Genomic DNA, 137,640 nt, shown 5'->3' with positions numbered 1-137,640 from the left:
GGCAGCCGCGCGCCTGACCGCCACGGAGCCTGAGTGGCTGCCCAGAGGCTGAGGTGTGAGGCAGGTGAGGGGAGGCGCTGTCCACTCCTCCTTCGGCCCTGGCTTCCTCGGACCCTGGCTCACGTCTCTCCCAGGGCCACCTGGAGCAGGTGTGCTGGCCTCCTGCCGGGTGCCGTGTCGTAAATGGGCCACAGTCTGCACCTCCTGCACAGTGGCCGCGGGCTCTCGCGATGGGGCACTTGGAGGGCCCTGCTAGGACCACCTGCTGTGGCCTCGGGGTGTATATATATGTGTGTGTGTGTACACTGTGGGGGGGGGAGGTCTTTCTGCCCAACACCCACGGTTTTGCCCTGAGACTTCGCCCGGGGCAGGTGCCCGAAGGCCCTGGCGCTCACTGACGTGCTCAGGGCCAGTCTGGGCTTTGTCTGCCGTCAGGGGGGACGGAGACTGCTCTGGGGGCTGTGAGTCCCCTGTGTCCAGCGGCCAGGCTAATTGGCCTGCCTGTACTCACTCTCCTCCCCCGCCCCTTGCCAGGGGTGGGGGCCCTGCGCTCCCCAGGGAGGCCGTGTGGCCAGCTCGGAAGGGGGTGGTCGGCAGGTAAGGGCGGCCCCCTGCCTGGAGCAGGCTGTGCAGAGGCCTCTCAGGGCCTGCCCGCGGCCCCCAGATAAGCCCTCGGCGGCTAGGGGCCACGTTCCCTGCTGGGTCAGAGCAGGACCCGTGCTTCTAGCACCTCAGCTTCGCCCCTGAGACCGGCTCGAGACGTGTCCGGCCCCGGGACGGGACTGCTGGCCGGCCCCTGCTCCGCCCCGCTGCCTACTCCAGTGTCTGCCGCTCGGCCCTGTAGCCGTTCCGTCTTTTCCCTTTGGATCATTGTTCAGGTTTGTGTTTTGGACTCCTCCGCTGGCACTGTCCCGGAGGGCAGAGCGCCCGGTCTGCCTCAGCTGGGGGTCACGGGCACCTTACTGGCCACCACGACCCTGGGACTCGCCCCCTCCTGCAGCCTGTTCTACACTGTGATATTTTGAGCATCTCAGAGTATATTTTTGTCACCATGCATTGGGACATACCCATACTTTCCTGCCGTCATTCTCCGCTGGAACCCGGGTTTCCGTTGGCAGGCATTCTCCTCTGCCCGGAGGCATCCCCCGCCTGTCAGGGCCTGTTGGAAGCATCCCTGAGTTCTCCCTGACACTGGAAGGTCCTGCTTGCCCTGAGAGCCCGGAGCCTGCCCTCTTGTGGTGCTCAGAAGACACTCGAGTTGTTTGGGTCGCAGGGCACCGGGCTCCTTGGTGCTGATCCAACAGTGTTTGTCTTTCCCTCTGCGTGTTTAAAATATTCTGTCTGTGGAGCAGATGCTGCGCATGCCCGTGGCCTGAGTTGGCTCGCACGCCGCTGGGCGTGGCCCCATCTTTGGTTTACAGCAGCCAGTGGGTGCTGGGCTGTGAGGACACGGCCGTGTGCTGGTGCTGCCCGTCTCTCGGGTCCCTGACACCCTCCCACTCACGGGACCTGCCCGACACGGCGGCTCAGTCTCTTCGGCTTAGCTCCCGGGGCTTCCAGCCTTTTTTGTTTCTCTGCAAATCTGCCCACGTGTTTTCTCCAGAACTCCCTTCCACCCTCTGCCTTGTCTTCATCTGGATAACCGGCTGTCCACTGCGTTCACGCCCCGGGGGTCGTGTCCGTCGCTTCTTCCAGTAGCAGAATTTCCACTTGGCCCTTAGTAGTTCCACCCTCTGGGTTCTTGCTCAGGTTTTCCATGCGTGAGTGTGTTCGCCGGGTATCTGCACGTTGTTCTGGGGACTGTTTCTTCCACCTGTTGCTTCTCTGCTTGAAAACCCCCTAGCTTTGTTTTGCCTCAAGGCTTCTCACATCTTTGCATGTCCCGATGCTTTTTCTTATCTGGGCTGAATATATAAGATGAAAAATAGGTAATGCCAAACCCCAGCAAACTCACTTACTTGAGGCTCTGGCTGGCATTCTTTCCTTTTCAAGAGGAAACTTCCATTGCCTCTCCAGGAGCCGCCTGGCCAGCGGGTCAGTCTGCCCGTCTTGGTCCTGCCCCAGGGGGTCACAGCCCTTCGGGGAGAGGCTGGTGTTTCTCTCTCCCGCGGTGAGCCGTAACCACCGCTTTCTTTCTCTGTGCTTGGTGTAAGGTGGGGGAGTGCAGGGTACCCCTCGGCAGTGCTCAGGAGACCAGGGCACCGTATGTGGCGCTGGATTGAGCTGGGCCCACTGGGCAAGGAGAGTGCCCAAGCCACGCTGCTATTTCTCAGGTCTAGGGGATTCTTTTAAATGTCTCTTTACCAATCACAAAGCACTCGTCCTCCATGCATGTCCACGTAGCCCATGCACGAGTAACGAACGCACAGCCCCTCAGCCCCGTCCATGGCTGCTCGCGAGGGCCAGTGAGGCGGACAGGAGCAGGAGTAGCACAAGAGCAGAGACGCTCTCAGAGCTGGAAGTGCGTCCAGACACTGGGAGGTCACTGGGCACCTGTGAGACCAAGAGTTCGACCCCCCACAGCACCGGAAGCCTCAGACAGAAGGCCGTGGTCCCTCCCGGTTTAAGCACGTGTGCCCAAGGATCCCGGAGACCTGCTTTGATGGCAGTCCTGGATGGACAGAGGTGAGCCTTCCTCTGCACCACAGGAGGCTGTCGAGAACTTCGTGTTGTGGCAACTTAATGAAACACGTCTAATCTGAGAGTGACGCGTGGGACGGCTGAGAACCCCTCTGGGATGACTGCCGGGAAATGACAGGCCACATCCACGTGGAGAAGAGCCCCGCGGTGTCACGCGAGGAATGCTGACGGCAGAGTCAGCAGACCTCTAATTACACGCTCTGCCATGTGGGCAGGGCACTCGCCCCGTCACACTCTTCGTCCTCCCTCATGCCCGTCACCTGATGAGAGGCGAATGGCTCCTGCCGGACTCAGTGGTGACGCAGAGTGACGACAGGGAGAAATCTGTCACTCAGACAGCCAGACAGAAACTGGGTCTGCATCTGAAGGCCCCAGGAAGGAGAAATGGAGGCGGGTAAAAAGTGTAGGGGGAGGGAAAAAAGATGATTCCAGTATATTTTTAATGTTTGTGACCAAAAGATTAAGCCACCCGTATCAATCAGAAGAGCTTTTGAAAGGTTTTGAAAATCAAGACAGGCTTAGGGAGAAACTAGTGATTCCATTTCAGTTGTTTAAATATTCAGGAGGAGATTTTCTACTACACTTGCTAGTTTTGTACATACCATATTAGGTATTTTTTTTATGTAAGATTATTCTGTTTTCCTTATAAAAATTTAAGTTCAAGAAAAATCAGTTACTTCCTCAGGAATCTGTATTCCCTCCTCAGGGCTGGGCAACACCACAGTGCTCCGAGAGCTTCCTCGGGCTCTGCGCTCAGGGATGGTCCCGGGCAGGGCTTCGGAGACCACGCGGGGTACGGAAATGGAACCCGGGCCACGTGCCAGGCGAGCACCTACCCGCTGGATTACGGCTCTGGCCTGTATGTCCTCACTGCCGAGGGCCCGAGTGAGGCACAGCCCTGAGTGACTGCTCCCACGGGGGAGTCTCCAGCAAACGAAGAGTCAGGCATCACCCGGACAGGAGGTCAGGGACGCGCAAAGGCACCATCGCCACTACCGGGAAATACTTAACAACCGGCTTTCCAGGGGGGAAAACTGCTGATTGTGGTATTTGCATATTTCTCTGGAGTACATTTTCCCCAGGAGGCTCAACAAGCTGCGGAGCTGGAAGGAGAAGCTTCTATCTTATGGAGGCAGAAGAACCCAGAAACGAAACTGAAAACGAAAATGTGTGAGAATGAGGAGGAAGTGAGTCCCGCGGGTGTGTGGAGTCTCCCACGGTAGATTCTGAGGTAACTCATTTCAGAGCATTACTCTTTAATGACAGCTGCTCTAAGAACCAGCCTGCAAAATTCCTACAAATTTAAAAGCTGGTGCCCAGAGCCGCCAAGCCTCGAGCCCTCCACCACAGCGGTGCTTCTGCGGGCCGACGGTTCCCAACAAGCCCCAAGCAGGCCGGGGCCCAAGGGCGCAGAGCTGGCTGCGGGCTTTGAACAGGGCACGACGACCAGGACCCCTGGGACAAGCACCGCCGGTGTGCCTCGAAACAAAACCAAAATCCCGCAAATTTAGGGCTGGGACATAGCTCAGAGGTAGAGCTTATGCCTTGCATGTTTGAAGTTCATTTTCTGGCACTGAAAAACAAACAAAAAAACACTCTATCAGATTTCTATAGTCAACTCTTCTTATTATTGTTTTGTTTTTGTTTTGGGGCCACACCTACCAGTGCTCAGCGTTACTTCTGACTCTGCTCTCAGGAAATCACTCCTGGCGGTGCTCAGGGGACCATATGGGATATCAGGGATCGAAGCAGAGTTTGTCATGCACGCACAATGCAAACGTCCTCCCCGCTGTACTATTGTTCCGGCCCCAAATAGTCAACTCTGATTCATGCCCTTTCATCTTCCTCTATGGTCTTATGACCTTATGTTAAGATCTTCTTTAAAGACGGGCGTTGATTTTTAATGTTTTATGCAAAGACTGATACCAGGAATACAGTAAGCAACATGCATAAAGGTACGTACACATGTATGTCTGTCTACTCAACACATAAACAAGCGCCCAAGTCCAAAGTCCAGGGGACGCTGCGCAGCACCGTGAAGAGATGCCAGCAGCATCGCTCACGGTGACAGTGAGGTGAGAACGCCTGAGGCTGAAATCCAGATCCCCGCCAGTCGTGGTGACTCGAACCCTGTGCGGAGCCAGTGAACTCAGGCTGGCGAGAGCAGCCGGGCGCTTGGTTCCTCTCAGCTGTCCCCCAGGAGCAGCGGAAGCAGGTCCCCCTGCAAACAGCCCTGGGGGGCAGCCGCGTGTCCACTGACAGGGAACGGGCAGCTTCTCCGCTGGCAGCGGCTGTGGAGGGACAGACAGGAACACTTCAGCCCCGGGCCAAGCTCTGCCTGCGGCCTGGCCTGTGAACCGCTGAAGGGGGCGTCATCCCGCCCAAAGCGCCTCTCTCCTCCGCACCCCTCGGCGCGCCACCTCTCACTGTCTTTCAGTTTTCATGAACTTCAGACAAGAGCTGCTGGGTTCTGTTATATATATATCAGACATAATCAGACAAGTCGCTCCACCAACTGAGAGCGGCCATGCACCACTCCCACGGAGTCGAGAAAGAGCTATCAATCTGTCAGTCTGTCCGTGTCCGGCCGGGTGAGCTTTCCCGTGTTGAGTCAAATTTAGTCAAATATAAAGGACTGGAGCGATAGCACAGTGGGTAGGGTGTTTGCCTTGCATGCGGCCGGCCCGGGATTCCTCTGCCCCTCTCGGAGAGCCCGGCAAGCTACCGAGAGTATCCCGCCTGCATGGCAGAGCCTGGCAAGCTACCCGTGGCGTATTAAACATGCCAGAAACAGTCACAACAAGTCTCACAATGGAGACCTTACTGATGCCTGCTCGAGCAAATCTATGAGCAATGGGACAACAGTGCTACAGTGCAGTGCTATACATCATTCATACACACACACACACACACACACACACACCATATAAAGTACTGATGGGTACACATTTTTCAAAGCCCTGAGCTCATACACACTTTCACACACTCAGTGGGGCTCTACCCATCCCAGCAAGACGCCCTCCCAGTCCTCTGCTCCCCGAATCCTTCCCTGTGAGGGCCCACTCACCCCACAGCCCACTTCCTGTAGGAACGCTGAGACTCAGTGCCACCTGCATTCTGTCCTCTCAGCCCTTGCTCAGAACCACCCTCGTGAGCTTGCCCTGCTCTTCTGGGGCCCTCTCACACCCCTGCTCTGTCTCGAGGTGACTGGCCCCGTCCCCTCCCGCCCGGCACCCGCACTCCTGGCTTGCTATCCCCATCAGAACAGAGGACTGCATAACCCAAGTGTCCTAGAACAGATGATTGGTTAAACAAACCTTGGTACATCTACACAATGGAATACTATGCAGCTGTTAGGAGAGATGAAGTCATGAAATTTGCTTATAAATGGATAGACATGGTCTAGAGTATCATGCTAAGTGAAATGAGTCAGAAAGAGAGGGACAGACATAGAAGGACTGCACTCATTTGTGGAGTATAGAATAACATCACATGAGGCTGACACCCAAGGACAGTAGATACAAGGGCCAGGAGGATTGCCCCAGAGCTGGAATACTGCTCCATGAGCGGAGGGGAGAAGGCAGATGGAATAGAGAAGGGATCACTAAAAAAATGATGGCTGGAGGAACCAGTTGGGATGGGAGATGCATGCCGAAAGTAGATAATGGACCAAACATGATGACCTCTCAGTGTGTTGCAAGCCATAATGCCCAAAAGTAGAGAGAGTATGGGGGATATTGTCTGCCATGGAGGCAGGGGGAGGGTGGGAAAGGGGGGTTATACCCGGGATATTGGTAGTGGGGAATGTGCACTGGTGGAGGGATGGGTGTTTGATCATTGTGAGATTGTAACCCAAACATGAAAGCTTGTAACTATCTCACAGTGATTCAATAAAATTTAAAAAACAAACAGAGGACTGTGTGTCTTAATCCCGAGTGTCGCCGTGTGCTCTTGGTATGTTCTGGGTGCCTGACGGGTGCAGGCGGCCTTCTTACTGCCATGGCCTTTCATGCCTCGGAGGGCTCTTTTCTCCCCATTCTCGTGCCTCCAGAGAGATCTCACCATGAACTGCATTTTCATGAGGGTTCTGACTTGAGTAAGAGGACTTTGGTATCTGTGTGGCTGTAAGCGAACAGCTGACAGTGGGAAGGGCAGCACAGTCATCAGTGATAAGGAGTTAAAGAACTCGACGAGACGAGACGACTTCCTGCTTCCCACTTCTTGACCACTCGCCACCCAAGGTCACACAGATTCAGCCTGAGGTATATGACAAGAGGATTTTAATCAACTCGTCTGCTGTGACTCCCAAATTAGTCTTGGCCTTCTTTCTCTCGAGGACTTTTTCCACCTCGAAGTTTGGCTAGTCGGTAACACCCCGTGGAAGCACGGTCCGGGCTGCCCATGGCTGTTTATAGCGGAGCACGATCGTGGAGTCCAGAGTCTGTGTCGTGGTTCTAGTCATGGCCCTGTTGGCACGGTGGAATAGGACTTTAAGCAAGGAAGACTAGACACTGGTAAGAAACGCTTCTTCCTGGTTCTGGAAAAGCCAGACTCAGGGCAAAGGTGAAACAAGGCTCTAGGAGAGAAACTGGCTGCCGGGTGGTCAGCAGAGGCGTGGCAGGCGAGAAAGGCCTCACGTGGTGGTGATTCTGTATTTGGTTCAAAAGCTTAACCCTCTGAGCACTGGCGTGTGGGCTGCTCGGTGGGGCAGCCCTGGGGGGCCGGGAGACGTCCCGAGGCCTCAGCACAGCCCGGCCAGCTCCATCCTCCCTCTCCTCACGGCCCCACTGTTCGTGTTACCAAACTCGAACATTTCGGGTTCAACACGATGAGGAGTTCGTGTGCGGAAGACCCCGCTCCCCTTTGACCCCTGACCTGAACTCGTGGGGGGCCTGAGCTCAGGGTCGGGACACGCTTGACCTGTAGGAGCCGGAGTCCATCGCCTGCTCCCTGCCTGGGCCCACAACAGGCGTGTTCAGACTCCAGGTCTAGCCCGTGTCAGCGGGTGTCTCTCCTCTCACGGAAGTACCAGCTGGAGTTCCGTGGGACCAGGCACCTCCCCCGTGGGGCTGCGGTCAGGGCTGCACCTTCCGGGTTCCGAGACTTGGGCGTGGTGGCTTTCCCCACTCGAGCTCCGTGCCTCAACGGGACAGTCTGGGAGTGAGCGGACGGGAGCAGGGATGAGTCCCAGACCCCTCTCTCGTGGACACTCCTCCGAACCCCACCAGGCCACATGGGCCCCAAGTATCACTGCCACGGCCAGCTGGTGGCTGGCCTCACCCACGGCTGCAGGCGCCCCAGGTTCTACCCAGCCATTGTGAGAGTTCTGAAAGGGGGTTCTGGGGAGCCCTGCAGAGTCAATGGGTGTGAAAGCTACTGGAGAAGGATGCGTGACAAGGCACAGGCTGAAGTGTCAAGGGGACCAGCATTCCAGAGGTGGCCCGGGGCTGGAGCAAAGGGCAGGAAGGTGCTTCCCCAGGACCCCCCAGGCCTGTCCGGGTTCTTCCTGCCGAGCCACAGTCCCCTGCCCGCATCTCCGCCCGCCGCCTCAGCCTCCAATTATGGTCCGGCTGCGCCGGGGGCAAGCCCCGAGCTCCCGCGGCGCAGAACAGGAGAACCAGGCACCTGTGGCCGCAGTCTGACCCTCCCAGGGCCGCCCTCGCTCAGGGTTTAGTCTCGGCGCTGAAGCACCCAGGGATCTCTGCGGAGATGAGAAACCGCGATCCTGCAGGGTGGGGCTGGACGAACCTAATCTTGGTATTTCATCACAAACTTGAGATTTATATAAAATGCTTTGATAGTTCAGAACGTAATGACGTTGTTCTGCGTACACAACACCTCAAATGAGCCCTTTTATAGTTTGTTTTTTCCCTCAGGGAACACAGTTTCCTAATGTCATTCTTTCCCCTTGGTGCATGCATAAAGTCAGTGCTTCCGTGCCCTGAGGGGATATCACCCACAGGCCCAGCTCACCTCCTCTGACTTCGGAACTGCCGGGACAGGATCACTCCGAAAGTTCTCCCAGTGTTCAAATGCATTACAACTTCATCTTTTGTAGGTACATTTAAACAGACTCAATACCCAGCCCACAAAATCCCCATACAGATTAACCCTCAATTTTCAACCAATTTTATTTGGTTTTTCCATGTTGTATGCTAAAGTTGAGTGCATTTTCTCCCATCAGAATTAAGAACATGTATTTTCAATGAAATACGAAGCATTAGTCGTACTCACTGCAGAGGCTGGCTAGTACAGTGGGTAGGGCATTCGCACATGACCAACCCCATATGGCTCCCTGAGCCTGCCAGAAGCTAGCCCTGATTGCAGAGCCAGGAACAAGACCTGAGCATCGCCAGGTGTGGCAAAAATAAATAACTGCTGCAAATAATAGATTGAAAGTACAAATACTGGGCTAATTGACAGGAAATACACCGAAACCAATCTAAGTCATGCTGTTTACATAGAATGGTAGTTACGCTGACTAGAAAAGCTTGCTAGCTATTCCTGGGGCGAGAGGATTCCCCAGCAGGGGTCATTCCTGGTGGTCCTCAGGGGCACCACGCTGGGAGGGCCTGAATCTGGGCATCCACCACACAGCCTGAGCACCGGGCTTGTGAGCTTGTGACCCAGTCCGACTGTCCATCTGTTCACATTTTACGAGAACGCCTTCTCACTCAGCAGCAGCCTAAGGAGGTACCTACTGGAAAGCCTTTTTCTTTCTTCCTGGTCTTGGCCCCGACCTGCTGGTGCTCAGAATTCACCCCTGCTCCACGCTCAAGGACCACTCCTGGGGTGCTGGGGGGTCCTGTGCAGCGCTGGAGATCAAGCCTGTGGCAAGCGAGCGCCTCAGCCCAGGTGCTACCGCTACTGCCCGTGAATCTTTAGTACTGAGGTTCTCACATTTGGGCTCCAGGGTATGCAGAGAATTGTCTAACTACCTGTTAAATAATTTTGTCTTGGGGGGGCACACCTGGCTGTGCTCAGGGCTTGCCCCTGGCTCCGCACTCCTAGGAGAGCTTGGGGGACCCTATGGGATGCTGGTGATCAAACCCAGGTTGGACGCACGCAGGGCAGGCGCCGTACCTGCAGTATTCCTTCTCCAGCCCGAGTTTGTCAAGTCTAATCACTCACATAAATAGAATGGCCTATGTGTCTGGCTTTTTTTTTTTTTCAATTCAGAATATTCTCTAGCTCAAAATACATGTAGCATTTAAAAAAAAAAAAATAAGGTACCATTCACCATATGGACATTTTTATTTATCATCCAATGGACACTGGGGTTGTGCTGACCCATAAGAGGCTTGGGTTCCATCCCTTGCACTGAAATCTAAAGAAAAAAAATAAAGACTTTAAATATGCAGCATCTCAGAAAGTAGACTAGAGACTGAACAGGATGACCACTCAATACCCCTATTGTAAACCACAACACCCAAAAGGAAAGAGATTTCAAATTGGAATGTGGCGGGGTGGGGGGGATGGGATTGGGGGTGTGGGAGGGATACTGGGTTCATTGGTGGTGGAGAATGGACACTGGTGGAGGGATGGGCTCTCAAACATTGCATGAGGGAAAAACAAGCACGAAAATGTGTGAATCTGTAACTGTACCCTCACTGTGACTAATTAAAAAATAAATTTATAAAAAAAAATGTAGCATTTCAGTTTCTTTCATCTTGGTATTTTCATTTTGTATTTCTGTGAAACTAAGTTATTCAGAAGGCCTGGGAAGATCCATCCAGGCAGGCAATTTCCCTGCAGGTGACTTAGTTGGTGTCTAAACTAAGTGAGCTGATGAGGGATCTACTTCCTAAGCCCACAGCCTCTTCCCTAGCTTATCAATGATTAGAGTACATTGATGGTAGCTGAACCTTTTCTTGATGCAGCACTATTATATGAAGTAATCTTAAAATTTAACTTTTTCAAGATTTACCAGTGGGACTCTAAACACTTGATCTAACACTTTCCAACATCAAGTCCATAGATAGAACTTAGGTAGCATGTAAGTGTGGGTAAGTAAGAAATTACATCTTTATTTTTGGTAAGGGGTCCACACCTGGCGGTGCTCAGGGCTTACTTACTCCTGGCTCTGAACTCAGGGGTCACTCCTGGTGGGCTTGGAGGACCATCTGGGGTGCCAGGGATCAAAACTGGGCTAGCCACATGCAAGGCAAAAGTCCATCTGCTGCTGTACTTTCTCCAAACCAGAAATTACAGCTTTATACAGCTTCTCTTTACCTGGAAATTGTATTTCCTTCAATTCTGAATGTAACCACCAGCTTGTATCTATGTCTGTATCACCAGCAAGAGTCAGATACTTTATATCACAACTGACAACTGTTGCAGGTTCTAGGAATACCACTTACTCTTGTCCATAATCTAAAACACTTGCTCTATTAGAACCGGGCCTAGGGTTTGCTGAATTTGATGTGTACAAAGTTTGGTTTTCTGTACTATTTCAGGACGTTTTCCTTGATATAATTTCCGTGTGTTCGGTCACACGCCAGGAGAGTTCGCGCCGAGACTGGCCGGTGGGTGAGGCACTAACCCAGGAGCTCTGCCCCGCGCCGGGGGGCACCTGCCGGAGCACCCGCAAACTCCCCGGTCACCCTCGAACCCTGTTTTCCTTGGGCAAGTGGGAGACTTTCCTACTACTCTGTACCGTGGTTTTCTGAAGGAACGAAACACACCGAGGGAGAAATCAATTAAATTAAGACGCAAATAGCAGTGAAAACGGGCTGATCGAGCACCCTGCCCTCCTTGCCCAGAAACCCGGGAAGCCGCTCGGGCCATCCCGAGGGGGGCTGCGCGACCTGGGTGTGGGGGGGCGACGGTGCGCGCACACGGGGTTCACCTGGGGGGCGAAGGTGCGCGCACACCGGGTTCACCTGGGGGTCGAGGGTGCGCGCACACGGGGTTCACCTGGGGGGCGACGCTGCCCGCACACCGGGTTCACCTGGGGGGCGACGCTGCCCGCACACCGGGTTCACCTGGGGGGCGACGGTGCGCGCACACCGGGTTCACCTGCGGGCGAGACGCTGCCCGCACACCGGGTTCACCTGGGGGGCGACGCTGCCCGCACACCGGGTTCACCTGGGGGGCGACGCTGCCCGCACACCGGGTTCACCTGGGGGGCGACGCTGCCCGCACACCGGGTTCACCTGGGGGGCGACGCTGCCCGCACACCGGGTTCACCTGCGGGCGATGCTGCCGCACACCGGGTTCACCTGCGGGGTGGCCTGCGCCGTCCCGGGGGCGGCAGGGCAGGGGTCCAAAGCGCAACCAGTCGCCGTGTCCGCGTCACCGTGTCCTTGCTCACATTGTGACATCTGAGACCCCCCCCCACCCCGGAAAGAAACCGCGGGCAGGAGCGCCCAGGGGCAGCTCGGCTGCAAAGCGTCCGAGGCAGCGCGGGGGCGGCCCCCGGGGGTCCCGGGTCCCGGGCGCTCCCGCAGCTGAGGTCAGCCCGGCCGATGCGCGGCGCCCGCGGAGAGGCCCGTCCCGGGGGGCGCGCGCCCCGCCCCCGGCGCCCCCGGCCCGCCCGGCCCGCCCGGCCACCCCGGCGCGCGCCCCCGCCCCGCCGGAAGCCGCGGCGCCCAGCGGCGCCCGGGCGGCGCGTCACGCCCGCGGTCCCGCCCCCCGAGGCCCCCGATTGGGCGCGCCCGGCCCGCGCGGCCCCGGAAGTCCACGCCCCCCGCGCCGCCGCCGGCGGGCGCGGCGCCTCCCGCCGAAGGCCCGCCCAGCTCGCGCCGGGCCCGCGCGACCTCTCGCGAGACTCGGCGGCGTGGGGGCGGGCCCCCATCAGGAAGAGCGCACAAAACTGCCCTTAAGTCATCGGCGAGCCACAGCTCCGGGGACGCCGGCCACGCGGTTCTCGCGAGATCCGCCTCCCGAGCCCCAGGTGAGCCGCCGGGGGGCCGCGGCGGGGAGGAGGGGCGTGGGCCGGGGCGCGCCGCGGCCGCTGCCCTGCGCTTCCTGCCGCCGTCTCCTTCCGGCTCTCGGGGCTTCTCGGCGGCCGGGCGGTGCGGGGCCCGCCGGCGGCCGCGGCGAGCAGGTGCGGGCGGCGGGCGCGGGGGCGGCGGCGCCGTTGGCGGACGGATCCGCGCGCGGGGGGAGGGGCGGCCGGCGCTAGTTCCGCCCGCGGACATCTTGTGGCGGTGCGGGCGCGGGCCGGGGGCGCGGGCGGGCGGGCGCGGGGGGCGCGGGCCGGGCGGGCCGGGCCGGGCCGGGGCGCGCGGGCGGCGGCGCTGACGGCGGGTCTCGCGCAGGGCCCTTGAGCGGCGGAGCCGAGCCTGCACCTCCCGCCTCCGCGCCACAGCCGAGCGGGCGCCGCGCACGGAGCGCCGACAGCCGACACGCAGCCGCCATGGCGCTGAAGCGGATCAATAAGGTGAGCGCTAAGATGGCGGCCCTTCCGGCCGGGCCTTCCTCCCGCCCGCCCGCCCGCCGCGCCCGGCCCGCGCCCGGGAGGGCCCGGGGCCGCCGGCTCCGCCCGGCCGCCCGCGCCCCCCGCCCCGCGCCCCGCGCCCCGCTGGCCACGTGCGGCGCGGGGAGGCGGGTCGGGCCGGGCCCGGCGGGGCGGCGGCCCCCGGTCACTCCGGTGCCGGCCCGCTGGTGGCCGGCGGGCGCGGGCAGCCCGGGTCGGGGGCGCTTCCGTGCCCCTCCGGCCGGGCCCCGCTCTTCCGCCCGAGGGCTCGGCCCGCTTCCGGTTCCGAGGTGGCCTGGGGCCAGGTGGGGCCCGGCCCGGCCGCCCGGCGGGGGAAGGGCCGAGCGGCGGGACCCCCTGGGCTGGGGCCTGGCCGGGGCCCCGCGGGCCGGCCGTGCCCAGGGGCCTTCCGGGACGCCCGTGGCCGGAAGTCGGCTCTTCCCACTCGCATTGTTTGTCTGCGCGGCCGCGCCCGGCCCTGCGCGCGGGAGCCACCCGGGGGGCGCGGGGGGCGCGGGGTGGGACTGCAGCGACCCGCCCGGGGCCGACCCCTCCGCAGGGCGCGCGTGACCGGGGGGCCGGGGTCGGGTGCGGGTCCGCTGTGCTGTTCGTGGGGGTGCCCGGGGTCCCCGCTGCCCCCGGCGTCGCCCACTTCGCCCCCCTTACCGGGCCACACCTGGCGGGACTCGGGTGTGGGTGCCCGGGAGTGGGCTGCGGTCAGCCGCGGGCTAGGCCGACCCCCGACCCCGCTCCGCCCCGTGCTCGGTCCTTCTCCCGAGGCCCTGGAGTCAGGAATCCCCCCCTGTCTCCGCTCCGTCCAGTGCTCGGTCCTTCTCCCGAGGCCCTGGAGTCAGGAATACCCCCCTGCCCCCGCTTCGTCCAGTGCTCGGTCCTTCTCCCGAGGCCCTGGAGTCAGGAATCCCCCTGTCCCCGCTCCGTCCAGTGCTCGGTCCTTCTCCCGAGGCCCTGGAGTCAGGAATCCCCCCTGTCCCCGCTCCGTCCAGTGCTCAGTCCTTCTCCCGAGGCCCTGGAGTCAGGAATCCCCCCCGCCCCCGCTCCGCCCCGTGCTCGGTCCTTCTCCCGAGGCCCTGGAGTCAGGAATCCCCCCTGTCCCCGCTCCGTCCAGTGCTCAGTCCTTCTCCCGAGGCCCTGGAGTCAGGAATCCCACACCCTGCCACGGCCCTGCTTGTGTTCTGCTAGACGCTGCTCTGTCACTTGGACACGCGTTCAGTTGTGTATCCAAAGGGATTGCTGGGCTTTGGTTTTTTTTTTTTTCTGGCCAAGATCTTATTAACGAATCAGTGTGGGGTAGACCCTTAAACTCCCCCAGCGTCCTAACATAGAGCGGAATTCCTAAAAATGCAGGTGCAGGGGTCTTAGAGGTGGAATCACTTTGATTCTGGGATGCCCCCAAGGTGATTGTGAAGTTTGAGACCCATAAACGTAAAGGTTCGTTAATCAGAACTTTCGAGCCTGGCTCTCGAGGTGGTCTAAGCCAGGGGTGGAAGGGAGAGCTGTCCGCCTGGAACTCTGCTCTGGATAGAGGGAATAAGCGTGTAAACGGGCGAATAGAGACCCGTCAGTCCACACAACTTGTAGGTGAAGTAGGCCAAGGAAACAGAAAGCATATTTGCATTGGGTTATTAAAAAATTCACCTCTTCACAACATTTTGGTAGGTTGGTTTATTTTTTTATACCTTAATTTCCCTATTTAGAGCATGCTAGTGTTTTGAAATTCTAAGACAGGAGTTTTCGTCTTTGGAAGTAATGTTCTTAATTTAGTTTTGCTACCATCGGAGTGATCTTATTTCATGGCTAGTAGAATTTAAAATGGTTGCATTTAGTTGAGTGTCTAATTACCTTGTTAGGTAGAGTTCGTTCTCAAAACTCAATCTTTAGCCCCCCCCCAAATAAAAAGAATAAAAATTAAAATTCTTTTTTTTTCCCCTGTTCTGTGAGAAGTTAAATGAGCTATTTTGTTGGAACAGTTTGCATTAGTCTTGGTCTTGTCTTGAGCTCAAGGCTGGTATATACGTAGCTGTTCTCAGCCACTGGCCTGGTCTTTGGGTTTCCATGTTTCTGTAATGCCCAGCTGCTGTGAATCAAAGCCTTGGCTGTCTTTGCCCATTCGGACCCAGCTCACAGCAGCTTTGCATAACCTAGAACGTGATTTAATGGTGGCTTAGTGGTGGTCAACAGAAAGAAAATTGCAGTATTATTCACTCAAGCCATTCTTTGTTACCTTGTCAGGTGAACGAGCATGCTTGTCTCACCCATAATTACGACTAAACAGGAAGTTAATGTCTTGTTGGTGATGTAATGAATGTGTCACGCAGCACCTACCTTTTAATCCTTAAGGTAAAGGGACTGAAGGTTTTTCTGAAGAAATTACGAACTGCAACCTGAAATGATTTTGGAAGAGACTTCTGATTGTCTACAGTTCTATAAAATTGCTTACATCTGCCAGACTGGCTTCTTTTGAAACAAACTACTTGGTGACCATAAGTTTCTGGGGTAGTTAGTTCTTTCCTATTTTTAACCTACGTACCATACAGAGAATTTTTACCATGTTGAAGTTAATAAAAAATTATTTTCTTCACAAAAGGCTGATCTTTGTAAGAACCATACAGCTCTTGTCTAACTCCACAGTTTACAATAGTGCATTTTATGAAGTGCTAATGGTAAAATTGAGATCAGAAACTTTGTTCTTATATTTATCTTGGCTTCATTGATCTAGTACGTAAGTAGTGGCTGTCATTGAAATGTTAAGGCAGAATATTTAGGTTCTTAGTAAGAGGCAGGCCAGAGCTGTGGTACCATGAGAGGGTGTTTGCCTCGCGTGTGCCCAGCCTGGGTTTGATCCCAAGCTGCTCACATGGTCCCCTGAGTGCAGAGCAGGACTAACTCCTGAGCATTGCTGGGTGTGGACCACCCTGTTCCCCTCCTCTCCCCCAAAAACAGGCATTAGTTTTTCTAGATGTTGAGCTGAACGAGACAGCTCACAGTTTGGCCATTCATGAGTAGTAGTTGTGTTTTCAACAACTATAGGAACTCTTTGGAATCGGGGCCACTTCTCCATTTTTACAGCCAAGGCAGTTTCCAGTATCTCGACTTGCTGGATCTTTGTCATCTTTGGTAACTCTCATGGCCATAAAGGAAAAAAGGCGATGAGAATAGCATCCCCAAAACACCACAGATCCTTAGCATTTGAACTGTAATGGCTTTCAGCCACTGGCCCCAGGTCTTGATGACTTTGCAGGTGTAAGAAGTTGGAAACCGGTGGTCCCAGCAGAGGGTCCCAGGATTCATGAAACATTCTGGCCCTGTTCAGTGTGGATTGCTCGTTGCTTCCTAGAAATCTCCCTTCTCTGAAAGAGCAAGCAGAGTGTGGCGCCCCGTGTTTTTGTTCTTGGGCCACACCTGGTGGTGCTCAGGGGCATGTACCTGACAGCTACTTGGGGGGACTTCAGTGGTGTCACCTCACCCCCGTGCTGTGGCTCCTCAGCCCCTTTCCTCCTTTAGCCTCAAAGATCATCTGTCAAGTCTTTCCATAATCAAGGCAAAGATCTTCAAAGTCAGACTAGACCTGAGTCCCACAAACAGAACGGTCAGACTTGTTACTGATTAATCACATACCTCTGGGGGAGAACACTGGGGAAGGCTGTACCTGTTGTTTGCTTTAAGCTTTTTGTTTCCAGCTTTGGATGGGTTGGGGCTCTCTGGGCCACACCTGGCTCAGGAGTGACCAGGTGTAGCTTGGTGGGCTGTGTGTGATGCTGCAATGGTTGTGCCTTGCGCCTTGCCCTCTGTCCCTCAGACTCTCAGCTGTGGAGTTACCCCTGGGGGCTCGGGGCATGTAGGGTGCTGAGGATGGCGCCCAGACTGGCCTCGGGCAGCGCAGGCACCTGAGCCACTTACCTCTCCAGCCCTGGACTTTTTTTTTTTTTTTGGTCTTTTGGGTCACACCTGGCGATGCACAGGGGTTACTCCTGACTCAATGCACTCAGGAATTACTCCTGGCGGTACTCGGGACCATATGGGATGCTGGGAATCAAACCCGGGTCTGCCGCGTGCAAGGCAGACGCCCTACCCGCTGTGCTATCACTCCAGCCCCATCCAGCCCTGGACTTCTTAAGCTTTAAAATCATTTCATTATGATGAAAACCAATGGCAACAAATTCCACTGAAATTTCTAAGTCCAGAAAGTAGTCCTGTACAAAGTTTCTTTCTGCCTGGGGAGTTTCTTTCCCTTCAGTAAATCTATTTCCCCCTTCCCCCCCAAAAAAAATTTCTAAGAAGAAAAAATCACATTTCTATATCTCAGTCTCTAGGGAGCTTGTTCCTGGAGTAGATTGGAGAGTTGAATTTGCATAATTTTCCCTCCAGTTTGCCTAATACTGTATTGAATTAGCTATATAAATTTTTGATGCAAGAAGACCCTTTCGAGAAAGCAGCCTACTCAACATCTATCCCTGGCCCCTATCTTTAAAACGAGCAAATATTTAAGCTCTGCTATCCTTTCTGAAGCTCGGGGTCTCGACTTAATTTTACTGTCTGCCATTGTGGGGTTGAATGTAAAATTAAGATTGTTCATATTTTCATAAAGTGGTAAAGGTAGAAAGTGTTTGAGATACTCTTTCCTCAGTAACATGGTTCATGCTCAGTATTCCCAATTAACCACTGTGTCTTCCAGTGTAGCTGCTTGACCTTTGACAATAGGGATGTAAGCATCAGTCTGGGCACGCTGATGGGGCCACCATGGTGCTCTCCTCAGAATGGCCTGTGTGGTGCCGGGCGTGGAACCAGGCTCAGTGGCATGCAAGGCGAGGACCTTAACCCTTGTAATATCTCCCGGCCCTGGTAAATACTGTTGGGTGAAGCAGTACACTTGACATTTTATTCACGACTTGAAAGTAATCTCTAGTTTCTGTGGCTGACAGATTGAACTGTTGTTAGAGAACAGGACAGATGACTTTTCCCTGCTCCCTCGGGTCTGAAATTTTGCTTCATTTAGATGGGCTGAGCCTGAGCTCTATTCATCTGCTCAGGGATCACTCCTGGAAGGGGGCTGAGTGGGGTGCTGGGGACTAACCTAGGTTGGCTGTGCCAAAGGCAAGTGCCCTGCACTCGGTCACACCTCGGGTCCTCCGTTACCACTTTGTTAGTGGAGTAATGTCTGAGTTGTTAACAGTAAGGTCCTTTTCATTTTCATCTCCCTCCTGGATTTTGGGGGAAAACAACTGCCGGGGCCTGAGCTGTGGATGGAAATAGCAGCAGCCAGCTCTTGGTTATCTGCCGCCACTTGGGCTTCTTCGGGTTCACCGTGTAATTGAGGGCACATTCCTGCCTGAGCTCTGGGCCAGGTCCTTACAGCTTACTGAAAGGTTTCACAGGACATGGGTGCGGAATGGACAGATGAGTTGGTATGGCGAGATTGAGACCCGGTTACTCTCCAGGCCTCTGAGCTGAGGAAGCAGTGATGCTGAGTGAACACAGTGGCTTTTGAGTGAGTCCTGTGTTTAGTAATTGGTTTCTGGAGTGCCTACTGTCACTCAGCATTTGTCGTGCTTTGGAGTAAGGGAAAAGCATTTCCATGAAAATTGTACAGTGGTTTGTTGAATCTGTAAAAATGCCTACTGCAGGATGTGTACTTTAGGAGGGAAGTGCCAGTACGAAAGTTAAAAGATATGTTGTGGTCTTCAAAATGATTTAGACCGTTTTTTTAATCTTCAATTTAAAGTAGATTTTCACAATTTGATTGGCCTTACTGTGGATCTCTGCATATTTCTCCAGAGCTCTCTTGGCCATAGGAAATTTGGAGGGAAGGACTCTTAGAAATTGTGAGAATAGGGGCTGGAGTGATAGCACAGCGGGTAGGGCATTTGCCTTGAACGCGGCCGACCCAGGTTCGAATCCAGCATCCCATATGGTCCCCTGAGCACCGCCAGGGGTAGTTCCTGAGTGCATGAGCCAGGAATGAGCCCTGTGCATTGCCGGGTGTGACCCCAAAAAGCAAAAAAAAAAAAAGAAAGAAAGAAATTGTGAGAATAAAATCCTGAAAATGAATTTTAACAAGACTATGTCTTCACTCTTTCACATGTATCAAAGTGCAGAAAATTTTCCTATAGGAAGTTCTTAATGTGCATGTTTAAAGTAGGGTATTTGCATCTCCATTGTCAGTTCTGCTGGTTGGGCCTGGGAGAGTGCTTCAGGGGGCTGGGGGCCGGGGGCTGTGGGTTGTGGGCTGTGCTCGGCGTGCCAGAGCCCAGGTTTGGGCCTTGGTACCTTGGTTCCTGGCCACCGTTGAGAGCAGCACCTGGCAGAGCACCAGAAGGCTTGGTGCCTCGCTAGGTGGGGCCCTAAAATGAGTTAGTTTTTCTCTGGGCATTTAGATTTATTTAAAATGGGGCTGGAGTGATAGATAGCACAGCGGGTAGGGCGTTTGCCTTGCACTCGGCCAGCCTGGGTTCAAACCCAGCATCCCATATGGTCCCCTGAGCACCGCCGGGGTGATTCCTGAGTGCATGAGCCAGGAGTGACCCCTGTGCATCACAGGGTGTGACCCAAAAAACGCAAAAATATATATATACATATATATATATTTAAAATGGGGGCAGCAGTGTAGTACAGTGGGTAGGACTTCTGCCTTGCGCGTGATCGACCTGGTTCGATTTCCCCGCATCCCATGTGGTCCCCCAGCACTACCAGGAGGGATCCCTGAGTGCAGAGCTAGGAGGAACTTCTGAGCATCGCCGGGTGTAAGCCAAAAAATAATTTTTAATAGTCTTAAAATAATAAGGGGGGCTTGTGTAGTGATGGTACAGCAGGTAGGATGCTTGCACGTGCCCGTCCTGGGTTCAGTCCCCGGCATCCCGGGACGCTCTGAGCAGCGCCAGCGGTGATGCCTGAGTGCAGACTTGGAATCACCCCTGACCACTGCTGGGTGTGGCCCTAAAAGCAAAGGGTTTTAAAAATGATAATTAAGGTACTGGGGGGATAGTGCTGTGACTGGGAATTCCTGATTCGAGTTTATAGGACTTAATCCATGGCGCCCCGTGGACAGCCCCTCCCACACTGCAGGGGCAGGGGCGGCCTCCTTGGCCCTCCATAGGCTGTGTGGCCTGGCTGTTCTGGAGGTAGCTCCTGGCCTTCCTGAGCACGGCTTGGATCTCCAAAACAACTGGGGCTAGATTCCTAAGAAACTTTGCAAGGTGTTTATTTAGCAATATTTCAATACTTAAGCAGTGTAGGAAGTAAGATTTTAAGGGCTTACCATTTTAAGTTAGAGTCCATGAAATTGCAATCCCTAGTTTAAAAATGTTCAGATATTCGTAATTTCATATGACTCAGCCTAATAATGTGTTCTTAAAGCCCCATCTATGAATGTTCTCTGACTTGCTTGTGTTAGTGTATGAATAGCCTGACAATTATAATTGCCAGATGACATGGTGCAGATGTTACAGCTCAGCAGAAAGATTCGTCACCCTTAAGTGAGCTATGGCTCTGAGGCGTAGCTTATTCATGGTAGAAGATTGGTTCTTGGTTTAGTGCCTACCCAGAAATCTTGCTTCAAGATGTGGAGTCTGCAAGCGGCCTGCTTGCCAGCAGTTCCCAGTCTGTGCCAAAGTGCTTTTGGTTGTGTTCATGTGAAAAACATTGGTTTTCCTGTTAAAATAGCTTTATATTGCAGAGCTGAGGAAATGGTGTGAGTTGGGCTTAGTGACTGGTGAGATGGTTCGAAGGTCTGGAGCCCCGAAGTTCAGTCTCAAACCCACATCGGTCCTTGTGTGCCATCAGCAGGGGCCGAAACTCAGGGAGTGCGCAGATCGTTCCGTCTGTGGCGCTGTGCGTGTGTCTGGAGTACGGGGGCATTTGGACTTGGCTAGTAGGGTTTTTAAAGGAGATGCTTTCCAGGTAGGGGTGCGGGTGGTGTGGTGCGCGGGGCTGGTGCTGGCTGTTCAGGGTGAGCGTCAGCAGGTGGGGGGTCACCGCACCTTCCCCTGCTGCTGTGTAGTTACGGGTACCGAGCCCTCCTCTGTCCCTCCGGCACCTCTAGTCCCGTCTCCATTCCGCAGCCACCCTCCCTAAATTCAGAGCTTGGTCCTTTGTTTCATGGAGGAGAGGTGGTTCTGAGGGTCACAGCAGGGTTTTAGCCTTAAGATGGCTTTTGGGACACTGATCCTCCAGGAAAGGGGCTTATTCAGACAGTGTGAAGTAGCTTCTGGCTGGGGGCGCCTACAGGTCTCACACCTTGCCTGTCCCGAGACTGACTGCGCTGACCCTGAGCACTAAACCGTCTCCTGCTTAGCTCAGTGCTCCAGGGGCCCTCCGCGCCCCATCGAACTTGGGGAAATTGTCCGTGACACTGGTTGGTTCTGACTACAGGGTACAGTAGGCCCTTGGTAGAGTCCATCGTCAGGAGCACGGCGACTGAGTGCTCCACCGACTGAGCGTACTCTTACACCACGTAGCTCCCGACCCCCACCGGCTGTGGCTCAAAAGCCAAAATAATGGTGGTAATGCAGAGCTTGCTGTTCTAATAAAGCTTGAATTTTCGTGGCAAAAAACCAGTTGTTCCAATATTTGATAATGACCTGTGAAAATCATCTCAGTAATAGTTGAGTAAAAGTGCCAGTACATTTCTTCTCACTTCAAGGGATGGGGCAAGGGGTGTGTTTTGAATCTTGATTCAGAATTATTTGCCATTTTCTGTGCTTTGTTTTTGTCTTTCAAGCTGGAACTTTAGGGGGCTGGAGTGATAGCATAGCGGGTAGGGCGTTTGCCTTGCACGCGGCCAACCCGGGTTCAAATCCCAGCATCCCATATGGTCCCCTGAACACTGCCAGGAGTAATTCCTGAGTGCAGAGCCAGGAGTAACCCCTGAGCATCGCCAGGTGTGACCCAAAAACCAAAAAAAGAAAAAAACAAGCTAGAACTTTAGTTTCTTTTAATTAATTTTGGGATAATCTTCTGTAATTTTCTTTTGGGGTGGGGGGCCACACCCAGTGATGCTCAGGGGTTACTCCTGGCTGTGCACTCAGGAATTACTCCTGGCGGTACATGGGTGGACGTGGGGTGCCAGGGATCCAACTTGGGCCAGCTGCGTGCAAGGCAGACAACCTACCCACGGTGCTGTCAGTCGGGCCCCCAGTCTTATTTCTACTGAATCAAGTGTCTAGAATGGGTTATCTCCCATTCTTAAAATGTGTAATTTTTTTTTTTTCTTTTTGGGTCACACCTGGCGATGCTCAGGGGTTACTCCTGACTCTGCACTCAGGAATCACCCCTGGCAGTGCTCAGAGGACCATATGGGATGCTGGGAATCGAACCCGGGTCGGCTGCATGCAAGGCAAACGCCCTACCCGCTGGGCTATCGCTCCAGCCCCAAAATGTGTAATTTTGGACATAAAAGGTAGTCACATGGGCCAGCAAAGGCCTTTCCATCCCCTTAAGAGTGTGAATTGTGGGGTTCTTATGTTTTAATTCAGATAAGGATCTGGCGTCACAGTGTCAGGAAAAATCGCTGAGACTCACGATTACCTCCCACCCCCCATTGATGGCAACTTGATGTGTCATTTTCTAGTTTTGGATAGGTAGTGACTTAATGTATGTACATTGCAAAATGATCAGCACAGGACAGTTCCAGACTGACGCTTTGTGTTTGGGTCACACATGGCTGTGCTTGGGCTGCTGCTGGCTCGTCATGGAGCTCTGCATCCTGGACTCGGCCTGCAGTGCCCAGGACACCGCCTGGGGCGTTGGGGGAGAGGGGCACACTTTGGTGCCTGGGGAGCCTTGCTCCAGCTCTGCGCCATTTGCCCAGCCTGACTTACTGTTGGATGTTTGCTTTGGGGCTCGGGGTCATAGCGGTGCTCAGGAGCTATCCCTTGGCTCGCTCGGGATGGGATGGGTGCTGAAAGTAGACTATGGACCAAACACGCTTAGTACCTGCACTGCAAGCCGTGACGCCCAAGGGGAGCGTGAGGGAGGGTCCCTGCCACAGAGGCAGGGGGTGGTGGGAGGGATACTGGGAGCATTGGTGGTGGCGAGTGGGTACTCGCTCACTGTATGACGGGAACTTCATCACAAAGTTTGTCCCCCCTTCCAGCCCCCATAGTAACAAAGTTGCCTAAGTTATATCAGATTCCCTGAAGGCTACACATGGTTGCACACACAAGAGGAGAGAAGTGTGGCGCTGAGGCCAGGGGGCGTTGGGCTTGGCGCTCAGCCTGGCTCCATTGGTTCCTGTGGTGCTGGGCTCGTGTGGCCGCAGCTGCCTCTTCCGTGGGCACCCAGCCCCGCGGCGGAGTTACCATTAGCAAAAGATAAAGTGAAGCTATGGGAATTTGAGCACATAACAAAGGTCTTTCAGCCCCGTGGGAGATCCTCCACGTGGAGCATGGGGTCAGTGGGTAGTGTGGGTGCAAGGAGCCGGTGTTTGAAACAGGAGAAAGAAAAGCTACCCTGAAATCATCGCAGGGTATCAGTGCCAGGAACTGCCTTACACACTTAATTGTCACGCCAGCGTACCTGTACTGTGAGCACTATCGGGGTGATTCTTGGTATGGTTCTCAGGCCCATATGTCTCAACCTTTTTCTAACCTTCATGCCTTGCTGCGCTTCCCCTGCTCTGGTGTGCCCCGTAGACTCATGCCATAGCCCCCCACTTCAGCCTTTTCGCCTCGGGCCTGTAGGGCCGGCCATTGGGGGTGCCGCGTGGTTCTGGGTTTAGCAGTGACGCGTTGAGCTAAACCTTAGCCTACCGTGCCGTGAAAATCTGAAATAGTTGCTTCTGTGTTTTCCCCAGTGGGTGGTTTATCGCAGTCACAGAGTGGGGCAGTCCTTGGCGACAGGTGGCTCTCCTTGTTTGTGCTTCAGGCTGAATGACCCGCTGCTTTTGTCTTGGTGTAGGAACTTAGTGATTTGGCCCGGGACCCTCCAGCACAATGTTCTGCAGGCCCCGTTGGGGATGATAGTAAGTATTTTTCAAGTTGGCTTTTATGGGTAATTAAAGGGGGAAAGCTTGTATGTCCTAGATAATAATAAGTGTCGTTCTCTTTCAGTGTTCCATTGGCAGGCCACGATTATGGGACCTGTGAGTATAAAGAATGTTAAACTTTTGATTTTTATTGATAGTCAAAAACTGATGAGGTTATATTAGTGTTTGGGTTCACTAAATAGTCATATAAATAGTCTTGAGTCTTGAGTGTGCCTTAGTTTTTGGAAAGACTCAATTACATGAGTTAGTTCTTAACTGGTGAGTTATCTTTTCCAGAGTTTTGCCTCTCCCGCCAATCAAGTATCTTTTGTTACCTCGGTATAGTTTTTCTTTCCTTTTGAAAGGGCCAAAAGCAAAACCCTGGCAGTGCTTAGGGCTTTACTCCTGGCTCTATGCTCAGGGGACCATATGGATTGCCACAGATTGAACCCATGTCGACTGCATGCAAGGCAAGCTACCTACCCGGCAAGTACCCGCTGTGCTGCCTCTTCGGCCCCCTCACCTTTTTGTAGTAATGACTAGTGGTAATTTTCTGTTTTAAAAGAGAAGATACATTCTGAAGTATTTAAACATTAAACAATGAATAAAATACCGTAAAACAATTTTGCATCATTGCCTGAAACATTTGTTTTCTAAGGTTGATTTTTACCTTGGATGGTTAGATGATTTTAGGAAAGTGCTAAAGGTTATACAAACTCACCCTGAGTACATACTATTTTTATAAGTATTTATAACTATTTATAACTATTTTATAAGTAAGTTTAGATGCCGCCTCTATAGTTACTCTAAAGTGTTCTTTTTGGGTTTTCAGTGTTTGTGATGTGATCAGAAAGCAGCATGATTAGATAGTATCTACCCTAGGTCACATGTAGATGTGATTCAGAAAAGGTCCCGCAGTGATCCTAAATGATTTTTTTAAAAATTTTTGCTTTTTTTTTGTTTGTTTTAATTGAATCACCATGAGCTACAGTTACAAAATTTTCTTGTTTGCGTTTCAGTCAACACTGATCGAACATCCATTCCTCCACCAATGTCCCCAGTGATTAATTTGCTTTTTTTTTTCTTTTTGGGTCACACCCGGTGATGCACAGGGGTTACTCCTGGCTCTGCACTCAGGAATCATTTCTAGTGGTGCTCAGGACCATATGGGATGCTGGGAATCGAACCCGGGTTGGCCGTGTGCAAGGCAGACACCCTCCCTGCTGTGCTATCGCTCCAGCCCCCTTTGTTTTTAGTAATACAGAAATGGTAGTTCTTTTATGGTAACTTCTTATCTATCTTGATATTATGTACTGTCCTTAATTGGACATGGAACTGGGAACTGGCAGGAAGGTAGGTTGAAATGACTTATTTCAAGAGCCAAACTAATTCCCGTCTGTATGTGTGAGCAAAGTGGCTTTTTGGTAGCTTGGGCGGAATCAGCCACAGAAGCTGAAGTTGAATAATTGGTTTGTAGAGTTTGTTTTATTGGTCTGGGGGTTATTTTTTTTTTTTTCAACTAAGTATATTGTTGTGTTCTAAATGCTGATCTTCCCTGCAGACCTTTGAATAAAGCTAGGAAATAGGCGGGAGAAACTGGGAAAGGTTATGAAGTGTCCTTCTGCTGCCCGCTCTGTCAGACCCGTGCCTCCCGAGTGTAGGACACGCTTTCTGCCAGCAACTACATTCCCCGCTCAAGACCTGCTTCCACGCACTGAAGAAAGCATGTCCTGAGGCCAGAGACTGACTTCCCTCACGGGAGAGCGCAGGCCCTCCCTGTGTGAGAGCCTGACGGGGACTGAGGGATTCTTAGCCTCCGTTCTGCAGGTTAGAGGTACTAGATTGGTAGGGGCCATATTGGACACTTTGAAAGCTCTTGTTTCGTTAGGCAGTAATTTGTATCAGCACCGTGGTGAAGGGTAAATTGGACAGAGAAGTCGGTGAGGGTCGGAATGCCCATAGTGGTCGGTCCGTCACAACAGCGCAGGCCCAAAGTCCTGAGCAGAAGTAGTTGGCTCTGGGGGCAGAAGAGGTGATCTGAGTTTCTGAGGGTCTTTAAGACTAAAAAACTGTTTTGAGAGAAGACTACTAGAGCTTTACTAGTGTGGATGGATTCCATCTTGGGTATCTTAGAGATAAAGTGTAGAGAGTTGGAGAAGATGATGCAGGGTTCGAGGTGCTTACCTTGTACGGCCTTGAGGCCCATTCTAGTCGTTTCTGTTTTCCCCTTTGCGGGAGGAGGGAACTGGGGCCACACCCACACATGCTGGGGCGGGCTGCGCTCAGGGGACTGCAGGGAGCACTGGCGGCGGCTGCCTGCCTCACCACCGGACTCCAGCTCCCGGCTGCCCCTTCCCGGTGCTTGGGGTCCACGAGACGACATTTAGAGACTTCCTGAGTGTCCCCTTAGGTCACCTCTGCTCAGAAGCTCTCAGAGCATGTTTGCATGGATTGGAAGCATGGGTGGTATTTTCGAAATTGCGTCTTCTGCAAACTTACATGTTTGATTGCTCTTGAGTCGTATTTGTATAGATCCTGTCAGTCTGTCAGTAAGGGGTGTGTGTTCCGGAGCATGTCAGTCTGTCAGTAAGGGGTGTGTGTTCAGGAGCATGTCAGTCTGTCAGTAAGGGGTGTCTGTTCAGGAGCATGTCAGTCTGTCAGTAAGGGGTGTGTGTTCAGGAGCATGTCAGTCTGTCAGTAAGGGGTGTCTGTTCAGGAGCATGTCAGTCTGTCAGTAAGGGGTGTCTGTTCAGGAGCATGTCAGTCTGTCAGTAAGGTGTTGTGTGTTCAGGAGCTTGTCAGTCTGTCAGTAAGTGTGTGTGTTCAGGAGCATGTCAGTGTCAGTAAGGGGTGTGTGTTCAGGAGCATGTCAGTCTGTCAGTAAGGTGTGTGTTCAGGAGCATGTCAGTCTGTCAGTAAGGTGTGTGTGTTCAGGAGCATGTCAGTCAGTAAGGTGTGTGTGTTCAGGAGCATGTCAGTCTGTCAGTAAGGGGTGTGTGTTCAGGAGCATGTCAGTCAGTAAGGGGTGTGTGTTCAGGAGCATGTCAGTCTGTCAGTAAGGGGTGTGTGTTCAGGAGCCCCTGTGTTGGTGCCCGTGCTTGCTCTGGACCACACCCAGCACTCTCCCGGCCCTGGAGCTCAGGGCTCATTCCCGGCAGTGCTGGGGGGCTGGAAGGGGCACAGGGATCCCAAGTGGCAGCATCGTGGCAGCACGATGCCCGCTGGCGTAGGGCCGGGGGACGCAGGGCCTCTCACCTGGCGCCCTGTGAGGGTCGCTTTCTGGTGCTCTGGTTCCTCTTAAGCACCAGGACTGCCCACCCCCTCCTCGGGTCTCTTGGGTCTGTCACCACCTCAGCTCTTGAATTAAATTTTTATAGACAGTGTAAAGAAAGACAGGCTTGGAGTAGGGAGAACTCGGCCTGAATTGTAGCTCTCGTCTTCTAGTTTCTTGGAGTTTGTTTCATCAGTGAGGGAACGTTTCCTTTCGAATCCCGGGTGATGGTCCCTGCCTTTAGATCTGTTGTTACATATTTCTGCCAGACTGTAAGCTCACTAGAGAAATTGTTCTGTCTCTTCCACGTGGCTGGGAAAGAAGAGAGGAGAGCTGGAGATTGAGTTCTAGAAGCTGTCAGACTTGAAATGTGCTGTATTTGCCTGATACTCGGAATGGGCCTTAGAAAGGACTCTGGGTGCTTTGCGACCCCGCTGGGAAGGAGTGAGTGCTGGCACTGCCCAGTCACTACGCTCACAGATTGGCCTGAAGGGTGTTTGCATGTTCTCAAGCAATTGGGCAGTTTTATGTTGTCTTTCAACTTGACCATGAAATATTTTTAGTCACTATTTTGTCTTTTTTTTCCCCTCCAGTGTTTTAAGATTTCATTTATTATTTTTATGTTTAACCAGGCTTTTTGTTAAGGAAATTCTTCGTACAGAAGTGAGCAAGAGTGAAGGAAAAAGTACACTGTAACACAGGCATCCTTGGGGCTGGAGCAATGGCACAGTGGGGAGGGCATTTGCCTTGCACACTGTCGACCTGGTTCAATTCCCAGCATCCCATACACACACACACACACACACACACACACACACACACACACACACACACACACACACACACACACACACACACACACACACCAGCACCACTAGGAGTGATTCCTGAGTTTCCTGAGTGCAGAGCCAGGAGGAACCCCTGTGCAACGCCGGGTTTGACCCAAAAAGAAGAAAAGAAAACTAGCGCGGGCATCCATATTTTCTCTCACATGAGGCACACATTTCCTTTTCTAAATCAAGCAGTCCTTTTTATTGGAGCATTGAGTCTGATTCTGAAGAAAAGCCTTTGTGGCTTTCTTGGGGTACATTGGGGGGTCACAGCTGGTGATGTTCAGGACTCCCTCCTGGTGGTGCTCAGGGAACCACATGGAGTCTAGGGGTTGACCCTGAACTGGACGGTGCGAGACAAGCACCTTCCCCACTCACTGTTCTCTCACGTCCCTTTCCTGGCATTTTAAATGAGATCTTTTAGGTGCCAATTAGGGGTTAAACAGAGTCTCAAGAATCTGTTTTCCTTATTCTTGGTGGGGACCCTACTCAGCAGTGTGCAGGGTGCTCCTCATAGTCCTTGGGCAGCTGCCTGCACTGTTGAGTGCTTGGGCCAGGGACATGGTGATGCTTTGGCGGGGGGGGGGGGGGGGCATGGGGGCCAGGTGATGGGAGGCGTCAGGCCCACTCCCTTGCTGGCTCCCTGCCTCCTGTCTGTCCTGATGATTACAGTAGCACAGCAGGGAGGGCATTTGCCTTGCACGCGGCCGACCCGGGTTCAAGTCCCAGCATCCCATATGGTCCCCTGAGCACCGCCACGGGTAATTCCTGAGCGCAGAGCCAGGAGTGACCCCTGTGCATCGCCGGGTGTGACCCCCAAAAATAATAATCTGAATTGCTAGGATGAGCAACTTGTGTATGTAGATTATACATACATGTGTATGGCCATTTGTGGCATATTCTGAAAATAAGGGTTATTTTCAAATTTGTATTTCGACATACAACATTGTATGTAGACTTGATTAGGATGCTTCATGTTTATGAGATTCAGGCCCCAGAACACTTAAATTTTGGAGTGTTTCTTTTTCGGGACTGGAGCAATAGCACAGCGGGTTGGGCGTTTGCCTTGCACGCGGCCCACCCAGGATTCATTTTCTCCGTCCCTCTCGGAGAGCCTGGCAAGCTACCCGTGGTGTATTTGATATGCCAAAAACAATTAACAAGTCTCACAATGAGACGTTATTGGTGCCCACTCGAGCAAATTGATGAACAACGGGACAACGGTGCTACAGTTTATTTTTAGGTTTTGAACCATACTGGGCAGTGCTCTGCCGAAATTGAACCCAGGCCTCCTGCATGCAAAGCATATGTGATCAGCTAGCAGGTGTGAGCTCTCTCCCACCCCGGCTTCTTGTATGGTTTCTCTAAAGTACTTTGACTTACCAGAATGAATTGCTTAGCATTGATATCTTAGAGTTAAATATAGTTTTCTTTTCACAGAATGACAGCCCATATCAAGGCGGTGTATTCTTTTTGACAATTCATTTTCCTACAGACTACCCCTTCAAACCACCTAAGGCAAGTATTTTCCCCAGGGTCTGGGAGTAAAGTTTTAAGCTTTATTTCAGCAGTTGAATATTCTTAGAAATTCAGATTCTGAGCATTAAAGCTACATGGTTACACGTGTGTACATGTACATAGACCGGTGAGTAAGAATACCTGAGAATAGTAAGTGAGTCACTGATTTACCTGATGCCTTTAGCTGCAGCTGTGCCTGGGTGTGAATTTTGTAAGTGGAAATGGAATTGCTGCCCTTCGTGTCGCAGCTCAGGCACACCGTGCCAGAGGTCCCCGGCTTCCTGGCTCATTACCCCTTGTGGGTAATAATGGCGCCACCCTCCGCCCGCCTCTGGGGCTCTTCCCCTCGTAGTTCTAGGTCGCCCTGCAGCTTCGGGCTGGGGCGGTGTCGCCCTCTGGGGAGCACTGTGTACTGGTGCTAACACATGTGCTGCACCTTACGCTTGTGGTAGAGCCTAGGATCAATTTCATCTGCGGATGAACAAATAAATCGCTTTATATGACTAGTTTTGTCAATGTTAAATCATATGCTTTATTACAGAGCCATTAACATTCAATATAAATAGTTATAAAAAATCCTCATTGAGTGTTTGTGATAGTCATTTTTTCAGGTATAACAGTTACTTTAGGTAAAAACAACTTAAATATTTAATTTGTATTTTGGAGAAACGGAGATTTGAGCTGAAATTTTACTTTAAGCTATTAAGTTTCAGCTATGTTTAGAAGCTCCTTATCTAATAAATACAGATGTAAAGGTAACCTTTTGAATATCCAACCTACCATCCAGATGATATGATAATAAAAACAGTCCTACCCAAGGCATCTTGGTCAGAATGTAAAAACCAGGTCATGTGATATTTTTGTCCTTCTGTGCATAAAATTAGGCTTTAACCATTCAGGTGTGGTTTTTTTTTTTTTTTAAGCTTAGGATATTTGTTGTTGTGTTTTTGTTTTTTTTTTCTGTTTTTGTTTTGATAAAAACACCTAAAGCTCTTTTTTTTTTAATTTTAGGTTGCATTTACAACAAGAATTTATCATCCAAATATTAACAGTAATGGCAGCATTTGTCTCGATATTCTAAGATCACAGTGGTCTCCTGCTTTAACTATTTCTAAAGGTAAAATACTTCTAGAGATACCGTCTTTGAGCTTTGATTTTTTTTTTTTTTCTAATTATTCGAAGAAATTTCATCTTGGAACCTGTGTATATGTGAAAGATTTCAGGGGGAAAAGAAACTGAAATTGGACTCTTACTGGGCCTTGCTTACAAATTTTGGCAATGTGATAGACTGTAGTAGTATCTCTCCAGTGCTGAGCCGTGTAATCGCTTACTTGCTTATCGCCTTTAAACTGAACAGGTATGTCTGCCATCCAGCATAGTGTCGGAATCTTGGGCTTTCTAGTTTAGGAAACTTAGGATTTGTTTTTCTGCTCTTGTGTATATGTGAGGAATTTGTTTGGGGGGGCAAAGCAGGCAGTGCTGAGGGTTGACCCTTATCCCACATGCAGAACACGTGCTTCTGTACTCCCAGCTCTGGCTTCTCTCTCTGGCACCTAGTATTTTATTGTTTTTTTGAAAATGTCTTAAAGCATAGTGTCTGTGACCACATGAATATCCCAGGTAGTTTCCCTTTATCTTTTGGTTTGCAGAGGCTTGGGGTGTCACTTTGACCTAACAGATAATATTACCCACCCCAGAACTGCTTAATGAGAATGAAGTCTGTCTTCAGTATATTGTGGTGGGCTTGATCCTTGACACTGAGTAAAAATTGGTTATTTTGCCAGTGTCCTAGATAACTGGAAAAGATCAACGAACTTTTTTTTTTTTTTTTTTTTGGGTCACACCGAGCGATGCACAGGGGTTCCTCCTGGCTCTGCACTCAGGAATTACTCCTGGTGGTGCTCAGGGGACCATATGGGATGCTGGGAATCGAACCCGGGTTGGCCGCATGCAAGGCAAACGCCCTACCCTCTGTGCTATCGCTCCAGCCCCAGATCAACTAACTCTTTTGGGTCATACCCAGCAGTGCTCAGGGGTTACTCCCGGCAAAACTTGGCACCGTATGAGATGCCAGGGTGTAAGGCAAACCACCCTCCCCACTGTTTGCTTCCTCTCCCCCACCAATCAGCTAACTCTGAAGTACTCGCCATGTTCTGGTTGAATACTTGGCAGGATTCCCTGACTGTTTCTTGCGAGAGTTATAACTAGTACCTTAACGAGAATTTCTTTGGTGTGTGTGTGATCTATTCCGAGTGATAGTCCTTTGGGGGTGGCAGTGGGGAATAGGGACCATGGGCCATCCCTGGCAGTGCTCTGGGGGCCCTAACTCCTGGACTGGGACCCTCCCGAGTCTGGCCCACCTGCAGGGCAGGATTCTTGGCCCCCTGGATCCCATGAACCCCCTCACGAGTGCTGGAGTGTCCCCACCTTCATGGGTTTGCAATCACTTCTGGGGAAAGAGAAAGTTGGGTCTGCTGGCCATAGGCATTTTTACTTTGGCATAAATTTTAGCGCTGTTGGAATACTTGCTGTTCATTTTAGAACCTTTATGCTAAGTCCCAACATTTTATTGCAGTTCAGGAATGCACTCCTGACGCTGAAACATCTGTAAATGTACAGAGTTTTCCGTCTCCATCTGCCTTCCACGCACTAAACTCCAAAAGCCTCACATCCGTGGAACTTGGTTTCATCCCAGCACTGTGCCCTTGCCCCCTACCCCCAGTATAATTATGTGCTGGATTCATGTATTCTTCTTTTTGCATTTGCTTTTGTTTCCAAAGATTGCCTGCCATAACTACATCAAAATTTAGTTTGTTTAGATTCTGCAGTAGAGAGAGAGCCTGTACTGAGGGATGGAGTCTGACTTCTTCAGGGACACAGAATGCTAATTAGTGGAGCAGCTAGAAACTCATGTAGGATGTCCGCAAGAGCAGCACAGAGTGGCGTTTTCATCCTGCCTCCGCTGGGAACAATACTGTACAGAATGTATTTGGGTGTGGGGTTGGGGTTGGGGCTGCACCTGGCTCTGTACTCAGGAATCACTGTTGGCAGTACTTGGGGGATCATATGGGGTGCCCAAAATTGAACCCGGGTTGACCCCGTGCAAGGCAAGTGCCCTGCCTGCTCCGCTGTCTCCAGCCCTGAGCACAGATACTAAGGGTTTTTCCCCCTGAGAGTCCAGTGGAACATCTTGGTCTGATGCCATGTGACATGGTGGGGGTTGCTCCCAGGTGTTGCTCAGGGCCGGGCCACTCCTGGCAGTTCTTTGGGTGGGGGCGGGGAGGCCACACGTAGCATTGCTCAGGGCTCGCTCCTGGTTTGGGCTCATTGGTCACTCCTGGAGGGCCTTGGAGGGAACCCTCTGGGCAGGGCCTGGACTTGGCTTTGCCACCTTCCATCTCTCCGGGTGCCTTCAGCATTCATTGCTCCTCATTCTGGAGCCTCAGAGGTGGTCAGGTCTCACCTCCTGGCACTGTGCTCAGGGATCACACCTGCGGGAGTAGGGGATCCTGGGTGCCAAGGATCACACCCGTGTGGCCGCTTGCTGGCCCCAGCATTTCCTCCTGCACGTCTCTTGTAAAGCAGAAACCTGTCCGGGGGGCTGGGGAGATGGTACAACAGGAGGGGCTCTCGCCCTGCACATGGCTGACCCCAGTGTCCCATATGGTCCCCCACACAACTCCAACCCCCTGTCCCTCCGAGATTAAGGTATAAAGAGTCTTTCGATGTTCTGGCTTATAATGTGTTTTAAAGTAACACTTTTATTCAAATTTCCGATGTTGGGAAACTAATTTGTTTTCTTGCAGTTCTTTTATCCATTTGTTCACTGCTATGTGATCCAAACCCAGATGACCCCCTAGTGCCAGAGATTGCACGGATCTATAAAACAGACAGAGATAAGTAAGTATATGGCAGTAAAAGGAAATAATATAAAGTGGTTTTCTTCATGATTCGGGCTCATTAGGTGGCAGTGCCAACATGCGGTCTCTGGTAAGGTGATTGTTGACGTTCCGTATAGGAAGCTCGTCTACTTGTATAAAAAGCCAGTTACTGCAGTGTCTTATCTCTCCCTCTCCCCCCCAATTAGTAGCTGTTAATTTGGGACAGTGAAAAACCCTTCTAAAATGATTTTTATTTTTCTAACATGGTTCGATGGTTTTTCACTTTATCATATCGAGGGGGAAGAAAGCAAATGTGCTTCACTTCAGTCATTTCTGTTTTTGAAAAAGAAAAACATTGGCACTGTTGTAAAAAAGTTGATTAAATTTCACGAGTATTTGAATCATCGTGTAGAACTTCACCGTTACAACTTTGGTTTGTTATGATTAATGCTAAGTGTACTTGTTCAATTAGGTACAATAGGTTAGCGAGAGAGTGGACAGAGAAATACGCTATGTTGTAGGGTAAGAGGCTCTGCACTGCACTCCGGTGCGCTTACTATGGTCCTGCGGCACTGACCTGTGCATGTGGGGGGCTGTCCTGTGTCCACTAACACCAGGTAACACATGGCAGTGTCCTGACGGCCCCACCTTTAACCGCCTGACCTCTGTTTATTTTGAACAAACAGCCAGTGATTCTTGCTTGAGAGTTTTTGTTTGTTACTGAGTTTTTTAGGTTTTGTTTTTTTGGTTGGGTGGTTTTTTTTGTTTTGGTTTTTTTTTTTTGTTTTTTATTTTGCATGAGAACACAATTATCGCACTAGAAAGAAATGGAAATTTAAGTTGTATCTTCAAATTACCATGGTGCTTAAATTTTAATTCAAAAGTTGGTATATTAAATATTTGTACCAGTACTACATGGATTGTGAGATTGTGATGCTTTTGTTATAATTTGTTATTGTAATAAGAGAGAATGTCAGGGGAAGCACTTAGTGCAGCCTCAGCCTCACTGAAACGTTCATTACTGACAAGCATGCATTAGTGTCATCTACTTTGGGGTACCCTGTGTGCTAAGTGAAACATTTGACTAAAAGTGCTGGCTTTTTTTAGAAAATAATGCTTAAGTGAAATCACCATGAATTGGTAGGAAAAACTGTTAAATGTTGACAAATGTGGTTGAGCCATATTTAGTTCTTGGTTTGAAGTGAAGCTGGTTCGGGTTTTTTTTTAAAAAAATTCAAGCTGTAACTCTACACGTGTCCCTGTACCTTTTAATGTTTCCCTTTCGATGTCCGTTTCTCAGGGCTGGCGGTGTCTGTGGTCAGTAAGTAGCCTGTGCCCTGGCGGTGACCAGGGAGAGGCTGAAGGGGCCAGTACCGCTGAGGAGTTGCTTGTGCGTGAACTGCCTGTTGGCCTTCGGGGTTTGAGTCTTGTCCGGAGGTCTCGTTCATGGTCTGAAGCGGGCTCGCTGCTGTGCTCACCGCCCCTTTTAAAGGCGGCCCGTGTGGTTTTGCTGGACACACCTCGCACACCACCTCTTGGGACCGCCCCCTCCGTCCGCTCCCCCAGGGCCCCCGCGTCCGGCCGTGCTCCGGTCTCGGGCATCTTCTCTTCTGTCAACACTCGCATCTCTCTAGGCTTCGGGCGAGATTAAGCTTAATTGTTGGGTTCTGGCCTCCTTCGAAGTTTCCACTTTTTTTTTTTTTTTTGACAAAAGTCCGTGAACTATAAAATGTTGAAGTGGAATGGAAACCAATTGTAGCGTTTCTGATAGGACATTTGCTCTGCAGTGGGAAGAGAAAAGGCCTTTGTGTTCCCGAGGCCTTCTGATCTCAATGGCCACTTTGTTTCGGAACATAATACTATTTTTCCAGTGTGGAAGGCCCAGGTCTTCATTTCCCACGTTGCTTTGAGTACCAGTGCTGTTTCTCCCTTGATTTTATTCTGATCATAGCTGCTAGAGACTCCGTGGCGAGTCTGAGGTAAAATAAAATTAATCATTCCCTTCGAGTAGTGCAGGTTTTTCAAAGACTTTTAAAATAACATCTTCTTTATTTCCAGGTACAACAGAATATCTCGGGAATGGACTCAGAAGTATGCCATGTGATGCTACCTTAAAGTCAGAATAACCTGCATTATAGCTGGAATAAACTTTAAATTACTGTTCCTTTTTTGATTTTCTTATCCGGCTGCTCCCCTATCAGACCTCATCTTTTTTAATTTTATTTTTTGTTTACCTCCCTCCATTCATTCACATGCTCATCTGAGAAGACTTACGTTCTTCCAGCTTTGGACAATAACTGCTTTTAGAAACTATAAAGTAGTTACAAGAGAACAGTTGCCCAAGATTCAGAATTTTTTTTTTTTAAATGGAGCATGTGTATTATGTGGCCAATGTCTTCACTCTAACTTGGTTATGAGACTAAACCATTCCTCCCTCTAACATGCTGAAGAAAGCCGTCTGCGGGGAGATGGCGGGCTCTGGTCACATCAGCGAGCAGCATGGCTTTAGCAGCACCCATCTGTTAAGCCTTCCACTGTTAGAGATGCGAGGTTACATGATACACTTTATGCTCATAACTGATGTGGCTGGAGAATTGGTATCGAACCTATAGCATCAGCAGAACAGAAAATGTGATGTATTTTATGCATGTCAATAAAGGAATGACCTGTTCTTGTTCTACAGAGAATGGAAATTGGAAGTCAACACCCTTTGTATTCCAAAGTAGGGTCTCAAACATTTTGTAATTTTCATTTAAATTGTTAGGAGGCTTGGAGCTATTAGTTAATCTATCTTCCAATACACTGTTTAATATAGCACTGAATAAATGATGCAAGTTGTCAATGGATGAGTGATCAACTAATAGCTCTGCTAGTAATCAATTTATTTTTCTTCAATAAAGTTGCATAAACCAATGAGTTAGCTGCCTGGATTAATCAGTATGGGAAACAATCTTTTGTAAATGCAAAGCTGTTTTTTTGTATATACTGTTGGGATTTGCTTCGTTGTCTGACATCAAATGATGATGTAAAGTTGGAAAGAGTGATTATTTTGCCATGTGTGGTTAAAAGTGCACAGTCTCTTCCAGGTTCACACATTGACTGGCCTGAGCCGTGCAGAATGAAGAAGCTGTTGGGATGGTGCGGCCCAGTCTCTCTCGGTACTGGCCGCGCGGGCCGCCGAGACCGCTGGGGACCCGCAGTGTATGTGGAGATGAGTATGTGCAGTTAAATTTATTTTCCAGGTGCAACCCTCATCTAACTCAGTTTCTCCTTCACCTTGTACACTCAACAGCTGAAAAAAGAAAAACATGGGAGTAATAATGGGTCAAGATTTACAAAATAAAGTACTGTTTGGTGTGGGGGTTGTCCTAAGGATATGTGGAAGTGACTTAACTGTGTGGGATATTGAGTGTCCGTTGGCTTGGACCTGTTCAGCCATTTACATTAATGAGCATCTAAGTGCAACAGATATCATTTCAGGTGACTTAACATGAATGAATAAAAGTCAATGCTATTGGATTATTTTTGTTTGACAAGTGCTATGTGTGCCACTAACTTCTGTAGTAACAAGGGCATTATCATTCTTCACCCTTCCTATTCTGACCCTCTGGTTTTACTTTTTCCCTAATTATTTTTATTTTGTCCATTGCTTTCTTAAAATCCTGTATCCGATTGCTAGCACATCTGTGACTTTTCTCCACTTACTCATTTTTGCACTGCTTAAAGTCATGTGCAATCTTGTTCCTAGTCTGCACACAGATGTGGGAAGCTAGATATAAAATAAATGTTAAAGCTTGATTTTTTATATATAAACATTTTAATATGTAGTTTGGACATGATTTATTGGCTTAAGGTTCTTCTCTAAATGAAGTGAAATGCATGCCTTCTGAAGATGTTCTGGCTTTGTTAATTCTGTAATAAGCATTTCATTGAGAAATATCAATCCAGCTATACAATTTTCCAGTGAGTGAATTTTTTTTTTTTCATTATTTTCCTTTAAGACATGAGTAGCTGTCATTGTTAAAATTATTTTGGATTCAAGTTATATGAGATATTAATACTAGTAACATACCACTCCACAGGTAAATACTTTCGTCTCCTTAAAACTTGTTTCTTCTGAGATTCCTCTACAGTATGCTCTCTAAATAACAGCTTTAGTTGGCATATGATTTCTTGAAAGCCAACCATGAATAAAAAAACATACTTGTCAGAGCTTCTGGATCCCTTAAGGCTTTCGAACTGACCCTTTTTGGCCGTAGATAACCTGTAGGCATCTATAGAGATGACGTCCCTAAACACCGTCGTGAGTGGTAGATGTGTCCAGTCCTTAGCTCCAGTGCTTTCCTAGAACAATCTGTCAACTCTAAGGGAATAAGCCATACAGGCTTCTCCGGGTTTTAGAGAACAGTCAAGTTACCTGGAAAAACCCACATTTTTGAATGTCCGGACACTGGACTGGGTCATCTCCCATGAGACCTTCAAAGGAAGCCAAGAGTTTGCCTCTGCCCGCCCCCCTCAACGCTAGTGCCATGCGTGAGACTGAAGAAGATAGATGAAAAATCAGTTCTTCCTGTGTATTTCCTGTCTTCTAATGCATAAACTCAAGAGTAAGTTTTGCTTCACCTATGAGAATTATAGTCCAGTTGACCTGTTAATAGTAAATCAACATTAAATATTTGAAGTTTTTGTTCCTGTGCAAGTTTGCAATGTGATAATTTTTTTAAGGAAAATGTCTTTGCTTTCTTGTGTGGGTGTACTCACAATTTTTTAAAGTATGAACCACAGTTAACTAGTGGTCTCAGGGGTAGTGAAACACTCACTTTTTTTTAATGGCTTAGTTGAAAATGCTTCAGATACCATACTGTGTTAGTGATTTGGGGTGACTCCGGTTAGCCATGTTTTTGTGTTGACATAACAAACCTGTTAAATGATTGTTGGTTACACTTACAAGTTGTCTTTCTTTCACGAGGATCCCAGTGCAAGTCGCTCAGTATTGTCTAACAGTGACACCCGCGTAAGACTTGTAATAGCTAAGGGTAATCGAGCTTAAAGGAACTGTTACCATTAAAGTCTGTGTTCAAAGACGTCTGGGTCTTACTCAGTAATTCAGCCAACGTGAAACTCACGCTTCCTGTCGTGAATTCTGTGTGGAGCTTGGAATCAGCTTGTCTAAAGGAGCTTAGGGTGGTGGTTCTCAAGAAAGAAGGGTGTCCCCTGAGACCAGCCGCATTGTCCTGTGGGAACCCCTCCAGGCCAGCTTCCGCAGCGGTGGAGGGGCTAGGGCTGGGCAGGCGGCAGCAGTGACCACAGCCCCTTGACTCGGACTGTGTTGCTGTGTGCCCCAGAGGGCTTTGTGACAGTGGGGGTGCTTGGAGTTCTGAGTAACACTACACAGACAATATTAGGCTCACGCTTCTAAATTAGTAACAACCTTACATCAGCTTGATTCCAGGGATGTATTACTCAGTGACCAAGTATTTTAAAAGCATCGGTGTGGTCAGATGAGCAAGGTTTTGAACTGTGGTCCCGGGCCGGCAGTCCTGTCCCCCCACGGGAAGGGCTGGGTGTGTTGAGTGGCGTAACGTGATCCAGAGCAGGCCTGGGGTGTGGCGTGTGGGTGTTACTCCCCTCCCACGCACCCCTGAAGTGACCCACAAGGAGACTACTACAGCCTGAGTTGGGTGACCTTAGGCCGTCTGGGGGCTGCAGGCATGGCTGAAATCCAGCACCCCTCCCGCACGGAGGAGCAGGCGGGCACTGCCAGAGGTGATGAGGACCGAAGGCCGGCACAGGGTGGGCGCCCCTCAGGTGCCCGAGCCCCTCCCTGCTGCTACTCCGAGTCCAGTAGGGTGCCTTCCTGATGACCGTGGGGATGACCAGCCAGGCTTCTCTTCCTTGCTCCCCTCGTCTCTGCCTGTCGCTTACTTTGGGGGGTCAGGAGGCCTGCGGGGCAGGTCTCTGAGCAGCTGCCCAGGCCCCTCGGAGAGGTCTTTGAAGCGTCAGCCCTTGGGTACCGAGTGCCTCCTGTGCGGGGCCATTGGCCTGTGGCCGAGTAGACGGGTGGCGTGCCAGGGATCGCACACCTGCACGCATGTGTGCTCGTTCCTGTGTTCCCGGTGCCCCCATTCCCAACCCCTGGGAGGCAGGGGCACACCAGGTGCTTGACTTTGGGGCTGCTTCCTCCAGCCTCTGCACCTGCCCTGAGAAGTCTGCACGGCCCCTTTTCCCCTCAAGGCCTCAGCCCTGGCCAGAGTGGGATGGTGGGGCCCCACCACGCGTGGGGAGCCGCGTTCACCCACCCCAGAAGTCCTGTCCAGTGCTGCGGTGTTCCTCGTGGCCAGGGGTGGAATGGGTGGTTTCTGATCAGATTCCTCTGTCCTTTCTGTTTGACACCCCCCCCCCCGCCCTAAAAAAGGCCTCGGCACACCAACAGTCCTATTCCTGGGGAAAGCTTTCTTGAAAATACTGAGAGAACCAGGTGAACTGTCACTTCCCTAATCCTGCCAAAATCCGAAGTGCATCCGAGGAGCCCGAGTTTCAAATGCCCATCCCTGGGCCACCTAAGGGGCGCGCGCCATGCTCTGTGCAGGTGGGTTTGTGTGTCTGTCAAAAGTTTGTCCTTCCAGGGACTGGAGTGGTAGCACAGCGGGCAGGGCGTTTGAGTTGCATGTGGCCGACCCGGGTTCAATTCCCAGCATCCTATATGGTCCCCTGAGCATGGCCAGGAGTAATTCCTGTGAGTAGAGCCAGGAGGAATCCTTGTGCATCGCCGGGTGTGACCCAAAAACAGTAAGTTTGTCCTTCCAGAGGGTTTGCAGCCCAGAGTTTTCCTACATAGTTCCAGAAAGCACAAGCAGAGAATTTGGTTTTTAAACTAGTTCCAAAGTTGAGAAAGCAGATGTGGACAGAAGCAGGTTCTCCGCCGGGGTTCAATAGCTCAGTTAAAAATCAGAAGTGCCGGGGCTGGAGCAATAGCACAGTGGGGAGGGTGTTTGCCTTGCACGCCACCAACCCGGGTTCGATTCCCAGCATCCCATATGGTCCCCTGAGCACCGCCAGGAGTAATTCCTGAGTGCAGAGCCAGGAGTAGCCCCTGTGCATCGCCTGGTGTGACCCAGAAAAACAAAAAGGCCACAGAGAGGACGGGTTAAGGTGTGCATCGTGCAGGCAGCTGCCCTGGCTGATGTCCCCTGAGCACAGAAAGTGTTGCCCCAAAACTCAGAAGGCAGAAGGAAAGGCAAGAGGTGACTTACCTGTAAGGTTTTTCAGACGTTAGCACGAACCAGGCTATCACAATTGTAGAGGAAGAGATGCAAAATTACTCATGAAAACCACAAGAAAACCCTAGGGTAGCCTTAGAATGTCAGCTGCAAAAAAATAATTGGAACCAATTTGCAGGATAGAAAATTGTATTTCTTTTTGTCGTTGTTTTTTTCTTTTTGTGTCACACCCCGTGATGCCCAGGGGTTACTCCTGGCTCCTCCGCCCTCTCAGCCCAGCAAGCTACCAAGAGTATCTTGCCCGCATGGCGGAGCCCGGTAAGCTGCCCGTGGCGTATTCGATATGCCAAGAACAGTAACAATAGGTCTCACAATGAAGACGTTACTGGTGCCCGCTCGAGCAAATTGATGAGCAACGGGACGGCAGAGACAGTGACAGTAGGACAGAAGAATCCACGCGGCCAGGAGCCGGCAGGGGCAGAGGTGTGCCTCGTGTGTTCGAGGCCGTGGACTTAAGCAGGAAGCACAAAATGTGTGCAAGGGAAAGCATGTTTGCTGCTTTCTGGTTAAATATACAAAGTATTCTGTTTGGGGGGGCACCTGTGATGCTCAGGGGACCATGTGGATGCTGGGAATCGAGGTTGGCCGTGTGCAAGGCAACCACCCCAGCTGCTGTACTCTGACACACATTCTGGAAAAAAAAAAAATCCTGAAGTGAAGAGACATGTAGTACTCGCGAAGGAGAAGCTCCTGTGGTGACGGGGCCACCACGTTCCTCACAGTAGTCTGCAGGCTCCACCGTCCCGATCCCCTTCCAGTGAGTGTTTCTGCAAAAATGGGCGGTTCTTCCCCCCCCCACACACACCACTGTGCTCCTCGGGGCCTATTCCTGGCTCTGCACTCAGGGATTGTGCCCCAGAAATGGGAGGTGTTTGAAGTGCAGACTTGCGAAGGACTGCAGAGTCTGACATCTTGATATGGACCAAAGCGGAGGAACTTGTACTTCCTGTGTCAATCTTCCTCAAGACTAGTCCTAGGGCCAGAGAGACGGCACAGCAGCTAGGACACTTGTCTTCCGTTTGCAGTTGACCTGGGTTCCATCCCTGGCACCACATAATGTCCACCAAGCACTGCCAGGAGTGACCCGTGAGCAGTGTGTGTGCTGGGTGTGGTGGCCCCAGACCAAGCCGTGAAAAGACCATCCGCTAGCATGAACAAACACTTGGGTGGGATAGTGGGTGGTCTTGTGAAAAAGAACCACTCTGGACGCCCCTCTCGCCTCACACACAGAGCGGGCCAGCCTCGAAACGGACGATGGAAAATGAGAGCTTTCAGAAGAAAGCAGAACACATTCTCCTAACCTTGGACGTGGCATTTGGTTCTTAGATACACCCAATGCCTTTCATGTAGGAATAATAAAAGACAGATTGGACTCGATCAAAATGATAAATCTCTGTCAAAGGACTCAGTGAAAAAAATCACAACGTGGGAGAAAATATTTGCAAATCACCTGCCTGGCAGAGGGGGTCCAGTGCCCAGAATACGTCCAGAATCTTTAAACTTCACAATAGAAAGACAAGTAGCAACCCAGTTTAAAAGCGAACAAAGGGGCTGGAGTGATAGCACAGCGGGGAGGGCGTTTGCCTTGCACGCGCCCGACCTGGGTTCGATTCCCAGCATCCCATATGGTCCCCCAAAGCACCGCCAGGAGTAATTCCTGAGTGCATGAGCCAGGAGTAACTCCTGTGCATCGCCGGGTGTGACCCAAAAAGCAAAATAAATAAAAGTGAACAAACGGTTTCTCCCAAGTGAAGACGCCCAGGGGTGGGGCGGGGCGGGCAGGAGCTTCAAGAGACTGGAGCATGTGCTCTTCATGCCTGGCCACACGGACCCCCAGAACATGGGCGAGTCCCTCTGCGCCCCCGTGAAAGTGAGATGTGCAGAGGGCCAGCAGGCGAGGAGGACGCCTGGGGCCAGAGTCAGGGCGGACAGAGCGAAGGCGGAGAGGGCACCGCTTCACCCCTCCAGGAAGACTCTGGGGCTCCAGAGGGCAGCAGTAGGTGCTCAGGTGCGGCCGTGGGCGCCCTGGGCCGCCTGGGGGAGGGGAGACAGGGCCCTTCAGGGGCCAGGGAGATGTGCAAGGGGGGACCCCAGCCATGACCTCCTGAGCATGGTCTGACAGTGGCCTTGGTGGCCCCAAGCACTGCTGGGACGTTTAAAAAAAAAACTCACCCTTTGGGCCGGTGGGAGACTCAGCGAGGCAGGGGTGGGGGCAGTGAGGTGCGAGCCGAGTCCGACCCTGTGTCCATTTTCCCCAAAGAAGTTTGAAACACGAGGACTGGAGAGAGAGTACAACAGGTGGGGCGCTTGTGGGACTCCCCACTGACCTGGAGAGGTCGCTGAGCTCGGGGCCGGGAGTAACCCCGAGCAAAGCCGGGTGCGGCCCACAGCCCGCCCCCCCCCCCCCCCCCCCCGCAAAGAAAGGAAAAGGCACAAAGCAGGCGGAATAGAATGGCTCAGCTGGAAACTGACGAAAGCAGGATTATTATGTCTTTGATCTTGGGGCCACACTCAGCTCTGAGCGTGAGGGGCTGAGGGGCCTCGGGGCAGTACTCAGGGGACCCCACGGTGCCAGGATCATGTGCTCAGCCCCCAGAGAACTGCAGGGCCGGAGCACGTGTTTCACACGGGAGAGGCCCAGGTCGGTCCCTGGGACCACATGGTCCCTTGCTCAGCTCTGGGACGGACAGCGCATCAGCTGCGGGTTGCTCCTGAGCACTGTGGTGTCAGAACAAACCAGAGAGGATTAACCGAAGTTGACACGTGACCCATCATTGGCCCAGCGGTCAGCTTCGGAGACGGTGGGGGCTGGGAGCACCGCCTGGGCCAACACTGCGTGTCCCTGTGCCCACTGCGGCCCGCCTGCCTCGCCCCTTCCCTCCACATCCGCAAATGCCCTGGGTGGCCTCGGGCACATCCCGGCACTGGGCGAGTGTCCGTGGGCCAGTGCCTCTGCCTGTGAGCTGGGGGTCTAGCCGGGGTGCAGCTCCAGCCGCCGCCTTGACACGGAGAGCAGCGTCCCCTCAAGGCCTCCGTATGTGTGTGTGTGTGCGTGTCTATGCATGTATGCATGTGCGTGTGTACATGTGTATGTGTGTGTGAATGCATGTGTGTGCGTGCGTGTGTGTGTGCGTGTATGCACACATGTGTGTGCATGTGCATGCGTGTGCGTGAATGCATGTGTGTATGTGTGCATGTGCGTGTTTGTGTATGCATATGTGTGTGAGTGTATGCATGTGTATGTGTGTGTGTGCATGTGCGTGTATGCACCTGCCTGTGCATGTGTGTATGTGTGCGTGTGCGTATGCAGGTGCGTGTTTGTGTGTGTGCAGCTGCTCTGGCCCAGGGTGGCTCCAGGACCTGAGAAACCCTGACCAGGAAGCCCCAGGGCCCAGGGTCCAGGCCCCTTGTGCTCTGCCGTGTCTGAGAGGGTTGGGGAGCACTGTTCATGCGAGAGGCACCCCACCACTGCGTGTGTGCCCAGTGGGGGCAGGTCACCAGGGAGGGCCGCGGGCGCTTCCTGCCCCGAGCATACTGTTCCTCCACCCGAGTCCCGGCGGACTGTGACGGGGCTCTGGTCCCAGAGGGGAGGACTTCCGCCTGTGCCCCAGAGGGGAGAGTGAGTCAGCGAGACGTGACCAAAGGTCTGGGTGTGGGGGGGACTTTATCTGGGCCGGGCTGCCGGGCTGGCCCGAGGCCCCCTCCCAGGACAGACAGACACACACCCTTTCAGCGACGTCCCGGCGGCCGGGAGAGGTGCCAGAGCAGCCTGCGAGAGCCTGGGGCCCCGGGTCCGTGCCACGACACTGCTGGGGACCCGCCCCGCCCCCCACGGCCTGCTCCATGGCACCAGCCCCTGGGCCCGAGAGGGCCACACCCCTGCTGGTGCTCTTTGGGGTCTGCCTGTGCTCCTTCCTGCCGGGCTGAGTGCTCGCTGCACTGGAGACATGCAGAGACTGGTGGCCCTCGGCTGGGCCTGTGGGGGCGCCCTCTGCTCCCCGGGGAGGGGCGGGTTCTCCTGAGGCCTTTGCCGTGCGGCCCCTCTGTGTCCAGTGAGCTGTTGTGCCCGGCCTGTGGCTGGACCCAGCGAGCTCGGCACGTGCCTGCCAGGCATGGGTGCACGCAGACGACCCTCAGGCCCCCAGGAGTGATCTCCGAGCACAGAGACAGGAGCAACCCCTGGGCACAGCCAAATGCGGCCCAAAGCTAAAAGCGTCCAATAGCACCAACATACACCCCGGCGGGCCCCGCGGTGGGCGCTCTCTGAAGGGAAGGAGCCCACCGCCCGCCCACGGGCCTGTGCGATCTCTTGGCGCTCCTTCCTCTCCCCCCCTCCATCCTCGGGCCTATCCCTCAGCCTGTCCCGTCCAGACTCTGGCTCCAGTGCTCTAGGCAGACCTTGTCTGGGGAGCACTTTCCGGTGCTCAGCCAGACAGGGGCCTCCTGTGGCTGCCCACGTGCGTCTGTGGCCCCCAGCTGGGGCGCCCGGGCTCGCAGGTGCGGTGACACGGGCCTGGGGCCTGGTGGCCGCTCCTGATGGGACCAAGGAGGCCCCGGGCTGCGGCGGGGCCGGGCCTGGGGGTGGGGCCCGGCTCCCCAGGCCCAGCGGGGGGCTGTCCCGGGGTGGGGGCGCAGCCGCTCCGGGGGCCGCTCTCGCATCCGCCGCCTGGGCCTGTCGGGACAGCTGCCGGCCGCTGGGGCGCAGGGCGCGGCCAGTCCAGCGCCACCAGGCTGCGGGCGGGCGGGGCCTGGGCCAGATGGGCGGGGCCCGGGGCGGGGCGGGGCCTGGGGGGTCATACGGGCGGGGCCCCGGTTCGGGTAGGGGCGGGCCCGGGGAGCGCGGGCGCCTCTTCCGCGCGCTCCGAGCCCTTCCGCATCCTGCAGCCCGGGGTCCAGCAGCCTCCGGGTCCAGAGGCCCCGCGTCCAGCAGCCCCGGGTCCAGCAGCCCCGCGTCCAGCGGCCCCGCGTCCAGCAGCCCCGGGTCCAGAGGCCCCGCGTCCAGCAGCCCCGCGGCCAGAGGCCCCGCGTCCAGCGGCCCCGCGTCCAGCAGCCCCGAGTCCAGCAGCCCCGGGTCCAGCTACTCGGCGTCCAGCGGCCCCGGGTCCAGCGGCCCCGCGTCCAGCAGCCCCGGGTCCAGCTGCTCGGCGTCCAGCGGCCCCGGGTCCAGAGGCCCCGCGTGCAGCAGCCCGGGGTCCAGCAGCCCCGCGTCCAGCAGCCCCGGGTCCAGCAGCCCCGCGTCCAGCAGCCCCGGGTGCAGCTGCCCCGCGTCCAGCAGCCCCGGGTCCAGCAGCCCCGCGTCCAGCAGCCCCGAGTCCAGCAGCCCCGGGTCCAGCAGCCCCGCGTCCAGCAGCCCCGCGTGCAGCAGCCCCGGGTCCAGCTGCTCGGCGTCCAGCGGCCCCGCGTCCAGCGGCCCCGCGTGCAGCAGCCCCGGGCCGGGCGGCGCCGCAGCATGCCCCTCCGCCCGCGGCCGCCGGCCCTGCTCTGGCCGCTGCTGCTCGCGCTGTGCCCGGCGCTGACCGGGGCCTCGGCGGGCAGCTACAGCCTGGCGGGCACCTGGACGCTGCGCAGCGCGAACGGCTCGGTGGAGCTGCCGGCGGCCGTGCCGGGCTGCGTGCACACGGCCCTGTGGCGGCGGGGCCTCATCCAGGTACGCGCCCCCCACCCCACGCCCCCCAACCCGGCACGCGCCCCCGCACGGGCTCCCCGCGCCCTCCTCCAGGCCCCCGCGCCCCGTCTCCGAGTCCCGGGCCGGTGAGGGCCGGGCTGCCCCAGCTCACCCTGAACCGGGTCGGGGAAGCGCTTTGCAGGGGCTGCTGCAGCCTAGAACGTGCGTCCAAAAGGGACTCGGGTCAGTCGGAGGACAGCAGGGAGGGCACTGGCCTTGCTGGCCGTCAGGCGTGATCCCGAGCACTGCCGGTGGGCACGAGCCCGGGTCACTCGGCTCAGCCCCGGCGCTGGCGCCTGTGCACTGCAGGGGTCAGACTGGGGGTCTGCAGCAGCAAGGCGGTGCTCAGGACTTACTCCGGGCTCTGTGCCCGGGGATCACGCCTGGCGGTGCTCGGGGGAAGACATGGGGTGCTGGGGATCGAACCCGGGTCCGCTGTGTGCAAGGCCAGCGCCTGCCCCCACTGCCTGTTGCCTTGAGGGAAACGTTTTTCAGAGTTAATTAAGTTCCTTGGTGTGTAGCTCAGTGGGACCTGGGCTGGGCTGGGGGTCGCAGCTGGGCAGGGGTCCCGCCAGGCTGTGTGGGCCGTCCCCCGCCCTTAGGCGGTGCTCTCCTTCCCTTAGTGTTTGGCCCACACCCAGCTGTGCTCAGGGATGACTCCCGCGGTGCTCAGGGTGCTAGGGGGGGCCCAGCAAGGCCGCACTGCACCTCCCGCGCTATCTCTGGTCCTGTTTTTAGTGAGCAAATAGCTCGTGACAGCTGGCTTTGGCCCCGGGGCTGTGTTCAAGGTTCGGGCCGGGGGGAGGGGGGTCTTGCCTTTGTGCCCAGAGGGTGAGGCTGACCGCAGGAGCTGCAGGCTCTGGGCTTGGGAGGGAGCTGGGCCCCTCGGCGGTGGGTCCCCGGCCTCTCATTACGCCCTGAGGTTTCCGGAGTCCGGGCACCGACCCCCCACCGGGGCAGCGCTGCCTGCTCCTCTGCAGTGCCCCTGTGAGCCCGCTCCTTGGCATTTGGGCCTCTCGGGTTCGTGTTGTGGACGCCAGCTGTGTCACTCCTCCGTGCCACCGTGAGGCTGTTCTCCCAGTGTCCGAGGCCAGCAAGCTCCCTCCACGGGCTCTGCGCGCAGGCACCCAGCACTGTCCCCGCCCCGAGCACTGCTCTGGGAGCCTCTGGAGCTGGGAGTGCCTGTCACAGCCACCACACGGAACTCACGGAGAGTCGTCTGGATCAGGTGGCCGCATGCAGGAGTCCTTCTGATAAAGTGCGTGAAGGGGCCGAGTTTTCTTGGCACAGAGAACAGGACAGAGCTGGGAGCGGGCGGGGCTGGCTCCAAGGCCGGGCTTGCTCTCGGAGGGCACCTGCAGGCCTCGGGAGCCTTAATCGGCAGTGCTCGGAGACCTGCGTGGGGACTCCCTGGCTCTGCCACGGGGGTGCTCGGGTGGCAGTGCTCTGGGGACCATGCAGTGAGCCTGGAGCATGCAGGCGGTGCCCAGCCTTTGAGCTCCCTCCAGCCCAGAGAGAGAACTCTCTCCGGAAACTCCTCGGAGCTTCTGTGCTGGGGATCGAACCAGGGCCTCACACACACACACACACACACACACACACACACACACACACACACACACACACCGCGTGCTCGTCCACTGCGTGCTGTCCCAGCAGCCTGGTGTCCACGGGGATTCGCAGACAGCAGGCCTCTGCAGTTGGTGTCCAGGGCTGGTGTGGCCTTGCGCCCTGCCCGGTCCTGGGCTCTCTCTTCTCGCCGTTGCTTTGTGTGTTGACCCCCGTCTCAAGACCGTTTCGTTTTGGTCACTGTCGCTCTGGCGTTTAGCTGGATTCGGGGCACGCGACGTCGTTCTTCTTGGGGCTGCTTTAGCTCTTTGAGGTACTCTGGGGTTTTGTCTTGTTTGCTTCGACCTCACCCAGCGGTGCTCAGGTCACTCCTGGCGGGGTACTGGGTACCATGTGGGGTGCTGGGGCTAAGCCTGGGTGGCCGTGTCCACGGCAGGCGCCTCATGGCGCTGTGCGGCTCTCGCAGCCCAGTGCTGGGTGGGCCGCGTGCGGGGCAGGGGCCACCTGCTGTGCTGTCCGCCTGCCCTGCCCTGGGCGTCCTTGGCGGCCACCTCTGGATGCTCCAGGCTCGCTCCCGGCAGTGCCTGGGGGAGCCTGCGGTGCTGGGGCTGGAACCCGGGCCTCCCGCCAGGCCCGCTGAGGCGTCTGCACGCCTGCTCCTCTGTAGAAGGCGTTCCCACGGTTCTCCGTGCGTGACTCCTTCTGAACTCTGTTCTGAGTTTCTTTACGACCTGAGGGGGAGGAGTGCCGACTGCTGTGGCCTTAAAAGCTCAGAGCTGAGGGCCTCCAGAGTAGTTGACCCTTTCCAGAAAGATCCGGAACACTCCTGGAACCTGTTCTAAGCCAACAAACAGAAAGAGCTTCCCAGCTGTACCCGAGGCTTCTGCTGTCCCCGGGTCCTCCTGCAGCCAACCGTGTGCACACCCCCAAGGCCATAACTTTAGCTTCCAGGAGGATTCCTCTCCCGACACAGAGAGCGGGGCAGGGGGCTCGTCCTGTCAGAGAGAGCAGGGCAGGGAGGTCGTCCTGTCAGAGAGAGCGGGGCAGGGCGGCTGTCCTGTCTGAGAGAGCGGGGCAGGGAGGTTGTCCTGTCAGAGCGGGGCAGGGGGCTCGTCCTGTCAGAGAGAGCGGGGCAGGGAGGTCGTCCTGTCAGAGAGAGCATGGCAGGGAGCTCGTCCTGTCAGAGAGAGTGGGGCAGGGAGGTCGTCCTGTCAGAGAGAGCAGGGCAGGGAGGTTGTCCTGTCAGAGTGGGGCAGGGTGCTGGTCCTGTCAGAGCGGGGCAGGGGCTCGTCCTGTCAGAGAGAGTGGGGCAGGGAGGTCGTCCTGTCAGAGAGAGCGGGGCAGGGAGGTCGTCCTGTCAGAGAGAGCGGGGCAGGGAGGTCGTCCTGTCAGAGCGGGCAGGGGGCTGGTCCTGTCAGAGCGGGCAGGGGGCTGGTCCTGTCAGAGCGGGGCAGGGAGATTGTCCTGTCAGAGCGGGGCAGGGAGATTGTCCTGTCAGAGCGGGCAGGGAGGTCGTCCTGTCAGAGAGAGCGGGGCAGGGGGCTCGTCCTGTCAGAGAGAGCGGGGCAGGGGCTCATCCTGTCAGAGCGGGCAGGGAGTTCGTCCTGTCAGAGAGAGCAGGGCAGGGAGGTTGTCCTGTCAGAGTGGGGCAGGGTGCTGGTCCTGTCAGAGCGGGGCAGGGGCTCGTCCTGTCAGAGCGGGCAGGGAGGCTCACGCTGCCCGCACCCCCGGGCCCTGCACTCGGCGCACGGCTGTTGGCGTGAGCGTTGCTGCGTGACGCTTCGGGCTCTGGCCTGTCTGGTCAGGGCCGGTGACTGCAGCCTCACCCTGCAGGACCCTTACTACAGATTCAGTGACCTGGAGACCAGGTGGGTGGCCCTGGACAGCTGGACCTACAGCAGGGACTTCACGCTCCCAGCCGAGCTCAGGTACGGGGCCCCCGGCTCTGCTGTCACTGTCCTTGGCACCAGCTTCTCTGTCTCGCGATTCCGCCCGAGTCTTTCGGGACCCTGAGGAGGGGGCGGGGGCGGACTTGGGATGTGCCCCGCGGTGACCCTTGGCCCCGCCTGCCGCGTTGGCCTGGGCTCAGGAGCCTGCGTGTCCAGGGGCTTCTCGGCGTCTCCCATGGCCTGCCAGGCCCCCTGGGCTGCCCCCCTCGGCCCTGCCCCTCACTGTCCGGCCCCTGGGCTGCCCCTCCCCACCCCTACGGCCCTGCCCCTCACTGTCCGGGCCCCTGGGCTGCCCCCCTACGGCCCTGCCCCTCACTGTCCGGCCCCCTGGGCTGCCCCCCTCAGCCCTGCCCCTCACTGTCAGGGCCCCTGGGCTGCCCCCCTACGGCCCTGCCCCTCACTGTCCGGGCCCCCTGGGCTGCCCCCCCCCCCGTGGCCCTGCCCCTCACTGTCCGGCCCCCTGGGCTGCCCGCCGCCCCCCCGTGGCCCTACCCCTCACTGTCTGGGCCCCCCTGGGCCCCTGGGCTGCCCCCCCTGCGCTGCCCATTGACGGCAGCCGCCTCTGGGCAGCCTTGGGCCGTTCGCTCTGCGGCTGTGGACGGGCCCGGCCGTGCCCCCAGGCCTGCAGCAGGACCCCCCCCCCCCGAAGCAGGGGGCAGTTACGCGGCCCTGCCGTGCGGAAAGGCCTTCGCCGTCCTCGCTGTGGTTGTCTTGTCTGCTGCTCGGGGCTTCCCTGAGCTGGTCGGGCGTGGGGAACCGTACGGGGTGCGGGGGATGAGATAGGATCGGCCCCACGGGAGGCAGGTGCCTTGCCGCACTGTCTCCGCCCCATTCCTTTAGTCCTTAGTAACGAAGGGACGCACCTAAGCCAGCACTTCCTATACCGTAAAAATCTTTTCTCTCAGGAAATGGAAGAATATTTACCTGGTTTTTGATGGAGTGGACACAGTGGCCCAGATCCTGCTGAATAATGTGACCATTGGAAAGACAGACAACATGTTCGTCAGATATGTGAGTGGCGACCCGTGGAGTCCACAGGCAGTGTGGGCACCTGTGCCCGGAGGTGTGCATGAGTGCACATGCATGTGTGTGCGTGTGTGCACGCATGTGTGCATGAGTGCATGTGTGTGCATATGTGTGCAGGAGTGTATGCATGTGTGTACATGAGTGCATGTGTGCATAAGTGTGCACATGAGTATGTGTGCTTATGTGTGTGTATGAGTATGCATAAATATGTGTACATGAGGGTGTGCATGAATGTGCATGAACGTGCATATGTGTGTGCATGAGCATGTGCATATGACTGTGCATATGTCTGTATGAGTATGTGTGCATATGTGTGCATGAGTATCTGTATAAGTAAGCATTTGCATGCATGAGTGTGTGCATGCGTATGTATGTATTCATGAATGTGCGCAGAATGTGTGATATGTGTGTGCATGAGCGTGTACATGAATATGCATGTGTATATGTGCATATGTGTATATGAATGTGTGCATATATGTGTATGCGCATGTGCATATGTGTCTGCATGAGTGCATATGTGTCTGCATGAGTACATGTGCATATATGTGTATGAGTGCATACATGAGTGTGCATATGTGTATGCATGTGTGTGCATGTGAATGTGTACCAGTATAGCGCTGTAGCACTGTCTTCCTGTTGTTCATCGATTTGTTTGTGCGGGCACCAGTAACGTCTCCATTTTGAGACTTGTTATTGTTTTGGCATATCGAATATGCCACAGGGAGTTTGCCAGGCTCTGCCATGCGGGCGGGATACTCTCGGTAGCTTGCTGGGTTCTCCAAGAGGGACAGAGGAATCAAATCTGGGTCGGCCGAGTGCAAGGCAGACGCCCTACCCGAACGAGGAGCGATAGTGTACCAATATATGTGTACATAAGTGCATGTGCCTGTGTGTGCCTGCGTGTGCATATAGGTATTAATGCTTATGTGTCTTTGCATGAGTGTATGTACATGTGCATGCATGAATGTGTTCATATGTGAGCCTGTGTGCATGAATTCACACATGTGTATGTGTACATGAGTGTGTATGCATGGCACATGCATTCCTGTCTGATGCATGTTTGCATACATGCGTGTATGTAATGTGCCAGGTGCATGTGCATGTGTGACAGGAGCCACTGGGCAGTCACCGCCCCTGCTGCTGTGTCTGGTGTCGGTTTCCAGCGCCTCCTCTGGGGGCTGTTGGTGGTCTGGCAGCAGCTGTCCAGGGAGGACTTCCTGGCCCTTCACAGCTGGCCCCGAGGGGAGGGGGACGGCAGGCAGGCCCTGTCCCGGCCCTCTGCCTGCTCCCATGGCTGGTTGTGACCGGGGGAAGGGCCAGGGGGAGGGCCGGGGGGAGGACGGGGGGAGGGTCGGGGGGAGGGCCGGGGGGAGGGTCGGGGGGAGGGCCGGGGGGAGGGTCGGGGGGAGGGCTGGAGGAGGACCGGGGGGAGGGTCAGGGGGAGGGTCAGGGGGAGGGCCAGGGGGAGGGCCAGGGGGAGGACGGGGAAAGGGCCAGGGGGAGGGTCGGGGGGAGGGCCAGGGGGAGGGCCAGGGGGAGGACCAGGGGGAAGGTCCATGGGGAGGGCCAGGGGGAGGACGGGGAAAGGGCCGGGGGGAGGACCGGGAGGAGGGCCGGGGGAGGGCCAGGGGGAGGGCCAGGGGGAGGGTCAGGGGGAGGGCCAGGGGGAGGACCAGGGGGAGGATCAGGGGGAGGGTCAGGGGGAGGGCCAGGGGGAGGGTCAGGGGGAGGGCCAGGGGGAGGACCAGGGGGAGGGCCAGGGGGAGGACCGGGGGAGGACCGGGGGAGGGTCAGGGGGAGGACCAGGGGGAGGACCTCCTCCAGGTGCCACTGGGGCCGCCGTGGCAGGGGCGTCGGGAAGGGCTTCCCGTGGGGTGTGGAGGGGCCGCCGTGGCCGTCCTGAGGGTCCCCTCTTGCCTGTCCCGCAGAGCTTTGACGTCAGCCGCGTGCTCCGGGCCGAGAACCGGCTGGAGGTGCGCCTGCGGTCGGCCGTGCGCTACGCCGCGGAGCAGAGCGCCGCCTACCCCGGCGGCCCCGTGCCGCCCGCCTGCCCCCCGCCCGTGCAGAAGGGCGAGTGCCACGTGAACTTCATCCGGAAGGTGCCGCCCACGCGCCGGCCTGGCGGGGGGGCCGGGCCTGGGGTCCGGGTCAGAGGGCGTGGGGGGCCTAGCTGGAGGCTGGTTTCCGCAGCACAGATGCGCGGGACCCCCTGATTCTGCCCCTCCTACCCCTCCTGCCCCTCCTTGCTGGGGTCCCCCCTGTCAGGCGCCCCTGCTCCACCCCCACCCGCCCGGCTTCCAGCACGCGGCAGCCAGACGCGGGTGGGGGAGGCGTCCTGGGCCCAGGGCTGGACGCCTGCTGGGCGGGGGGGGGGCGGGCGGCACCTCCCTGCCCGCTGACGGCCGTGCCCCCCCAGGCGCAGTGCTCCTTCAGCTGGGACTGGGGCCCCGCCTTCCCCACCCAGGGCATCTGGCAGGGGGTGCGGCTGGAGGGCTTCAGCGTCTGCCGCCTGGACTACTTAACCTTCGCGCCGCGGTACGGTGAGTGCTCCCAGTCCCCGGGGCCCCGTGCGGTGGGTGCTCCTAGTCCCCGGGGCCCTGTGTGGTGAGTGCTCCCAGTCCCCGGGGCCCTGTGCGGTGGGTGCTCCCAGTCCCCGGGGCCCTGTACGGTGAGTGCTCCCAGTCCCCGGGGCCCCGTGCGGTGGGTGCTCCCAGTCCCCGGGGCCCTATGCGGTGAGTGCTCCCAGTCCCCGGGCCCCTGTGTGGTGGGTGCTCCCAGTCCCCGGGCCCCTGTGCGGTGAGTGCTCCCAGTCCCCACACACAGCCTCACACAGTCTCACCCACACACAGTCTCGCACACTCACACTCACACTCTCACACACACAGTCTCACACACACAGTGTCACATACAGTGTCACACACACACAGTCTCACCCCCACACAGTCTCACACATACACACATACAGTCTCAACCCCTTAGTTTCACACATTCACAACCTCAGTTTCACCCACACACAATCACACAGTGTCAAGCACAGTCTCACCCACACAGTCTCACGCAGACACAACCACTCACAGTCACATACTCACAGTCTCACACACACAGCACCACACGCAGCGTGAGCACGCACAGCCTTGGCGTAGCACGACTCCTCTGCCTCAGATGAGTCCGTGCGGACGTGGCGTATTGAAGCCGAAGCCGCCTTTGACGTGGACAGCGCGAAGCCGCTCGGTGGCCTTGCGGTCGTCACTGTGCCTGAGCTGCAGACGCGGCAGGAGCTCGCCATTGAACTCCGGCCCGGAAGGAGCGTCGTGGAGCTGTCGGTGCCCGTCCGCCCCGTGAGTCCTGGCGCTGGGCAGGACGGGCTTTGCCCCCGGCTCCGCATGCCCCGTCACTGCGGGGCGTGACCCTCCCCCCAACAAACGGGAGATGGACACCCACCACCTGGGGTTCCAGCCCTGTGCTCCTGTGCTCGGGGTTGACTCCCGGCTCTGTGCTCGGGGCTCACTCCCAGCTCTGTGCTTGGGGCTGACTCCCGGCTCTGTGCTCGGGGCTCACTCCCGGCTCTGTGTTCAGGGCTCACTCCCGGCTCTGTGCTCTGGGCTCACTCCCATCTCTGTGCTCGGGGCTGACTCCCAGCTCAGTGCTCGGGGTTCACTCCTGGCTCTGTGCTCAGGGCTCACTCCTGGCTCTGTGCTCAGGGCTCACTCCCGGCTATGTGCTCAGGGCTCACTCCCGACTCTGTGCTCGGGGCTCACTCCCGGCTCTGTGCTCGGGGCTGACTCCCAGCTCAGTGCTCGGGGTTCACTCCTGGCTCTGTGCTCAGGGCTCACTCCTGGCTCTGTGCTCAGGGCTCACTCCTGGCTCTGTGCTCAGGGTTCACTCCCGGCTCTGTGCTCAGGGCTGACTCCCGGCTCTGTGCTCGGGGCTCACTCCCGGGTCTGTGCTCGGGGCTCACTCCCGGCTCTGTGCTCAGGGCTCACTCCTGGCTCTGTGCTCGGGGCTCACTCCCGGCTCTGTGCTCGGGGCTCACTCCCGGCTCTGTGCTCGGGGCTCACTCCTGGCTCTGTGCTCTGGGCTCACTCCTGGCCAGCTCTGGAAGCCTATGGGGTGCTGGGGATCGAGCCAGGGCAGGTCCCAGTGGGCAGGCGCCCTCCCCGCTGTGCTGTCGCTCGGTCCCGGCATCCTGATGATTTTGGTTCGGAATCATACGGGGAGGGAGAGTCATAGTTTTAGGCAGAACCCTCCGGGCTACTTAGAATGACTCACGTTGTTTCCTTTTTGTTCCTTAAAGAATATCAGCGTGGAGACCTGGTGGCCTCACGGGCACGGGAACCAGACGGGCTACAACATGACCGTTGAGTTTGTGCTGGAGGGAGACACCCGGGTCACAGAGTCGGCTAGGGTGAGCCGGGGCTGGACGCCGCTGGACAAGGGGCCTCCCTGGGACTGTACTCGAGCGCAGGAACGCGGGTCCCAGCCTGCAGGCGCTGCCGTGTGCACGCGCAGGTGTGTGTATGAATGCATGCGTGCAGGTTCCGTGCATGAGCGTGCATGCACACGCATCTGTGTGCGCATGCATGTATACATGAGTGTGAGTGCACGTTGCATGTATGTGTGCATGCGTGTATGTATGCGTGTGTGTGTGTGCACGGACGGGTGCGTGTTTGTGCACACATGTGTGAAAGGCTTTCCTGCTTCCCTTTCCTTAGAGTCGCTAGCCCGTGTTCTTAGCAGGTTCTGAGTCCCGATTCTGCTCCCCTAGGTCTATTTTCGGACCGTGGAGCTTGTGGAAGAGCAGATAGAAGGGTCCGAGGGGCTGAGCTTCTACTTCAAGATTAACGGCGTCCCCATATTCCTGAAGGGCTCCAACTGGATCCCCGCGGACGCCTTCCAGGACAGGGTGACGCCCGCCCTGTAAGCGCCCAGGTCCCCGTGTGCCCCCACGGCAGCCCGGGCTGCGGGCCCCCCTCCCTTCTCCTCCCTCCGCCTCCCTTACTCGCCCCTCCTTTCCTCCTCTCCCTTGGCATCACAGCATCCAGACCGTTACAGCTTCGAGCTGTGTCTTGTAACAAAACTCAGAAATGGAGTCCTCGGCCAGGAAGCATTTTGAATGACTTTGTTTGACCCCCGGGTTCTGGGTCAGCGTTTGCTCTTAGATTCTCCCCTGCAGGTTGCGGCGCCTCTTGCAGTCTGCGGTGGACGCGAACATGAACGTGCTCCGGGTCTGGGGAGGAGGCGTTTACGAGCAGGACGAGTTCTACAGACTCTGCGACCAGCTGGGGATCATGGTGAGTGCGGGAGCGTGTGTGGGAGTCTGTGGGAGTGGGAGCGGGTCTGTGGGGGGGGGAGAGTGTGGAAGTGTATGAGAACGTGTGTGTGGGGGAATGTGTGTGAGCGTGTGTGTATGTGGGAGTGTGTGTGTGGGAATGTGGGGGAGTGTGTGAGGGAGTGTATGTATGGGGTATGTGTGTGGGAGTGTGGGGGGTATGGGGCAGTGTGTGTGGGAGTGTGTATGGGAATGTGGGGGAGTGTGTATGTAAGCATGTGGGAGTGTGTGTGGGAGTATGTGGGAGTGTGTGTGGGTGTGGGGGAGTGTGTGTGTGATTATGTGTGTGGGAATGTGTGTGGGAGGTATGTGGGAGTGTGTGTAGGAGTGTGTGTGTGAGTGTGGGGGGGTTATATGGGAGTGTGTTGTGGAGTATGTGGGAGTGAGTGTGTGAGGGTGTGTGTGTGTGTGTGAGGGTTTGTGGGAGTGTGTGAGCGTGTGTAAGGGTATTTGGGAGAGTGTGTGGAGTATGTGGGAGTGTGTGTGGGAGTGTGTGTGGAGTATGTGGGAGTGTGTCCGGGGGAGTGTGTGTGTGGGGGGGAGTATGTAGAGTATGTGGGAGTGTGTGTGGAGTATGTGGGAGTGTGTGTGTGTGAGAGTGTGTGTGTGGGGGGGGGGAGTGTGTGGGAGTGTGTGCGTGTGTACCCTCCCCTCAGCTGCTTGGTGGCAGGGCTCAGCGTGGCGGAGTCTTGCTTGTCGGGGAGGGGTGCCTGCAGACGCAGCCCTGCGGGGCTTACCTACGGGGGTGAGCTTCCTCGCCCCAGTCCCGCTGGGCACAGTGTTTTCCTGGGCGGGGCCTGTGGGGCGTGCTGGAGCCTGGGCTGTGCCGGCCAGACAGGTCGGCTCCTGGGAAAGCGTGTCCTGTGGGCCCGCCGGGGGTTTCCGTGCTGGGGCGGGCTCTGCTCTGAGGGTCTCTGGGAGCCCGGCAGGCCCCTCCGCAGCCCCGCCCTGTTCTTGTCTGAGCACCGGGCAGTGCTCTGGGCTGTCCTGGCCCGGAGCACGGTGGGCGCCCTCCCCTGCCCAGGAGCAGAGCCTCTCACTTCTCCGTGATTTTAGTTTCCTGTGTGCGTCCACGGTCGCACGGGCGGCTGTGACTGGCTGCCGGAGACCGCGTCAGCCGCAGGTATCAAGGTGGAAACTCGTGACTCACAGTACTGCGGGGCCCCGGGGTTCTGTGCACGTGTGAGTGTGCACGTGTGTGCGTGTGTCGGTATGCATCTATGCGTGTGTGCGCATGTATGTGCATGCCCGTGTGCACACGTGTGCGTGTGTCGGTATGCATGTATGCGTGTGCGCGTGTATGTGCATGCCCGTGTGCACGTGTGTGCGTGTATCAGTATGCATCTATGTGTGTGCGCGTGTATGTGCATGCCCGTGTGCACGCGTGTGCGTGTGTTGGTATGCATGTATGCGTGTGCGCGTGTATGTGCATGCCCGTGTGCACGCGTGTGCCTGCGTGTGCGTGTGGAGCGTTTCTGTCTCCAAGGACGCCGACTGTCCTGCAGGCCTTTCTGGCAGCTCAGTGCTGCCCTGGCACTGCCCATGTGTCCCCGTCCACCCGTGGTTAAATGTGCGGCCTCCCGGCCCGGGGTCCACCCTGTGCGGGGGAGCCCGGGGGGTGTCCAGCCCGTCCCTGCTGCAGTCCCTCACAGCCCTGCCCCGCCCCTCCCCGGCAGGTGTGGCAGGACCTGATGTTCGCCTGCGCCCTGTACCCCACGGACGAGGCCTTTCTGAGCTCCGTGCGCGCGGAGGTCGCCCACCAGGTAAGGCCTCGGGCGGCCGCTGACGGCCCCGGGCTCCCCCGCCTCACGCAGGGGCCTGAGGGTCAGAGAGGAGGCGCCCTGTCCTGCAGGTGTGACCCGTCCTGCAGGTGTCCCCCATCCTGCAGGTGTGTCCCCCATTCTGCACGTGTGTCCCCTGTCCTGCAGGTGTGTCCCCCGTCCTGCAGGTGTGTCCCCCATTCTGCACGTGTGTCCCCTGTCCTGCAGGTGTGTCCCCCGTCCTGCAGGTGTGTCCCCCATTCTGCACGTGTGTCCCCTGTCCTGCAGGTGTGTCCCCCGTCCTGCAGGTGTGTCCCCCGTCCTGCAGGTGTGTCCCCCGTCCTGCAGGTGTCCCCCATCCTGCAGGTGTGTCCCTGTCCTGCAGGTGTGTCCCCTGTCCTGCAGGTGTGTCCCCCGTCCTGCAGGTGTCCCCCATCCTGCAGGTGTGTCCCCCATCCTGCAGGTGTGTCCCTGTCCTGCAGGTGTGTCCCCCGTCCTGCAGGTGTCCCCCGTCCTGCAGGTGTGTCCCCCGTCCTGCAGGGGTGTCCCCCGTCCTGCAGGTGTGTCCCCCGTCCTGCACGTGTCCCCCGTCCTGCAGGTGTGTCCCCCGTCCTGCAGGTGTGTCCCCCGTCCTGCACGTGTCCCCCGTCCTGCAGGTGTGTCCCCCGTCCTGCAGGTGTGTCCCCCGTCCTGCACGTGTCCCCCGTCCTGCAGGTGTGTCCCCCGTCCTGCAGGTGTGTCCCCCGTCCTGCAGGTGTGTCCCCCGTCCTGCAGGTGTGTCCCCTGTCCTGCAGGTGTGTCCCCCGTCCTGCAGGTGTCCCCCATCCTGCAGGTGTGTCCCCCATCCTGCAGGTGTGTCCCTGTCCTGCAGGTGTCCCCCGTCCTGCAGGTGTCCCCCGTCCTGCAGGTGTGTCCCCCGTCCTGCAGGTGTGTCCCCCGTCCTGCAGGTGTCCCCCGTCCTGCAGGTGTGTCCCCCGTCCTGCAGGTGTCCCCCGTCCTGCAGGTGTGTCCCCCGTCCTGCAGGTGTCCCCCGTCCTGCAGGTGTGTCCCCCGTCCTGCAGGTGTGTCCCCCGTCCTGCAGGTGTCCCCCGTCCTGCAGGTGTGTCCCCCGTCCTGCAGGTGTCCCCCGTCCTGCAGGTGTGTCCCCCGTCCTGCAGGTGTCCCCCGTCCTGCAGGTGTGTCCCCCGTCCTGCAGGTGTGTCCCCCGTCCTGCACGTGTCCCCCGTCCTGCAGGTGTGTCCCCCGTCCTGCAGGTGTGTCCCCCGTCCTGCAGGTGTGTCCCCTGTCCTGCAGGTGTGTCCCCCGTCCTGCAGGTGTCCCCCATCCTGCAGGTGTGTCCCCCATCCTGCAGGTGTGTCCCCCGTCCTGCAGGTGTCCCCCGTCCTGCAGGTGTGTCCCCCACTCTCCTCCTTTCCAGCACCCCCCTCCCCGTGCTGAGTGTGGTTTGTGTGTGTTGGTCGAGCACACACAGTGCGGCTGTAGCTCCGTTTGTCTGTCTGAGCTTGAGGCTCTTGGTCAGCCCGGTCCACCCGGCGGCCTGAGCGTCCTTCAGGGTGTGATGTGCCGGCAGTGAGGCTGTCGCTGGGCAGCGGGAGACCCTGAGTCCCGAGTGTGGCGTCCACGGGCTGTTCGCCAGGAGCCCCAGGGACATGCTGGGAGCTGACGGGGTCCTCGGGGTCCTCGCGGGAGTGGCTGGGAAGGAGCCGGGGGCAGTGCGGTGACGTGGCGATGCCCTCGGCCTGTGCCTGCAGACGCCGGTGGGCGCCCCGGCACCCTTGGACCCCTGAGGCACCACTGGTGGCCACCCGGAACCCCTTGAGCACTGCTTGGGAGGGTCTCGGCCCCCACAGTGGACACAGGTGGGGGCTCGGGCCCCTGTGGCCTCTCCAGCCCCGAGGCCCTGCGCCATGTCAAGTGCTCTGGGGAGTGGGCATGGCCGGGCCCCTCGGGGCAGTGTCGCTTGGTGCTGAGCCGGGCCCCAGCCCTGGCCTTGGTCTGGGACGCTCCCCGCATCCCGGCGTGGGCAGGACCCATGTGGGCACCCTCGGGCCGGGACAGCACCTAGGTGGGGCCCAGTCCCCGCGGCTTCGGCGTGCCCACGGCTGGGGCCACCCTCAGCGCCTGCTCCCGCCAGGTCCGGAGGCTGAAGCCGCACCCCTGCGTCATCCTCTGGAGCGGCAACAACGAGAACGAGCTGGCGCTGGCGGCCGACTGGTTCCACACGGGCGCCCGGGCCGCCGCCTTCCGCGCCGACTACGTGACCCTCTACGTGAAGAACGTCCGCGCCCTCGTGCTGTCGGTGTGTGCCCGGGCCGCCCCGGGCCATCTGCTCAGCGGCGGGGGTGGGGTGGGGGGGAGGGGTGCACCCGGGGCCCGTCCTGGTGCTGCCGGCGCCCGACACGTCCCTCTGGCCGCGTCCCCAGGGAGACGGGACGCGCCCGTTCATCCCGTCCAGCCCCACCAACGGCGCGCGCACGGCGGCCGAGGGCTGGCTGTCGGAGCACCCGGACAGCAGCCTGTACGGGGACACGCACTTCTACGACTACGCGCGCGACTGCTGGGACTGGCGCATCTTCCCCCGCGCGCGGCTGGTGTCCGAGTACGGCTACCAGTCCTGGCCGTCCCTCAGCGCGCTGCAGCAGGTGGGTGCGCGGGTTCGAGTCTGGCTCGGGTCCGGCTCGAGGGCGGGGACAGGTCCCGCCGGCCTCACTCCCTGCGGGGGCAGTGACGCTGTGAGCGAGCCGGTGGTGCTGGGCGTCGCCTGGGGAGCAGCACCTCTCTGGTCGCTCCCCCTGCCCCACAGCCCCACCCGCCCCGCCGCCGCAGGTCTCCGCCCCCGAGGACTGGTTCTCTGGCAGCTCCTTCTTGGCCCACCGGCAGCACCGTCAGAACGGCAACGAGGAGATGCTGAAGCAGGTGGCCCAGAATTTCAACCTGTCCCGGAGCACAGACCCGCTCCGCCAGCTCCGAGAGACCATCTACCTGACCCAGGTGGGGCCGGGGGTCCCGCGGGGCCGGGCCTGGCCACCCTCGCGCGCGCGCTGAGCGTCCCGCCCGCAGGTGATGCAGGCCCAGTGCGTGAAGACCGAGACGGAATTCTACCGGCGCAGCCGCAGCGAGCTGGAGGCCGGCCGGGGCCGCACCATGGGTGCTCTCTACTGGATGCTCAACGACATCTGGCCCGCCCCGTCCTGGTCCTCGCTCGGTGGGTCCTGGGCTCCTTCCTGGGGGCCACCCCCCCACCGAGGCAGCGCGGCTCAGGGCAGGGAGCGCTCACACCGGTGACGCCCGCGGTGGCCGGGGGGCCGGGCCGCGCTGCCGGCGGGTGTAGGGTGCGGCGGGGGGGCGGCAGGTGGTTTCAGGGTCCAGGAACTCAGGGCTGTTTGCAGACACACCAGTGGCCTCTGCTGCTTCACGCGGTTTCAGGCTACTGGAAGGTTCAGCGCCTGCCGCACGGGGCACCGGCCTCCGGAAACGCCTGTGTGACGGGCTCTGTCCGTCTGTCTGTCTGTGCCCTCCCTCTTCCCTCCGGAAACGCCTGTGTGACGGGCTCTGTCCGTCTGTCCGTCTCTGCCCTCCCGCTTCCCTCTGGAAACGCCTGTGTGACGGGCTCTGTCCGTCTGTCTGTCTGTGCCCTCCCTCTTCCCTCCGGAAACGCCTGTGTGACGGGCTCTGTCCGTCTGTCCGTCTCTGCCCTCCCGCTTCCCTCTGGAAACGCCTGTGTGACGGGCTCTGTCCGTCTGTCCGGCTGTGCCCTCCCGCTTCCCTCCCCTCCCTCCCCTTCTTCCTCACACCTGGCTGGGTGCTGGCTGTGCAGCCCCCCCGGCTGGGGCAGGACCCTCTCCCACAGGGCGTCGGGCTGGGCGGCCGGGCGGAGGCGGCGGTTGGTGCTGGGTGTGGCCCCGCAGGGGGTCCCGGCGTGGGGGTGACGCCCTGTGCCCGCAGAGCACGGGGGCAAGTGGAAGATGCTGCACTACTTCGCCCGCCGCTTCTTCTCGCCGCTGCTGCTGGTGCCCGTGGAGCAGGACGGGGCGCTGCTGGTCTTCGGGCTGTCGGACCTGCGGGGACCCGCCACCGTCCAGCTGGAGGTGAGGCGCTCCAGGGACAGCCGGGTGTTTCGGCCCCCGCAGCGGAGGGGGCTGGACCCCGCCGCCCCCGCCTGGAGCTCACAGCAGCCCCGAGCCACCCCCCCCCCGCAGGTGCAGCCCCCGGCCTGCCTGGAGCTCGCGGGAGCCCCGAGCCACCCCCCCCCGCAGGTGCAGCCCCCGGCCTGCCTGGAGCTCGCGGGAGCCCCGAGCCACCCCAGCCCCCCCGCAGGTGCAGCCCCCGGCCTGGAGCTCACAGCAGCCCCGAGCCCCCCGCCCCCCGCAGGTGCAGCCCCCGGCCTGCCTGGAGCTCGCGGGAGCCCTGAGCCCCCCCCCCCCCCGCAGGTGCAGCCCCAGGCCTGGAGCTCACAGCAGCCCCGAGCCCCCCCTCCCCGCCCCCCGCAGGTGCAGCCCCCGGCCTGGAGCTCACAGCAGCCCCCCGCCCCTCCCCGTGCCCCGCAGGTGCAGCTGCTGGCCTGGAGCTCACTGCAGCCCCGCTGCTCGCTCAGCCTGGAGCCCACCACACTGGAGCCGGGGGCCACGTCGCTGCTGCTGCGGGAGCCGCTGCGCCCCCTGCTGGCGCGCTGCGGGAACTGCACGCGCAGGGCCTGCCTGGTGCAGGTGCAGCTGCGGGCGGGGGCCGAGCCCCAGGGTCCCGCCAACCACCTCCTCCTGTCTCGGCCCCGGGACGCCGAGGGGCTGCGCCCCCCACGCATCACCGTGAGCGGGCTGGGCGAGGGGGAGGGGCGGGGAGGGCGGGGGCGGGGCCGGGGGCGGGGCCGGGGGCGGGGCCGGGAGACCGGGGCGGGGCTCTGCGGCCCCTGACCCTCCGCGCCCCGCAGGTGGACATCTCCCAGCACGGGGACGCGTTCTCCTTCGCGCTGCAGACGCGGGCCGTGGCCGCCTTCGTGTGGCTGGACGTGGGGCCCATCCCCGGGCGCTTCAGCGACAACGGCTTCCACCTGACCCGGCGCGCGCGGCGCGTGCGCTTCCTGCCCTGGGCGCGCACCAGCGTGGCCGACCTGCGGCGCGAGCTGCGCGTGACCTCGCTGGCCGACGTCTCCTGAGCCCCTGGACGGCACCCCGAGGGGGACCGCTCACAGCAGCCCCGGGACCGCCGGGCCCGAGTCGGAGCCGCGGGTCGCGGGCGCATAAATTCAGTCCACACGGCCTGGCCTCGTCTAGCTCTGTCCTGCTGCCGCCCCGCTGCTCTGAGCGGCTTCCCCCGCGCCTGGCACAGGGGCATGGGGTGGACAGACCTCGGGGTGGACGGGGCTCAGATGGACAGGCCTTGGGGTGGACCGGGCTCAGATGGATGGGAAACTCGGGGTGGACTCAGGATTGACGGGCCTCGGAGTGGACGGGGCCCAGATGGATGGGCCTCGGGATGGACGGGGCTCAGATGGATGGGCATGGGGATGGACGGGGCTCAGATGGACGGGCCTGGGGATGGACGGGGCTCAGATGGATGGGCATGGGGATGGACGGGCCTCTGGATGGACGGGGCTCAGATGGATGGGTTCGAACTCGTGATGGACTCAGGATGGACAGGGCTCAGATGGACGGGGCCAGATGGACGGGTCTCGGGATACACGGGCTCAGATGGACAGGCCTTGGGATGGATGGGGAACTCGGGATGGATTCAGGATGGACGGGGCTTGTGGTGGACAGGGCTGAGGTAAGCACAGCGGCAGGGTGGGACCCGCGAGTGCTGTGGCTCAGGTGGGGTCTGTGGTGCGGAGCCACGGCTGGAGCAGGGACCCCACCCTCCGGCCCCATCACCTGCTGGCCGCGGCCTCAGGCTGACAGTGCTGAGCTGCTGCCTAGCCGGCCGGGGGGTGCGGGGGGCTTTGGTGGCGGGTGGCACCAGCTGGGCACGGCTGTTCTCGAGGCACAGCCTCCTGACAGCCGCCCGGAGCCCCGGTGCGGGCCACGAGGAACGGCGAGAGCAAGTTTGGCAGAGATCAGTTTGCTTTTTCTTTTATTATAAAAGTAAAATAAAAAATAGCATTTATAAATCCAACCTTTTTTCTTTAAAGTATTTGATCTAAAAACATATTTACAGTAGCAAAACGCAGAAAAGGGGAGGGGCTGTTTGGCACTGCCGTGCCCGTGTTTAGAGGCTCGGGCTCTGGGGGGGCTCCCGGCGAGTCCATGGCGCCTGCGTGGCCGGGCTTCCCTGTGGCCGTCTGTCTGTCTGTCTGTCTCCGTGCTAGACCGTGCCCTCAAGGGGCCCGTCCTGCTGGCGCTCGGGCAGTGCTGTGGCCGTCAGCGTGTCCGTGAAGCTGAGCGTGTGCAAGGACGTCTCCACGCCGCTGTCACACAGCTCGTCTGCGGGCAGAGGCGGGGTGAGCGGGTCTGGCCTCCTCGGGCCCCGGGGGCACGTCCTGGGGAGCCCACCCTGGGGTCACACCCCCACTGCACCCCGGCCTCCAGCTGTGAAAGTGGGCTTTGCTGCATGCATGTGCGTGTTCAGGGTCTGTGTGTCTATGTGTGTTCAGGTACACATGTGTCCAGGCATGTATGTTCAGGCGCCGGTATTTGCATGTGTGCATGTGTGCTCAGGTACACGTGCTCAGGCGTGTTTGGGTGCCTGTGTGTGCATGTGTGTGTGCTGAGGTACACGTGTGTCCAGGCGTGTGTTCGGGTGCATGTGTGTATGTGTTCAGGTACACATGTGCCCAGGCATGTGTGTTTGGGTGCCTGTGTGTGCATGTGTACGTGTGTGCCCAGGTACACGTGTCCAGGTGTGTTTGGGTGCATGTGTGTGCTCAGGTACACATGTGTCCAGGTGTGTGTTCGGGTGCATGTGTGTGTGTTCAGGTACACGTGTGTCCAGGAATGTGTGTGCAGGTGCCTGTGTGTGCATCTCTCTATGTGGCTGTACCTGGCCTGGTGGGCTCTGTGCTGGGCCCAAGGCCGGGGCCCGTCTCTTACCCATCTGCGGTGGCCGCGTGCAGGCAGGGGATGCGGGTGGCCGGGGGCCCGGGGTGGTGGTGGCCGGTGGGGGCTGCGCCGGGCTCCCCTGGGGGCAGAAGGCCGCCTGCACCAGCCGCACGGCCTCGGCGTAGCCCATCTGGCGCAGGGCCTGCAGCAGCTCCCGGACGGTGCCCCCCGAGACCTGGGGGGCGGGGGCGGCATGAGGCGGCACAGCCCTGCGACCCCAGGGCCCCGCCTCCCCCAGAACGGCAGGGGGCTGGGCGGCGGGTACCTCGTAGTTGTCCATGAGCGTCTTGGGGGGCGCGGGGCTCAGCCGGAAGGCGTGGTTCAGCACCCCCAGGCCCAGCTTCTGGGACAGCGTGGCCCAGTTCTTGTCGGGCTCGGGCTGCTGCAGCAGCTCGTACAGCCTGGCCTTGGTGTCCTCGGGCAGCCGCTTCACGTCTCCTGGGGGAGGGGGCGTGAGGCCCGGCCCATGCCCCAGCTCACCCCGACCCCGCCCCCGCCCCCAGACCCCGCCCCCACTCACCCTGCACCAGCAGCTCGGCCTGGGAGACGGCGGGGGTGTAGGGCTTCCCGTTCAGGATGTCGAACACCTGAGGATGGGTGTGAGCCCAGGGTGGGTCCCCAACCCCCAGGCGGCGCCTGGCTGGGGAGGGGGCCAGATCTTGGGGCCTGAGACACCCCCGGGGACCTCAGGGCTACTCCGAGTCCCGGCTGGGAACCCACTGGCCGAATGGGACAGGCCCACCCGGCCCCAGCTGGCCTGGAGACCCCCTGCCCACGCCACGATCTGCAGCGCTCACCTGCCAGGTGGTGGCCATGTCCAGCGGTGTGGTCCCGGGCACCGTCTCCTCATCCTTGCCGTCCTCTCCCCACGCGTCATCCAGGTCGTAGAGGGGCTCAAAGTTCTCCACACAAGGGTCCGCCCCTGTGGTCGAGCGCATGTCGGGTGGTCAGCCCCCAGCTCCTGCGGCCTGTCCACTTGGAGCCAGGCCCCAGATCCCGCCGCCTGTCCACTCAGAGCCAGCCTGACTGCCGCGGCCACTCCCGACCCGCCCTCCTCCTGTTGCCCCAGCTGGGGGCTCCCTGCAGCGGGGACCTGGGGCTGACCCCGGTCCCGGGCGGGTGGGGACACAGCTGGTCTGCCCTCCCGCGTGCGTCCAGGAGCCCTGACCCCTCCCCGGCCTCACTCCACTCCCCCTGACCCCCACCCCGGCCCCAGCGCCCCGAGCACTCACCCGCGGCCGTGAGCAGGGCGGTCAGCCACGCGGAGCCCCTGCCTGCCGCGATGTGCAGGGGCGTGGTGCCGTCGAAGGTGGCGCTGTCCACGCAGGCGGCGCCCTGCGGGCGGGGCGGTCAGGGCGTGGCGGGGAGGAGGGACGGGGCGGGGGGGGGGGGGGCCGGGGCGGGGCGGGGCGGGCGGGGTCGGGGGGCCGGGGCGGGGCGGGGCGGGGCGGGGGGCGGGGAGGGCGGGGTCGGGGGTCGGGCCGGGCTGGGCGGGGCGGGGGCGCGGGCTCACGTCCAGCAGCAGGCAGCCGGCCAGCGGGAGGAGGTCGCGCTCCACGGCCAGGTGCAGCGCCGTGCGCCCCGCCTTGCGCTCCTGCGCGTCCACGTCGGCGCCCGCGGCCAGCAGCAGCAGCAGGCAGGGCAGGCTGTCGCTCAGCACGGCGGCGTGCAGGGCCGTGAGGCCTGGCGGGGGCAGGGCCGGCGGGGGCAGGGTCAGCGCGGCCCCGCCGCCGCCCCGCAGCCCCCGGCCCGGCCCGGCGCGCACTCACCGTCGCCGTTGGGCAGGTCCAGCAGCGGCCCGGCGCCCTGGTGCCGCAGGAGGACGCTCAGCACCTGGTCCAGGCCGGCCTTGGCGGCCAGGTGCAGCGCCGAGTCCCCGGAGCGGTCCAGGAGGCCGGGGTCGGCGCCGGCGCCCAGCAGGGCCTCCACCACGTCCGGCTGCTCGGTGAGCACCGCCAGGTGCAGGGGCGTCTGCGGACGGGGCGGGCAGCGGCGCCCAGGTCAGCCCGCCGGGTCCGGCCGCCCGCGGGGACCGCCCTCCTGCCCACGGCCGCCCTCCGCCCAGGCGCGGCTCCACACCGCGTGGACGGCGCGTCTGCTACGCAGAAGCAGCGTCGTGCCCGGCACGGGCTCCAGGAGCAGCCCAGCGACGAGTGTCCGGGGTCACTCCCGGGAGCCCCGCTCCGCCCACCGGCGCCGGCCCCGCCCACCCAGCAGAGCCCGCCCACGTGGACGCTCGCCCCGCCCACCGAGCGGAGCCCCGCCCCTGGGCGTGGCCAGGCCTCCTGGGCCGCGCACCTGGTAGAGGTTGTTCCGCAGGTTCACGAGGTCCTCGCACACCAGCCCCGCCGTCACCTCCAGCAGGTCCTTCACAAGCTGGGCGTGCAGGTGGATGATGGCCAGGTGCAGGACACTGCAAGGGAAGGGCGCTGTCCTACCTGCAGCCCGGCTGGGGTCCTCGTCTCCCTCGGGGCTTGCCCAGGTGCACGGGCAGTGCTCTGCCACAGGCCGGCCTCCCTCTGGGCCCCCTCCCCCGCGCCCGCAGACCCACCTGTCCCCGCTCTCGTCCTGCACGGTGGCGAGGTGGCGCTGCTCGGCCAGCAGCATCTTCACGTCCCCGGTCACCGCGTAGTTGAACAGGGCGTTGGCGTGCCTCTTGGCCAGCTGCAGCGCCTTCTCCAGGAAGAGGGCGTCTGCGGGGAGGGCGGGTCAGCCGGCCGCCACCCACAGGCTGGGCAGGCCCTGACCGCCCACAGACACTCACCCAGGCCCTGCGTGGGCCCCTCCTGCACCTCCGCCGGGCAGCGCCGCGCCCCCTCGTCCCCTCTGCCCTGGCTCCCAGAGCCCGCTGTGGCTTCGGCGGCGCAGGGGACAGGAGCAGCCTCGGTGTCGTCCCCCTGCTCACAGCCGCCACCGGGCACCCTCTCGCAGGGCGTGTCTGCGGCCTCTGAGGAAGGAGGGACGCTGGCTGGGACGTGGCCGTCCCCGAGAGGAAGGACACGGGGGCTCGCCGCTGGCTCTGCCCCTGGCCTCTACCCACAGGCCGGCTGGGGTTCGTGCTGCTCCCAGCCCCTGGGCCCGCCCGGGAAACAGCCGCTCACAGCCTGCGGTGACGGCACTCACAGGCCAGGTGACACGCCGCGTGGACACCAGGCCCGCCCAAGTCCTGGCCCCGCGCCCTTACCGTGCTTCATGCCCGCGCTGGACTTGGCGGCGCCCGCATGGAAGGTGATGCCCCCGTAGGTAGCGAATCCGTAGGGGGGGAAGCCGTAGCCTGAGAGCGGGGAGTGGACGGCTCGGTGACCCCGCGGCCAGGGCCCCACACAGCCCTCCCTCGGGGCCCCCGGGCCAGGCCTGCCCGGCCGCCTCTTGCCCGCTGGACAGCTCCACAGAGCCCGGCCCTTGAACAGCACCGAGCGCGGCCCCTGCAGGATGCACACCTGACCCCGCGCAGAGGCGACAGGCCGGCGAGGCGGGAGGCGTGCCGGAGCCTCAGGGGGACTCCACGTCCCCGGAGCCCGGGCCAGCTCTGAGGACAGTGAGCAGAAGGGACGCAGCCGGACGCCAGCAGCAGCACTGCCGGACACGGCCCTGGGTGCGAGGGCAGGCCGGGCTCATCTCCGTACCAGCTCTGCTCAATGACCACGAAGCACTTGGCGGCCAGAGAAACGGCCCGGCGGGCAGGGCGCTGGCCAGGGTCCGACCCCCTGCACCCCGGGTGCTCCCCAGAGCACTGCCAGGAGGGACCCCTGAGCACAGAGCCAGGAGTCGGCCCTGAGCATCGCTGGATGTGGCCCAGACACTGGAGCGAGCACTGTCCCCCTCTGAGCTCGGCCAGCACTGGCCCACAGGCTCGTGGGGCCCCGGGGGGCCATGCCCTGTGCCCACTCACCTGGCCCGGTGCCGCCGGTCCCGCTGCCGCCTCCGCCGCCGTACATGCCGCCGGGCCCCGCCCCGGGGCCCCCGCCGAAGTTGTCCGAGAAGTTGGGCATGAGCTTCTGCCGCTTCCTCTGCACCTCCTCCTTGTCTGGGCACGAGACGGGCACGCGGGCGAGTCAGGCGCCGGCCCGCACCGGCCGCTCTGAACAGGGGCGCCGCCTGCCCGCCTGGACATGCACCGCGGCCACGGGCCCGGCGCCTGGACACCCAGGGCTCCTGGGCACACCCCCGGGACCCAGGGAGAGGACGCCCGCTGGGGCAGTCTGGGTGGGGAGCCGAGTGGCAGGGCAGGGCCCCTCCCTCCCCTGCCCCGTCGGGAGGCCCGAAGGCCCCCAGACCCGCACAGCGGGGCGGCCGCTACCTTTGATCTCGGGGTAGTAGAGGAAGGGCTTCGGCTCGCTGGTCTCCAGGTCTGACTTCCGGCGCAGCTGGACGAACACGGAGGCCGGCTTCGTGATGGTGACGTCCCTGTACTTGGGCGTCTTGAACACGATGGCGAACTGCAGGGCACAGAGGGGGCTGGGGTGGGGACAGTCCGCAGGGCAGCCCCGCGTGGAGACCGAACGCCCTGAGCCTGACCCCGCCTCACCCAGCGCCCCCGCAGGGGGGACAGTGGCCAGAGAGCCCCATGGGGGACAGTGGCCAGAGAGCCCCATGGGGGACAGGCCCAGAGAGCCCCATGGGGGACAGGCCCAGAGAGCCCCATGGGGGACAGGCCCAGAGAGCCCCATGGGGGACAGTGGCCAGAGAGCCCCATGGGGGACAGGCCCAGAGAGCCCCATGGGGGGACAGGGCCAGAGAGCCCCATGGGGGACAGGCCCAAAGAGCCCCAGGGGGGACAGGCCCAGAGAGCCCCATGGGGGGACAGGGCCAGAGAGCCCCATGGGGGACAGGCCCAGAGAGCCCCATGGGGGGGAGCCCGCACCCCCCTCTCCACTGAGGGCCAGATCTCTGCAGTGTTGGTGCAGCGGGGACGGCTGAGCGGGAGGAGGGGCCCGCGGCCACTTCCGGAGAGAGGAACCCGGGTCATTCTTAGGATTCTCACTGGGGCTCTGGGCCCCGAGTCTGTTCACAGGGGTTAACTCGGTGGGACTTGGAGGTGGCTGGGTGGCCCCGCACACAGGAGGCCCCGGGTTTGAGCCCCTGCCCCGGGAGCCCGCACGCTTCTGTTCGCTGGCGGCCGGCCTGGCCCCTGCTCAGAGCAGACCCTCGTCTGCACAGCTCTGCCGGGCGGGCGCGGGCCCACCTTAGTCTGCACGGAGATCACAGCCCGTCTCACGCACACGAGCTGGATCGCATCTTCTCACTGCTGTGCTCAGAGGCCACCCGCAATGTGTAGTGACACCAGTCTCAGCTGCCTGCAGAGTCCCCGGGCACACGCGTGTGGCGTGCCCTGCGGTGAGCTCTGGGCGCACGCGTGTGGCATGCCCTGTGGTGAGGCTCTGAGCACACGTGTGTGAGTGCCCTGCAGCGAGGCTGTACTGGGCCCTGGGCACACGCGTGTGGCGTGCCCTGCACGAGGCTGTACGGGACCCACAGGAGAGTGAAGGCCGGGGGCTGAGTGGGCGGGGGAGAGCCAGCCCACCCTGTCACCCCGGGAGGGAACAGGCTCTGGCCGAATCTCTGCCCGGCGCACAGCACCCTGGTTCCCCCAGGGCTGAGCGGCACCCGGTGGAAGGTCTGAGCTGCAGCCTGGCCCCGTTCCTGGGCAGAGACACCCGGGAATCCCAACCGGGCCGGGGGCCCCGCACACAGCCGAGCTGGGTCTGACCCCCTGCACGGCAGAGGGCCCCCGGGCTGAGACTCCCCCGCACAGCGCTGACCGGGCCCCCGCTCACCTGTCTGTGCACGTCGGTGGGGGAGAAGTCGCCGAAGCCTTCCCAGACGCCGCCGTTCTCCTGCTCCTCGTAGAAGCGGATCTGGATGTCATCTGCAAACAGCCCAGTCACACCCGGGCCGCTGAGCGGGGAGACTGCAGGCGGGCGGGCGCAGCCGCGGGTCTAGACCTTCCTGAGGGCCATCCGGCCTCCCCCGACCCGGGACGGCCGCCTCTGCTGCCGCCTCTGCTGCCTCTGAGCTTCCTCCCGACAGTGCTCCTCTCGGCGTGCACGCACATCCCGCCCCTCGCGCCCTGCCGGGAGCTGTGCCCTGTCCGTGGCATGGCTGCACAGAGTCGAGCTGCACGGGGCGGCTCGCCCAGCCGTGAAGGGAGGAGCAAGACGGTGGGGCCCACCCGGTGATGCTCTGGCCTGCGGCACGGCGACACAGCCTGCAGGGCGGACAGCCCGTCTCCCCGTGAGAGAGACTGTGTGTGCGTGTGTGTATGTACATGTATGCGCACGTGTGTGCATGTATGTGCGTGCATGTGTGCATGCATGTGCTTGTGTGTATGTATGTGCATATGTGCGTGTGCATGTGTGTATATGCATGTATGCGCATGCGTGTGCGTGCATGTGTGCATGTATGTGCTTATGTGTATGTGTGTGCATGTGTATGTGAGTGTATGTGTGCATGTATGTGCTTGTGTGTATGTGCATATGTGCGTGTGCATGTGTGTATATGCATGTGAGTGCATGCATGTATGTGCATGTGTGTAAATGTGCATGTGTGTGAATGTGCATGTGTGTGAATGTGCATATGTGTGAATGTGCATGCGTGTGAAGCATGGCCTATTAGTTTAACTGCGCTTGAGGCCAACATTTTTAAACTATATAGACACCGATTACAAAATGTAATTACGTAGCGTAACAATCACATTGTATACTCAGAGTATGCCTTACTGTACGGTTTGACTTTTAACTGACTTTTACAGCCCTCCCCGCCCCCAGCGCGGCTCTGTGTGCGTGTTCCCGGTGCTGGGCCTGGAGCTCCTGGTCCTGAACTGGGCTCCACCCCTGCAAACCAGCCCCTCGGCACCAAGGGCCGTAAGTTACTTCTCCGCTCTGTGGTTTGGTTTGGGGGCCACACCCAATGGCGCCCAGCGCTCACTCCTGGCAGGGCTTTGGGGACCACATGGGGTACAGGGGCCTGAACACGGGCCGGCCGCGTGCACGGCAAGCACCTTACCCCCGTACTGACTCTGACCCGTAATTTCTCTCCTGTTGAGAACCCACAAACAACTGTGTTGGGTGTGAAGAACCCCGACAGACAGCCCTGCTTCGGGAGAGGGGCGTGCGCGGGCTCCCGCGGGCAGCCCAGGGCCCCCGGGAAGGCCACCCGCAGACCCCGGGGCGGGCCGGTACCTTTCTGAACCTTGTCGCAGAGAAGGTAAATCTCCTCCCCGCCCGTCACGCAGCCGGCCGTCCTGTCCATCCTCACGATCTTCAGGTTGGACGCGTTGGGCGCCTCTGTGTGGGGCGGGAGACGCGGGCTCAGGCTCAGCCTCGGGCGCCCAGGCCCCCCGGCCCCCCACAGGTCCAAGCAAGCGACCACGGCCCGGCCCGCCGATGGTCAGCACCGCCCAGGGACAGACAGCTGCCGGCGGGCGTCTTGGCGCTCACACCTAGGAGGACGCACCTCCCCGAACCCGCGGTCCTGTAAGGGCCCGAGAACTCAGAACCAACAGGGCTTTCTGCTCCGCAGGTAAGCAGAGACAGTGCAGCCCCCCGCCCCCCTCCCAGGGCAGTGCCCCCGGGGCACCCGGCCCCTCAGCCGCTGCAGCTCAGGTGCCCTCGGGGGCAAGAGCTTTACATCTCGCTCGAGTCATTTTGGGGGCCGCGCCCAGTGGTGCTGGGAGGGCCAGGTGGCGCGCGGGGGGTAGGACCTGGGCAAGCAAATGCCGTCCCGCTGCACTGTCTTTCCCGCCCCACTGGCATCATGACTCTTCCACTTCCCTTCAGACACATCTGGACTCAGGCTTCGAACTCGGAGCACGGATGTCTCTGCTCACACCAAGTGCTAAAGATTCCCGCGTCTGAGCGCCGTACGTGTGTGGGCTTCGGGGGGTCTTTCCCGGACGCCAGGCGCCCCGAACGAGACACCCGCACTTTACGTAAATGCCGAAGGCCGTCGGGGACTCGGCCCCGGTGAGCACTGTGCCTGTGGCTCTCCGGGGTGGCCTGCGGGGTTTGTTCTGGGAAACGTCACCGGGACAGTCTCCCTCTAGGCCAGGGTGGCCCCAGCGCGGCCCTGCGGCGCGGCCACACTCACTGCTGTCGTAGATGGCGTCGGACACCACCGGCTCCAGGCGCCGCGTGAAGCTGCCGGTGCTGTCCGGGAGGAAGGCCGTGAACATGAGGCGCACCACGCTGAGGTCCATCTCCTTGGTCTGCTGCAGGGCGGCCTGGCGGATGACCTCCTTCTCGCTGTCTGGGGACACGGGCACGGCCCAGCTCAGACCCAGGGCGGGCGGCTCGGGGCGGGCGGCCTGGCAGAGCCGAGCCTTCCCCCAGGGACGCACGAGTGGGGCGAGGGCGCGCGTCTCGCACACGGCACACCGGGTTAGACGCGCGACTCCCCATACAGGCCCCTAGGCCTGCTAGGAGGGGCCCCTGAGCGCGGGGCCAGAGTGAGCCCCGAGCACTGCCGGGTGTGAGCCCCGAGCACTGACGGGTGTGCCCCAGAGAGCCACCAACCACAAACCAAGACAGAATGGAAACACCCGGACACGGGAACATGAGGCTCCGGGTGCCGCCGAGACCCGGCACTGCCCAGGCCGTGGCGCCAGGCTGCGTGTGCCACCCTGCAGGGGCTTCGGGGCGTGGACGCTGTCCGAGTCGCCCGAGGCGGGGGCCGCGTCCACGGGCAGACAGTGGCCACGAGGGCAGCGTTCGGGGCAGGCCTGGCAGAGGCGCCACAGGCCGCTCAGAGGGCAGCAGGCCCGGAACCTGGACGCGTGGGGCGTGGCCACGGGGGAGGAGGAGCACGTGTGGGCATGCTGGGGAGCAGAGGGGACGGACGGACGGATGGACGTACGTCTCTCCTCGCGGGGAGTAGAGCTGGGGAGGAGCAGTGGGCGGCGACAGCGGGATAGCGGGCTGGGCAGGGCGCGTGTGGCCCCGGCGTGAGGCCAGGGACAGAAGTGGGGACAGGCGGCCACCCAGGCTGGGCACAAGCGGGGTTGTGATGTGGGGAGGATAGGGCCCGTCTGGGGAAACTGAGGCACGGCTGTGCACTGCCGCGGGCGAGTGCTGGCAGGAGAGTGGCGAGGGGCACGAGAGGCGAGGGAGCACTGTGAGCAGAGCAGCGCCCACGGCCGACGGCCCTGCTAGGAGGTGGAGGCACTGGATGGGGCTACAGGGGCAGAGAGGGGACGGACGGACGGACGGCGCGTCTGGAGGGAGGAGCGCACCTGTGAGCCGCCGGTCGCCGGCGCCCTCCGCCTGCAGGTAGGCCAGGTCGGGGTGCACCAGTAGCCCGGGGTTGTAGCCGCGGATGCAGGCCTCGCTCATGCGCGCCTCCAGGGTCTCGAACACCTTCTTCTTGGTCACGTGCAGGATGCCCAGGTTGGCGAAGCTGAAACAGCCACGGCAGCGGCGGCTCGAGGGGGCTCAGGGCCCGAGGCACGGCCCACGGCCCGCCCGCCACGGGCCGTCCACGGCAGCCTCCCGCCTGGCCGGGAAGCTGGGCGGGCCCCTCGGAGTCCGGGGGCTCGTGAGACAAGGGGGCGCAGGCTGGGCAGTGACTCACAGGGGCCTCGGCCCCAGCCGAGCGGCGGGGTCAGCTCCCGGCCGGAGTGTGACTCGCACACGGGCCTGCCTGGGACCCTGTGGCAGGCGCCCGCCAGGGGCAGCGAGAAAGGCAGGTGAGCACCGGTCAGCCCTGCCCGCGGCCTCGCTCACACCCAGGGCCCCAGACAGGGCCCCCCGCCCCCTCCCCTCACGAAGCCCCACCCCTGGACCACAGCCCTGGCAGGGCCCACACAGGCGCTGGAGCCACGCTCGCCCGCACCCTGAGCTCTCTGGCCCCCTGGGCCGCCCCCAAGCTGCTCAGGAGCCGAGGTGCTGACTGAGCCCAGCTCTGCCTGCGGACGGCCGGGCCATGCGTGTTCGCGGAGAGGAAGCGGGCGCACTCGGGCACGCGGCATCCGCAGAGGCTGTAGACAGGATGTTCCCACAGGGGACCAGCCCGAGAGGCCTCCAGCCCCGTCCCTGGCACCCCGGGCCCAGGCACCAGCGGGGGCCACCTCGCACGGGCGGGGAGTCCCGGGGTGTGGCCCGCAGGCCCCCACACAATCCCTGAGGGTCCCGGGAGGGGGGTGGATGAAAGGAAGGTCGGCGTCTGCAGGGCGGGGCCTCGGGAGACGGTTCCCAGGCGCAGACGCCACACACCGCCAGAGCTGCAGGGACGGGGCGGGAGCCGCGGAGGGCGAGGCTGAGAGACGAGAGAGACGTGAGAGACGCGGGAGACATGCGGCAACGCAGACGGAACAGCAGGTCCAGGCAGAGCAGCGACAGGAAGAGACGCAAACCCAGACCCTGGGGCCCAGCGGCCTCGGGGGACAGAGGCCGAGTGTGTGTGTGTGTGTGGGGGGGGGGGGGGACAGCGCACGGGACAGTGCTTGGGGAGGAGGAAGGGAGCCCGCATGGAAGCTACTGAGCAACGCATGTTCCCACACTCAGTCAGCAGCGGAAGGGACGCTGACACGCTGAGGAACCCTTGGGCGAGGCCGGGGTTGAGGCCCACACACAGGAGGCCGGGACCACCCTCTCCCCTCAGGGCTGACACAGGGAGGGACCATCCTGTCCCCTCAGGGCTGACACAGGGATGATGGACCATCCTGTCCCCTCAGGGCTGACACAGGGATGGACCATCCTGTCTCCTCAGGGCTGACACAGGGGGATGGACATCCTGTCCCCTCAGGGCTGACACAGGGGGATGGACCAGCCTGTCCCCTCAGGGCTGACACAGGGATGATGGACCATCCTGTCCCCTCAGGGCTGACACAGGGATGGACCATCCTGTCTCCTCAGGGCTGACACAGGGACGACCATCCTGTCCCCTCAGGGCTGACACAGGGGGATGGACCAGCCTGTCCCCTCAGGGCTGACACAGGGATGATGGACCATCCTGTCCCCTCAGGGCTGACACAGGGGGATGGACCAGCCTGTCCCCTCAGGGCTGACACAGGGACGACCATCCTGTCCCCTCAGGGCTGACACAGGGGGATGGACCAGCCTGTCCCCTCAGGGCTGACACAGGGATGGACCATCCTGTCCCCTCAGGGCTGACACAGGGACAACCATCCTGTCCCCTCAGGGCTGACACAGGGATGATGGACCATCCTGTCCCCTCAGGGCTGACACAGGGGGATGGACATCCTGTCCCCTCAGGGCTGACACAGGGGGATGGACCAGCCTGTCCCCTCAGGGCTGACACAGGGATAAACCATCCTGTCCCCTCAGGGCTGACACAGGGACAACCATCCTGTCCCCTCAGGGCTGACACAGGGATGGACCCTCCTGTCCCCTCAGGGCTGACACAGGGGGATGGACCAGCCTGTCCCCTCAGGGCTGACACAGGGATAAACCATCCTGTCCCCTCAGGGCTGACACAGGGACAACCATCCTGTCCCCTCAGGGCTGACACAGGGGGATGGACCAGCCTGTCCCCTCAGGGCTGACACAGGGGCATGGACATCCTGTCCCCACGGTGCCTGAGAACCACTGCTGGGAGTGACCTGAGTGTCAGGCCGGGAGCACCATGGTCCAGTGAGGAGGGCTCTTGCCCTGCATACAGCTGACCCGGGTTTGATCCCCGGCACCACATACGCTCTCCTGAGCCAGGCCAGGAGTGATCCCCGAATGCAGAGTCTTGGGTTGCCCTGAACACCGCTGGGTGTGGCTCCTAGATGCGCACACACACACACACACACACACACACACACACACACACACACACACACACACACACACTTTCTGTGGCAAAATGTCAGACCTCAGGTGTAAGTAAGTGAAAGCCGAGCGCCTCATCTGTCTCTTGGCTGTAAGCAGCGAAACAGGGCAGTTGGCACACGCAAGACTCACCCCGAGAGTGGGGCTCAGGCCGAGGCGGGAGCGAGGGCTTCTGGGAGGCGAGGGGCACCGGGACGGAGACAGCGCCCCAAGCCCACGCCACCCCACGCCAGGGACACTCAAATTACTCGCAAGTCTTTGAGACGGACTCTGACAGAGTGAGTCCCGCGTGTGGGACCTTGACGGGAAACACCTTGGGCCCGGGGCAACCCTGCAGGCGTCCCCAGGGCGGAGGCTCAGGGCCACCGTCCCTCGCGTCAGGCCGGGCTCCAGGCTGGTCACCCTCGGACGTGCGACCCGTTTGCCGGATGCATTAGCGAGGGGACGGGCGGTCCTGCCGGCAGCTGGGCCCAGCCCAGGAGCAAGCTGGGGGCCGGGAGTTTCCTGGTGCTTGGCGGCTGGCGCCTAATTAAATAACCATTAGTTCCTCTAAAACCCTGGGAGATTACGGAGCCAAACCACAGGCGCTGCGAATTACAGGCAGCAGCTGGCAGGCGTTCCCGTAACCAGCGCCACGGAGGGAATTCCACCCGAGACTCCTCTCGGGGTGTGGCCGGCGGGGCCGGGGGACCCCGGGCATGGCCGGGCTGCCGCGTCTCACACTCTCGCATCCCTGCCATCACAGAGCTCACAGCAGGGCTTCCTCTGACGGGGGGGGGGGGGGGGGGGGAAGGAAGCGGGTGTGATCACCCCCAGGAGCCGGGAGTGTTCATGCCGCTGCTCCTCAGGAATGCGGAATCCCCTGGTGAGTGACCCTGTACCGCAGGCAGTGAGCGGGCGCGCGGGGACCCGAGGAAGACCACACACGGGTGCCCGCAAAGCCGAGTGCTAGCAGCAGCACCGAGGGCGGAGACTGGGGGGTGAAGCTCGCGCGAACTCTCGAACCAGCCCGGGCTTCTGTCTCCAGTCCTCCTGCCCCAAAGCTCTGTTTTTAAAAAAATTTTTTTTTGCTTTTTGGGTCACACTCAGCGATGCTCAGGGGTCACTCCTGGCTCTGCACTCAGGAATCACTCCTGGCGCTGCTTGGGGACCCTATGGGATGCTGGGGATCGAACCCGGGTTGGCCGTGTGCAAGGCAAACGCCCTCCCCGCTGTGCTGTTGCTCCGGCCCCGGGTTTCGGGTTCTGAGAAAGCCACACTGGATGTTCCTACAGTCTGAGAAATACCGAGAACACGAAGCTCCCCTCCAGGGCGCTCGGGGGGAGACCGAGTCGGACTCCGCGGGGCAACCCCCGCTCCTACAGCCCCGACGCAGGGTGACCCGCGTTCCTGCCTCGGCCTCCTCCCAAGACCACCCAGGGCCCAGGGCCCCCACTGGTCCACGGCACTCCCTCGGGGCCCCTCCTCCCGCCCACAGGGACGAGGAGCCGGGGCAGGCGGCCACTCACCCCACCACCATGTCCTTGGGCCCGGCGGCCACGGTGCAGACGCCGTCCTCGCAGTGCTTCCCCACCAGGCTGTGCGCGTGCAGGTGGACGCTCTTGCCGTTGGTCACCAGCTGCACGATCACCTTGGCCGGCCCCACGTAGTTGCAGATCTGGACAGTGAGCAGCAGGGTGAGCGCCCAGGGCGGGGGGCGGGGGTGGGACCCCACCCGCCCGGGGCTGCCCCACGGGGTGGGCGCCCGCAGGTGGGGCGTGTCCAGGGGTGCGGAGGCCCTTAAGCTTCGGGCAGCCCCAAGGAGCAGCCGAGAGTGAGGGTACGTCTGACCTGGGGGACGACAGGGAGAGCGGGGGCGGGGGGGGGTGGGGGGCAGCTGGAGTACCCGAGGGCCGAGACCCATCGGGAGGGCAGGCGAGGGGCCGGGCCGGTGGACGCTCTGTGCCAGCCATGCGTGTTCCATCCACGAGGGGCCCCAGGGCTGCAGTGCCCGAGGGCCGGCTCCCACATGGCATCTGTCCACTCAAGGCCACGGGTTCTGCGGGGCGCCCCACACTGAAACCCCCCTCCTCCCGCCATGGGTGAGTCCACGGCCCCGGGCGGCCCCGCCTGCCCTCCCACCCACAGCGGTTAGGGCCAGGCCCGGGTCCTCGGCTTCCAGCATCAACTGGACCCCCAGACCACCGGGGCACCCCACATGCCCGGCCGTACCCCTCCTTGTGGGGACCCAGGGGTGACTGTCCAGCCCCCTGGCCACTGCCAGGTAAGCCCCGCCCATCCCTGGAGCCGGGGGCGGGGCCAAAGGTTCCACCTCCAGCTTGGGGTCAGTCGGCCAGGGGTCACTCCATGGCCGCACACTGGAACCTTTCATGTCCAGCACCCCCCATGGGGCCGGAGGCCAGAGGGCAGGAAGAGAACAGTGCTCCCCTGGGCGGCCCTTCTCCTCCCACTGCTGGACGACAGTGGACGAGGAGACGCCGGCCCTGGGCCCTCGGACAGGCCGAGCGGCAGCGGGGACACGGCCGGCGTGGGTCTGTGGCGCCCTCCTGGGGGACACACGTGCCCCGCGACAGTCTCCTCAGCGCGGTCTCCGGAGTCTGGCCCCTCCCTCCCGGCACGACCGGCCAGTGTGCGCGTGGGGAGCGCCCACCCTCCGGGCAGCAGCGGTCCTGGGGACCCCCACCCCCAGCAGTGTTTCTGGGCGACCCCAACACCCCAAGTTTTGCTTTTAGCTTAGACTTTACGACTCTTGCTTTGGGTCCACGCGGAGCTGGGGCGGAGCCCGGGACCCTCGGCTGGTGGGTGGTGGACCCCGAGGTGCTCAGGGGACCATGTGGTGCCTGGGCTTGAACGTGGGGACCCTCGGAGTGTGCAGAGCCCGCGGGCAGGAGGAGGGCCTGGAGCAGGACCCCGAATGGCTGCACACAAACGGCTCCTCCATTCCTGAACGCCCCTGTTCCCGGAGGCCCACTCACTGCTCTCGGCCCAGCGGCTTCTTGCAGAGACGCCTCTAGGCTGTGAACTGAGCTACGGCCCCGGGCCGTCCCAGGAGGGGAAGGGTTTTCTCTCTCGGCCTTCCCTTTCGGTGGCGGTGTGGCGACCGCCATCTTATAAGGCCACTAAGCAGAGGTACGAGCTTGCAGTGTCTCGATCTCTGGCAGAAATTTCTCTGGACTGAATTACTAAAACACCAGAAATCCAAAATCATTTGCTCTTCATTCTCAGCAATGGAAAATGATCAAATGATGCCTTTGCGGCAGGTCTGATTGTTGGGGGAAAATTCCAAATAATAATAGTGAGTTTTCTGTTGAAATATTGAATGTAATCAAAGTAAAGAGAGAGTAAAGCGAAGATCATCTGCCACACAGGCGGGGTGGGGGTGGGAGGGGGGTATACTGGGGTTCTTGGCGGTGGAACATGTGCACTGGTGAAGGGACAGGGGTTTGATCATTGTATGACCGAGGCTCAAACCTGAAAGCTTTGTAACTTTTTTCATGGTGATTCAATAAAAAAAATAATAATAAAAATTAAATTAAATTAAATTTAAAAAAAAAGGAGGGTCGTGGAGGCCGCGGCACTCCCTCAGGTGTGGGCGCGGTCACCCTGTTGTCCAGGGACGCCCGTGGCGTGGGCTGGGGCTGGAGGCTGGCAGGCTGCCCAGGCAGGACAGGGCAGGGGCGGCCCGGGGCCTGAGGGCGAGGAGGGGGTCTCCAGAGCCCCCGGCCCGGCACTCGCTGGGGCAGAATGAGGAAGCAGGAGTCTGCGGCCGTGACTAACGTGCTGTGGGCCCGGAGACCACGGCGGGCGGTGGGGCCGCTGGGCGCCGTGGGCTTTCCCGGGCTGCTGGCGGGGACGCTCAGGTGCAGACCAGAGGTCACTGCTATTTCGGGAGCCGCCCGCAGTGCCGCCCAGAGGTGCTTCCTTCCTCGCCTCAGTCCCTCCGCGTCCGAGGGGCGACAGACAGGACAGCAGGTCCAGGACACAAGGGGGCCTCGGCCGGGGCCCAGGCCAGGCCCAGGGGCTGGCGCTGCTGGCGCGGGGACAGGGCGCAGTCCCCTGTAGAACATGGGACACGGTGGGCGTGGGAGACAAGTGGGCGACGCGGGCGCGAGGGAGATGCTCTTGGCCTGAGCCCCAGGGTGGGCACAGTTGGAGGGGCCCCCGGGCTTCTCTCTGGGAATGTCCTGCCACCGCCTCGGGCGCGGGCCTCACGGCACTCCCTCCAGGGTTACGGCTACACGGGAGAACGGGGCGGGGCGCCCTGAGCCCTCCACAGCCCAGAAGCCCACATGAACACACACATGCACACACACACGCTCACGCTCACAGAGCACCCCCACATGCACATACACAGCCGACACAAACTGCTCTCAGCACATGCATGCACCCCCAACGTGCACACGCATGCACACACACATAGAACTCATGGCCCATGGATGTACGCACACACACACAGCACTCAGCCCATGCACACGCACACACACAGCACTCACAGCTCATGCACACACACACAGCAATCACAGCCCATGGATGTACGCACACACACACACAGCACTCAGCCCATGCATGCGCACACACACAGCACTCACAGCTCATGCACACACACACAGCAATCACAGCCCATGGATGTACGCACACACACACACAGCACTCAACCCATGCATGTGCACACACACAGCACTCACAGCTCATGCACACACACACAGCAATCACAGCCCATGGATGTACGCACACACACAGCACTCAGCCCATGCACGCGCACTCACAGCTCATGCACACACACACACACACACACCAATCACAGCCCATGCACGCACACACAGCACTCACAGCCTATGCATGCACACACTGCACTCAGAACATACACACATCCTCACATGTGCACATTTGTGGCACACGTGCACACACACACTGCACTTGGTACATGCATGCACTCCTACGTGCACACACACACTACACTCACACACTGCACTCAGCACACGCATACACCCCCGCGTGCACGCACTCACGGCCCACACGCAAACACTCCTTCCCACTTCCTGTTCCCCCGGAGGAGGGGTGGCGGCCCCATCGGCGGGAGCAGCTGAGGAAGTGCATGAGCTGCGACTGGGGGGCCAGGGCTCTGAGGAGACCCCAAGCGTCTCAGCAACGCCTCTTCAGATGCGCCGGGCTGGGACTGCGCAGCTCAGAGGCCCTCGGCCACCCCAGGGCAGGCGGCGAGGACAGGGCCAGGAGCGGCTCCCGGTGCCAGTCGGAACCACACTCTGAGCTGCTGCCCTCGGCAGCCTCCTCAGGACTGGGCTGGGCTTTTGCTTTGCCAGGGATGGAACCTGAAGTGCAGCTTCAGGAGCCCTTCCTGCCCGTTCCCTCGCCCTGCCGGCTGCGCTGCCCAGGCTACCCTCAGACAAAGCACGAGCGTCACCTCAGAGGCCTTCCTCCAACAAAGCACATCACCTCAGGGTGCTTCCTCCACACAGCACAGAGTGCAACACCTTGGAGTCCTTCCCTCACAGGGCACAGCACCTCAGAGTCCCTCACACACAGCGCATCGCCTCCGGAGTCTGACCGAGCGGCTCACTGCCCACGGCCCGGGATTCACCCGATCCCTGTCTCTGGGGCACAGACCTGCCTGTCCCCGGCCTCCACAGTCCTCCCTGCGACACCTGCTGGGGCTGCAGGAGCCACGCGGCCGTCGGGTCGTCTGCTTCCCGCCCTCTCGCTGCCCGTCTGCCCGGGGGAGACTCTGCAAGCGCCCCCCGCGCCTGTCGGGCTGTGCCGAGCCCGACTCCCACCTCCGTCCCGAAGGCCCGTCGGGCAGCCCAGGACGCCGGGGGGGAGCAGCCGTCGGGGCCTCGTCTCCTGCTGGGGTGACGGGAGCCCGCACGGCCCACGGCATCGGGAGAAACTGCTCAGGCCCCGCGCTCTGCGTGCGGGGAAGGTCTCCTGCGGGGGTGCAGGGCCGAGCAGCCCCGGCCCGACCCGGGGGCCCCACCCACAGGCCGAGACATCGAGGAAAGCTGAAAGCGAGTTTCTGCGTGAAGTCGCTTGACAGGTCACGTTCACTCAGAAACTGCGACACGTCACACAGGCACCGCCCGAGCGCAGGCCGCGCATCCCACACGCACGTCACCTGTGGCGGGACGGACCCGGAGACGGGGCAGCCCGGGCGCCAGCCAAGCCTCACCCGTCACTGAAACAGAAACTGGACCGGAACCGGGGCTCCCCAGCAGGGAGCAGAACTGAGCCCGCGCCCCGAGAGTCTGACCCCGTGACCCCAGTGTCTGAGCCTGTGACCCCGAGTGTCTGACCCCGTGGCCCCGAGTGTCTGAGCCTGTGACCCCGAGTGTCTGACCCCGTGACCCCGAGTGTCTGAGCCCGTGACCCCAAGTGTCTGAGCCGGTGACCCGAGTGTCTGACTCCAAGTGTCTGACCCCGTGACCCCGAGGCCGCCCCTGTGCGGCGCCTGCGGGAGGGGCCGGGTGAGGTGCGGGCCGTGGGGCCACAGCCTGCCCAGGGGAACCGGCTTGGCCGTTTGCTCGGGGCCCGCAGAGCAGGGGCCTGAGGGAGCCGCCTGCCCCACAGCTGCCCGGGAGACCCCGCGGGACTCGGATCGCAGCCCTGGACGAGGGTGTCCGTCCGTCCCCGCCACTGTCTCCCGCCCTGCCCGGGCCAGCCGGGAAGTCCAGTGGGGGCCGGGCTCCGGCTGCGTCTGACTCGCCCGGGAAACCCCGTGAGTGCGGCGGCTCCAGGGAGGGGGTGGGAGGTTTCCTGACTCTCGGCCCGCTCAGTGCTCACGAGCACCCCGGAAGGAAGGGGCGGCCCCAGGGGAAGCCCTGTCAGGATGCAAGGGACGGCCACACGGCCGGTGGCCGCGGGCTGGACACTGCCCAGTGGCTGGGAAGGACAGTCACTGGTGACCGGGGAGGACACTGGCCAGTGGCCGTCTGCCGGCTTTGTTCCCCGGTGACTGCCGTTCCAACACTCGGGAGGCGTGAGCTGTCACCTCAGGGCCACCCCGCCTCCCACGGGGTCCCCTGAGTACCCCAGCGCAGAGCCGGGAGTGGCCCCTGCATGTCGCTGGGTGGGGCCCCGATGCCCAAACCCGCCCCACTCTGCAGTGGGGCCGCCCCCTGGTCTCCCTGACGGCCCGTCAGACCCAGGGGCGTCCCTCCCTCGGGAAGGGCGGTCACCCCCAGCTCCCCTGGGCCCGCGGGCCCGCAGCCCCGCCCTCCCGTCCTGCCACAGGCTCCCCTGCCCAGTGACCGGACACGTCCTCCTGTTGGACACGCAGGGAGGCCGCGCAGCCCAGGGCCGGGTCAGGCCAGCGCCCGGCACCCAGGACTGTGCCCAGGCCTGGCGGGCGAGTGTGTGCCCAGGTGTGGGCAGTGCCCGCCCTGTGCCACACAGGGGCTCTGGCCCCGGGGACTCGGCCGTGGTCACCGCCAGGCTGCCCCAAGCGGGGGGCCGCGGCCTGGGTGCCCGCGAGGAGGAGGACGGCACCAGCTGGGCAGCTATTTGTGTCTCGGGATCAAGGCCTGCCCGGGCGGGGCCGGCGGGTGCCAGGAGGCGTGTGGCGGGGCGGGGAGCAGGCCCGGGGCTTTCGGGAAGAGGGAAGAGGGAAGAGGGGGGCCTTTCCCGCTAGCGCAGCGTCGGGCGGGCCCGGGCCTGCAGGCAGCGGCAGGCGTGAGGGGAGGCCGGGCGCTGAGTCAGCGCCCAGCAGCGGGGCCTGCCCCGGGGAGGCGTCCACTCTCTCCGTGACTCCTTTGCTCTGAGAATCAGGCCAGGGCCGGAGAGACCAGGCAGCAGGCGGGTCCCGGGCACCCACACGCCCTCCCAGCCCTGCCTGCCCGGTGCAGCTGGGCCTGCCTTCTCCTCAGAGCGGGGCAGCTCTCCGGGGCACTGCGGGGGGGGGGGGGGGTGGCCACGGGGGGCGTGTCCACGCTGCTCGCCCACTCGCTGGGCTGAGTCGCCCCACCGAGCACTGGCAGAGAACTCCGGGGCGCCAGGCACCCACCGAGCCCCCAGGGGTCTCGGTGCCACTGGGGGGAGGGGCAGGTTGTCACTGGGGGAGGGGCGGGTTGTCACTGGGGGGCGGGGCGGGTTGTCACTGGGGGGCGAGTTGTCACTGGGGGGCAGGTTGTCACTGGGGGAGGGGCGGGTTGTCACTGGGGGGAGGGTTGTTACTGGGGGAGGGGCGGGTTGTCACTGGGGGGCGGGTTGTCATTGGGGGGAGGGGTGGGTTGTCACTGGGGGCGGGTTGTCATTGGGGGGAGGGGTGGGTTGTCACTGGGGGAGGGGCAGGTTGTCACTCCGGGCGGGTTGTCACTGGGGGGCGGGTTGTCACTGGGGGAGGGGCGGTTGTCACTGGGGGCGGGTTGTCACTGGGGGAGGGGCGGGTTGTCACTGGGGGAGGGGCGGGTTGTCACTGGGGGAGGGGCGGTTGTCACTGGGGGCGGGTTGTCACTGGGGGAGGGGCGGGTTGTCACTGGGGGAGGGGCGGGTTGTCACTGGGGGAGGGGCGGGTTGTCACTGGGGGAGGGTTGTCACTGGGGGAGGGGGGTTGTCACTGGGGAGGGGCGGGTTGTCACTGGGGGGCGGGTTGTCATTGGGGGAGGGGTGGGTTGTCACTGGGGGAGGGGCAGGTTGTCACTGGGGGCGGGTTGTCACTGGGGGAGGGGCGGGTTGTCACTGGGGGCGGGTTGTCACTGGGGGAGGGGCGGGTTGTCACTGGGGGGCGGGTTGTCACTGGGGGAGGGGCAGGTTGTCACTGGGGGAGGGTTGTCACTGGGGGAGGGGTGGGTTGTCACTGGGGGAGGGTTGTCACTGGGGGGGGTTGTGTGCTCTCTGCTTTGCCTTGTTCTGCGGCGTCAGGGCTGCGCCCAGGACCGTGGCCAGGCAAGGGGAGGGCCAAGGTGGACACAGCAGGTTGAGGGGCCCCTGCCAGGTGGGCATCGACAACCTGGGAGTCAGTGCCGGGCGCGGCGCCCTGGGTCGCAAGGCCAGAGCCAGAGAGAAAGTCCCGGTTTTCCTCAGTCAACTGTTCTTGCTCCTGGCACGGACACTGGTGACTCGGGCTACAGTCATCCCCGTCACAGGAACACGCGCACGCACATGTGTGCACACATAACACACACTAGTGCACGCACCATAACACATGTGCACAAGTGCAGCACACATACACACATGCAGACATGCATGCAGATGTATGCACCACATAATACACACAGGTGCACACAGCACAGCACTCACACACATGCAGACATGAACACACTTGTTCAGACATGTAACACGCACACAGCACAGCCTTCACACATGTGTGCAGACACACATGCACATGTGTGCACACTGGACACATACTGGTACACACAGCACAGCACTCACACACATGTGCAGATATGCACACACATGTGCATACACAAAACACACACAGCACAGCACTTACATGCGTACAGACATGTGCACACACGTGTGCACACCCATAACACAGGGCACAGCACTCACACGTGTGCAGACATATGCACGCACACCCCGGACAGCCTCCTCCTGACGTCCCCCCGACTCTGTGCCTCGGCCTCTCCGGCCACATGGGCTCTCACGCGCCCTCCTGACCCCGCGCAGCCGACACGGAGAGGCCGGGCAGCCGTGCTGACGCCCACCCAGCCGCCGCTCCTTGCCCTGGGCCAGGGGCTGAGGCCCGGCCTGTGCTGCCCTTGGCACTCGGGGCGGGGCTGTGGCGCGTCGGGGGCGTGGGAGGGTCTGGGCCCGCGCGTGGGGACGGCCACCAGGAGGCCAGGGCAGGGCAGAGGACGTGGCAACAGCCTGCGGAGCCTCCCCTGGGCTCAGCCCAGCCCCTGGGCCTGTCCCGCGCCCTCCCCTGCCTCCAAATGCCCGGGAGGCCAGGCCGGGGGGGTGACGGACCCCGACAGACCTGGGCTCAGGGACAAGCCAAGGCGCAGAGACAGACACGAGTGTGAGGGCGGGACCGAGCACATGGGGTGTCCCGACACACAGGCGCGTCCTCCCGAGGGCCCGGGCAGGGTGCGGACACGGCCAGGTCTCTCGGCCACAGCCTTTCCCGCTCTGGCCGCGAGCTTGGGCGGGCAGGCCGGGAGGGCGGGCGGGCGTACCTTGACCTGCGGGTACGACTTCTTGTTCTTCTCGCTGGACGCGCCGGGCAGGCCTCCGTGGGACGGGCCCTCACACACGTAACGGAAGCGGAATCCTCTCTGCGAAGGCAGGTGCCGGGCACTGAGACGCGGCCTGGCCCAGGTGGCCCAGGGAGCTCCGCGAGGGGGCCCAGCCCGGCCTCAGCCCCGTCCTGGACATCCAGGCTGACGGGCGCCGTCCCGCTCAGGCCCGATCTCCCAGCTGCCCCACGAGAGCCCAGAGCCACAGGGCGCGTCGGCCCCCGACAAGGCGTCAGAGGAGGGCGACAGGCTGACGGCTGGGCGGACGGGGGGGGGGGAGGGGCGTGAGCCCCGGGGACGGGCAGGGGCCTGGGGGCAGCCTCGTACAGACCGCCTTTGGGCCCCGTGTCCAGAGTCACAGAGCGCCTGGGCACTGGTCAGGCTCCCGGGCTCCCCACTGGGGTCCCCCTGCCTCCCCAGGGCCAGCGCAGGGCCCGAGCAGCTGGGGGCTGCGGGGAGGGGCTCTGGGCACTGACACCCACCCCCAGCACAGGCCACCCTCTGCCGGGGCCGTGGCTGCTGCAGGAAGGGACGTCCCTGCACGCGCAGCCTCTGGGCCGGGCTGGCCACGGGGGAGGGCAAGGAGGGCTGAGGGAGACGCCGGCACGCGCCTTCTGAACCCAGGACGGGGACGCGCGCGTCCCTCCTCCTCGGGAAGGCAGCGCATGTCCACGCGGAGTCTGGACGCTCTGGCCCCAGCTTCCGAGATGAAAGGGTCGGGACGTGGCCGTGCATCGCCCCCCCCCCCAAGTCCACTGGCTAAGCGAGTCCCAGGGTCCCCGAGGCCCAGCTCGCTCGCTGGCTGGGGGCTCTGGAGGTGCCGTGGCCCTTCTCTGGAGCCAGGCGGGCCCTGGGCCGCAGGCGCCTGCTCCTGGGTCAGTCTGGCCCTTGGTTCTCCCCAGGGGTCCCGGGGCTGGGCCCGGGGGCAGCGCAGTCTTTCAGGCCCACCCACTGCAATATGCCACGAGGCACTTTTTTGGGCTTTGTTTCTTTGGGGGCCACACCCGCAGATGCTCAGGGGTCACTCCTGACTCTGCACCCAGGAGTTACTCGTGGCAGTGCTCTGGGGACCGTCTGGGGGGCCAGGGCTGAACCCGGGTCAGGGGTGTGCGAGACACGTGCGTCCCTGCTGTGCTATGGCTCCGCCCGGCCTCGAGGGCCACGGCCGAGACAGCGCCTTGGTGACTCTGTCGCACTCGCTTGAGTGGACGATTTAAAGGGGTTCGAACCTTGCAGGAAACGCCTCCAAATCCTCTTTGCTATCATTAAATTCTGCAATTAACATGAAAACCATAGAACTGAATTAATTTATAAATGATGTAAATCTGCAAGAGGTCGGAAGTAGTGTGGCGGGCAGCTGCTTTAGATCTTGCTCCGTAAACTTAGCACCCTCTTACTTCAGCACTCTCTGGGGGCGGGCCGGGCTCCCGGGCAGTGCTCAGGACCGGGGCACGTGCCCCGGGCCCCGCCGCCCTCTAGTCCTGACTATCGCTCAAGGGCTAAACTGCTCATTTTTACGGGGAAAAGTCTCTGTGGGTTGGTGGGAAACAGACGCCTTGGCCACGGACTCAGGCCCACGGCTGAGGGGCCTGCAGGGGACTTCCAGGAGGTGGAGATTCCCGGGAGCGCAGGCCCCGTCCGAGAGCCCACGTCCGGCAGCGCCAGGGCGGCCCGGCCTTCCGGGCCCGCGTCCTGTCCCCCTGACTCCTGGTCCTGTGTCCCGTCCACCCGCCTCCCGTCCCCCTGCACCCGTCAGTCTCCCGCCAGCGCGGCCACCCGGCCCTTCCTCCTGGCGTTTCCCTCCTGCTCGCAGGCCCGGCCCCGCCTTCACACTCGGGAAAAGCCCTTTGCCAGGTCTGAGGTGACCCCGTAGTCTCCAATGCTGACCAGACCCAAGTACCTGCCACCTGCTTCCGGGAAGGGTGGCCCACTCAGCCCCGCCCCCACCCCCTCGTGCCCCCCCGGCCTCTGCGGCTCTGTCCCGCCGTGGGGAGGCTGTGGGGGGTGGGGGGCGGGCACGGGGCGGGTACGGGACCCCAGGCCCCACCGCCGGAGAGGGATGGGCAGGCGCAGGAGCCCAGCCCGCGGGCAGCCCACCCTCCATGCCCAGCCCTGGCCGCCGAGGGTGGACGCAGGGCCCGAGGTCGCCTTACCTGCTTCGGCTGCTCCAGGATCTGCAGGTACGGGCCATCTGCTGGGGACAGACAGAGACCAGGAGACACATGAGGCCCTTCGGACGCGCTGGGGGCACGGGGCCCCTCACCAGGCTCCCGCCCAGCCCCAGCTCGCCGGGGGCCTCTGGGGGTCCCGGCTGCCCGTCCTTCCCTCTGGAGGGCTATCGAGCCTCCCGGCACATCGCCACACACCAGGGGGCTGCCGCTGGCCCCCGGGGACGTTCCCCTCTGGCCGGCTTCTCCGGAAAGGAACCCAGCGGACAGGACGGGCTGCCAGGCCACGCTCAGGGCAGCGCGAGAGCCAGGAGCCGGTCCCTCTGCCCAGGCAGAAACACAGAAGGCCCCAGAGCACCTCACCCGAGTTCCCAGGCGTCCCTGCCCTGCCGGGGGGCTGGGACCACACAGAGGAGTTACAAGAAGAAACTGAAATTATTTAAGACCCGAGGACACAAGGATCTTAGCCCAGAGACTGAGTGGGCACAGGACACGACTTCAGGTCACCTGACCAAGGAGCCCCGCGGGGCAGGGACTGAGCTGGAAGGGAGGTGGAGACGGAACGACCCACAGGGTCCGGCTCTGGTCCAGCAGACTCACTGGCGGGAAGCAGCCCCGCACAGCCTGCTCCAGCTACAGTGCCCCCAGTGCAGCCAGAACCCGACTCCCCGGAGGGCAGCACAGCGGGTGGGACCGACGTGCCACACACGGGGCAGTCGGGGCTGGAGACAGGCGGCGGGCAGGGCGTGGCCTCACCAGGCCCTGCCCGGGTTCGACCCTCCGCGCCCCACAGGGTCCCCCGGGCAGCGTCAGGTGCCGTTCCCGAGTGCAAAGCCAGGAGTGACCCCCGCATCGCCTGGTGGGACCCAACCCCACGGCGCAGTCAGGCGAGGTGACGACGGGCCCAAGGCCCGGCCCGGCCAGACTCGGGCCACGCCTGGGGACGTGCCTGCTGCTCCCTAGGGCCCCTCCCTCCACTCAGGGGCACCCAGGGCGGGGGCTTCTCTGGGAAACGCCCATTTCTCCCTCCGGGACACGTGGAGGAGCCGAGCCCAGTCACGAAGGCTCTGTGCAGGCTCGCGTGTCCACGTGGCCTCAGCCAGGTGTGTCCGAGCAGGCACAGAGCAAGGCCCCCACGGCCGCGCACGGCCCCGGGCGACCCCGCCACTTCCCGGCGTGACACGAGCAACAGCCCTGCGGCACACGGGAACAGACCGGGACCTGCAGCCGTCACGCGAGCTCCAGACGCCTCCTGCCGGGGCCCTCACAGCCAGGGAGGCTGAGCCGCCGGCAGGAGCCTCTGGCCCCTGTCTCGTGCCGCGCCGGCCCGGGGGCAGGCCGTGAGCCACGGCCCCGCTTCCTCACCCAGGAGCACGCTCGAGTCCCGGAATGAAAAGGTCACAGGAAACACAGGCGCTGCGAGACCTTTGCCTCACAGGAAGCTCAAGGGGCTCACGCGGGCTCATTTCTGAGACTGCAGATGCAGCCACACACACGCACATGCACACACGCACATGCACACACACACACGCACAGACACAAACACACACACATGCACACACACACGCACACACACACACTCATACATGCACACTCACACATGCACACTCACAGACACATATGGATACACACACATGCATACACACGGACACACACACACGCACACACAGACACAAACACACACACACTCACACATGCACACTCACAGACACACACGGACACACACACTCACATGCATACACATGCACACATTCAATGCACACACAGACACATGTACACACATGCACACACTCACAGACACACACTCACACACATGCATACACTCATAGACATACACACATGCATACACATGCACACACTCACACATGCACACACAGACACAGACACAGACACACACGTATACACTCACACACACATACATGGACACCCACCCCCATACACAGACACAGACACACATACATACTTATAGATACACTCATACACACGGACGCTCACACACACTCCACAAACTCAGACTCACACATGGACACTCACACATACACACACACTCATATACACAAACACACATGGACACTCACTCATACACACACATAAGTTACACACACCCATCACATTCATACACACACACTCACATACACATACACACAAACATACTTACACCCATAAGATTCATACAAATACACTGGCACACACCAATACATACACTCACACACTCAAACACACCCCACAAGCACGCATGTGCACACTCACTCACACACTCAGCCCCGCGCCCGGCCCTAAGGCTCTGGGGGAGTGAGGGAGCCCCTCGCACCCGGGCAGGCTCAGTCCCCCACCCCGCGGTCCCTGGACGCCTGCAGGAGCGAGGCCTGGGGGGAGCCGGAGCAGCCCCACCGAAAGCGGAGCAGAAAGTGACTCTGGCCCGGACAGGAGTGCTCACGGCTCCAAGCGCGGGTCCCCAGGCCAGGGGCCACTGCGCCTGGCGGCCAGCACCCCCGCGGCACGGCAGGCCCGGGCCCTGGGCTGTGACTCAGTGAGGCCAGGCAGCTGGTGCTCCCGCGGCCGCCGGCCTCTCAGCAGGTGCCTGGCGCCCCTGGGTGGCCGGGAAGGAGCACGGCTGGGGCCACTGAGGCTACTCCCACGTCACCCCTGGGACGGTGGGTCGGGGAGGGCGCCCCCAGCTGTCGGGGTGTCTGAGGGCACGGCCGACCCCCCCCCCCCCGCCCCGGGCAGGCCTCACCTGTGGGCAGGGCCATCTCGGCCTGGTACAGCTCCGGGTGGAAGAAGGCGGGGTTCAGCGGCTCCATGGGGAAGATCTGTGGGGAGACGCCGGTCAGACCCGCGCCCAGCCTCACGCAGGGAAACAGCCGAGGGCTGCGTCCAGGCCCTGGGGGGCGTTCCCGGGCCTGGGGCCGCCCCCTCCCCTCCTCCCTCCCCTGGGGGACGCGCACTCGATACCCCAGTGAAGGTTCACAGCTGCTCCCGGGAGCTCGGGGACAAGCAGGGGCACGTGGGCACGGCCGGGGCCTTGGGCGCCCGTGGGAGAGACTCAGCCGGCTCCGTGCTTGCCTGGGGGCAGCAGCTGGAGAGCCGGCGGTGCCCCCCCCAGCCCCCCGCCTGACACGGCAGCACAGCGGGGTGGGGGACAGGACCTCGGCCGCAGCCCAGGTGAGGCCCCGGCAGACGGGGCCGAGACTCATGGCCCCAGGGCTTGGCCGTGGTTTGGAGCCGGCAGGTGGGGGAGGGACCCTGGTGAGGAGGTGGGAGGGTGTGGCTGGGCGCCTCCTCTCCCCACAGGGGGCCCCGGGTCCCACAGGGGGCCAGGAGCGAGCCCTGCACAGACCTGGCACTAGGCACCAGGCGCTACCTGGCAGGACCCTCCCCGCCAAGAACACCCCGAGCCAGTACGGCCACAGGAGGCGGGGAGGGGGAGCCACGTGGGGCTGCAGGGCTGCAGGGGGACGAGGTCCCCGCACGCGGGAAGGAGCCCCCAGAGAGGCGAGTACGGGAGGGCGAGCAGAGGCCGAGCCGTGGTCGGGGCGGGCTCGGGAGCACTTCCGGGGGAGGCGGGCTGCCCAGGCCCAGGAGAAGCCGGCGGCTTCCCTTTCGGTTTCACTTCCCCCCCCCATATGCAAATCTGGGAAGTCCGTGGTGTTTTCCGGTGGCCCCGGGGCCAGCCCAGTCTCTCCCCTCGTCTGGCCAAACCCCAGAGCCAGGACTTAGGCCGGCCCGCCCTCCCCGGCTGGACCCCCCTCCCCCCCCAGGCTCCACACACTTCCCCGGCCGCCCCGCGCAGCCCCATCAAGCAAACACAATCATTACATCTTAAAGTCGTTATTGCCAGGGCTGGAGTGACAGGGACGGCCGACCTGGGGTTGCTGACCCCGTGCTCCCGAGCCACACCGGGAGTGATCCCCGAGCACGAGGCTGGGAGTCAGCCGGGAGCACAGCCGGGTGTGGCTCAAAACCCAAACCAAAGACACCCGAACCCGAACCAAATGGCCCTCGGCTGTGGGTGGCCGTCGCGGCTACTGGACAGCTGGGCTGGGGGCGGCCGGCCACCGGGCCTGGCTGCTTTCAGGCCGAGCACTTCGGGTGAGACCTCGGCGGAGGGCGGCCACAGGGGCAGCCGAGGGACCCTGCACCACGCCTGTGAGCCCCGCGCCGGCAGGCGGGAGAGGAGGAGGCGCCTTGCAGATGCCGCATGCAGGCGTGGTGGGCGTCACTCGCACACAGACCCGGGAGCTCGGGCAGCCCTGCCCAGGTGGGGGTCCCTGGCGCACAGCCTGGGGGGCTCAGGGGAGGCTGGAGCTGAGTCTGGGGGGGTCCTGCTCAGGCCGTAGGCGGGACACGGGGTGGAGCCCAGAGGGGGGTCCGAGACAGGCGCCTGCAGTGCCCCTAGGCCCGGCTGTCCCCACCCCTGCGGCAGGGCGGGAGGCGGGGCTTACCGGCTCGGTCACCCGGACGTACGGGTCGTCTTCTGCCATCCTGGCGCGTCTGTCAGACAGAAAGGGCAGCGGGGTGAGGCTGCGAGCCCCGGGCCGAGGGAGGGGGTTCCCCGGGGCAGCCGGGGCTCTCGGCGGGGCGTTGCGTAACGGGGGATCTGCCACGGACGTCTCAGCCCGGCCCGCGGTGGCCCTCGAGCCCTCCACAGGGCCTGGACGTCACCACCCGCACGTGGAGGAGTGGACGCTCGGCCCCTCGCAAGCACCACCCCTCACGGGGACCGTGTCCACGCGTGCCCACGCGCGTCCCGCCTGGGGCTGGCTTCCTGCCCTGGGGCGCTGGAGGGGCAGAGTGGCCACTTCCTGCCCCTGGGCGCCAGCATAGGGAGGGGGTCCTGCCCTGAAGGCTGCCCCCCCTCAGCCCCCCCCCCCCCACCCCGTGAGCCGCCCGGGCAAGACCCACAGGCCAGATAAGCAGCTGCCTTCACGCTCCCCAGGAAACGCCCGCGGCTTCAAAGTTCATCTCTCTTACATTTCCTGAGACGGAATTCAGATCTCACACACACACACACACACACATACACACACACACACACACACACACACATGCACACGCACACATGCACACGCGCACACACCACCAAGAACACCGAAAGCCAGTGTTAACTCCCGAGGTGAGACCGTGCTCCAGAGAGGCCGGGCAGAGGACGCGGAGCCTGCTCTGGGCTGCCGTGGGCGTCTGGGGCCACCCCTGGCAGCACGGGGAGGGCTGGGGGTGCTGAGGGTGGGACCCAGGGCCTCGTGTGTGCTGGGCAGGTGGCCACGTGGCCTGTGCGGGAGTCTGGGAGGTGACAGGACGCCACGTGGACGCCTTGTTTTGGTGGCGGCTGTGGCCTCCGGGCAGGGGCGGGCGGGGCCCCGTCTGTGCCCCACTGTGCTGGGCAGAGCCCGCCCTCGGGGCTGGGGGGCCGTCCCGGGAGGCCCCCGCCTGAGCCTTGCAGGGGGCGGCATCCTCGGCGAGTGGACGTCCCTTCCCCGCGCCGTCCACTGGGCCAGAGCTGGGCCGCTACGTGGACGTGACGTCTGCCACAGAGCCACGAGGGTCCCAGAGACGGCGTCACCCACACACGCCACGAGCACCCGCCAGCACCCACGGGCCGGCCTGCGGGGCCCACTGCACCCTCACCTGGCAGAGAGGGGCCCGCAGAGCTGCCCCCGCCCTCCCTCTGCAGACGGGGCTCAGCGCCCTCATTTCAGAGCAGTGTGTATGTGTGTGCACAAGCGCGCATGCACACGTGTACACGCATGTGTGCACACACGTGTATGCACGTATATGTGCATGTGTAGGCGCACGCATATGTGTACATGTGTATGTATGTATGTGTGTGCATGTGTGTAGGTGCATGTGTGTAGGTGTGTGCATATGTGTGCACACATGTGCGTGTATGTGCACATGTAGGCATATATGTCTCTCTGTGTGTGCATATATGTGTGCACATGCGTGTATGCGTGCGCATGCACTCAAATTCAGGACATTGTGCAAAAAAGAATCGGGTCCAAGAGCCGCCCAGCCCCACCCCCTAATTAAGCCCCGTCCAGGTCGGCTTATCAGGACTGTCCCAGGGTCACGCTCAGGCCAGCGGCTTCCTGACGCTCAGTCTCCAAACCGCTGGGCACCGGGTCCAACCCGGTGTGACCTTGAGCCCCCGCCCCGATCCCAGCACTCAGTGGGGCTGGAGCACAGAGGGGCGGGCGGGGACAGCCCCGCAGTCGCCGATCGGGGGGCCGGGCCCGAGGGACAGCTGCCCGCCCTCCCGGGGGCCGGCCGAGGTGGAGGCTGTCGTTCCAGGGAGACCGGCAGGTGCGGGCGAACTCGGGGGGGACGCGGTGCCACCTGCCCAGTGCAGCCCGTCCCCCCCCTCCGCCCACAGCCAGGACACCCCCGCAGGGACGGCCGTCCCCCCCCCCCCCCCCCGCTCTGCCCGTCGCCTGACTGGCTCTGTTTGGGGCCACACCCAGCTGTGCCTGGCTCACCCTGGGGGGGCTCGGGGACATCTGGGGTGGAACTGGGGTCAGCCTCACGCAAGCCAGCGCCCTCCCCGCTGGCCACTGCTCCGGCCCCTCATTTCAACTGACGGTCGGTCGCAGGAAATCACTAACCTAAGGAGAGGAGTCGCCCGGGCTGAGCTGGGCTGGGGTCTCGCTGTGCCTGGGGCGGCCGGGCTGGCTGGGGGCAGGGGCGAGGCCGCTCAGCCCTGCTTTGACCATCTGTGCCGGCCAGGGAATCCGGGACTTTGCTCTCGGGAGCTGATTTCCCAGTCTTTCTAGAAGGGCCTCCGGGGGTCTTGGGACCAGGCGGGCGCTCTGGCCACAGACGCCAGCCTGCGTGGCCACTGCCCGGTGAGCCCCCCGGGAGGCACGCCGGCCCCCGCCCGCCAGGACTGTGCAGGTGCCCACTGGACGCTCCTGCACCCAAGCCAGCGAGTGAGCGTCTGTGGGGACGCAGCGCCAGCCGGCCTGCCCCGGGGGCCGGCACAGGCCCAGCTCGGGCGGCTGCGCCCGGCGTGTCTGTCCACTGCAGGCTAGCAGGGAGGAGGAGACCAGGGCAGGACCCGGAAGCCCATCCCGTGGGAATGAGGCACAGCGAGGGGGAGTCTGCCCTGCCCCACCGCCTCCAGCCCTGCACTGCACGGGCTGACCCGTCCCCACGCTGCCTGGGGCTGGCCTGGGCTGACCCGTCCCCACGCTGCCTGGGGCCGGCCTGGGCTGACCCGTCCCCACGCTGCTGACCCTCAGAAGCTGTGCGGGGCGGAGAGCCTGCACCCACCTTCTCCTCGGCCTCAGCCCTGGCACCCGCCCACTCGGCAGGGCAAGGCCCGGCCCCTGCTCCCGGGAGTCACCCGGGCACCGGGCACTGAGGCTGCGGGGCAGACCGGAAGACAGCCCTGCTGGGGGGGGGTTCTCAGCAGCCTGTGGGAAGACCCCCGGTGCCCTGCCGTGGGCGGGCGGTGGACGCGGAGCCTCCAGCCATCACACACTCCCATTCCTGACAGAGCTCGGGAGGCCACGGGGGTCTCCGCCCACCGGGCTGGGGGTCAGTGACGGGCCAGCAGGGCCACGTGGTGCGGGACTGACCCTGCCTTGGCACCTGCGTCCCTCCAGCCCCTCGGTCCCCTCCCCTGGACAGTGAGCGAATGAAGGAGCCGAGCTGCCACAGGCGGAAGGGCAGGCGCCACGCCCTCGGCCAAGGTCAGACCCACACTCCCGCCGGTGACCTTGACGGGTTGGCGAGAGAGCAAATATTGACTCTGAAGTGCGTGGACACACCCACAGCCAGGGCTGCGCTGTCGCCCCTGTGGGCATGAGCGGCTGCTGTGTGTGCGGGTGTGTGCTGGTGTGAGGTGTGTGCAGGTGTGGGGTGTGTGCTGGCTGGGGTGTGAGTGGCTGGTGTGTGCTGGTGTGTGCTGGTATGTGCTGGTGTGTGCTGGTGTGTGCGGGTGTGTGCTGTGTGCTGGCTGGGGTGTGAGTGGCTGGTGTGTGCTGGTGTGTTCGGTGTGTGCTCTGTGCAGGTGTGTGGTGTGTGCGGGTGTGTGGTGTGTGCGGGTGTGAGGTGTGTGCGGGTGTGGGGTGTGTGCAGGTGTGTGGTGTGTGCGGGTGTGGGGTGTGTGCGGGTGTGGGGTGTGTGCAGGTGTGGGGTGTGTGTGGGTGTGGGGTGTGTGCTGGTGTCGGGTGTGTGCAGGTGTGGGGTGTGTGCGGGTGTGGGGTGTGTGCAGGTGTGCTGTGTGTGCTGGTGTGGGGTGTGTGCTGGTGTGGGGTGTGTGCTGTGTGCTGGTGTGTGCGGGTGTGTGCTGTGTGCTCGTGGGGTGTGAGCGGGGCCCTTCCGGCTGGCCCGCAGCCCTGGGGGGACGGCCCTGCACCATGCAGAGGTGGGGGGTCCTGTTAAGAAGGGGCGGGAGCAGGGGCCGTTTCCTCTCTGCCCGCAGGCCAGCGCTCAGGCCGGGTCACTCCTTCCCGCGGGCCCCTCTCGGCGCCCCTCTCGGCGGGCTGGCGCGGGCTGGGGGGGCTCAGACTCGGGAGCCTCCTGGACCAAGGGCGGGAGGGCTGCGCGGGGAAGAAGGAAGGCCACTGGCCGCGGTCGGGGGACTAGGTCCCAGCCTGCCGTGCCCCCTGCCCCCGGAGACCCCCGAGACCTCCAGGAGCACAGGCCGGGGCCTGCCCGCCCGCCCCGACGGCCAGCGCCTGGGGACGACTTAGGGGGAGACAAGGCAGGTGAGCTCAGAGCGGGGGTGGGTGGGGGCACGATGGCTGGTCCGGAAGCAGCCAAGGGGTCACGGGACGCGGCGGGCCAGGTGGACACGGCCAGCCTGCAGCCGCGCCCGGCTCCTGCGTGCTCGTGGCGTGGGCCAGTGCCCCACGGCGACCCCGACCCCACTCCCCAAGGCGCCTCCTGCCCCCAGCAGGGCTGCAGACCCTGTCCTCAGGAACGTGCCAGAGACGCAGGTGACGTGACGACACAGACGGGGGCGCCCAGGGGCTGACGGGGCAGTGCAGGACCAGGGGGGCCCACTGGGGAGCGAGTGGCCTCGGAAGAGGGGAGGGGAGGGGAGGGGAGGGGCGGCTGTGAGGACGGAGCCCAGGACAAGCGCTGACTCGCCCTCCAGCTCAGCTTTCTGGGGACGGGGAGGGGGGCGGAGAGGGGGATGGGGGGCGGGGAGGGGGTGGGGAGCGGGATGGGGGGTCGGGGAGGGGGACGCTGGCTCCGGGCGGGCGGGACGGCTCTGCGGCCAGCGGGGCTTTGGGGGCAGCGAGGTGGGCGCACCCCTCCCCCGCCCCTCGCCCCTCGCCAGCTCAGGTGAGAGCAGGCAGGGAGCAGGAGGGTCTGGGGCCCCCCGAGTGTCCCGGAGGGCGGGGGAGAGTCGCACGCGGCCACCAGGGCCGGGCCTCCCTCTCCCCCAGGCCCCCTCTGGTCCTGGACGCGGAGACGACCTGTAGCCTGTAGCCTATAGCGGCCCCGAGCTGCCGCGGGGCGTGTTCCTCTCCCGTCCCCCTGGCGCTCCTGCCCCGTCTCAGAAACCGGCTTTCCCAGACTCCATCAGCACAGGCGGGCACGGACGAGGCCGGGCCGCCCGGCAGGAAGGCAGCTGTCGGGGCCCTTCTGCCTCGGCTCCTGTTTGTTTGTGGCCATCCCTGGTTCCGTGCTCAGGGCTCAGTCTGGGTTCTGTGGTCAGTGCTCGTGGCTTAGTCCTGGTTCTGTGGTCAGTGCTCAGGGCTCAGACCTGGTCCTGTGGTCAGTGCTCAGGGCGCAGTCCTGGTTCCATGCTCAGGGCTCAGTCCGGGTTCTGTGGTCAGTGCTCAGGGCTTAGTCCTGTTCTGTGGTCAGTGCTCAGGGCTCAGGCCTGGTCCTGTGGTCAGTGCTCAGGGCTCAGTCCTGGTCCTGTGGTCAGTGCTCAGGGCTCAGACCTGGTCCTGTGGTCAGTGCTCAGGGCGCAGTCCTGGTTCCATGCTCAGGGCTCAGTCCGGGTTCTGTGGTCAGTGCTCAGGGCTTAGTCCTGTTCTGTGGTCAGTGCTCAGGGCTCAGTCCTGGTCCTGTGGTCAGTGCTCAGGGCGCAGTCCTGGTTCCGTGCTCAGGGCTCACTCCTGGCAAGGCTGGGCAGAGCCCACCAGCTGCGCGGAAGGCAGGAGACTCGCTGCCTGGTGCTCTCTGCCCCCTGGCTGCGTCTCGCTCTCTCTCCCTCAAATGCGTGGCCCCAGGCTTCCAACCGGCCTGAGGTGAGTGAACGGAGGGGGCGGGGACGCTGGCCAACACGCTGCTGGCCGGGCAGGCTCCAGGCCTGAGCCCCCTCCCCCGCCTGCGGCACCCAATAAAACACAACCTTTTCTACTTCCTACACTTTCACACTCAGCTTTGACTTTATGTGAATCAACGTGATTTTATGTAAGTCACGTTTCACTCGAGTGAGAGAAGGAATCCGGAGTTCTGACCTCTGTTAACAGTCAAGAATCAGGGACGCTGTCTCGTTTGCCAAGGCGTCAAAAATCAGATGGGCCGGACTGCAATTCAGAGATGACCGCTGGCCTAGAGCTGCTACCAACTGAAGTCCACGGGACGTCAAAAGACCGCGTGGCCGCCGACCAACTAGATGGTCAGACTTCTTCATCAAAACCCTGAACGAACGGTTTGAGGCTCTTCCTGTTCCTGGAGCGAGCAGATACCATTGGGCTACACTAGCACACGACAGGGATGAATGGAGACGTTACTGGCGCCCGCTCGAGCAAATCGGAGACCAACTGAATGACAAGTGATACAAGTGAAATCATCATGGGTTTGTCTATTGCTTTAAGTACTTTCCTGAATCCAACAGAACTGAAAATGGTGAAGTACAATTCGCTTCTTATTCCTCCCGTTTGTGTCTCTTCCTGCCTTCCCGTCCAGCGTCTCTGCTGCCCGGTCGTGCTCGCCCTCCTGCCCCCTCCCGGCCTCACCAACTCTTCAGCATCAGACACCATCGGGGGCGGGGGGGACAGCCCCGTCCTCAGCGAGAAAAGGCAGACAAAGACGTTCTGTAAACGTCTGTTAAGCATGAGTCAGAAATTCAAGCTAAAACTTCTGTAAAAAGCCATTCTGTCCATGCCTAAAATTTTTGTCTTGGAAGGCACATTTTCTAAGACAATTATAGTAAATTATGTTCTCTATTAAATGAATTGCAGGTTTGGGCATGGAGCCAATTTCGAGTTAGGTGGGTTGATTAGGAGACCTGTCATGTTAATGCCTTTCCTCTCACCCCTGCATGCTGGGAGCGATTTCTGGACATCACAGTGGGAAACGCTGGCCAGTGAGATAGTGCAGTGGGCGGGGCGCCTGCCTTGCCTGCGGCTGAGGGGTCTTGATCCCTGGGACCCCCTCCCGGCCCCTGAGCCTGCCAGGAGTGACCCCCTTAGCGAGAAGCCAGGAGCCAGCTCTGAGCACCTCTGGTTGTGGCCACAAAGCAAACAACCAAAACAACAAACAATCACAGAATGGGAACTGCCGGACGCTCTGACGCTGGAACGTCCAACTACCTGGTAAAGAAGAACGCACGACTTATTTCAGATCACTGTCATCTTGAAAAACAAGGTTCACTGTAGCAACCAGATTATTTTGAAAATGTGAATTAAACTCTATCAAGGTATGCTTAACTCTATGTAGTGGTCAGACACTTTTCCACTCAGCAAAAATGTGAATTTCTCTCATCAATGTTCCCAAGCCTCCAAGGTCTAACTCTAAGTTGCTGCAGACAGACAGACAGACAGACAGACAGAGGGCTCCCGAGGGCAGACACCAGCCCGGCTCTAAGGAGCCACAGACAGACAGACAGACACAAGCTCTCGAGGCGGATGCTAGTCTAGAGCCCCAAGGCCCAGCTCCAAGGAGCTTCAGACAGACAGACAGACAGACAGGCAGACAGGCAGATAGGAGGGCAGATGCCAGCCCGGCCTAGGCAGAGATTTTGCCCGTGTTCCTGCTCAGCTGGGAACAGGCCCGCTCTCTGCTTGCTGGAGGCAACAGCCATGATTATATGTACACAGCACTGTGTGAACCATGATTGTATGCACACAGCAGGGCATGAACCCTGATTGTATGCACAGAGCACCGAGTGAACCATGATTGTGGCGTGAACCATGATTGTATGTACACAGCACCACGTGAACCATGATTGTATGTACACAGCACCGCGTGAACCATAATTGTATGCGCACAGCACCGCGTGAACCATTCTTAAATTTGACTTCTCTGGCCTGGCTGTGCGCTTGTGAGAGGCGTGGACAGAGATCGGCGCTGATGGACTTCCTGGACGGGCAGTGGCTGGAGGTGGTTCGGACCCAGGGCTGGCAGCACCGGCCTCGCTCTGGGCCCCTGTGGATCGCGGGGGCCTGGGTGGGCCCAGCTGCGGAGGAGCAGGCCTGCGGCGGGCGGGTGGGCGGGTTCCCGAGGTCGGCCCCTCTATCTGCGGACAGCCGTGCTTCGCCCTTTCCTTTTTTGGAGATCCCAGTATCGAGATACGGAGCTCCGAGAGACTCTGGGTTAGCCAAAAAGTTGCTTTTTTCCTCTCTCTTTCTTTTTTTTTCCTTGTAAGAGTGCCTCTTGTCATCTCCACGAGGTGATGATCGTGCTTGATAAGTGCCTCTGAGATGCTGAGGCTACACAGCTTTCTCTGCCCCCCGGGAGGCGGCGCGGGGTCCTCGTGATCAGTGCCTGGCGCTGCCCCCCAGGACCCTTCACGGAAGGCCGAGAGCGCGCAGGAAGTAGGTGCCTGACTGGCACGCGGCCAGCCTGCTCCGTGCAGGGCCGGAGTGCCCCGACGCTCTCCCGGGCCCGGCGCCTTCCTCCTCGCCAAGCAGAGCCCTGCAACTCTGCTCACTGCAGGGGAGACAGAGGTGCTCTTCCTCCCGCGGGACGGACACGCGTCCCTCCTCCGCTAGGGACCAACACACAAGGCCGCCCGCGGGCGCCGGAGACCCTCCTCCCGCACCGCAGCTCCCCGGTCCCATTTCCTAGCACCCTGAGCTACTTTTCTTTTTCTCAGTTACTGTTTCCCAGACTTAGGCGCCACAGAGCCATAACGAACCTTTGCTTCTTCCCTACGGTTTCACCCGTGTGAACTTCTCTCAGCTCAGGAAATTGAGCCTTTCTTAAAGCTCGGACTTTCGAATGTCGGATGCAAGAGTGGTCGGTATGAAAGACGGCAGGAGATTTCCGGCCCGGTGGCAAAGTGGAGCTGACTGGTCACGGGGAGCCCGAGAGCCGCTTCACGCTCCCCAGTTCACGCACCAGCAGCAAGCTGGGCGCCACGTGAAACACCTCGGTCGCGAGAGACGCCGCACTGGGGCCCAGGCGAAGCTTAAGCCCCGAGAGCCTGCAGATCAGTGCTCTTCACCCCCCCGCCACACACACACACACACACACACACACACACACACACACACACACACCCTTTCGCTTCTTTGGGTCTCACCCGGCGTTGCTCAGGGGTTCCTCCTGGCTCTGCACTCAGGAATCACTCCTGGCAGTGCTCAGGGGACCCTATGGGATGCTGGAGATGGAACCCGGGTCGGCCGCGTGCCAGGCAAACGCCCTCCCCGCTGTGCTGTCACTCCGGCCCCTCGTCACACGTGTTCTAGACAATGTTGAGGATCCGATATACAAACTTTTTTGTTTTGGGGTCCCACCCAGTGGTACTCAGCGCTCACCCTGTCTCTGTGCTCACGGATCACAGGCTCGGGCATCCTTTGGGTGCTGAGATCAACCCGGGTGGCCGCATGTGAGGCAGTGCCCGCCCCCCCGCCCCCTCTGCACCAGCCCCTCGGTCGCACAGACCACATTCACTGTCCTCGTGGGCAGAGCTACCGGGACCCCTCTCGGGGGCAAAGGGCTTCTTCCAGCGCCCTGTCCCCACGGCCGGCTGATGTACCGGCGCAGACCCGGCCCGCCCGGGCCACCTGCAGGCCAGAGACCCAGGCCCTCTCCCCCGACAGCAGGCCCAGACCCCCGCTAGCCACAGGCCCCACTGACTGGACCGGGTCACCCATTTTTAGGCACCCATCGCTGGTTTGGAGCTGGCCTGGCGGTGGTGCTGGGCGGGGGTCAGGCCTCCCCACCCTGCGTCGTGACCCCGTTTAACGGAGACGCAGCAGGGCGAAGGCTGACCTCAGGGTGCTGCCAGACCTGCCGGGGCCCGGGACACCCGAGCGCCGTGCCGCGCTGCCCCGTCCCCCGTCTATGATTCACAACGTAAACAAAGAACCCGACCAACCAGAACGTGCTTCTCGCGGAATCAGGGCAGACGCGTGAGGAAGGTCGCACAGCTGCGGCTCTCGCCACCGTCCCTGCCCGCGTGCTGCCGGAAGGGACCCGGCGACTCCCCTGCCCCCCACTCACACCCCTACCCGCACGGTGCCGGGCGAAGAGGCTGAGGACAAGGCCGCTGGGAACTCGGCGCTCGCCCGGAACGTGTCAAACCGTCAGCTGCTGCCCTGACTTCTCGGCGTCCACGATGGCTGACGCGATGAAGTAACCACTTCCCCCAGAAGCTGGAACTTTCACCTCCTCTGACCCTCCCAGCGGCGGGGCCGAGCCATCCGGTCCCTCGTCAGGGCTGCCCCGAGACGAATCCATTCTCCCCTGCACGGCTCAGGCTAGCCGGAAACTCAGCCGCCCGCTTCCTCCGCGGCCGGCCCGTGGCGAGAGGCCTTGGGCCACCAAATCAAAGTTCCCGCAGCCTGAGCAGTGAGTGGCCCGGTGCTGGCAGGGGGAGCCAGCGCCCGCCCAGACAGAGGGGGAAGTGCAAGATCAAAGCGGGCCACGGGGAAAAGCTTTCTCTCAAAGATCCCAGCACTGACAAACGGGGTCCAAACGCAGGGCCAGACGCCGCCCGGGGGGAGAGCCTGGGGGAGCCTGTTTCCAACCAACGCTCAAGGCTTGCCCACCAACTCCTGAGGAGCTGGTCTCTCCTCTGGAAGGTGGCTCAGACGGGGCCAGCACTGGGCGAGTGGCCGGCCGGTGCTCTGGCTCCAGGGCCCACACGCCCAGGCAGCCGTACCTCCCGAGATGGGGTGTGTCACCGCCATGGGGAGTTTCGGGGAATTCCGTGGGCGCGTGTCTCACCTTTGCCATTGGGCTCATGAGAAACGTAAAACTGCTGCAGGAAGCAGTCCTTTGCTTCCTGCCGTCCTAGCTGCAAGTTCAAAACAAACAACGCTTCACCTTAAATTATTTACATAATTCACTCGGTGCCTCAAACAGCCACGGGTTCATCTCTAGAAAGCACCCGCACTCACATCGGGAAAAGACAGGAGCGGCTGCTAACCCGCGGCCAGCATTTGCTCCTGGCTCCGGTCCTGGCCCAGGGTGGCCAGCCGAGAGCCCGGCAGCCCTGGCCCTGAAGGGCACCGTGGCCGTTCTCCAGAGTGAGGCCTCCATGGCCAAATCTTTGGTGAAAAAAACACTTATCTGTTAAGCTGCAGCGCGGGAAGGAAAACGCAAAAGCCTTTCCCCACCCGAGTCCCTGGGCAGCCCGCCAGGCGGAGGCCCGCTGGACTCCGGCGGGCTGTGGGGGCTCCTCCAGGTGGGTGCCCTGGGGACGCGCGGGCCGAGCGTCCCTCCCCGCGGGGTCAGGCCCGGACAGAGCCCACGCACGGGGTGGAGCGCGCGGGGCGGGGTGCGGGACGGTGCGCGGGCGAGTGTTCCGGGCGCGCGCGGGGTCTCCGGGTGCGCGTGGGCGAGTGTTCCGGGTGCGCGCTGTGGGTGCGCGGGGCCAGCACTCCGGGTGCGCGCGGGGGGCTCCGGTGCGGGTACGCGCGGGCCAGCACTCGGGTGCGCGGGGGTCTCCGGGTGCGCGTGGGCGAGTGTTCCGGGTGCGCGCGGGTGGGCGCGCGGGGAGCGAGTGCGCGCGGGGGGCTCCGGGTGCGGGTGCGCGCGGGGGCCCGGGGGCGCGCGGGGGGCGCGGGGGGCGTCCCGGGGGCCGGGGGCGCGGGCCTTACCTGGCGGGCGCGGGTCAGCGCGGCGCCATCGGCGGGACGCTGTCGGGCCGGGCCGGGCGAACCTCCCCTTCCTGCGGCCGCGCGGCTCGGCGCTCGCGCTCTCACTTCCTGCTGGAAATTCCCGCTGACGTCGGGCGCAGACAGAAGGACGGACACGGCGGCGGGGGCGCGGCGGGGAGCCCGGCCGGCCCCTCCCCGCCCGCCGGCGCCCGGACCCCGGCCCCGACCCCGGCCCCAGCCGGCCCGGCCCGACCCGCTCCGGCCGCGTGTCCGCGCGCGCCCCCGCCGCCTCGCGCGTGGCCCACGCCGGTCACTCGGCCTCTCGCCGCGCCCTGCGTCCCCGCGTGCTGGCCAGAGACCCGGGGCGCCGGGGCGCACACTCTAGAGTGGCCTCCACACTGGACGCCCCCTAGGAAAGGTCAGTGCTCCCGGGCGGGTCTCCAGTGGCACTGGCCAGCCGCTCCTGGGCACGTTCGCCCCGAGGGGGCCGCCGCCTGCGCAGGGGCCGGGTCGGGAATGATGAGGGTCCAGGCGCCCGACCCTCCGCGGGGGGGCGGGGGGGGCGCGGTCTCGGGGATCACCTAGGGAGGGGGCTGGGGCGGGCGTGGCCGCGTGGGGATGAGCTGTCCTGCCGTGGGCGGTCGGGCCCCACCGTCCCCACGGGAGCCAGAGCTCAGAGCCGCCCCCGGCGGAGCTTCCCAGGGCGCAGGGTTGGGTGGGGTGTCCAGGCGCTGTCGTGGTCCTGAGTTCAGCTCTCAGGGCTGAGCTTGCAGTGGGCACTCCCCGAGGCCGAGGGCAGGGCCTGTGCGCCGTGGCCTTCGGAGGTGACCGGCCGAGGCCGCAGCCAGCCGCGCTGCCTACCCGCAGGAACCCTGGGCACGTGCAAGTCAGACTGGACGGTGGACGGTGGGCAGTGGGCACGGTGGTGCAGTGCCAGGGGTCAGGCGGGCACGGTGGGCTGCAGGCCGGGCGGCCCCTCCTAGTCCCCGTTGCTCCTGCAGTCATCCCCAAGGCGGCTGTCCATCCCCATGGCGACAGGGGTTCCCGGTTTCCTGCCCAGACTGCCGGTGTCCCTGGGCAGCAGGAGAGAGCCGCTGAGGAGAAGGAGAGGCCAGAGCCTGCCCTGCTGCTGTTTGCTTACATTTTCCAAAAGGGTTTTGTTTGCTCGTTTGTTTGAAAGAAATTATGGCTTCCTGGGGCCAGGCCGGAGCTCAGGTGTGTGAAGCCAGCCCATCCCCAGCCCGACCTGGGGGGCTCTGGTGGGCACTCGCACCCTGCAGGCAGGAGCCAAGCTCGGAGCTGGGGGGTGCCCGGGGGGCACCGGAGGCCGGTCCGGGAGAGCCTGTCATCGGAGTGACTACCAAGGGGAGCGAGAAAGGCCCCGAGGACATGGGGAGGGGGCTGAAGGGCCGAGTCCTTACAGGAAGGTCCAGCTCTGCTCCCGGACACCCAGCGACCAAGCGACCAGCACTCTGGCCTCAGAGCGTTCCCGGAGCACAGTCATAGCACGTCCGACAGGAACAGACGCTTGCAACACTTCTTTTCTGAAGAACGCAAACCAGCGCCTGATGCAAACGGGAAACGCATATTGTTTCACCGAGTTGGCTGCAGAGACACGTCCCTCTGGACAGGGAGCACCGGAGGAGGAGGAGGGGAGGAGGGACGGAGGAGGAGAGGAGCAGGGGGAGGAGGAAGGGCTGGAAGGGGGGAGGGGCAGGAGGCAGGGGGGCCGCCAACACCGTCCTGTGTCTGGACAGCGGTCACCCTGGCCCTCACGGACAGCGTGAGTGGGCAGCGCAGGCTCACCGGGGCCCGCCAACAGTGCTCCCGGGGCTTCTCAGCTCAGGGGGCGTGCCCGAGGGTGAGGATGCGTCTGCTGGGGCCCTGCGCTGCTGGGGTCACTGTGCCAGGCTGGGGACTAAACGGGGGTGGCCTCAGGCCTTAACCCCACAGACTCTCTACCCCCGAGGCTTTTGCTGCAGAATGTGTCCTAAGGGAACGAAGTACGCCAGCGAGAGTCGCCTACCTGGTGGGCCTCCTCCCTGTCACAGGAGGGACACACGTCCCCCCAGCGGCCACCCTGCTGGCCCCCCGCCGGGAATGCTCTTGCCGTGCGCTTCCAGGCTGCCCGGCGAGACCCGAGACACAGAGACAGGGCTGGAGCCCTCTGCAGCAGCTCCCGTGGCCTCTCTGGCCTCCTGAGGTGGCGGTGGGGGCTCCCCTGGCTCGCGGGCCCACGTGGGGGCCTGTGGGCAGCGCTCGGGGCTCCCGGGAGCCGGAACAGCCTTGGAGGAGCGGCCAGGGTCCGAGCTGCTGGGAACCTCCCCGAATGTCGACCCTCGCCTGATTCTCCCCCAGTTCTAGAGAAGAGAAGCAGGGTTCCCCCGGGGACTCATGGCCAGTGACTCTGTGTGTGTGTGTGTGTGTGTGTGTGTGTGTGTGTGTGTGTGTGTGTGTGTGTGTGTGTGTGTGTGTGTGTGGCCCAGGACTGGAAGCTGGGGAGCACTGCTGAAACACGGAGAGTACGAAAGCTGAGGCCGGAGCCTGGGCCCAGGTTACATGGTCCCTTCATCTCTCTCTCTCTGAGAGCGAGCAATTGAGAGGGAGAGTGTGTGAGAGCAGGTAGGAGCAAGGGTTTGTGTGAGGATGTGTGCACGTGAGGGGGAGACTGTGTGAGAGAATATGTGAGAGAGAGGGAAAGTGTGTGTGTGAGAGAGGGAGAGAGACTGTGTGAGAGGGAGAGTGTGAGCGTGAGAATGTGTCTGAGGTAAGACTGTGAGAGTGAGTGAGAGTGTGTGAGAGGAAGAGTGTGTGTGAGAATGTGTGCATGTGAGAGCACCTGTGAGGGGGAGAGTGTGTGAGACAGGGAAAGTGTGTGTGAGAGAGAGACTCTGACTATGTGAAAGAGTATGTGTGTGAGAGGCAGAGCGTCAGTGTATGTGAGGGAAGACTGAGAGTGTGAGAGAGTGTGAGCGTGAGTGTGTGTGAGGTAAGACTGTGAGAGAGTGAGTGTGTGAGAGGGAGAGTGTGAGCGTGAGTGTGAGGTAAGACTGTGAGAGAGTGTGAGTGTGTGAGAGAGTGAGCGTGAGTTTGTGTGAGGTAAGACTGTGAGAGAGTGTGAGTGTGTGAGATGGAGAGTGTGAGTGTGTGTGAGGTAAGACAGAGAGTGTGAGTGTGTGAGAGGGAGAGTGTGAGTGTGTGTGAGGTAAGACTGTGAGAGTGTGAGTGTGTGAGAGGGAGAGAGTGAGTGTGAGTGTGTGTGAGGTAAGACTGAGAGAGTGTGAGTGTGTGAGAGGGAGAGTGTGAGTGTGTGTGAGTAGAGTGAGAGGGAGACGGAGGATGTGGGTGCGTGAGGAAAGTATGTGGAAGAGTGCCAGGGAGAGAGGCGTATGTGTGGGAGGGAGAGTGTATGTGCGTGTGGGGACTGCCGGGAGGGAAGAGGGATGGGGACGGGCGCAGGGAGGCTCTGGGCCTGGACACGGGCAGCAGGCAGTGCCCCGGGCTGGCGCTGTGGCGTGAGCGGTCCTCCCTTCACTGTCCAAACCCAGCACGGCCTGGCCACGCCGGCCCTTTACCATGAAGCTGCAGCATCACAAGGCCTGCTCCTCGCGCCCTGCAGGATTTGGTTCTTGCACCGTGGGAGTCAGGTCAGCCTCTCGGTGCCGACGGGGCAGGAGAGGCGGCAGGCGGGAGCCCTTGGCACACTGGGTGGCGCCCCCAGACCAAACACACCGACGGGCGCCACTGCAGGGTGGCCCAGAGGGAGGGCAGCTGGCGTGGCTTCTCTGCGTGACTGGACAGCTGGAGGCTGTGTCCTCCCTCTCCGTGCCCCTGTCCTCCCCGTGCCGGTCCGGCTGCTTGCCCAGCCCGGCGCTGCGCGGTTTGGACGCTCCTCATGCTTTCCACAGGCCTTAGCACTGCGCACGCGTTTCGTGTCCGGAAGCGACTTCCCAGCACCAGGCCTCCTGGGTCCCTTCCCGAGAGCGTGCAGAGAGAGACGCCTGCCGTCCTCGGCCACGAACCACGCAGGCGCCACACGCAGACACTCGGGAAACGTGCAGTTATCACTTTAGGACGGAGAAAAATGACAACTTACTTTCCTTGGAATAAACTGTTGCTGCTCACCGCTGGGAAGTGTCTAAATCAGCAGTTTCCTTCATTTCCGCGACGCTGAGCCTGAGCCCGGGGCCTCAGCACACCGGCAAGTGCTGCCCCTCAGGGCCACCCCCTGGCCGCCGGCGTTTCCTTTTGGTGTTCTAGCTCCTGAGCTGCGCGTCCGCTGCCGGGAGCCCCCAAAGCTTCGGCAGAGCCCATGGGGAAGTAGCAGGAGACTTAAAGGTCCCCACGGGACCCCAGGGGGGCCTCCAAGCCGGCCTTTGTAGGGGCTGGCGGGACCCGGGGGAGCAGGGCCTGGTGGGCCGCGGCTCAGGCTGCCAAAGGGCACAGCACAGGGCGGGCTGGGGCGGGCGGCTCGAGCCCTGACCGTCCCGCGTCCGGAACGTTCTGTCTCTGGTCCCCACAGTGCAAACGAGATCGCAGTGAGCGAGTCCGTCGGGACGGGACGGCCGTTGAGGGCTGCTGTGACCCGCTGCGGCTCTGCCTTCCCACAGGGCCTGCACTCGGGGGTCCTCCTTGTTCTCAGTCCCTCGGACGCTTGTCTCCACTCCTGCTGGCCGGGCCCTGTGCTCGGCGGAGCGTCCTGCCGTCCTGCCCCACGAGTCCCCCTTCAGGCAGAGCTGGACACGGAAACTTTGTAGCCTAGTTCAGCGCGGAACACACCAGCCACGTGTGACCTCATTCCTGAGCTGTCAGCCAGGATAGTTCTCCCTTCTTAGTATCTGGACGGCAGGTGTAGACGGGCTGAGGGCTGAGCCCGGAGTCCGGAGGGATCCCCCGCCCACCATCAGAAGGGCCGCGAGCCCCCACGCACCGTCTCGCCCTCCAGGCTCCCGGCGACACAGGCCTGCTGCTTCCTGTCTCCTTGTCTCAGGACGTCACGACGGCTGGTCGACATCCTTCCCCAGCGAGGAAACTGAGGCCGGAGGACTGCCGGGATGTTCCTGGGGACAGGACGGAGGACACAGCTCCCCTTGTGGCCGGGTGGGGACGCCAGAGCCCGCGGCTCCGTCCTGGCAGACACAGCCTGGGCGCCAGGGCTGAGGCTGGGGGAGGCGGTGCCCAGTCCCGCCTCTGGCTCGCTCCGCCTGGCGCGGCTCCAGCTCACCCCGGCCCCTCCGTGTGGGGTGTCGTGGGGTCTCGGGGCTGGGGGGTCCTCACCAACATTGCGGCTTAGGTCTCAAGGGGGCCACACAACGCCAACCCTTAGGTACAGTTATGGCACCTTCACCGCCACCAGCGCCCCCGGACCCTCGCCCATGCCCCGTCCTGTGACGCTCAGGCCACCCCTTCCGCCTCCCGCCCCTGCCTGGGGGTCTCAGTCCTGCAGTCAGAGGGCCTGTCGTCACCTGACGCTGCCTGTTCCGTGCGTCTGTGTGGCACAGGTGGGTGAGGCCATCTTGCGTGGTTCCTTCTCCCTCCGCCCGCTCCACTTCACGAGAGCCCGCCAGCTCCATCGTGGTGCCGCCAGCTGCCTTCCCCCACACCAGCCTTCGGTTGTGGACACGCATCAGAGTCCTGATCCAGTCATGGGCTGTTGGACATTTGGGTTTTCTGTGTGTTTGACTGGAGTGATAGCACAGCGGGTAGGGCGTTTGCCTTGCACCCAGCCGACCCGGGTTCAATTCCTCCGTCCCTCTCAGAGAGCCCAGCAAGCTACTGAGAGTATCCCACCCACACGGCAGAGCCTGGCAAGCTCCCCGTGGCGTATTCCATATGCCAAAAAGAGTCACAAGTCTCACAATGGAGACGTTACTGGTGCCCGCTTGAGCAAATCGATGAGCAACGGGATGACAGTGCTACAGAGCTACAGTGCTTGTAGCCACACCCTGCTGTGCTCGGGCTTACTCTGGGCTCTCTGCGTAGGGATTACGCCTCGTGGGGCTTAAGAAAACATATGGGGTACTGGGGATCGAGCCCAGATTGGCCATGTGCAAGCCCGTTGTAAACCAAGTTTTACATGATAAATTGATTACGCGTTAGAGAGGACTTAGGTTCCAAGAATAAACCCCACATAGTGAGGGTGTGACTTTAGATTCGGCCAAATGGACTTGCCAAGGTTTCCACACAGCTATGACTGACGTTCGTTTCTGTCTGCCCTACGCTGATCTCTCTTGCTTGGTGTTAGGCTTATGCTGGTCTTGTAAGGTGGGCCCCCAGCCCCCCAAGGTGGGCCCCCAATCCCCAAGGTGGGCCCCCAACACCCCAAGGTGGGCCCCCAATCCCCAAGGTGGGCCCCCAACCCCCAAGGTGGGCCCCCAGCCCCCCAAGGTGGGCCCCCAACCCCCAAGGTGGGCCCCCAGGCCCTCCTCCTCCTCTCCGATCATCTGGGCAACCTGTGCTTCCTGGGCGCGGACTCCTTCAGCTTTGGTGGTGCTCCCTGGAGGAAGCTTCTGCAGTACATTTGTGAGCTTGGAAATTCATTTTTGAGTTTTGAAATGCTAGGTTCAGTTCATTCATAGTGATGTCTGTTTAACCACTTTATGCTGGGCCGGCTGTGGCCAGTCAGAGTTCTGTGTTTCTCCCAAACACGCACGTGCCTCGCCGAGGGTCTCACTCCCGACGGACGCGTGGGACCCTTTGGTGCCGGCTGAAGCATGGGTGAAGGTGGGGTCCAGTCAGTGGGGACCCCCTTCTCTGTAAGGCCACAGGCAGCACGGGCGGGCCATGCCGGCTCCTGTCAGGGGTTGCTGGCCCTCGGGAGGGAGCTGAAGCCGGGGTCGCCCTGCACCGCCGGCGTTTAGAGCACCCCTGAACCGTGCTCTGGAAAGGCCTGTGCCAGGACACCCTCTGGACGGGCTGTGGGGGGCTTCGGTCTCCGCTTCCACGAGTCGGAATCTGGCGTTTCACGCAAGACGTGAGCTGGAGGCTGTTAGGTCTCGACTCGGTTGCTTTTCCCTGAGTCGACACATCGGACCCCGTGGAAGGAAGGAGGCTGAACACTGGGGGCCCGCCAACACGCAGCCTGGTGGTCCCCGGGCAGGGGGCCGTGGGGAACAGCCCGTTTCTAGGACCAGCGGCCCCTTCGCTGAGGGCAGGAGCAGGGGCCTGGGGCGGAGGACCCCCGGGCGGGCTGTGTGCCGAGGCGGGGAACAGCGTCAGGCGGCCAAGTCTCCCCCACGCCCCGAGCCTCCTTTCTGAGAAGAGGGCTGAGTGCTGGGGGGCAAGGACGACTCCCCCTGCGAGGGCGCACACACACACAGGCGGCCTGGCTGGCGGCGTCAGTCTCAGCTCAGGCTTCCCTCGGCAGGAGCAGCGGGCCGGCCCCCCAAAGCAGAAGCAAACGCAGGGTCCCGGGAGGCCCCTCGCCGGTGCTGTGCGAAGGACTAGCGGACCCTCCTGTCGCTGTGAACACTGAGAGTTTCACGGGAGCCAAGGAGGACAGGGCGCTCAGGCGGGAGTGACGGGGACGGGGCCCGCCGGGCTCAGGGGCTTCTGTGCCCCGGGGCAGCCAGCCTGGCCGAGGCGGGGCAGGGGCAGCTCCGTCCCTTCCTCTCACACCCGGGGCCTGAGGGCAGAGGCGTGGGAGGAAACTGAGCAGGAAGGTGCGCGCCCGGGTCTGTGCCCGCAGCCGTGACGCAGGCACATGCCCCAGGGCTGAGACGTCCCGGCCAGGCCCCCGGGGTCTCGCCGCTGCCGACCTGCTCCCCGGACCCCTCTGTGCCGCCTGTGAGGGAGGACAGGGGCGAGACCCCCTGAGGATAGCAGTGCTCTGGGAGCACCGCGGGCTGCGGTTGGGACGAGCTCTGAGGGGTCTGGTGTGTGGCCGGCCTGCCCAGCTCGCCTGCCCTGGGCGGGGAGTGGCCACCAGTCCCCCTGGGCACTCAGGTCTCCAGGATTCTGAGTTTCAGAGGAACCGGCTGTCGGTCACCACGAATAGCACTGGCCGGGGGCCGCCGGCCGAGCCCCGGGCCCTTGGGGGAGCACAGCGCTGCTCCTCTCGCTGCTCCGTTTCCCTGTTGGCCCCGTGGGGCTCGGGGCTTCCTCCTGGCTCTGCTCAGGGGCCCTCCCGGGGCCGGCGGGCCGGGGTGCAGTTGGCAGGTCCTCTCCCTGCTGGGTGCCCCCGCAGCTCCTTGGGCTCCTGACACTGACCAAGGCGGCTTCACGTATCTCCTCCCAAGGCAGACGCGCGCCCGGCCCTGCCTTCCTCCTGCTCCCGCAGGCCACGGCGTCCTCGTGGTTTGTCTCTCCCGGGGCCTCGCCAGCAGTGCTCGGGGAGCCCCGGGCCTCTCCCGGAGACTCCCAGCCGACTGGGCCTGGGGTCCGTGGCAGGGTCGGAGGCAGCGGTACTGGTGGTGCTGGGGTCACTGGGCAGCCACATGCACACGGGTGCCGTGTACTGTGCCGTGTCCCTGGGCACCGCAACACGTCAGGCTCGCTCCAGCCTCTCACAGAACAGCGACCCTGCGGCCTCACGCGTCAGGGGAGAGACCCCAGCCCCAGCCACACGGCCCTGCTCGGCATCAGGGAGAGACCCCAGCCCCGGCCACACGGCCCTGCTCAGTGTTAGGGGAGAGACCCCAGCCCTGCCCACACGGCCCTGCTTGTCCCCAGGTGCCGCCAGGGATGCTTCAGGCCGGCGCTCCCAGGAGCCAGCACGCGGGCCCCCGGGCTGGCGCCTCTCTGTGGCAGCTCGGGGACAGTCACCAACTCAGCGTGTGCCTCACGCTCCCCGTGGGGCCGGCCCCGGGGCGCACACACACACTTCCCCTTCGAAGCCCCGGCAGAATTCTGTGGAGTTTTTGAAAAGAGGTTTGAGCCACAGGCTTGCACTTACTTTTTTCTGGGAAACAGTCTCTGACGGTGAGCACATCTATTCTCTAGAATCTTGAGTCATCTCAAACCACAGATGATTCACTCTCTGCTTTCAGTTCAGCCTGGGTGAAGGACTCCGCGAGCACCGAGGGGGGGGCGTGCTGGGAGCTCCGGGCCTGGCCGGGGGCCTTCAGAGCCGGCAGGGGCCGCGCTGGCCGTCTCGAGCCTCAGAGAGCCTGGGGAGTGGAGGCCGCACGGGAGTGGAGGCCCGCGGGAATGTCCCTCCTGCCGCCCCACGGGCCCCCAGACAGCGTGTGCGAGGCTGACGGTCGCCGTGGCAGCTCGGGGACAGTCACCGACTCAGTGGGAATCCCGGGTCCCCGTGTGTCGCTCTCCCTTAGCCCCACTGGACCTTTGAGTGTGCGGTCAGCCCTGCCGTCCTCTGTGGCATCAGTGTGGAGTGACCCCCCAGGCCTCAGCAGTCAGGGCGGGTCGGCTTGCCAATCTCTCGCCATGTGCTGACACCCTCCCCCACCCCGCACACACCGGCCCGCCACCCAGCTAAGCTCCAGAGGGGCCTGAGATCGGACTCCGGGGCCCGGGCGGGCATCTCGGGGGCCAGGCGCCTGCGTGGGGCCTGAGCTGTCTCCTGGCGCGCACGGTCCCGGGCCGCAGCCGAGCACTGGAGTGACCGGCCTGGGCGCCGACACAGGAGGACCATGGACTGCACGTGCAGGAGTGAGTCCCCGTGAGGGAGAAAGGCGTGTCCTGGACTAGTGGTGCTGGGCGCCGGGCTGCTGCGGGCAGAGCGAGAGAGAGCGGGAGGGAGGGGAGGAGCGAAGGAAGCCTGGTCACGCTGCCCATCGGACACAAGATGAGCTCGAAAGCACCGACCCCAGGGGTGCCGCTGCGACCCCACCCTGCCGCTGGGACGAAGGCAAGGGGAAGCCACGAACCAGAAGAGGCGAGAAGCGACCAGGCACGAGCACAACTCAGCCACGAGCAGAGCAGAGGGCGTTTGCAGTCACGTGTCCGACCAGGGGTTTCTAGAGCAATACGGGGAACCTTGCACGAGAACACAAGCACCCGATCCCCCACCCAGCCCCCCGCCCCCCAGAAGAAAGCCAAAGTCTGGGTAGTCAGGTGAGACGTTTCCTCGTACTCGTGACGACGGCCTCTGTGAGAAAGATCAGAAACTGCAAATGGGGGAAAAGGAGCTCCCAGACTGTCGGCGGGACGGTGACGTGGCGAGTGCGTGGAGAGGCCGTCACCGTCCCTGGAGGCACCTTAGGACCCGCGGCGAGAAGGACAGACTGACACGCACACCCCTGCTCACAGTGGCACTGGGCACCGTAGCCCCAAAGACCCACCACGGATGAGAAGTAACGGCAGTGTGGTCTGTGTCCTCAGAGGAATACTACTCTGTTGAGAAGAAGACAAAGTTGTGCCTCTGGGGACAAAACGGATGGTGATGATGCCGAGAGGATTAAGTCAGGAAACCAGAGTCACGCCTGGACGGAATACTGGTAACTAGAGCAAGCGCGATGACGGAGGCCAACACAGCCAACTCCCCGCCCAGTGAGAACCCAGGGGTTCCCAGAAGGAGCGGGAATGGGCGCAAGGAGGGAGAATCTCACAACAAAGTTAGTAAAAGTGTTGGAATAGAAAGGGGGGGCGTTGGGGGCTGGAGTGATAGCACAGCGGGGAGGGCGTTTGCCTTGCACACGGTCGATCTGGGTTCAATTCCCAGCATCCCATATGGTCCCCCGAGCACCATCAGGAGTGATTCCTGAGTGCAGAGCCAGGAGTAATCCCTGTGCATCTCCAGGTGTCACCCAAAAAAACAAAAAGCAAACAAACAAACAAAAACAGGGGGGCGTGAGGCTGGGGAGGTTGCTGAAAGGGTCCGGTGCACTCGTGACTCCTGGCGCTCCAGGAAGTCGGGGGCTGGTGGACAAAGGCCTGAGCCTGGAGTTCCTAGACCCCCACCCCTGGGCACGCCCCCGGGGAGCCGCCATCAAGACTGAAGTAAAGAAGGAGCCGGGGGCGAGGGCCCCAGAGAGGGAGGGGGCTGCGGTGGGCCCCAGTGCTCCCCACCCAGTGCTCGCTGTCTGCGCCAGGCCTCCAAATACTGACCAAGCACCTACAGAACCTGCGGGCCATCTCCTGGGTTGGGGGTGAAGCCGCTCGAGGCGCAGCCCGGGGGGGCCTGTCCCGGAGAGCCGGTGCATCCTCCCTCTGAAAGACAGGCCGGAGTCAGCATGACCCGGTTTCACCGACTCATCACCACCCCCCGTTTACACCTGTGGCACGTGGCTGTGGAACAAAATTCTCAGCAAACTATATAAAATCTTACGTTTATACAGGTAGGATTTACAGTGAACCTTAGCTGCGTCCTGACTCTGCCGTGACCTCCCAAGCGAAGCTGTGAGAAACACAGCAGGGGTGAGTACAACCAGGTGTGTTCCTCTGGAACCCGGCGTTCCGGGAAGCAGTGCAGGTCACGACAAAGGACATGGCCCGACCAATCCCGGAAGCCAAGATAAGCGCGAGGCAAGCTACGAGCTCCATCCTCTGCCCACCCCAAGCCCCAGGATTTCCCCTCGGCCGTGTTGTAAGCAGCCAGTGCGTCCCTTGGACCCGGGGCAGAATAGTTCTTCCTGTTAGTCATAATCCCGGGTTGGGCCAGAGAAGCAGCGAGAAACAAGACCGTTTTCCGGCCGTCATGGGTGGCGGCCCAGGGCTGAGTGGGCAGCCTTGGGCTCGAGGACTCAGGCCTGGGACCGAGTGTGCAGCTGAGAGGATGCTCACAGCTGAGTGCTCCTCACAGCCTGGAACCGCAGAAGCCTGACTGCCATTCCCGACCCTCCTGACTGGCAAAGGCCCACCTCTCTGCCCTGCCAGGGCCTTTCAGAAGTTCCCTCTGGGTCCAGTCTCCGGAAACTCGTCAATTATGACAAAGTGAAGGTACTAACTTCTGAAAACAGACCACCACGATTCTTTGACATGAATTTGAGGCTAGGAGTTTTTAATTACTAAATCTCTCTGGCAAGACATGAGATTATTATTATTAATAATAATAATGCCTTGCAGACATTTGTGCTAGATGTGATTATTTTCATGTTCCTTTTGAAATTGTTTTGTCAACAATTTCAAACACTTGAATATTTGTTTATTTTGGGGCCACACCTGGTGGTGCCCAGGGGTTTCTCCTGGCTCTGCACTCAGGAATCACTCCCGGCGGGCTTGGGGACCATATGAGACGCGGGGTGTCAAACCCGGGTTGACTGTGTGCAGGACAAACACCCCATCTGCTGGACTCTCTCTCTGCCCCCTTGTATATTTTTAAAAACATAAATAGCAAAACATATTCTGAATTTTAATGATATGTTTCTAATTCTTTTAATGACTTTCCGGAATTTTGAAAGCTGTTAACAAAGTTTTTTTGTGCTAACGTGTTCTTTGGGTCCAGAGGTCCCGCCCGGCTGCCCCGGGCCTGTCGTCCCAGCTGCCGCTGTGGACAGAGGAGGCCCGGCGCGCCTGGCCAGCCACAGAGCCCACTCCAGGTGGCCCACCCCGGACACGGGCCCCAGCTCCTTCTCCTTTTGTTGAACTATATGAGAAAATGGGTCTTCGCCAAGCGGATCATTTTCCAACACATGAAATCACAGCACCTTAGAGTGAGCCAGTGACTGTCCGGAGAAAAGCCGGAGAAGCCGTCCTTCCCCCGCCCCCCCCCACGCCTTCCTCCCCACCCCAGCCTCTTCCTCCCCAAACCCTCTCGCTTTTCTTTTTCTTTTTAAAAAGATGATCTCAGTCTGGAATAAACATTCTTGCGAAACTGGCCAGGACTTTTGCCAAGCGTGGTGTGTCCGCGTCAGCTGTTTTCTGGAACATAATTGCACCACGTGACCCCGTCTGTTATTTTCACGGGGACTGAGCAGCCGCCGGGGCCTGGCGTCGGGTCGGTCTCTCTTACATAAGCTGTGGCTTGTTTCCTGAGATGCTGACTGAGCAGGTTGGCGGCACTGAACAGTCCTGCTCTGCGGACAGCGTAACTGTCACTCGTGAGTGACCCGACCCACCTGGCCCGGGAGCTGCATTCTGAGGGGACAGTGCCCGGAGGGCCTGGGGCGTGTGGGGCAGAGGGGGCAGCTGGGAAGTGCCCAAGGTTCTGTCCGTCCCGCAGACACGGGGACTGCATACGTTTCAAAGATGACACGTGTTTAACACTGAGATCTGAGGGAAAATCACCTTGTGACTGCGTCTGACAGCGAAGATCCAGACACGCACACGCCTGCAGCCAGTGTTTTTCAGGGCACTGGCATGGTGAACATTTCCTCTCTCTCCCAGATGCAGTGAAAAGCAGTGCAGACAAGAACACATGCGTGCACACACGCATATACACACATGCGTGCACACACAAGTGTGTGCACACACGTGCACACATGTGCAGACACACACGTGCACACACACAGTGCACAGACACACATGCACACATGCACGTACATACGTGTGCACACACACGTGCACACACATGTGCATGCACACACGTACTTCTTTTCAGGTACATACGTGCACAAACACATGCGCACATGCACGTACACACATGTGTGCACACACGTGCACACACATGTGCGCACATACACACACGTGCTTCTTTGCAGGTACACACACTATCAGTAAGGGGGCTCTGACACACCCTCTCTGCTCTCTCTCTCTCTCCAGGCAAGAAGTGCATCACTTTCTAAGTAATCAAAATCAATAGCCAAGATTGTTTTTTAAAATATAACCATTTCCATTTACTCTTGGACTGGTGATAGCTGGTACAAAGCTTTTTTTTTAATTTAAAATTTTTTTAAATGAATGGAACTGGAGGGATAGCACAGCGGGTAGGCCGTCCCTCTCAGAGAACCCTGCAAGTTACTGAGAGTATCCCACCCGCATGGCAGAGCCTGGCAAGCTACCCATATGCCCTATGCCAAAAACAGTAACAAGTCTCACAATGGAGACGTTACTGGTGCCCGCTCGAGCAAATAGATGAACAACCGGGGGCAGTGCTACAGTGTTGAAGTGTTACAGGGCGACAGTGCTACAATGTTGAAGTGTTACAGGGCTAGAGTGCTACAGTGTTGAAGTGTTACAGGGCGACAGTGCTACAGTGTTGCAGTGTTACAGTTTAAATGAATGGAACCCGTCACTGCCGCTGGAGACGGCCTTTCTGTCCTTTAGAGCGAGCTCTACCTCCACCTAGTGTTCAGACTCTAGAACAGCAGCAGCCCCGTGGAGAAACGGTTGTAAGACGCGGACCGCCTGGGGGCGCTGTGGACAAGCCAGCCCCAATTCCGGCTCGGTGGTTTTGTCTGGGGGCCCGGGGTGGGTGGGAGGGGCTGACCCCGGGGTGCTAGGGCCCTGGGCAGCCAAGATACGTGCTCCAAACCTTGTGCCACCCACGAGGCTCCTGGGCTGCTGGTTTTAGCTCCAATTTTTTTGAAAGAAAACAAAATTCCTATTCTGTTTAAATGCTCATTTGCATACATCAAATTAAGCTTTCAGGTTTGTGTCTCGTATCTAGGAAACAAGAAAACTAGCCTGGATATTTCGTGTTTCTCCCCTCCTTTGGAACTTGTTTCTTAGTTTTCATTTAACCTCAAATTTCTCTTCTAATTCTACATTTTCCTGTTCTTTTTAAAAAACTTTTTTATTGACTCATTAGGTCCAATTTTTGAAAAATCTTTTTCTTTTTTTGGATCATACCCGGCGATGCACAGGAGTTACTCCTGGATCTGCACTCAGGAATTACTCCTGGAAGTGCTCAGGGAACCCTATGGGATGCTGGGATTTGAACCTGGGTCGGCTGTGCAAGGCAAACGCCCTACCCGCTGTGCTATTGCTCCAGCACCAGAATTTATTTTTATTTTTACTTTTTTTTTTTTTTGCTTTTTGGGTCACACCCAGTGTTGCATAGGAGTTACTCCTGGCTCATGCACTTAGGAATTACTCCTGGCGGTGCTCGGGGGACCATATGGGATGCCGGGAATCGAACCTGGGTCGGCATCATGGTAGATCAAAGCCCTACCTGCTGTGCTATCACTCCAGCCCCTTTAAAATTTTTTTAAACGTTTTTGGGTCACGATCAGCTAGGCGTGCTCTTGGCACTGCCGATCAGGGGCCCCGGGCAGGGTTCAGAGCGTTTGTGGTCCCGGGGACTGAACCCCTGTAGGCCAGATGCAGAGTGAGTGGCTGCCTGCTGTATGGAGCTCTGCCCCTCTGCCCAAGTGTCAAACAAGACAAGAGCAGTGTACTCGGGGGTTGCTGCTTCACCCTCATAAGCCGTGGGATCTGTATGCCTGCCACCCTCGGACCACAACCCAAGGTCTGTCGGCCTGAGCAACTCTAGGGGGTCCACTGGCTCACGTGCCATCGGGGTGGTGGGAGCCAGACACCAGAATCCTCGGCTGCATATGGCAGCTGTTCTCTGCCGTGTGCTGGTCAGATGGAGCCGTTTCTTCCCAGACTGCCGGCTCCGTGGACCCCTCTGGGAGGAAGCCAGTGAAAGGGGAGGTGACCAAGAGCACCCCTGAGCATGTTACAGGCCACGGTGCCGACTACCCCAGAGGGGCACGTGCAAAGTGAGATAAAAAATATAAAATTGGAGCTGGGCGGAAGAGCAATAGTACAGCAGGTAGGCGCTTGCCTTGCATGCGTCCAGCCCCGGGTTCGATCCTCAGCATCCTAAATGATCCCTGAGACCACCAGGAGTGATCCCTGAGCAATCAGGAATAAGCCCTGAGCGTTGCCAGGTGGGGTCACCCCCCAACTCTGGGGCTCTGCTGGGGGGGCGACTGGGCTGGCGGTTTAACGGTAGGGTCCAAGGATGTGGTGCTGGCAGCAGCCAGGCCACCTCGGCAGGCTTGGGGGGCCACTGTGGGGCGGGCGCAGGTAAGGCAGATGCCGGAAGCCTCGAACTACCTCCTTGGCCCTCAGAGCAACATTTTAAAATCCCGTTTTCCTTTTAATTCCCTGAGACTATGCCACAGGCTTGTCTCTGAGGCAGCTCCACCTGCTTGGAAGTTTGTGCTACACCATTCTGATAATGTCATGAGGCTTTGTTGAGTTTACTTTAGATGGACTCCTTTCTTGCTTAAAAAGGGCAACGTGCTGCTTATAGGATAACTGAAAAATACAGAACTGAAGAGTGTAAAAACCCCACTAGTTCCAATAACCCAAGATCTACACTGAACAGTTCTGAGTATATTTTCTTCCCAATACGTGTGCGCATGTGTGCGTGTGTGTGTATGTCTGTGAGTGTACACAGGGATAATACATGTTACCAATATAAGGGCTGGAACAATACTACAGCAGGTAGGGCATTTGCCTTGCACATGGCCGACCTGGGTTCGATCCCTGGCATCCCATATGGTCCCCTGAATCAGGAGTCAGCCAGGAGTCAGCCCCTGGGCATTGCCAAGTACGACCCCCACAAAACCAACACCCCAGTATCACCTAGCTATGTAAGTATGTATGAGTGTGTGAGTGTGTGTGTGTGTGTGTGTGTTTTATATATGCAAACTCCTAGCAAGGAGCTGGAGTGGGCACCACTGATCTTTTTTAAAAAAAATTTTAGAATTTTATGTTATTTCACAATATTTGATTACATTTAATATTCAAACACCAATCCCACCACCATGACACCTTCCCACCATCAAATTCAGGATGTTTCCGTCCCAAGCCCCAATCCCTGTCCCAAAACACAATCGAAATAATATATTTTGTATGGTCTGTTATGATGAACTGCTGAGCATGCTTACAGAAAAGTGTTCATACAGGAAACAGTGTGAGGATTGTTCTATCTGGGCAGGAGCCACTAAGACATCCCATAGGACGTCACTAACTTGTTAAAGTTTGGGTGATGTGAGCTTCGGTGTGTATATCTGAAAATACGTATATCCGCACATATATATTTCCCTCTATGATTCGTTGCCTGCTGTGTGAACCCCATCAGATGTGGTGTGGTTATTGTGGAGAATGGGTGGGGAGTGTCTTATGATGTGTCGCGTGGCCCAGAAATCGGCCGTGCGGTCCAGGAGTTTATTCACTCATATGTGAGGCTCGGCCCGAGCGTGTGGGAGCGGCCTGGAGCCTGGCAGTGGGCGGGTAGTGGTCAGCTGCCGGAGCTGGGTCCCTTGGGGCGGGGAGGGCTCTCACCCGGCCCCCTCTGGGGCGCCCGAGAGGAACAACCTGGGCACTGTTGATTTTGGCATGTTTCATCACTCCCTTCACGGGAGTCTCACGGCTCCCATCACGAGCCCCATCAACCCACTGTGGCCACAACCTCATAGAAACGCACCAGCTCTGGGTTTCGGGGGTGCCAGCAGTGCCGGGGCCGGAGCCCCCGTGCCCTCTGCAGGGCTGAGCTCTCTGGGCCTCTCTCCACCCAGTGGCGCTGTCTTGTGGGTGGGCGTGTCTGAAAGTAGAGGCCTCGGGGTTCGGCACCCTGAAGCCCACCTGTGCGTCTCTGCGCTCTGGTCAGAGATCTGCGCCCAGCCACACGCGGCCGGCTGGGTCCGGCCGAGTCACGCGCGGCGGCACTGGTGGTTTCCATGCAGTTACTGCGTGTCACGCGTGTGCCATCACCAGCCACACCCCTCAGGTGCACAAAGGGGCGGGACTTGGGACTCAGGGCTGGAAGCTCTTGACTCCCCGCCTGACCTCGCCTGAGAAGGCCGTGACCCGCCCGCTAATGAGTGGGTGCTTGCCCTGGGTGATGTGTTTTCCTGACCCGCCTGCCCTCACCGGCTCACGCTGCGGCATTCTGTTATTAATCAGTCCAATGGCTTCGCGGTGGAAAACAGCTTCACGGAACTGGCCACTCAGATCCACGGCTTATTACAAACGGGCGGTTGCATCTTTCTCTTGTTACCTTTCAAGAAGCATCTGCTGTTTCTTATTCTGGTCCTTCCTTCCTTCCTTCCTTCCTTCCTTCCTTCCTTCCTTCCTTCCTTCCTTCCTTCCTTCCTTCCTTCCTTCCTTCCTTCTTTCCTTCCTTCCTTCCTTCCTTCCCCCCTTCCTTCCTTCCTTCCTTCCTTCCTTCCTTCCTTCCTTCCTTCCTTCCTTCCTTCCTTCCTTCCTTTCCCCCTTCCTTCCTTCCCTTCCTTCCTTCCTTCCTTCCTTCCTTCCTTCCTTCCTTCCTTCCTTCCTTCCTTCCTTCCTTCTTTCCTTCCTCCCTCCCTCCCTCCCTCCCTCCCTCCCTCCTTTTTTCCCTCCCTCCCTCCTTTTCTCCCTCCCTTCCTTCCTTTCAATTTTGGACCACACTTAACAGTGCTCAGGGCTTACTCTGGCTCTGTGCTCAGGGGTCGCTCCTGGCAGTGCTTGGGGAGACTGTACGTGGTGCCAGGGCCCTAGGGGACGGCTGCGTGCTACCCCCCGTACATCTCACCAGCCCCAAGCACTCATTTTATAAATTTAACCGTGTCAGTGCAGGTTTTTCTGCAAGAAGGGGCTGGGCTGGGGCAGGTCTTCAAGGGCGCCTCCATCCCTCAGCCAGCAAGGACACTGTCCCACGGAACCGCAGTGTCAGTATCTGTCTCTTCCCGGATTACAGCTCTCCACACACACACACACACACACACACACACACACACACACACAGAGGCATGCACTCTCTCTGTCTCTCTCACACACACATACGCACACCTGCACACTCAGATACACATACACACATGTAGCACACATACATACATACACACATGCACGAGTGTGCGCACACATACACACACACATGCACACTGCCACGGACCCAGGAAGCATTCTCATCACAGGGCCACGGGCGTCACTGTCAGGTCACAGCTGATTACTCTCCAAGAAGGTGCTTGCTGGATCACACACAGTGTAATGACGTCACAAGCAGAATTCGCACACAGGGGAAGGGAATTTAGCCGGGCGAGCTTCGGAGGGACTGACAGCGCCAGAGAAAGCCCCACTCGTGCCGCAGGCAGACACCCTGGTGAGGAAAGCGACCCGATTGCTTGGTTCCAAACTCGGCCGAAGCCACACAGCTTCTCCTCCACCCAGGGCGAGGGAAACAGAGGCAGCCCATCCACTTTTCTCCAGAGCCGAGGGGGGGCCGGTGGGGCCGGGGTCAGCTGAGGCGGCGCCTGGCCGCGGGCTGAGGGAGGGGACGGTTCTCTGCCCGTGAGTCACGCCAGGCCGCAAAGCCCACAGCGCGCTCCGTGCCTGGGCTGGCCCCGGGGAGAACCCCAAGCTATTTATTGGGCTGGGTGGACTCTGCACAGCACTTAGTCACCCTTCACGAGGAGGGTTCCCCGTGCTCCGGCTCCGGTAAACAGGGCCAGCAGCTGGCAGCTGTCTGACACCGCGATCACCCACTCGGGAAACGGCGACTCTTGGGGTGGATTCTGCTGGCCTGTGCTGGACACCACGTCCATCCCCAGAACCCTTCCCGAAGGGGCCTCTCCCCTGCCTGTCCACTCACGGGGCTGCTCTCCCCACCTGCCCCTCCCCCACCCCACCCCTCCTCCCACCAGCCTCTCCCCTCACCCCTCCCCCTCCCCTCCTCCCACCAGCCTCTCCCCTCCCCCTCCCCCACCCCTCCCCTCTTCCCACCAGCCTCTCCCCCTCCCCCTCCCCTCTTCCCACCAGCCTCTCCCCCTCCCCCACCCCACCCCCTCCTCCCCAAAGCCTCTCCCCCTCCCCCCTCCTCCACCCCTCCCCTCCTCCCACCAGCCTCTCCCCCTCCCCCCTCCCCCACCCCTCCCCCACCCCTCCCCGACCCCACCCCTCCTTCCACCAGCCTCTCCCCTCCCCCACCCCACCCCTCCTTCCACCAGCCTCTCCCCCTCCCCCTCCCCCTCCCCACCCCTCCCCTCCTCCCACCAGCCTCTCCCCCTCCCCCTCCCCCCTCCCCTCTTCCCACCAGCCTCTCCCCCTCCCCCTCTCCACCCCACCCGTCCTCCCACCAGCCTCTCCCCTCCCCCTCCCCCACCCCTCCCCTCCTCCCACCAGCCTCTCCCCCTCCCCCTCCCCCTCCCCTCTTCCCACCAGCCTCTCCCCCTCCCCCTCTCCACCCCACCCGTCCTCCCACCAGCCTCTCCCCCTCCCCCTCCCCCACCCCACCCCTCCTCCCACCAGCCTCTCCCCCTCCCCCCTCCTCCACCCCTCCCCTCCTCCCACCAGCCTCTCCCCCTCCCCCCTCCCCCGCCCCTCCCCCCACCCCTCCCGCAGGGCTGCTCTCCTTCCCAGGTCCCCTGTGCAGCTGCAGGACCCCCGGGCTCTGCTCCTGGCCCTGCCGGCTCCGCCCTGCGCCAGTGCCCTCTCAGGCTCGGAGTGCCGGCACGAAGGCCCGCTGCCCCCCGCCCTCGAAGCAGTGTGGGGGAGACCCCCTGGCGCGACGTGAGGTCCGAATCCGTCCAATATTTCCCGTTTAGAGCCCCCCGGGGTCTCACTTCCCTGCCCAGCCTGGCTCCTCACTTAGGGTCACGCCAGGCCGGGGCTGGGGGCCAGGGGCCGGGGGCCGGGGCGGGTGCAGGTCGCCGCCCCCGAGGCAAGACTCGCTGTCTCTGGCGCATTTCTTTCGAGTGGGGCCGGAGGGGGAGGAGTGGAGCAAGGCTGGCATCTGGCCCTGCTCCGCGAGCACTTTCTCTCTCCTGAGATCCTGTCAGATCTCAGCTGGCCCGGGAGGAGGCCTGGGTCCGAGTGCCGCTTGCTGGCTCTCCTCGGGGCGGGAGGGACACCAGCGGCATCTGCTCGTCCAGGCAGACTCGTGGTCACTGCGGCTCAGGGGAGGTGCGTGGGCCATGTGGGGAACAGAGAGCACTGGAACGGAGCACAGCGGCAGAGCCGGGGTCTCACCTCACGCCCACAGACTCCAGGCCATGCTCAGGCCCAAACGGCCCCCATGGGTGCTGACTGGCCCTCGGTCGTCACACGGCTGAGCCTGCCTGCACTGGGCGCGGGGGCGAGAGGCCCGTGGGCGTCTGTGTTCGGGCCCTGGGGGGCGGGCAGACATGTGCCCGGGGTGCGCAGGCACCAGATCCAGTGCTCAGAGACTCCAAGGCCGTTCTGGAGGGGACTGGATGGGCACGGGCGTCAAAGCTGTGGGCACAGAGAGGAAGGCCGGTGTCACGGCCTGTCCTCGTCCTTCCCAGAGCAGCCACTGCAGGGCCTCGACCGTGTGGGTTTCACGTGTCCCCACGCCGCCAGCCACGAGCTGCAGATGGAGCTACAGGTCGGCTCGGCCGCTCTTGCTTACGTGCCTCGCCCTCGCTGTCCAAGGGCAAAGGAAGCTGGGGTCTGGGGCCACGAGCAGCCTGAAGGAGCTGGGAGGAGCTGGCGGCACTTTAGCTACACTTTCTTTTCCGACTTTGGCAACACTTTAGCTACACTTTCTTTTCCGACTTCGGAGACACTTTAGCTACACTTTCTTTTCCGACTTCGGAGACACTTCAGCTACACTTTCTTTTCCGACTTTGGCGACACTTCAGCTACTTTCTTTCCTGGTCTTGCTCCTCGCCTTAGGGCTGTGGGCAGGGAGGGGGTGGGGGGAGCTGGGCCTGCGCCCTTTGCGCCTTATCCCGCCTGTCCGCTCTAAGCTGCCCGTTTCCGGGGCCTGGTGGGAGGTGGTGGCCGCTCCCCTGGGGCTGGCCTGGGAGGCAGGTGGGCAGGCGGGAGGGGAGGCAGGAGGCTACGGTGTGGCAGGGCCTCTCGGAGAGAAGAGCGGGAGGGAAAGACGGGCACTCGGTCCTGAGCGGAACAAACGTCCTGACGGGCTCCATCGCTCCTGCCAGGCCTCCGAGGCACTGCGCTGAGACGGCGTCCGGCACTGCAGGGATGGTGGCGGGGGGCAGTGCGGGTCCTGGACGTGGGAGACGCCTCACGTCCTCACTGCCCAGGTGACGGGAGGGGTGAGAGGGACCCACTGGAAGGGCGAGGAGGCGTTTGTCATGGGGCAAGCATGAGCTGGCAGGGCGGGACTGGGCGCTGGGGCTGGTGGTCTGGGCTGGGGGCCGGGCAGGGCCTGGGGACAGTGGGAAGGGCCCTACTTTGGGCCCGAGTGTGAGGAGACCAGGCAGTGGGCCTTCAGGAAGATGCGGCTTGGGGCGGGCACGGCGCGGGCGCGGTCAGGCAAGGGCCTCCTCAGCACCGGGGGGGGGGGGGGGCGCGGCAGTCGGTGCCGGGGGCCTTTGCCTCCTGCCAGTGGCCAGCCCTGAGCACTCTGGGCTATTGACTGACGTTCCCTTTGAAGAGGACTTTGCACCGTGATTGCAAACCGGGAGGAAGAACCGGCCAATGGCAAAGCAAGGTGCTAACGGGCGCAGGTGTTCGGCGTGGCGGGCGGGGGCAGGGGGCGCAGGGGCTCAAGGCGGGCGGACGGGCAGGGGTGCAGGGGCTCGCTGAGGAGAGCCCGGGCGGGGTTCGGGCCGACTCCCGCCGTCCCCGGGCTCCCGGGGGGACGCCGTCTCCTCGCTCCAGCCGCGGGACCCGGCTCAGAAGCATCACACCTGCCTCCCCACACAGCGGCGACAGCTTCCTCTGCACACACTGGAGGAGCACACACATGAAGCCCCCCGGAGTGAAGGCCGGCAGCCGCGCTCCGTCTGGCTGTGCTCCGGGTGCGGCCCGGGCCGCCACGCTGCTCACGGAAGGACAGTCTCTCGCACGAGTGGAATGGCTCAGGAGACGGGGGCTGGGAGGACAGGGCAGGGCCTCACGCCACCACCGCCTCCTTGTTTGGGGGGGGGGCACGTCCGGCCGTGCTCAGTCCCTCCCGCCCGGCACTCAGGGGCCCCTGGGGGTGCCGGGCACAGAACCGGGTTGGAGATTGCCGACCTGCTGTCCTGTCACTTGCTCCCACTGTGACCTCTGACCTGGAGGCCTCCCCAGGACAGCAGGCTGCAGATTCTCCCGGGCTCTGTCCACTCCTTTTGGTCCAGGAAGGGGCTGAGTTGTATCCGCGGGTGGAGACGGATTGTACAGCAGGCGAGGGGCGAACTACCCGCCCGCTGCGCGCAGAGCCAGGTGGCCCCTGAGCAGTGCTCGAGGGCGGTCCCCAAACAAGACTGACAGAAGCGCTGGATGGTCTGTGTGTGTGTGTGGGGGGGGGGGGGGGCTGGGAATCAAAGCCAGGCTCCGGCTTGAACGTTAGCTCTGAAACGCAAACCTTCGTGTCCTCTGCCGCAGCTGTTCATGTCTCTTATTTATTTATTTATTTATTTATTTTAATTTTAAATTTTTTAATGAATCACTGTGAGGTGATTAATTGATAAGTTACAGACTTATAAATTTTTGTTGCTTATGTTTCAGTCATACAATGATCGAGTGCCCATCCCTCCACCAGTGCCCATTCTCCACCACCAAAATTCCCAGCATCCCCCCCACCAACACCCCAGCACCCCGCCCCTCTCCCCTGCCTCTGTGGCAGGGCATTCCCTTATTCTCTCTCTCTCCTTCAGGGTATTGTGGTCTGCAATGCAAGTCTTGAATGGCCATCATGTTCGGTCTAGAGTCTATTTTCGGCATGCACCTCCCATCCCCAGCGGGCCCTTGTAGCACCCTTTACTTGGTGTTCCCTTCTCTTTCTGAGCTGCTTTTTCCCCCAGCAGGTGAGGCCGGCTTCTAAGCTGTGGAGCAAACCTCCTGGTACTTATCTCTACTATACTTGGGTGCTAGTCTCCCATTCTGTTACTTTATATTCCACAGATGAGTGCAATCTTTCTATGCCTGTCCCTCTCTTTCTGGCTCATTTCACTTAACATGATAGTTTCCATGTTGATCCACTTATACGCAAATTTCATGACTTCATCTTTTCTGACAACTGCATAGTATTCCATTGTGTAGACATGCCAAAGTTTCTTTACCCAGTAATCTGTTCTTGCACACTCAGATTTTTTCCAGATTCTGGCTATTATAAACAGTGCTGCAATGGACATACAAGTGCAGATGTCATTTCTACTACACTTTTTTTTGCCTCTCCAGGATATATTCCCAGGAGTGGTATTGCTGGATCAAATGGGAGCTCAATTTCTAATTTTTTGAGAAGCGTCCATATTGTTTTCCAAAAGGGCTGAACCAGTCGGCATTCCCACCAGCAGTGTAGGAGGGCCCCTTTCTCCCCACATCCACACCAATATCAGTTGCTTTTGTTCTTTTGGATGTGGGCCAGTCTCTGTGGTGTGAGTTGATAACTCATTGTTGTTTTGATCTGCATCTCCCTGATGATTAGTGATGAAGAGCATTTTTTCATGTTCTTTTGGCCATTCGGATTTCTTCTTTGAGAAAGTTTCCGTTCATTTCATTGCCCCATTTTCTGATGGGGTTGCATGTTTTCTTCTTATTGAGTTCAACTAGATGTCTCTTATTTTCTCTACCTTGGGTATTCAGTTGAAATCTTCAATTTAACATTCTGGAAAAGGGTGTTAGGGGAAGATTTGGAGATTACTATTCTTTATTTTGCTTTCCATATTTTTCTAATCTTCTTTAATAGTCATATGTTATATTTGTGGTAGCACTGTACTGTAGCACTGTCGTCACATTGTTCATCGATTTGCTTGAGCGGGCACCAGTAACGTCTCCATTGTGAGACTTACTTGTTACTGTTTTTGGCATATCAAATACACCACGGGGAGCTTGCCAGGCTCTGCCATGCAGGTGGGATACTCTCAGTGGCTTGCTGGGCTCTCCGAGGGGACAGAGGAATTGAACCCAGGTTGGATGCATACAAGGTAAACACTCTACCCACTGTTCTTTTGGATGTGGGCCAGTCTCTGTGGTGTGAGTTGATAACTCATTGTTGTTTTGATCTGCATCAGCCAAAAATTTCTACAAAGTGTCATCGATTATCATTTTTTATCTTCTTAGTCCTAAAATACTCAATGGCAAGCAAAAACAAATGTATTCATAAACAAGGTAAAAGTCTGAAGAAGTGACTGCTTTTTAACCTACTTATTTTGAGATTATTTTGAAGTTATGGAAAAGCTGCAAGAAAACTCTGGGGCTCCCACCTGTCCTCGGTGGAGACGAGTCGCCTGGGTTTCCTGTCGCCGGCTGCTGTGGCACCCTGGTTAGGATCTGTGGTGATACGTTTTGTTTTCTACCCGACTTCCACCCAGTCACTTTAAGCTCCTTGGGAAGAGTTGTGGGGGCGCCTCTGAGGCCTGCGGCCGTGACTCAGTTGCAGCTCTCGCCGGCTCTGTTCTTCGGAAGGACTCTCCTCCCCACTGACCTGTGTGTTCACTGTCCCGACGGCCCCCGGGCCCTTCTGAGGAGAGGGCTGACTCCTTTCTACCCTTACTTATTTTGGTGCTCACACAGCCTAGCCTCGGCAGTAAGAGTCCTTTCAAGCCGCTAACCTATCAGGGTGTTCTGGAAGATTCTGCCTTCACTTCGTCATTCAGCTGCCCTAGAAAACGGCTGATCATTTCTTGTCTCAACGGTCACTTCCGCAGTCCATGGGCCCTGGACCTGCTTCTTCGGGCTGCGTTTCTTGCTTTGGGGGCAGCAGCCCACTGCAGGCCTCCACAGGGCAAGCAGGAAGACGCTGCGGGCCTGTGGGTCAGGGAGGGAGGCCTGTGGCCACGCTGAAGGCGCGGCACACTTCTGCTTGCCCGAGGCCGTGTGAGCAGCTCCCAGAAGTCCTTCCCGACAGAACCCTGTGTCAAACCCGCGCTCAGGCGCGAGCAGAGTGGGGCTCGCTTCCTGTCCGTGCTCACCAGGGCGGCCTTCTCTGAGAGGGTTTGTGGACCACCCGGCCTCTCGGGAGAAACACCGGCCCTTCGTGCATCGAGGAAACTGGGTGGATGTGAGGTTCCCAAGGGGCGGGATGGGTTAGCCAAGGAGACCTGGATGGTAAACCAACACCATTTCCCAGACAACAGAGGGCGTTGTTTTTGCTTTTAATTGTTGGTTTCCCAGACAGCTGAATCCCGGTGTGAGGCAACAGTGTTTCACAGCCCCGCCTTAAAAATAGAAACGTTATGAACGGGAATGGCTGACGGTCACGTATGAAGAGAATTCTAGCCAGCCTCATCTCCAAAAGCTTGGCAGCTTTCAGCAATACACGCGTTAAGATACATTCGTATGTTTCCACGCTTTATCACTGTGGTGATACACTCATCAAAGTAGAAGGATGTTATTGAACAATTTACTAGCCTGATCTCTAACTTAAAAATCTTTGGACACATTTACCGTCCATCTACAATCTAATCCCAGCCCCTGCAAATGTGATGTGGCTTGATCCGTTTATTTGTTCTTACTAAATGTGTGTGGGTTCTTGTGTGCGTTTCTTTTTTCTCTCTTTCTTTCTTTCTTTCTTTCTTTCTTTCTTTCTTTCTTTCTTTCTTTCTTTCTTTCTTTCTTTCTTTCTTTCTTTCTTTCTTTCTTTCTTTCTTTCTTTCTTTCTTCCTTCCTTCCTTCCTTCCTTCCTTCCTTCCTTCCTTCCTTCCTTCCTTCCTTCCTTCCTTCCTTCCTTCCTTCCTTCCTTCCTTCCTTCCTTCCTTCCTTTTTGGTTGTTGGGCTTTGCCGGGCAGTGCTCAGGGCCCACTCCTAGTTCCACACTTGGGGATGGCTGTCTAGTGGGCTCGGGGAATCACGTGTGGTGCTGGGGCCAACCCTGGGCAGCCGTGTGCAAGGAAAATGTTTTACCTGCATTGAAAAAGAGAAATTATAAATAACTTTGTCTTACAAAGTAATCTCAGTCTGCCTTGTTTTATCTTTTTTTTGCTTTTTGGGTCACACCTGGCGATGCACAGGGGTTACTCCTGGCGGTGCTCAGGGGACCATATGGGATGCTGGGAATTGAACCTGGGTCGGCCACGTGCAAGGCAAACGCCCTCCCTGCTGTGCTATCGCTCCAGCCCCCTCAATCTACCTTTTTCGGAAAAAACGTCACCTCCGTGAGAAAGGCATCATCAGTCCCGAGGATGGGTGCTCCCCCCCTCACTCTCACGCACACCAGGGGCTGTCATCCTGCGGTCAGTCTGTCTTGTTAAGAAGAAACAGGGGTCGGCGTGTCCTGTGGCCTTGCCTGTGACCCTGGAGTCAGCCTCTCTGACATGAGCTGTTTCATTCTGACCGCCGGGTCCCTCGAGCCCGTGCCCAGGGACAGACTGCTCTTCCCCACAGAGACCGCCTCTGCTGCGGATGTCCCCTGCAGCACCGTCCCGCCCCTGGCGGTCTGAGGTGACTTTGCTGTCACCCACACGAGGGTCTGTTTCTGAGCCATCGTAGGTGACACCTCAGACATCTCTCACACCGACACACTCGCACGTCTGGCACAGGCCTCCCCTCCGTCCTCTTCTCTGCAGAGTTGCTTTAGTTCCCTCTGGGCATCTGTTCTTCCGGATCAATCTCAGAACGACATGGCTGAGTTTCTAACAAAACCTGGTGGGTGCTTCCATTGGCCGGGAGTGACTGGCCGAGAACGGGCGATTCTGAATAGCCACGTTATCCAGCAGCGGCATCGCCTATTGCCTCATTAGTGGCAGAGGTATCAAAACCCACCAACTCTTGCACAGTTGTCCGCAGGGAAAACCTCCTCTCATTGCTATTGCTCCTCTCCCTGGCTCCCGTTGTCGGGTGCTGGTGTTTCTGCCCCCCTGAGCCCCGCTGCCTGTCTGCAAGGGTGCACTGGGGAGCAGCACTTAGGTGGCACCAGAGGAAGAAATAACCCTATTTTTTTCCTAGTGTGGCAGTTTGTGCGGACCTTCCTGAGGAGGTTTCTGGAGACCTTTGCGAGGAGGTTACAGCTGAGATAAGTCGACTCAGAAAGGCCACGCAAGCCGGACCGCAGGGGCAGCACACGTGACAAGCAGGAGGCCTCTGAGGAGAGACAGCCAGGGCTGTGCTGCACGAAGACCAGGAGGCCGGGCTCAGGAACCGAGTGACAGGACAGAGAGACCCTGGGTGAGAGCAGGGACAGGCCAGGGCCCAGGGCCAGTGTGTGTCCAGAGTGGGAGGGACGCGTTCTTAAGCGATGGTCTCCTCTGTACCTCTTGCCCAACGTTTTATTTGGATAAGTTACAAGAGACACCTCGGCTGACAGAGTTTTCCCGTGAGCACCTCTGCGTCCACAAACAGGCTCCACCATCACATTCCAGTTACAAATGAGCTACTCAACGTGTCTCAGCGCTCCCTGGTCACTTGTCCACCCTGTGAGCTTAGCAGACGCGTTTCCCAAAGGACATCACGTGTCAGAGCGTTCGGGACAGGGAGGCTTCACTCAGACCCTTCGAGAGTCTGATCTGTGGGTGCCGGTAAGGCCTCGTGCAAGAGCTCGGCACCGGGCAGTTTCAGCTCCAGCCCTGGAGGCGTGGAAGGAACTCGAAGCTCCTGTTCTGTCACAGGAAAGAGCCCTTCGCCTCAGAACAGGAAATACCCATCCACCACACAGAGAAAATGTTCCTGGGGCCACTTTGGTATTTTCCATGAGGGTGATGAAGACTCACGAAGGGCTGTAGTCATGTTTGCTTTTTGAATCACAAAACTTTGACACTTTGCTTTTCCTATTATACAAAAAACACACACGCAGGAAAGCACACCCGAACTGCATAGCCTAGGGTTGACAGCCCAGAATGAGCACAGGCCAGACGTCACTTACCTACCGTCTCTGTCCAGCATCAGGCTTCGGCAGCCATTCCAGAAACTTCTCCAGGTGACCCAGCCAAGGCCATCTGCCTCTGTCCACAGCCACCTTCCTTCCCGAGTGTGTCGTGTCAGAGGCCGGCAGGGTGGGCCTTGCCTCCTAGCCGCAGTGTCTCTCAGCCTCCAGGTCTGCTCATCTTCCAGCCCACGTCACCACGTTTCACCTCAGACTGGAACGTGGCTCGAAGCTTGGTCTTTCCTGCTTCCTCCCGCTGGGACTGAGCCCTGGCGTGTGCCGAGAGCCCCTCAGACTCGGCATGGACCCCTTGCACCCAGGACGGCTGTTTCTACTTTCTGGCCCAGAGAGACACTGATAAGCACGGCCCCGAGTTGTTCGCTCCTTGGGGGCTGCAAAGGGTGATGGTCTCTGGGCTGGATTTCAGTTGTAGCCAAAGAGCTTTTACAGAGACGCGTCCTTCACCCCCTGTTTGGTCACCCAGTGGACGGGTCCGTAGGACAGGCAGGACAAGTGTTTACTCACGCCTTCGACCCCCCGGCGTTAAACACTGAAAGGGTTCTAGTCAGCCTCTGAGGGCGAGCACTGGGTCATGCACGTTTTGGGGAGTCTAGACAAGCTCTCAGGGCATCTTCCTGCAGTTCTCACACTGGGAGGCAGCATGTCCTGCGGGGCCCCCACGAGTCTTTGAGGGGGATGGGCGCCACAGGAAAACAAGTGGCGCAATGAGGGGTTGGGGTAACTCTGGCGTCTGAGGAACTCCTCTCCTTGTTGTACTGTTAATCTACTGCAGAGACCAATCACCGCGGTCTGTGCCGGGGCATGATACGCTGCATTAGATTACCATGTCTATGGCAGTTGTGTCTTTGTCTTTATTATGTGAGACACGTTAAGGGTCACGTGACTCCACAGATCCCTCCAGTCTAACCCTGCAGGGTGGAGGAGGCGAGGAATCCCAGCACGCTCTATTCTCGATCACGTATGTAAGGGACCCGCAGCGTCTGTCTCCAAACCAAGAAGTCGAATAGCTCCACCTTTCAGGACAGGTGCCGAGGGCCTCGTGCTGTGGCTGGGGGAGCGCTTGCCTTGCGCGCCTGAGGCCCCGGGTTCCAGAGAGGAGAGTGAGAAAAGGCAGCACGAACGGCACGGCGCAGCGCCACTCGGGGAAGGCGTGGGTTTGCAGCCTCAGCCTGGGCGTGACTGCAGACCCTTGGGCCGGGACCCCAGCTCTCCTCTCAGCCCGCCCAGACCCCCTTCGGAGAGGGGCACGGTGGGGGTGTGTTTGCTCTGTGAAGTGAAACGGGGATCGAGCGAGGCTTCATGCTTCCTCAGGCCCAGACAGAACTGAGCTTCCGAGAGCTGACCCGGGGCCGCTCAGCTGCTCCCCCGGGGTGAGGGCTGTGCAGACGAGAGTCGAGAGTCATTCCTCGGTGATTCTGAGGTGCCCGGGGGCAGACACCTCTCCCTGAAATACCTCTCGTTCTCTCGGTTTAAAGACTTTTAGGAGCTCATTGCTGCCTTTTAGCTTTCGGCGAAGGGAGCTTCAGAAAGAATGTTCAAGCTCTGCCGCCACAGACAGGCCCTGCCGGTCACCTCAGGAAGGTCTTTCCAGAACGAGCTATGGAAAAGGGATCCAAGGTCAACCCTGGAGTTTCAGAATTTTATTTGCTATTCAATTTTGTTTTAGATTCGGGGTCACATCTGGAGATGCTCGATCCTGGCTCTGCACTCAGGAGTTGTTCCTGGCGGTGCTCAGGGGACCACGTGGGGTGCTGGGGATGGAACCCGGGTCAGGCTTGTGCGAGGCGAGCGCCATAACCGCAGAATTGCCTCAGCCCCAGTTCTGTCATTTTCGCCTTGAAATGGTCCTGTCTCTCTTTTTGGCCTCTGTTTTTTTCTTTTTCTTTTTGGGTCACACCTGGTGATGCACAGGGGTCACTCCTGGCTCTGCACTCAGGAATTACCCCTGGCGGTGCTCAGGGGACCCTATGGGATGCTGGGATTCGGACCCGTGTCAGCCGTGTGCAAGGCAAACTCCCTACCCGCTGTGCTATTGCTCCAGCCCCATGGCCTCTGGTGTTAAGTGGTTTATTGTGAGCTGATCACTCTGCGTACTGAAGGGAGGGACGTGTCGGCGCGGGACGCGGAAGGCACGGTAGCTGTGTCACGGAGCGTCGTGCCACCCCCGGGGCTGCAGTGCCGGCTGTTCACTCGGCTGACCCGGGCTCGGCCCCCAGCACCTACACGGGAGGTGACCCCAAGCCCAAGCCTTGGCTTAGAGGACACTGGCTGGGGGTGTCGGGGACCGGAGCCCACTTTCCCGCCCCGACTCGCAGCCACACACGTCTGGATTGTGGGTTCCTGAAACTGCCGCCCAGCGCGACAATCCCTCGTTCCCAGGAGAGCCCCGGGAAGGCACAGCTCGGTCCCGAGGTGTGGGCGCCCACGGCAGGGCCTCGGGAGGGCGCAGCTGCCCAGCACCCGGAGCAGTCGGCCGAGACAGGCACAGCCAGGCGAGCGCGTGCGGTTGCTTGTCCCGTGCTGCTCTTTGGCTGGTGTCGGGGAGAAACTGAGGCTTACACCTGTAACGTGTTTGCCCCACCACCGAGCTACTACCCCCCCACACTGAAAATGCAAGTTTAAGAAAGATGATACCAACTTAGTGATATTCCATGTATTTTTAAAAAAAGTTCTGGTCAGAGAAAGACTAGAATTTCTTCTTTTTTTTTTTTTTTGGCATTTTTTGGTCACACCTGGCAATGCACAGGGGCCACTCCTGCCTCTGCACTCAGGAATTACCCCTGGTGGTGCTCAGGGGACCATATGGGATGCTGGGAATCGAACCCGGGTCTGCCGCGTGCAAGGCAAACGCCTTACCCGCTGTGCTATCTCTCCAGCCCCCTAGAATTCTTTTTAAAAAATTGTTTCTGGGGCTGGAGGGATAGTACAGTTGGCAGGGCATCTGCTTCACATGTGGTGGGCCGGGGTTCAATTCCCGAATCCCATGTGCTCCTCTGAGCACCACCAGGGGTGACCCCTGAGCACAGAGCCAGGAGTAAGTCCTGAGCATCGCTGGGTGTGGCCCTCAAACAACTATAACAAGTAAGAAATAAAAATTGTTTCTACACTACTGAGAGTCTGAGAGGCCCCTGCTCAAGTGAGAGGCCCCTCGTGTCAGACGAGAAAGCCGTAACGACAGGGAGTCAAAGCTCCGTCACGAGCCAGAAAGAACTGGAAACGCATTTTCCTGCCATGCCCTCAATCGGATCTAAATACTTTCTCCTTAGAGCCCTAAAAAGTGACTCATCATTCTCTTTCATTACTCTCTGATCAGGGTATAACTTACATACACTGAAGCCCAGCCCTTCAAATGTGCTTCAACGATTCCACGTCATTGACCAATAAAACAAGCAAAAATAAACAAGGAACTACATCAAGCTAAGAAATGTCTGCACAGTGAAACAATGACTAGAATAAAAAATAAAATTACCCTACCGAGTTGGAGAAAATATTTGCTCATTGCATACCTCAGAAAGGATTCACATCCAGACTTATAAGGCATCAGCAAAACTTACCAATGATAAGAAACAAGCCCACCTAGCACTGGGGAGAGGAGCTGGGCAGAGGGTCCCTCAGAGAAGACGTCCAGACGGCCACTGGTGACCCGTGCTCCTCAGCGCTTCCGCGAGGGCTGTGAGGAAAGAGAGGGAGAGGTGCTGTGAGAGAGACCGCCTTGCCCCGAGACAGGGCCACGCGCTAAATAAAGCTGGGACACAGGCAGTACTGAAGGGCCGAAGGGAGAATGGGCGCGGCGTCTGGTTCAGCCTCTGGAGAACAGCACGGAGACGCCCCAAAAATCCCAACTAGGACATTCCTGGGACCCAGCAATCCCACTTCCTGGCATCTGGCCTCAGAGCACAGGAAC

General features: G+C 60.5%; 3 protein-coding genes across 5 annotated transcripts; 2 read left to right on the top strand and 1 right to left on the bottom strand.

The window, feature by feature from the left end:
- The first annotated feature begins 12,345 nt into the window (after positions 1–12,345).
- UBE2D3 (ubiquitin conjugating enzyme E2 D3) lies at positions 12,346–38,622 on the top strand. 2 transcript variants are annotated; one of them, XM_055141978.1, is made up of 8 exons: positions 12,346–12,535; positions 12,903–13,024; positions 23,972–24,035; positions 24,124–24,155; positions 29,580–29,657; positions 30,669–30,774; positions 33,464–33,557; positions 35,597–38,622. In XM_055141978.1, the coding sequence occupies exons 2-8, from the start codon at positions 13,001–13,003 to the stop codon at positions 35,640–35,642; spliced, it is 444 nt and encodes a 147-aa protein (XP_054997953.1). In that variant the 5' UTR covers positions 12,346–12,535; positions 12,903–13,000; the 3' UTR covers positions 35,643–38,622. The 2 variants fall into 2 exon arrangements, with proteins under 2 accessions (XP_054997953.1, XP_054997954.1); XM_055141979.1 differs by lacking the exon at positions 12,346–12,535 and adding an exon at positions 12,549–12,688.
- Positions 38,623–45,647: 7,025 nt separating this feature from the next.
- Positions 45,648–63,416, top strand: MANBA (mannosidase beta). The gene is made up of 17 exons (XM_055141690.1): positions 45,648–46,465; positions 49,886–49,980; positions 50,907–51,012; positions 52,956–53,126; positions 53,444–53,567; positions 54,190–54,365; positions 55,322–55,432; positions 55,793–55,944; positions 56,201–56,318; positions 58,033–58,119; positions 60,251–60,415; positions 60,540–60,758; positions 60,943–61,107; positions 61,177–61,321; positions 62,062–62,204; positions 62,664–62,921; positions 63,044–63,416. Exons 1-17 carry the CDS (start codon positions 46,268–46,270, stop codon positions 63,266–63,268), a joined length of 2,658 nt encoding a protein of 885 aa, XP_054997665.1. The 5' UTR covers positions 45,648–46,267; the 3' UTR covers positions 63,269–63,416.
- A 749-nt stretch (positions 63,417–64,165) lies between these two features.
- NFKB1 (nuclear factor kappa B subunit 1) lies at positions 64,166–105,633 on the bottom strand. 2 transcript variants are annotated; one of them, XM_055141688.1, is made up of 24 exons: positions 105,233–105,633; positions 93,719–93,767; positions 92,011–92,086; positions 89,259–89,299; positions 87,046–87,144; positions 78,427–78,575; positions 74,377–74,540; positions 73,236–73,394; positions 72,329–72,433; positions 70,925–71,016; positions 69,448–69,586; positions 69,040–69,174; positions 68,332–68,421; positions 67,912–68,094; positions 67,699–67,840; positions 67,446–67,560; positions 66,917–67,118; positions 66,661–66,830; positions 66,380–66,482; positions 65,945–66,069; positions 65,668–65,734; positions 65,413–65,585; positions 65,139–65,322; positions 64,166–64,532 (listed from the first exon to the last, which is right to left on the bottom strand). In XM_055141688.1, the coding sequence occupies exons 2-24, from the start codon at positions 93,755–93,757 to the stop codon at positions 64,414–64,416; spliced, it is 2,871 nt and encodes a 956-aa protein (XP_054997663.1). In that variant the 5' UTR covers positions 93,758–93,767; positions 105,233–105,633; the 3' UTR covers positions 64,166–64,413. The 2 variants fall into 2 exon arrangements, with proteins under 2 accessions (XP_054997663.1, XP_054997664.1); XM_055141689.1 differs by having other exon boundaries at positions 89,259–89,296.
- Between the last annotated feature and the right edge of the window lie 32,007 nt (positions 105,634–137,640).

The sequence above is a fragment of the Sorex araneus genome, chromosome 6, assembly GCF_027595985.1.
Source record: "Sorex araneus isolate mSorAra2 chromosome 6, mSorAra2.pri, whole genome shotgun sequence".
Taxonomy (NCBI): domain Eukaryota; kingdom Metazoa; phylum Chordata; class Mammalia; order Eulipotyphla; family Soricidae; genus Sorex; species Sorex araneus.
The sequence above is the reverse complement of the archived record's forward strand: the minus strand, read 5'-3'. Positions and strand labels throughout refer to the sequence as shown.

What these genes read in the sequence shown, in the direction of transcription:
- UBE2D3 (XM_055141978.1), top strand. Translation starts at nt 13,001, where the DNA reads ATGGCGCTGAAGCGGATCAATAAG. An exon ending in CGCTGAAGCGGATCAATAAG is followed by an intron (nt 13,025 to 23,971) that starts GTGAGCGCTAAG and finishes GTCTTGGTGTAG; the next exon opens with GAACTTAGTGATTTGGCCCG. An exon ending in AGGCCCCGTTGGGGATGATA is followed by an intron (nt 24,036 to 24,123) that starts GTAAGTATTTTT and finishes GTTCTCTTTCAG; the next exon opens with TGTTCCATTGGCAGGCCACG.
- MANBA (XM_055141690.1), top strand. Translation starts at nt 46,268, where the DNA reads ATGCCCCTCCGCCCGCGGCCGCCGGCCCTGCTCTGGCCGCTGCTGCTC. An exon ending in GCGACCAGCTGGGGATCATG is followed by an intron (nt 56,319 to 58,032) that starts GTGAGTGCGGGA and finishes CCTCCCCGGCAG; the next exon opens with GTGTGGCAGGACCTGATGTT. An exon ending in TCCGCGCCCTCGTGCTGTCG is followed by an intron (nt 60,416 to 60,539) that starts GTGTGTGCCCGG and finishes CCGCGTCCCCAG; the next exon opens with GGAGACGGGACGCGCCCGTT.
- NFKB1 (XM_055141688.1), bottom strand. Translation starts at nt 93,757, where the DNA reads ATGGCAGAAGACGACCCGTACGTCCGGGTGACCGAGCCG. An exon ending in CGAGATGGCCCTGCCCACAG is followed by an intron (nt 89,300 to 92,010) that starts GTGAGGCCTGCC and finishes GTCTGTCCCCAG; the next exon opens with CAGATGGCCCGTACCTGCAG. An exon ending in CTGCGACAAGGTTCAGAAAG is followed by an intron (nt 71,017 to 72,328) that starts GTACCGGCCCGC and finishes GGCTGTTTGCAG; the next exon opens with ATGACATCCAGATCCGCTTC.